This window comes from Aythya ferina (genome assembly GCF_964211825.1).
Source record: "Aythya ferina genome assembly, chromosome: Z".
Classification (NCBI taxonomy): domain Eukaryota; kingdom Metazoa; phylum Chordata; class Aves; order Anseriformes; family Anatidae; genus Aythya; species Aythya ferina.
This window is the reverse complement of record NC_140299.1, coordinates 5,915,923-6,060,101: the sequence shown is the minus strand read 5'-3', so window position 1 is coordinate 6,060,101 and position 144,179 is coordinate 5,915,923. Positions and strand designations below refer to the sequence as shown.

The window sequence follows — 144,179 nt, the reverse complement described above, 5'->3', positions numbered from 1 at the left end:
TTACATTTATAAATCAGCCCATGGTTGCTTACTGTACTTTGTAAACATTGGGCTCCAACTTTCTGGGAGCGTGAAGCTGAACGGGCAAAATAGACAAAAAAAGGAAGCATGTGGACAAGTAGTGCCTTAGAATGGGCTGCAGAGATCTTCCCAGCTTCCTAGTTGTGAGTCCAATTTATCACAGCAAGTTAACTTTGTGTTTCCACTTTCCCTACAAAGTCCCTTGGGAACTACCAAGCACTACTTGTCTTTCTGTTCATGCTTTCCAGCCACTTTCTTCAAGAATTATTTTCACTCTGTAAACCGCTTGATGAAAAAAATATTCTTCAGGATATTAATATTGAGAACATGTTTTAGAAGCCCAAATTGTAAAACTAACACTGAGAAACTGTTCGTTTACTGTGAGAGAAAGAAAGCAGCAGTCTGCACAGCTGGGTAAAGGAGTCAAGTCCAAAGCCCCTGAGACCATTGGTGCAGCTGGTCTCAGGTTTAGCTACGTGTGAGCCCAGATAGAGGACACAGAGATACCTTTAAAGATGAGTAAAACCCTTTCTGGAGTATTCCTCCCCACTGACTTTGCCACTGAGCCTAGGAAATACAGTGCAACAGGTTTTATACGTGTTGCAAACTATTCTCTCTACGCCTTAATGATGCTGATCTAGGCTTTGTTAACTCTATATTTGTACTGAAATATTGAATCTTCCATCTTTATTATGTACATATAAAGTCTGAAAATATAAGCAAACCATCATTAAATAAGGTAGGGTCTGAATTTACAATATACATGATGATTAGTGCGTATGAAATCTTAGTAATAAGGAGAAACTCTCACACCTAGGAGTGAAATTAAAATTATATGATGGCTGTAACAGGCTAAGAACGTATATTTGGGTGGATGGCCATCTATAACATAGTTTTCCTTGTACTGTCTTGTTTGTCTTTCCTTAAACATAAAAAAAAAAAAAAAAAAAAAAAAAAAAAAAAAAAGTAATTGACTTAGGTAAAGATTGTAAAACAGTATTACATTAAGGCTAAAGGCATTCTCATGAGCTGCCTCACATGAAGAAGGGATGTCTGTGTAAAACAGAGTGAAAACTTGCTCCTGACATCAGTGCTACCTACTCTCCCAGTCACTTCCCTTACCACAGAATCACAGAATCACAGAATTTCTATGTTGGAAGAGACCTCAAGATCATTGAGTCCATCCTCTGACCTAACGCTAACAGTCCCCACTAAACCATATCCCTAAGCTCTACATCTAAACGTCTTTTAAAGACTTCCAGGGATGGTGACTCCACCACTTCCCTAGGCAGCCTGTTCCAATGCCTCACAACCCTTTCGGTAAAGAAGTTCTTCCTAACATCTAACCTAAAACTCCCCTGATGTAACTTTAGCCCATTCCCCCTCGTCCTGTCACCAGGCACGTGGGAGAACAGGCCAACCCCCACCTCGCTACAGCCTCCTTTAAGGTATCTGTAAAGAGAATTAAGGTCACCCCTGAGCCTCCTCTTCTCCAGGCTGAACAAGCCCAGCTCCCTCAGCCGCTCCTCATAGGACTTGTTCTCCAGGCCCCTCACCAGCTTCGTCACCCTTCTCTGCACCCGCTCAAGCACCTCGATGTCCTTCTTGTAGCGAGGGGCCCAAAACTGAACACAGTACTCGAGGTGCGGCCTCACCAGAGCCGAGTACAGGGGGACGATCACCTCCCTAGCCCTGCTGGTCACACTGTTTCTGATACAAGCCACGATGCCATTGGCCTTCTTGGCCACCTGAGCACACTGCTGGCTCATATTCAGCTGACTATCAACCATCACTCCCAGGTCCTTCTCTGCCTGGCAGCTCTCCAACCATTCCTCTCCCAGCCTGTAGCTCTGCTTGGGGTTATTGTGCCCCAGGTGCAGGACCCGGCACTTGGCCTTGTTGAACTTCATGCAGTTGACCTCAGCCCATCGGTGCAGCCTATCCAGATCCTCCTGCAGAGCTTTCCTACCCTCAAGCAGATCGACACACGCGCCTAGCTTGGTGCCATCTGCAAACTTACTGAGGGTGCACTCGATGCCCTCGTCCAGATCATCGATGAAGATATTAAAGAGGACCAGCGCCAGCACCGAGCCCTGGGGGACGCCACTAGTGACTGGCCTCCAACTGGACTTGGCTCCATTCACCACGATTCTTTGGGCCCAGCTATCCAGCCAGTTTCTAACCCAACGAAGCGTGCGCCAGTCCAAGCCAAGAGCAGCCAGTTTCTTGAGGAGAATGCTGTGGGAGACGGTGTCAAAAGCCTTGCTGAAGTCAAGGTAGACCACATCCACAGCCTTTCCCTCATCCACCCAGCACGTCACTTTGTCATAGAAGGAGATCAGGTTCGTCAAGCAGGATCTGCCTTTCATAAACCCATGCTGACTAGGCCTGATTGCCTGCTTGCCTTGCAGGTGCCGCATGATGACTCTCAAGAGGATCTGCTCCATGAGCTTCCCTGGCACTGACGTCAAACTGACAAGCCTGTAGTTTCCCGGGTCTGCCCTCCGGCCCTTCTTGTAGATGGGTGTCACATTTGCTAGCCGTCAGTCAACTGGGACCTCCCCCGATAGCCAGGACTGCTGATAAATGATGGATAGTGGCTTGGCCAGCTCCTCTGCCAGTTCTCTCAGTACCCTTGGGTGGATCCCATCCGGCCCCATCGATTTGTGCACATCCAAGTGCCGTAGCAGGTCACCAACCAGTTCTTCGTGGATAGTGAGGGCCACATCCTGCTCTCCATCCCCTTCCACCAGCTCAGGGTACTGGGTATCCAGAGAACAACCGGTATTGCCGCTAAAGACTGAGGCAAAGAAGGCATTGAGCACTTCCGCCTTTTCCTCATCTCTTGTAACTAAGTTTCCCCCCGCATCCAGTAAAGGATGGAGATTCTCCTTAGTCCTCCTTTTTTTGTTGATGTATTTATACAAACGTTTTTTGTTATCTTTAATGACAGTAGCCAGATTGAGTTCCAGATGAGCTTTGGCCTTCCTTTGGCCTTACCAAACATAAAGAGTGGCTGATGCACAGACTCCAGCACTATTACCATGTGTTGGTATCCCTGGGAGAGGCAAGTGAAGGGATGAACAGAAGGAAAATGCTAGGCAGACTTAGGTGAAAACTGCTGTTGGGCTGCTTGCCTCTGTCAAAAGGATGGTTTGTTTCTGTGCAGTAATGGAGTTTTTAGGAGCTCCGCAAGTCTTGTGGCAAAAAACTGAGGTGCTTGTGGATTCTGAAATGCCTCAGTGGTTAGGATAAGGTTTTGTAAGGTGTAATGATAGAGCTAGGTACTTAAACGGTGCCTAAAGTGAAATTTGAAGTCTAGGTCATTATGGGAATGAATAAAACTGGCTCTTTTGCACTGAACAAAAATTCTCAAATACTTTTGTCTTTTTGATATTCTCTTATGCACCTCTTACCCTTTACATAGTATCTCTTTAGGCTAAGGAAAGCACAGAGAAAAGTACAGCTGTAATTCTCTAGGTTTCACTTTTACATGCAATGAAGAAGGCAACATTATTTTCCCCTCATATTCCTAAAGGCTTCAGAATAGTTTGTTTCCTACCAAAACTATCAACTCTCCCACTGCTATCACTGACAGTGCAGCCTACTGTCCATGAAAAACACATTGTGCTACTTAAGTGCCCTGTTACTGAGTTCCACTGTCCATCACAGACAATGCTGACAGCAATACTGTCTGTCTATACAGCAAACTCAGCAGCCAACGGGGAGTGAGATTGATGTCTCTGCACCAGGAAGTTTTGGCCAGCCGAGTGCTTCTGCAATATGACAAGACTTCAGCAGCAGCTGCTTGAGTTACTCTGTAGAAAGCATCGTGTTTAGCAAACAATTTTGGTGGCATAATGGACACCCTTTATTACTGTGATTAGACAGAAAATTATTCCATTAAATTGAATTAAATTATTATTATTGTTATTGTTATTTATTATTTACTAAGTGCCGACTGCACTCAGTAATGTTCATATCTATTAAGGGGAGGGAAGGAATTTACACTTCAGCACATATGCAGACAGCAATGCAGGTGCATGCAGCCATTCCAAGCACATGGTCATTTGCTCATAGCAGAGAGGGCCACGATGCTCTTGCAGAGGTCACTGTAGAAATGTCTCCTAAACACAATTTTAAATAGAACTCAATGGAAGTAGAAATATTGTCCTAATCTCCATATATATTAAAAAAAAAATGGATAGAAGATATTATATATATCTTCTATATATATACATATACATATATATACTTATAATAGACAGAAACTATTCTGAAGATTAGAACCAGTAGAGAAAGGGAAGGTTTATTTGGGGCACTTTCTGGAAGAGCAAAGGGAACACGCACAGGCAAAGGACAGTTCCAGGTGTCTCACACAGAAGATGTGGTTCTGATATTGCCCATTTTGCCATCCAGCATCCTGAAGCAAACTGGGGGCAACATTTCTGCTGAATCCTAACATTTCCAGTTTGTGCTGTTGTGAAAGGCTACACAAACCAGACACTGCACTGCCTCTGTAACAATGCCCAGGAATAATTTACTGAGTCATTTTTCTCCCTTTTTTGTCTATTATATTTAAAGTCCTTTGAAACTGGAACTGAAGTCATAGAGGTAGAGTTTCTTAAGCCTTTCATCCTGCTTTGAAATCTTAAAAAAGCTGTAAAACAAATCAAAACACTTAATTACCAAAACCAGCATTTTATGCTTTTAAGCAGCAACACAGTAAGATGCAGACAGAATCCCACAGAAAGTAATGAAAAAGACTATTTATTGAAACAGTCATTCCCCATCTTTTAATCTGGTGTTCTGTGGAGTTAATTGTGTGTTAGATACAATTATTATTTATATATAGATACATTATGATATGATGTAGATACGTATGATATAATGTAGATACATATATAGATAGATATGTAGAACCCATCGTTTCAGGATGGCTATCTGCCTCACTATGTGAGCTCATCTATTCCATATGGTTCATTCCATATTCTGCACGGGTCACCTCTTCAAATGTCCATCCTGAAGCTCATCCATTTCTTCTACCCGAACTTTCCTCCTTTCTCCCAGCTTTCCAGTTTCCAGTTAGTTTTAAGGATTACAGTCTCATTTTATTTAATGGAGTGTGCACAGCTATATTTCATTATTGCCAGAAAAATCCATATGCCACATTTTTAAAAATAAATCCCCACTAGAAATGTTGGAAACCTTACAGACTTTGATTGAGTTGCCCCAGGTCAAACTGAACATCTGGGAAAGAACTTCTGCCTAGGAAATGGTTGTGCATCCTTGAATACTCCAGTGGCCTTGCACTTGGAATAGGTTTAGGTGAAGATGTGTATAAAATGCAGGGATACCATTATTGTATTAAAAATGCAGGGATATCGTTAAACATTTCCATACATGGACTACATTTCTCCTATGCTGTTCTGGCAGCCCAAGAATGTACATATGCCATTGAGGTACTGGTTTAATATTAATACACATATTAATAGAAGATGGTCAAACAGTGTTTGCCAGATATATAATTTTGTAAATGCTGGCTTTTCCCCCTTCCTTTTGGCACCACAAACTATTCACAAATCAGTTGTTAATCTATTCAGTGTTTAAGGATAAGGGTCTGAGCCAAAAGCCCTTTGAAGTCAATGAAAAAATTTCCATGGACTTCAAAGAACCCTGGATCAGCCCCTAACAGAATAAGATCACAAACAAACACATAGTAGACTATCGAATTACTCATAAAGCAGTTTGCATATCTTTAGACACAGTAAACACATTGCTGTCATAGCAATTAATAGCTCAAATCCAAAATCTGAATCTCAAAATCATCAGTTAGAAATCATCTTTCTTATTTTCACTCTGGGGAGCAAATGTAAATCTAGATGTGGAACAAATGAACTGATCAGACACTGTATGTGCTTTATATGACAGCATATGAAGTGTGTAATAAAACAAAACCTTGAATAATTACTTTACACTATGTCATGCAGGTTCATTTGCATGTTTCATCATACTAAAGCTTTTGCACGATTGTATTATAAGGTTTTGAAAACACTCTTCTATTTGCCAAGTATTCCTTTTTCTCTCCTTTGTTCAACATGATATATTTTACTCATCTTACTCTCCTTTTAATGTTTTAGAAATATGAAAATAGTTAAAAATACTGTAGTAAGGATATTTCCTTTTAATATTCCTGCTGCCTCAAAATATTGTAGCTCATGCAAAGTCTCTGTATTAACAGTGTACTGTTCTTATGCTGCTGCAGATTCCCTACAGAATTCTAAAGCTCCAGGATTTGGAACACAGTCATTTTTATCCAGAAGTATCCCAAAATGTGCTTTTTATGCTTTAAATTTAACATTGATAATGGTATGGGTCCCATCTTTACTAGAAAGATGTTACTGTGCAAGGTAAAAAACAACTCTTTCCTTATACCAAATGCAAGAAAATGGTGCTTCTGTGTGAATGGATAGACTAATCTCCTTTTTTTTTTTTTGCTAGCTATAAGTTAGGCAAGTGCATGGCTAAGGGAAAGTGAGAGAAATTGGCAAGAGAGAAATATTCAAGCAGACAACTGCAGATAATGATCTATCCCACCCAAAGCCAAGCAAGTTTTAGACAAGCACAGTGAATTTTATTCTGAACCACAGTTTTTCTCTAGTATTACTCTCAACCAAGTGAAAACAATGGTTTTTTTTTTGTTTGTTTGTTTGTTTGTTTTTTGTTTGTTTGTTTGTTTTTTTTTTCTGTTTTTTAAGTTATATAGTTTTAGAAAGGTATAAGCTAAGTCAGCTGAAGCTTACTGTCAGGTAACATAGGACAAGGAAACTGGTAACAGAAGGAGACTTCTTCCTTAGAATTAAGTGTTAAAAGAATATTAACCAAGGATATGCAAAATGAAACTGCTCTTGGAAAAGAGACAGACTGGAGATCTTTGGCTTCTAATATCAGTAGCGTAGGCAGATACCACATCACCAGCTGAGATGCATGTATATGTCTACATCTATATGGGTATGTATATTTGTGCACATTCTGAACTAAAGGGGAATATTGAAACACAAGAATAATGAAGATGTTTTCCCAAACTAGACTTCTCTAGACTACAGAATGAGATGAGCTGGTAAGAGTAGACGTCACAGTGTTGCAAGCACCTAAACTTTAATCTACCAACCTGTGTCTGATCACATATCTTAGAAAGCAGACTGATAAGCAGGCATACATAAATCAAGGTTCAGAGGAGGATGTTTTATGTAATGGCACAGAATCTTAAACATTATGAAAGGCAACCCAAACACCAAAACACTTAAGCAGTAGCTTACTTTGAAATATGCGTGCAAATATTTTAAATCTGAAAGTTTCAAGGTCCCTCCTGTATGAACATGAATGTTTCATTGAGACTTCCTTGGGAGTATATGATTAAAGTTTAGCATGTGTTTACCTTTATCAAGCAACAATAGAGCCAACAGAACTCTGAGTTCAAAATCCTCTCCATTGGAAGGTAACTTATTTCATTTTTTTTATTCTTATTTTTTCCAAAGATGAAAAAGGGGGAAAAGAAAGAATGGTGAAAAAAATGACATTGTAATGTTTCTTTTTCATTTTTCCATTTTTTCCTTCTTTGTTTCTTCTTCCTTGTCATCCTCCTGTCCCCAAGCAAACAAATTAGCAAACTATTTTGTTTGCTAATTGTTTGCTATTTTTTTTCTAATTTGGGAAGGAAGACAAAATAGAAGAAAAAAAAAAAAAAACATAGAAGAGAAGGGGGAAAGGAAGGTTGAAGCTTTAAAGAATATATACATTATTTTCTTATGAAGCTTGATAATTTATTTAAATGAATTGAAATGACAATTCACTCAAGAACAAACAAACAAAACAAAACAAAACAAAACAAACAAACAAAACCTTCCTCTTTGGAAAGTATTTTCTGTTATCTTATTTCCCCTACCTCTGTCTCTTCCATTCCTTTAATGCAACACCATTTTCAACTACCACTACATATTTTGTTCTGCCTAAAATATTCTAGACTGTTTGAATCAGTGAAAATTCAGCGAAATGCAGAAATATTTCTGTGCACTGCATTTCTAATACTATAATACTGTGCTTTCAGCAAGCTTCTGTTCAGATGATCTCAGTTTCTTGTGCTCTGCTAATCATAGTCTTGGTTTCAGAAAGGAAAAAACATCCCATTTGCTAAAATAAACATTGATTTAATTTCCCTTGTTAAATTTAGGCCATTCCCCACTTTAAAACTTGTCAGTGATTTTACATTCACTCCTCTGATGTAAAATCATCAGCTACTGATTTTGCATCTGTCTTTTATCTGCTGCTGCTGAGCTAACCTCAGCTACTGGCATATTGTTCCGAATTAGGATTTCTTCCACTATGACAGCTGCTGATACAATTGAGACAGGCTGATACGACACCTCCAGCTCACTTGCTACTGCAGACACTGCAAAGAAGCAATTGTTGAACAACAGTTGCAAAACATTTGCACAAAATATCCCTGTACCACAAGCAGGGGAAGATGATCTTTCTTTGACTGCATTTTCTCATGAGTCTTGTCTCTGTAACCCTATTGCAAAGTCATTAAATAAAATGTAAACCTCCTGGGTGAGATTCATCTGCCCAAATGTAGCTGTTGACATCTGAGCCAGTCACATGAGGCACTGTAATCGATGGAGAATCAAGCACATTTAAGGTACAATTCATCTAATCCTAAGGTACAAATCAAAAATAGGTCATTGAATTGTGCCCTAAATGTTCCTATTACTCTTTATTAATGGAAAGGAAGACTGAAGTATGGACTTCCTTATATTTCTACTCTACAGACACTCAACACAAAGTAAAATGATTCCCACCCTGAGGCCTGGCCCTCGAGTGGGCTCAGCTGAAGTGAAAGCTGATCAATAATTAAAGCTCATTGCAGGACTGCATCAGAGATAAATACTTTGAATGAGAGAGGATGAACATCTATAAGGTTCTTGTGGATTGTCTTGTAATGCTGTTACTTATAGGCAATGATTTACCACAGTAGGTTCTAAAGATGGTAAATGGTAGTACTGTTAGAAAGAGTTCAGAGAAAGTGGTTTGTCCAAAGAGATCTGAAGCTATTGAGCCTATTAAGAATTTACAAACTTCTCATACACTTTATGAGGGTAGGAAGGCTGCTAAGAATTTTTAATGATTATACATTTACAAAGAGAATGTGCTTTAATGTTTAATGTAGATGCCTTAGAATGAATTGGAAAACAAGAAAAAATCACATGAATGTATTTTCCCCTTTCCCTGTGATTTTTTAATACAATATGAATTACTAGCATTTAAAAAAAAAAAAAAAAAAAAAAAAAAAAAAAAAAAAAAAAAAAAAAGATAGGTGACTTCATTTACCCCTAAGTTTGTCACAGACTCAAGTCGTTATGGCTGTGCATTTTCCTCTCTCTACCTAAAAGGGTAGACGAAGTGTAAACAGTTGACTGGGAGTATCATCTAGTACAATTAACCTCCTTGTTTATTTCTTTTCTGTGAAAAGAAATCTTAGAAATGTTGCTTTCTGAGATTAATAGAAGTATATATTCATGTAGTGCCTATGCATTTGCATGTGTATTACAATTTGTATATCAGAGTTATTTAAAATAATTATTTCTTTGTCTGTGATTGAAACTCATCCCAATTCAAAAGGCCAAATAAAGATGTATCTCTTTCCTAAAACTTTAATTACTTATACTTTCCTTGATTTGGACTATTCTTTCATAAAGAAGAGATCTTAAAATGAGAAGAAAGAGAAAAGAGAAGAAAATGAATGAGATACTTTCTGTTCTGTTTAATGGAATTTGTTTAAAGAAATCCTATAAATATGTAAACTTTCTATAAAGGGATAGAAAAAAAAAAAAAAAAACAACAGAGGGAAACATCAGCTAAATTCCCTTCCTAAGGAGGGCACACTTTCCTGTTCCATTAACTCTTGCACAAGCTAAGTGCAGCTTCAGCATCTGAGCTGAGAGATGATCAGTGCCATGTGCTAACTGACTCTGACACTCAGACATTTAGGGCAGCTGTCAAGCAACACAACTTTCTTTTATGCTTCTTTGCAGAATTAATTAGCAGGAGAGCCCTTAATACGCATACATGTGTTCTTGCCAAGATGAACTTGGAAGGAATCTTATTCTACTCTCTACTACTGCCTATTCCCAGCAAAGCTCTAGAGGAGATAAATGAGCAAGTTCTTCTCAAGCTATCTGCAACCTGTTATCAGTGGATATAAGTCAGGAGTTATGAGAGGTAACACACATAAAAAGTCTTTGAGTGCAATGAAAATTGGCCCGTTTGGAAATAGCTGACTTCATAAATTCATGCAATTAGCTATTTATATGAATTGCATTGAGAATACAGCTACTTACTGTAGGCTTTCACTTCAGATGTGCATGTGAGGTAAAACTTGAACTCTGCCTTGTGGCTACCTAAACTTAGGAAGTACTGGAGAGGTTCAGAAATCAGATGGTAATTCTGTGCCTGGAGGTGAGTCTCAGGTGGATTGTCACCTGTCTCCATTTCATTCACAGGCGGACTGAACTCCCTTGAGAATTTCCAAGGACGGCCCCTCTGTTCCCCTTGTGGCTAATCCTTGGAATTTCAAAAGTCTTTCTCAATATTTCAGTGACTTCTTTCTTTTTTATCTCATCCATAAGCCAGTGGGCAGTGAAAAAGGAAAGGTGAAACCTATCCAAGAAGGGTTAATAGAACTTTCTGAAGTTCAGAGATGTTGAAACTTGAATTGCATTGAATTTGGTGCAGACGTTCAGAGCAATTTTCATTTTATCTAAACTGGTGACTAAACTGACTGATTCAGACAGTCTGGCTTTTACTGGAATTGCTTCACTGCTGTCTCATTTTATCTGAATGGGTCTGCATTCCTCTTGCTCAGTAGTATTTCAACCTTGCTTTCTTTTCCTGAATACTTTTTTTTTTTTTTTTTTGTGAGTGGACATTGTCTGGAAATATTTCGAGAACTAAGTAGTCAAGGAAATGGAGGAAAAAGTCTTGTCTTCTGAGAGATTCAGAAAACAGTTGCTGCCGTGGTCAAACATGACTTAAGACAGCTACAGTCAGACTCACTTCACTTCAGCTGTTCAAAAGTTATATGCTAGACCAAATCTAGGGTTCCTTGATAGTAAAAGCAGAGAGATCACCATTTCTGTATAGTCGTTAATTTGATCTAGTTTAATTTAGACATAACAGTAGTTTAGGCTAGGTATATAACTCTTAGCCAATAGTAAAATAAATTAATCCAATGTCACAAATTGGAAGACACACAAAGCCATTCCAATTCTTTTCTCCTGTTCTCCCCCTCACTACTCCACCCCCCCCCAAAAAAAAAAAAGCAAAAAAAAACTTTTGTTTTTTTGACTTAGCTCATTATTCTAGTAGTCCATTTTTCTCTCTCTTTTTTTTTTTTTTTTTTTTTTTTTTTTTTTTAACTGTGCCTACCTGGCGTTATTTTAATAAAACACTTGATAAACTTTATTCTGAAGGTCTTGCAGTAGTTAATGATGTAGTTCTTATATTCCTGTTCTTTTGGCCTTGTTGCTTTAAAGCACAGTCCTCAATGCAATCATGTCAGAAAAAGGAAAACATATGATCAACTACCCATGACCCTCAGGATTTGACAATGTCACAAATGTTGAGTGGCTGATTTTAACTGCCCTTTCCTCTCCCCCTCTCACCACACACTTTCCCTAAATGTGTGGGTACTTGGTGTTACTTAACTCCCGATTTTATTTTATTTTTTTCTTTGCCTCCTCAATTTCCATGCCTAATGAGCCTGAGCTGAGTTAATAATGGATGTAATAAGTAATGACTCATTGTTTTGGGGCCTGTGTGTCTCTGTGTGCAATGCAAGTGGAAGCCAGGGCTCCGATGCTATTTGTTCTGCCATGTCACTTGCCGCCAAGCAATGCCACTCATCAATAAAAGGCAAGATGACGGATGAGTTCATTTAATGGAATTCCTCCGAGTGAGCTGCAGCCACTGCTCTTCAGTAGGCTCGGTCTTTGAGTCTCTCTTTCTCTCTTTTTCAGTCCCTCTTCCCACTCCCATTTTTTTTTTTTAAATATTCGGGACAGTTGGAAAGCGCGGCTGGCTGAGAGGGCTGCCATTTGTGCCAGCAGCTCCTTCTGCTCTTAACAACTGCTATCCTAAATCAAATCAAGAGCTTTGAGCAGGGAGATTAAATCAGCACCACCTGATAGCGGCATTGCATGGTGTTTGTGCATCTTGCTTTCCCCTCTGTCCCTTCCTCTCTCCCCTCTCAATAGTTAGGGTGGGTGTGGAGAGAGGCTGGCTAAACATCTGAGGAGAGCAGGGTTTTAAGTGTTCTCAATATGGCCCTGTACATGCTGAATAGCTAAACCAAACCCATTCCTTTGGAAGAGTATCAGGGTCTGTCCTCATGCTTAATCTACAGATTCACAGGTTTCCAAAGCCAGATTAGCTAATCAGGTTATTATTTCAGTTTTCACATACACGCATCTGCTTGGAGGAATAAATGAGTTTTCCTGCTTCCCTTCTCCCCCCCGCCCCCCCCTCCCCAGCTTCTTCCACCTGCTGCTTCTTCTGCTTTGCCTTCACTTATTTGTAACTCCAAAGGTCTGATTGTGGTATTATTTAGTGGAATCAATGTCCGGTAAAGTTTTTGCAGGCGCAAAATGACACTGGACTTGATCCTCAGTTTGGGAGAAAGAGAAGAAATTAACATAGATATGCACATTAACAGATCTGTGATTTCATTGAGTTCAGCAAGTTGTGACTAAAATATGTCAGAGTAGGAGAAATAGTTGTGTTTTACTTAAAACACACCACAAAACACACATCTAACTTCATTGTCTAAGACCATGTATTTTAATACAAAATACTGTTTTTCCAGACTATGACTTATTGAGCAGGAAATGAAATTCTTCCATTCCTAATGAGATCAATAAGGATAAAACTAATCTCACAAGTTCTCCTGCTTTCTGAAAACTAACCTGGTACTGCAATAAGCAAGTTGCTAGAACAAGAATAGGTTAAAATCTTGTCTGTTTACTGCAATGAGAGTTTAGGGTTCCCAATACCCTGCTGAGTTGCCTTTGCATCTTGAGTATGTACTTACATAGGTATAATGGTAGGTGTGTACATATTAAAAAAAGTAATACTAAATTTATTTAAAGTTCCAGGCAGATTTCCAGCTGGTGTGCCAATCCATGTTGTGTGTTGTTGTTTTATTATTATTTTTTTTATTTAAGAGGTATGATATGCTTATACTACACCTTGGGGTATATTTTGAAGGGAAATCTCAATGTTTTCAACACTGGATTTTTTTTTTTTTTTTTTTTTTAAGTATTTTTCTTATGGTATTAGGAGTCTCTTTACAGACTAGAGAGAGAGAAAGAAAGATGTGCTGCAAGGGGAACAGACATGCAGATGCAAAATGAAATCTGCTACTGTTAAAGATTTTGCAGGGTGGGAGAAAAAAATAATTATGACATAAGTGTGTTGTAAAAGTGTATGCTACTTCTGGTTAAAAAGATTATATTAAACTTCAAGAGAGTCCTCTGTCCTTTGGACACCTAAACAACTGTAACTTCAGCAATTTTCTTATGTCAACTTTTTTTTACAGTGTCAAAAATCTGGGGGAGAGAAATGATGACCAAATATCACAATCAACTGAAGAGAACTAAAGAGGAAGAGAAAATAGAAAGTTTTAAAACAAACTTGACACTATATGGGGAGTTGTTATGGAGAATAAATTGTAAGTATAACCTATCATTCACTTATGGGGAAAAAGGTTAAGGATACTTGGGAGGGGAGAGGGTAATGTAAAAGAACACTCTAATGGAAGAAAACATACTTTTTTTCTGTGTGTAGTATATCTAAGAATGCTAATTAATATCTGTTCTCTCAAGCAGCCAGCATGGGAGTTTGCTTTTATATTTGCTAGAGCATGAGTGCACACTAGTCTCAATTAAAATGCATTTGAAAAGACTAGGTTTTTGAGAAGGGTATATATAGACAGCTAAACAGGGAATAAAGGAGGATATTAAATATCCCATAGAGTAAAAGTGTATTAAATAACCTATATAGTAATATACAAAAAGTATATTAAAAAGCCTATGGAGTACAGACAGCCAAGAAACAGATTAACAGAGCATTACATTTTATTGTTGAGCACAAATGTTCCATTCCTTTCTCTGAGCTCCTAATCAGCATTTTTCATTATTTCCCTTCCCCTGTATTTGGCTCCTGTGCCTCAGTGCCCATAGCAACACTTCCAGTAGCGTTAAAAACTAGATACTGCAACCACGTTCCCAGGCACAGAGCTTTGCCAAGGCCTACATTTGATCCAGCTAGGAGCACATGCCTGCTCGGTGGTACAAGGTCATAATAATAATTCTCCCTTCAGGGGCAAACAGTCTTAGGAATGATCCCCCACTATTCTCCCCTACTATCTTGGCTCATTCTGATCTCAGTTGTTATTAAGCTTGTTTTATGCTGCAGTCAGAGCAGCTTGTTTACTTACAGAAATGGTTATTCAGAAAGTGGATGCCTACAATGAGAGCAGAAGTCTGTGTGTGTGTGCATGTGCGCATGTGGTGCATCTAGGGAGAGAAAAATGGCTTGTTTTAGGGACACATCATTCCTTTGAACAACCCCCACATCCCCCCCCCCCAAAAAAAAAGTGAGCCTCGATAGGCTATGCTTTGTTTTGTTCCATTTGTTTTCTCCCTATAGTGTCTAATCCAACCTAGAAATTCTGTGATTCTGTAATGTACATTTCAATGGATGGGAATGACGACAGAAGACATTTGCAGTCCCTTGAGGCATGGTAGCAATACCTGGAAATGCTTTCAGTACTAAGTATTCTGAAGAGAAAAGTAATGTTCTTTTTATTTATTTATTTATTTTCCCCATTCACCTCTTACACCAAGACTGGGATTTCAATTTTATTTTATTTTTTTGGGGGGAGGAGGGAGGTGGGGGAAAGAGGGAGAGGAGCGTATTTTCTTGTATCTTATCAGCAGATTCTCCCCTCACCTTTACTTTCAAAAATTTTCATGGATGGGCTCTCCACGTCTGGAGAGAGCTTTCAGTTTGTTGCATGAAAAAACGTGGCTAACAGGAAAAACTTGGTTTTGTTGGACTGAGTGTAGGGAAATGGGAAGTAAGTGGATGCTCTTGGCAGGAAAGTCAACAGAACGGGAATTAGATGTTTTTGTAGTTGACTAGAAGAAAGGGAGAGATGAGTGGATCGTTCTTGTATTTCACTCAAACTAAACATTTTATTATTGCATAGATGACAAAAGAAATCATTCACAGTAGGATATTTGCATTATTTGAGCCAGAGAACTACAAAGATTTCTCAAGACCTCCATGCAGTGACTGATGATAGGAAGAAGATGGGAATCTTTACAGTAAATGTATCAGAGTTAGTGACAAATCCTAGTATTAAGACATCTAAAAAAAATATTCTAGTGCAGTTTTAAATGATTAAGTGCAAAATGTCTTTACACTAGGGCAACTACATTGACTTCAGTGGTGTGGTTAATAGTTAGCAGAGATGTAATGTTTAGTTTTATGAATAATTTTACATTGATTTACACCAGGAAGGAGCTGCACTGGAGGGAGTGAAGCTATGCACACAGCATTGGATGAACAAAAGCTGAGGCCTATCCCCAACAATTTTTATTTCTGCCTTCATATCCGAACTGTATCAAATGTATTTCTGGTCTGCTTATCCTTCCACGAAGACATAATGTGCTACCTCTGGGTTCTTTTTCACTGTTCAGGTAGGACTCTTCTATTACAAGGACAGTAAAATATTTACTTTGAGAGTTAACATGATGTGGGTACTTGTACCTGAGGGAGGAAGAATTCTCCTTCATTAAAACTGTACCCTAAAATTCATGAAAAAAACATAAATTATGTAGACTTTATGTAGACAAGGACTACATTTCATCTTCACAAATATAAGCTACATCATGCTATGTCTATAGTGTGTATTTGACTCAGATCTGAGTCTGTATAGTACACTAATGACATCCAAGAAAAATGTTACATATTGACAATACTGACAATTAACAAGATATTGAAAATCTCTGATGTGCTTATGAACTTGATCTCTGAACTTCTGGTTATTTAGTCTTTCCTACTTGAAACTACGGGCTGATCTCCCCAAAGCTTCTTTTCTATTCTGATAATGAAGTGGCTAACAAAGTTGCTTACAGTTCAGTATGTGGAGCAGCAACTAACACTTTTCCTGGTACTAACACTATTCCTCCCCAACTTCACACGTGGGAGGTATGAGGTTCCCTTCCAGATAAGACAAGGACATACAGTGTAATTCATTCTCTGATCCAACCTCTAACTCCATTCTTCCACATACTTGCTGTTCTGAAAAAATCCAAGTGAGGAGGGGAACCTGCCTAGTCGGACCATGGCTACAAACAATGGTAGTCCCAGCTGCTGCAATGGAACTTGTACCAGTTTCAGCAACTGGAGACATTAAACCATCAGTGTGCAATGCACAAAGAGGAAATATCCACCTCAGGTGAGTGGCACCAAGACCTAGGAAGCAATTCATTTCAGTAGTACAGTACTTTGGGGTGCATAACTGATGCAGATAGTTTCAGAATATATTAAATTAAGGTCTGCATGTATCTTGATTTGGATTTAACAGCCTCTGAGCTAGTTCACCTAGTCAGAGTTCAGTAGCAAATCTAGGCCAAAACTGCAATGCAGACTGTCAGTTAGTTGTTTCCCAGGTCTTGGGAGGGAGAAATCAGTCTCCTCCTGAACTCATTTCTGGCACTTCTCTGTAGAACAACTCATGAACTCAGATTTTTTTTTTTTTTTTCCTGACTGTATTTTATTACACTAAATTGCATCATTTCAGTTAAACATTTGTTATAACTTAAACAGAATAGCCACACGAGGCCCTGTTCATGAACCTGTAATATTTTGCGTGCATCTATATTTGCAGTTAAACATGCAAAGTAGGACAAAGTTATGGATTGTTTCTCAGTCCTTGAGATGAGAGAGGCTGGGATGGACAGAGCTGGTAGGAGGAGGGCACTGCTGGGTGTCCTTCAAATGACTTCTGTATATTCCAGGTAGTCTTGAAGATTCTGAGAAATCACAATTGCAGTGACTGATGATTGTGTACAGCCAAAATAACTATCTTTTGTTCAGTATGTGCTCTTATTTCAGCCCCTATCTCACAAGATTTTACTGAGGCAGGTTAGCTCAAAGTAGCACAGCAGTTCTTGATCTCTCTCTTAAGACAACTCAGCTTTTTAAAGCACATATATAATTTTGACACATGTGTATCACAGTTTATTCCTGTCTTCTTCTTTCTTATCTTCTGTATTAACAGATGTGTGTGCATATGCATGCAGACAAATTGAGTTTGTCCAGGTTATTGAACCATAAGATTCTTTGGAGCCACTTTGGTAGTCTGGTGCATGACACTAGTCCTGCACTTTTGAACAAATATAATGCCATCTCTGCTTTCTATGTTAACAGAAAACTTGTATAGCATTTCTCATGTTTCTCTAATAGCCCTAATAATCAAACACTGGACCTCAAATAGCTCTGCTGTTATTTCACATTTCTTCTAACTTATTTTTAAGAAAAAACACTTTCCTTGTTAATATGACAATATATGACACTGAATTCCAACCTGTTACACTTGTGATATTACAGTTCTTAACCATACTGTAGCTTTTTTCCAGTTTCTTCTAGATACATGGTTCATAATATCTGTTATATACTTGAGTCCATTTATAGCTTCCTGTACTTTAAATGTGTATCTTATTCTTGACTACAAATTCCCACTTAAAACTTTTGCTTATTAGCAATTGTCATTCAGAAGAAAACAGGATGTTTCCTGTGTAGCCATCGGGCAGATGGAGGGGATCTGGGAGTTCAGGAGGAATGGAAACAGGTCCCTGCTCGACATCGCAGGCGATGCTCTCCCCTTCTGGCCCCACATTCCCAGGTGCCCTTACACAACAGGTTTGAGGCCCTGGAGCTCGACAGACCAGTAGCTGAGGAAGAGGTAGCAAGTGTTCCCAGGAGGATGCCTAGGGCGAGGAGGTCGACTCCACGCCTCAGGACTGCCTCCATCAAGAAAGACAGGAGGGTTATTGTTGTTGGAGACTCTATTCTTAGGGGAACAGAGGGCCCTATTTGTCGGCCTGACCCTACCCGTAGGGAAGTCTGCTGCCTCCCTGGGGCCAGGGTCAGGGACATTGCCAGGAAGCTTCCCAACCTGGTACGCCCCTCTGACTATTACCCTCTTTTGATAGTCCAGGCAGTGACAACATTGAAGAGAGAAGCCTGAAGGCTATCAAAAGAGACTTTAGGGGGCTGGGACGGTTAGTGGATGGAGCGGGAGTGCAGGTAGTGTTTTTGTCCATCTCTGCGGTGGCAGGGAGGGGTACAGAGAGGACACGGAAAGCCCACCTGTTAAACACATGGCTCCGGGGCTGGTGCCAACGCAGAAATCTTGGGTTTTTCGATCATGGGGCACTTTACTCAGCACCTGGCCTGATGGCTGCAGATGGGTCCCTATCTTTTAGGGGAAAAAGGATCCTGGGCCAGGAGCTGGCAGGGCTCATTGAGAGGGCTTTAAACTAGGTAGGAAGGGGGATGGGGCTGAAGCAAGGATTGTTGGGGCTGTGCAGGGGGGAACAATGGCAAGGCTGGAGGATAAGGCAATGGCCCAGCTGAAGTGCATCTACACCAATGCTCGCAGCATGGGTAACAAACAGGAGGAAGTCATCGTGCAGCAGGCAGGCTACGACTTGGTTGCTATCACGGAGACGTGGTGGGACCAGTCTCATGACTGGAGTGCTGCAATGCCTGGCTATAAGCTCTTTAGAAGGGACAGGTAGCACAGAAGGGGTGGTGGTGTGGCTCTCTATATTAGAGAGTCTTTCAAGGTTGTAGAACTCGAGGCTGGGAATGACAAGGTCGAGTCCCTTTGGGTTAGGATTGGCAGGGACAACAAGGCTAGTGTCCTGGTCGGGGTCTGCTATAGACCACCAAACCAGGATGAGGAGACGGATGAGGAGTTCTACAGGCAGCTGACAGAAGTTGCGAAATCTTCAGCGCTTGTTCTCGTGGGGGACTTCAACTTCCCTGACATATCCTGGAAGCACAACACAGCCCTGAGAAAGCAGTCTAGGAGGTTTCTGAAGAGCGTGGAAGATAGCTTCCTGACACAGCTGGTTAGTGAACCTAGCAGGGGTGGTGCCCCGCTAGACCTTCTCTTCACAAACAGAGAAGGACTGGTGGAGGACGTGATCGTCGGGAGCTGTCTTGGGCAGAGTGACCACGAAATGGTGGAGTTCACTATTCTTGGCGAGGCCAGGAAGGGGACCAGTAAAACCGCTGTATTGGACTTTCGGAGGGCTGACTTTGAGCTGCTCAGGACACTAGTTGGTGGAGTCCCTTGGGAGGCGGTTCTGAAGGGCAGAGGGGTCCAGGAAGGCTGGGCGCCCTTCAAGAGGGAAATCTTAATGGCGCAGGAACAGTCTGTCCCCACGTGCCCAAAGATGAGCTGGCGGGGAAGAAGACCAGCCTGGCTCAACAGAGAATTGTGGCTTGATCTTAGGAGAAAAAGAGGGTTTATAATCTTTGGAAAACTGGACAGGCCACTAGGGAGGACTTTAAAGAAGTAGCGAGGCTGTGCAGGGACAAAATTAGGAAGGCCAAAGCTCATCTGGAGCTCAATCTGGCTACTGCCGTTAAAGATAACAAAAAACGTTTTTATAAATACATCAACAAAAAAAGGAGGACTAAGGAGAATCTCCATCCTTTACTGGATGCGGGGGGAAACTTAGTTACAAGAGATGAGGAAAAGGCGGAAGTGCTCAATGCCTTCTTTGCCTCAGTCTTTAGCGGCAATACCGGTTGTTCTCTGGATACCCAGTACCCTGAGCTGGTGGAAGGGGATGGAGAGCAGGATGTGGCCCTCACTATCCACGAAGAACTGGTTGGTGACCTGCTACGGCACTTGGATGTGCACAAATCGATGGGGCCGGATGGGATCCACCCAAGGGTACTGAGAGAACTGGCAGAGGAGCTGGCCAAGCCACTATCCATCATTTATCAGCAGTCCTGGCTATCGGGGGAGGTCCCAGTTGACTGACGGCTAGCAAATGTGACACCCATCTACAAGAAGGGCCGGAGGGCAGACCCGGGAAACTACAGGCTTGTCAGTTTGACGTCAGTGCCAGGGAAGCTCATGGAGCAGATTCTCCTGAGAGTCATCATGCGGCACCTGCAGGGCAAGCAGGCGATCAGGCCTAGTCAGCATGGGTTTATGAAAGGCAGATCCTGCTTGACGAACCTGATCTCCTTCTATGACAAAGTGACGTGCTGGGTGAATGAGGGAAAGGCTGTGGATGTGGTCTACCTTGACTTCAGCAAGGCTTTTGACACCGTTTCCTGCAGCATTCTCTTCAAGAAACTGGCTGCTCTTGACTTGGACTGGCGCACGCTTAATTGGGTTAGAAACTGGCTGGATAGCCGGGCCCAAAGAATTGTGGTAAATGGAGTCAAGTCCAGTTGGAGGCCAGTCACTAGTGGCGTCCCCCAGGGCTCGGTGCTGGCGCCGGTCCTCTTTAATATCTTCATTGATGATCTGGACGAGGGCATTGAGTACACCCTCAGTGAGTTTGCAGATGACACCAAGTTAGGTGTGTGTGTCGATCTGCTTGAGGGTAGGAAAGCTCTGCAGGAGGATCTGGATAGGCTGCACTGATGGGCTGGGGTCAACTGCATGAAGTTCAACAAGGCCAAGTGCCGGGTCCTGCACCTGGGGCGCAATAACCCCAAGCAGAGCTACAGGCTGGGAGAGGAATGGTTGGAGAGCTGCCAGGCAGAGAAGGACCTGGGAGTGATGGTGGATAGTCGGCTGAATATGAGCCAGCAGTGTGCTCAGGTGGCCAAGAAGGCCAACGGCATCCTGGCTTGTATCAGGAACGGTGTGACCAGCAGGGCTAGGGAGGTGATCGTCCCCCTGTACTCGGCTCTGGTGAGGCCGCACCTCGAGTACTGTGTTCAGTTTTGGGCCCCTCGCTACAAGAAGGACATCGAGGTGCTTGAGCGGGTGCAGAGAAGGGCGACGAAGCTGGTGAGGGGCCTGGAGAACAAGTCCTACGAGGAGTGGCTGAGGGAGCTGGGCTTGTTCAGCCTGGAGAAGAGGAGGCTCAGGGGTGACCTTATCGTTCTTTTTAGGTACCTCAAGGGAGGCTGTAGCGAGGTGGGGGTTGGTCTGTTCTCCCACGTGCCTGGTGACAGGACGAGGGGGATCAGGCTAAAGTTGAGCCAGGGGAGGTTTAGGTTAGATGTTAGGAAGAACTTCTTCACTGAAAGGGTTGTGAGGCATTGGAACAGGCTGCCCAGGGAAGTGGTGGAGTCACCATCCCTGGAAGTCTTCAGAAGACGTTTAGATGTAGAGCTTGAGTAGAGTTGGATGTAGAGTTGGAAGGTCATTACCTAAGTTGTCGTTGACCCAGCGGGATCATATTTGGAAGACAAGGACATCCTGTTCTACCACTGATATTGCTTCATTGACTTTTTCAGAGTCCAGTGTTTATTCTAGCTCTGCAATGTGCCTCCACAAACACAGATGAAAGCTAATGGAGTGATTTTCCCTAGTCTCGCCATCATCTTATGTTTCATAGTTGTATGGCCATGTTCATACAACTGATTGCATGACCAATTCAAAGAATTTAGACATTCATCAAGCACATCAGGTAATAAAATAAGAGCATTGAATGCAAGTAGATTGACTCCTTTAAGATTTAGTTAACTACTTGTTCATAAGATATATGAATTTAATCACTGTGCAAATAAGAAACAAACCTACATGTATGTGAAGAATTTTATGCACAATTTATTTCCTACTAACTCTCCACTTCTCTGCTTCTGGAGAAACTAACAAACAGAAAAATCACAAGCCCTACCCTAGAAAAGATGAAACCTTGCAATCTGTTTGGAGTTTATTCCCACCTTTCCTCGTTCTTTGCTCTGCTTTATGTAATGTACTGTTCATTCCTATTGCCTCTTTATAGCTGTTTTGTTAAAGTCCATACCACAAAGACCTGTAAAGGAAATTTACGACTCTTGGGGTTTCAGCAAATTCTAAATAACCATAACATGTTACCATGCTTCATAACCATGAAGCATTAATTAAAGACACTGGAGTCTAAGTTATAACAGAGATGCTGACATTTAAGCCCCTTGCACCATGTAAATTAAAAATGGTATGACAAACAGTGAGTAATTTGATGGTCAGAGGTTCATAATAGATACCTTAATATCTTTGTCATGAAAAAGAGTCTGTCCTTGGTTTAACCCATGCTGAACAGCCCAGGGGTCTGGTTCATAAAGCATGACACTGCCTAAACATTTTTACAATAATTTATATATTGGTCTGGGAATAGCATAGAATATACTTGAGACTAAACAAACATGCAGGAAATTTGTGAACTGAATGTATTAATGCAAAGATAAATTCACTGTTATCCATGTATCTGCATGATACTGCAGATTTTAAGGAATCCACTGATCCATCGTCACTTATAAAACTCACAGTTCACAAAAACTCACAAACTATCACTTATAAAACACACAATTTAATTGATTATTAGGTAAGTAAGTTAGCATGAGTCATTCACAAGATATCTGTACCATTGAAACCTCAAGTTTCTGGGCATATTAAAGAGAAGATGCCCCTGCCTTAATCTACCTACACTAGAAAAGGCAACACATAGAGGAAGTAGGCTGGTCTTCATTATATATTTTTTCATACTGTGGAACATAAATGTTCAGTGCTATGATCCTTATGTTCACATAAGATGTAGCTTAGTATATCCAAAGAAACTGTTGGATTTCTGTTGAGTCATGTTATGAGATTCATTTAACTAGTGCAGACACTTGTATCTGAGCTGGGCACAGTAGAGTCATTCAGGTGCATGCACTGGTTAATAGGTTAAGAAAGAAAAATAGTGTTAGAGCACTGCAGACACTCCTGCTGACATCACACTGAATAAATACAACTTTTGGTCTTGGTTGTAAATGTTGTAAAAGTCTCCCTAGGAAAAAAAAAACAACAAACACTGTTCCCCCATCCCCAAGAAATTAAAACAGTAGGCCATTTCAAAGAAGAATAAAAAAATAAAAAAATAAAAAGATGAGAGTGTTTCAAGAGGCATTTCTTTTAGCTTGCATGATATAGCATCTGGACTTGACTCTGCTTTTAACAATGACTGAATGTTAGAGAATCCATAAAGGAATCCATTTGTGCGCTTTGATATTCTGGATGCTTTCCCAAAGAACTTCTTGGAAACTTGCTTCACAAAGTAATTTGTTTCAGTCATTATTTCAGTTAACAACTGTATGTCAACCTGTTTTGCAAGTGCTGTGAGATCAAGTGGCATCACACAACAGGAAGCTAGGTTCACCTGATTACTACTTGGTTTCACCTGTGCCCACACATACACCTGTTCTAACAGTGTTTTATCAAAGTCAGAGTATATATGGTAACAATCTTTTTATTTTGAACCAGACTTTCAAGTTCTTGCCAAGAAGGTTGCAAATACTCTGAGAGGCTATTTCCATCTTTAGTGGGAGGTGGGGCAATAATGACTGAATCTAACTGAGCAACCCCAAGAGCTGAACATGCCATATCAACTGCGTCTCTGACTGATGAAGAGTTTGATCCAATGATGAAAAGTTTTGCTGATACTTTCAACTCATCCCTTTCTTTACGATTCACTTTTTCTATGGCTTGAGCTACACTACATTCTGGAACCTCCACTATTTCCTGGTTCAGATCTTGTCCTATCTTTAAGCTCCATTCAGTCAGTTTTTACTGAATGCAGTCCCCCCACTCCTCACTGGGGGTGGCTGGGCACTTCTTGTGGGCACAGCTCTGGTTGAGCAGGTTGCCAGTCTGCAGGTTGAGGGTGAGTCAACACCAGGGTCGGGTGGCTGAGGTTGCTCATGCCTCATGGGCCTGTACGCCACCCATCACTGGCCCCGGCCCTTGAGTGTCTGAGGTCACTAGCCCTGTTCAGCCTGGAAAAGAGGAGGCTGAGGGGAGACCTCATTGCAGCCTACAGATTCCTCATGAGGGGTAGTGGAGGGCCAGGTGCCGATCTATTCTCTTTAGTGACCAGTATTTCTCTGTTCTCTGTAGGGACCCACAGAAATGGTGTTAAGCAACAGGAGATGTTCAGGCTGGACAGGAAAAGGTTCTTCTCTGACAGCATTGTTTTGCACTGGAACAGGGTCCCCAGGGGCGTAGTCATGGCACCAAGCCTGTCAGAGTTAAAGAAGCATATGTGCACTCAGGCACATGGTGTCATAGAGCAGACTAGATGAGCAGAATAAATTAACTAACCATTCAGTGGATAAAGAATTGGCAAGATGGTCACATTCAAAGAGTTGTTCTCAATGTCCAGGCAGAGACCGGTGAATATGAGCCAGTGATGTGTGCTTGCAGCCCAGAAAATGAACCATATCCTGGGCTGCATCAAAAGAAGTGTAGCTAGCATGTTGAAGGAGGTGATTCTTCTCCTTTCATCACACTCACAAGACTCCAGCTGGAATTCTGGGACCCCCAACATAAGAAAGACATGGACCTGTTAGAGTGGGTCTGGAGGAGGGCCATGAGGATAATCAGAGGGCTGGAGCACCTCTTCTATAAAGAAAGGCTGAGAAAGTTGAGGTTGTTTAGCCTGGAGAAGAGAAAGCTCCAGGGAGGCCTTATTGTAGTCTTCCAGTACTTAAAGGGGGCCTACAGAAAAGCTGGGAAGAGACTTTTTACAAGGGCATGTAGTAACAGGACAAGGGGTAATGGTTTTAAACTAAACCAGGCAAGATTTAGGTTAGATATAAGAAGAAGAAATTCTTCACTATGAAGCTGATAAGGTACCAGAAAGGCTGGCTACAGAAGTTGTGGATGCACCATCCCTGGAAGTGTTCAAGGCCAGATTGGATGGAACTTTTGGCAGCCTGGTCAATTGGAAGGTGTCCCTGCCTTGGGGATTTGGAACTAAATGATCTTTAATGTCCCTCCCAACTCAAACCATTCTGTGATTCTATGAGTCACAGAACAATTAAGGTTGGAAAGGACCTCATGAGTTCCTCAAGTCCAACTTCATAATAAAGCCAAATTACCTTTGATTAGGTTGCTCAGGGGCTTCTGTACAAAATCCTATAAGTACTGATTTCTTTCTATTTCTATTTGATGAAGGAGGTGGCTAAGGTAAAGAGTCTGAATGGTAAATGTCTGTTAGAAGAGGCAAGTACTGCATGTTATAGACCGTGTATATATTCCTATTCTCCTGCAATTAACAGCTGAAATGGGGGATATAAGGGAATCTAAGTTATCTAACTTCTCTTAATGTTTTCAGTGAAGTAGTAATCAGGAACAGTATATTAACCATGGGGCAGTAATATTCCAAAATATCAGTCCCAATTGTTTACAATAGCAGAAGTATGCTTTTAACTGCATATCTAATAGCTACTTAAGTTGCAATTATCTTCAAAGATATAGTTAAATATTTTGTTCCAACATGAAAGCTTGTGACACGTGCAAGAGATATACCCAGATCACCTATGTGTCCCTCGAGGAAGAGGAAAACCTGCAGAGCAATTATACCACTCCAGGTTTGATAATCTGCTAATGGTTCTGCTATTTTTTCACTGCTGAGCTGGGCCAGCATCCTATGAAGACTTTTTCTGCTGCATAATCTTAAGATGTAAATGGAAAACAAGGAGGTAAGCAGAGGCTGGCTTGAAAACTTGTTAGGAGTTCTTCACCTTTACCGCAGATTTGTTCCATCACTTTCCTTGCATATCCTTCCTGCTTTGTGCTGCTATTTAATATCCCACTAGTTGTGTAATTTTAGCTTCCAAATTGAATAAGATGTTCCCTCCAGTGGAACCCTCACCTTGATAAATTGCCAAATAGTAATTATTATTCCTTCCAGAGCCTGAGATATGGAATCATGGCTGTAATTTCCAAGGCCTGAGAGCTGAGAAATTTATGCTATGCTTCTCTCCATCGAAGTTTTCATCTGAGATCATATTTCAAGCCCTTTCCTTTGATGATATGATTAAGATAATTCCTTTATGAAGTTCAAGCCTCTGTGAGATATTCAAGAAGGAACCTGATAGTTCTTAAGCTTCGTTTGCTTCCCCTATGAATATCAGCAGTGGATGAAGGAAAAAAGCAGAGATAGGATGCCTGACAGTTTCAAATGCTCCTAATTTTTTAATGTTAATTATTATGGTAACATCTGCTGGCCTCAAATATGGGGCCTCTATTCTTGTGAGTGCTATATAAAACTAAAGGAAGAGACTTTTTTTTTTTTTTTTTTTTTTCCCTCAGCAATCCTGTCTATAGCAAGATATATAGATATATAGATATATTATTAGCTTGTTTGCTTTTTTATTTATTTTTTATCAGATGCTGATGTGAAACTTAGTGAGATTCACTTGTTGAGAAGATTACTCAAACTCTGTGCCAAATTCAATAGTACTTGTACTTAATACCCTTTCTGAGAAAGTAGAATAGGATAAATATTGTAATACACATAGGATAGGATAAATATTGTAATACACATAATCTGCATATATACCCCTGGATATGTAAAGTAAAATTTACACTTTATTCAGATAGGACAATACTGTATTATTTTGGTATTCCTCATCCAAAGACATCAACTAGATTAAGAAAAAGAGTTATGTTATCCCAGTTTTACAAATGTAAACGGGCATCTAACAAGACGTAGCTGAAGATATAGAGGAAGCCTAGTCTAAGTTAAAAAAAAAAAAAAAAAAAAAAAAAAAAGTGACTAATGAGATTTTAAATACCTATTTGCCTATAACATCTGTGTTTAGTAGCAATGTAGTGTCTGCATCAGAGTTATCTCATTTACCTTTAAATATTAACAGGTGACTTTCAACCCTTAGTCCTCCTGAACAATAATTTTAGTTGCCAGATTTTTACTGTGGAATCCAGAGAACGCAATGACAGACCTCTGTCTAATGGTATACCTAGCCCATCTACGTCAGTCACTGGCAGTCTCAGGAGGACAGCAAGAAACTCTCTAATAGAGGTTTGTGGAATAGACAGACCACACAGACTTACTCTAACCCTTCCAGCTGCTCATTGGGTATGCCCTGAACTGGAAGGTTTACTTTCTGGTTTATATGTGTACTTCATATATGAAGTATATATGAAGTGTATATGAAGTACTTCCTTCAATACTTCTGAATATTCTCATTTTCAGTAATATGTTTAAGCTCCTTTGATGTCCTCAAGTTACAGTGTAAGGATTTAGACTAAATTAGCCAAGATGCTACTGTCCTGCAGACACAAGCATGTCCCATATAGGTGTTTCCTCATGAGCATAAAACATACTTAGATTTAAAAACTGTTTTACTATTGAATTGGGTAGGGGCTACATCCATTTCTATTACCTCCAAATATATGCCCAAATGTTATTTCTACAAGAAAACACTTAAAAACTCATTCCATCTGTGATGGAGGAGATAAAACATCTCTTTATTATATGTTTGATGTTCAATTTAGGGGGGAAAAAGTGTTAAATCCTAATCTAAATAATAAGTATATTAAAGCTTTCTTCTGTTATGATCCTGTTTTATAGGCTCATTGTTCATGGCATGTCCTTACTGCTCTTGTACGTGACAGATAAACATACCATAGCCTCCACTATCTCCATAAATTGTGATTACAGATTGAAATATGATATGGCTCATTATTTATTTGTAGCTTTGAAATTTTCTCAAGGATATTTTTTCCTTCTTTGGAGTTACTTTGTTTTAATGATGATGAAAGGCTGTACAAAAACACATAAGCAATCCAAAGTCCTTTCTTTTACCACGTAATGGGTTGAGGTGTACCATACTGTCCCTTCTTCAATAAGCAGTATTTCCTGGTGCAGAGTAATCTCAGTAAGCCATTACTTTGCTCATTGTTTAGGCTTCAAATCATCAAAGCATTTAAACACACACTTAACTTTAGTGCCTGATTAATTGCCACTGGAATAGGATTTAAGCACTTGCTTAAAATTAAGTGGGTGTTTACATGCTTTGCTAAATAAGGATGAAATGTTAAACTGAAATCATATTTGATTGCTAAATGGATGAAATGCTAAACTGAAATCATATTTGTGTCTGAGTGGAGATTGTTCCCAAGTTTACTAAGAAAACAGTTTTGGTGGTTTGTTTGTTTGTTTGTTTCGGGATCCAAAAAAAAAAAATCTTAATAGAATAAAAAGAATGCAATGGATTTTGCTCTCCACTGACACAATATGAAGTTTTGTGAAAATATCCAAACAGAAAAATCTTTTATTTTCTGTTAGATTATTGGTTGTGAAGACAAATCAAAACCTGCTCTCTCCCTTTCCTTATGACCTCACAACATCCTGAAGTCCTTCTTGAGGAATTCTTCTCCTAACTTGTCATGGATTCCTTAAAATTTGAAGCCCTTTTAGACATTTCTATCACTGTCTGCATAGCTCTGGACACCTGACTGCAAACTCTGCATTCATTTTGGGACCCGCATCTTCCACTTTCCAGTCCCTCTAACTATCTGCACTTGGTAGTTGATTCATCATCCAATGCCACCAAAGGTTACATTGTAATAACATCAGTGAGGTTTTGGGCAAGCCTGACTTCTGGAAAATTTCTTGGTTCAGTCCCATCTTCTCAGACTGTCCATTAGATGCAAACACTTGCTGCCATTAGATGCAAACAGCTGGAGATGTTAAGGTCAGTGGCAAATTCCTGCAAGATTTGTTAAGGCCCATGTTTCTGTTGAAGGTGTCTGCTACTTTAACAGACTGGTAGTGGAGTTGGGAAATTAGGAAAGGGAGCACGCAATTACAATCTTTGCTTCCCATTTCCTTTTTCAGTGTATTAGACTGTATTTGGAAATATATTTAACTAATATTCTTAGGACATGTTAGTAGGCATTTTCATTGATCAGTATTTACTATTTATATAAATTTGGTGGGACAGGAAAAACAAAACACTATTTATGATTCCTGCTCTTTTGGTTGTTGTCAGTATTGCCAGAAAGAGAAAGCTTTTTTTCTCTCTCACCCTGCCTTACATTCTTTCTCCCTCTTCTGTCCTTCAAGAAAATTGTCCTTTTATTTATTTTTGCACTATCCAAGAGTGGCAGCTGATTTTGAAGTGTCAGACTGTTTTTTTTACTTGTTTGTTTGTTTTTGTTTTGTTTTGGTTTTTGGATGTTACCATTTATTGCAAAGAGGATAAAATCAATGTGACATTTCCAGAACAATGATGGATGAAAATGATGAGTGGTCTTTAAACGCAGAAGGCTAATTTTTAAAAATGTCACTAGTGTACTATTTCAGAGTTTGTCAAAGATAAAACAATAAAAGTTATAGATATGAAAACTAATAATATTTCACTGGGTAAGCTACAGATAAGCAGACAGTACAGTATACAAGTTCTATACACTTCTAAATATAATATGATAGAAATGCTGCAGAAATGACAGCATTAAATATAGTTACTTTGGGTTATTTGATTAGATCTTCGTTTATGAAGACCTTGATTTCTAAGGCTATGACCTTGCAATCAGTTGTTCTAGGAAGGACCACTGGGCTGGCATTTTACACTATGGAGAATTCACATGGACTCAAGGGATTGATCTGATGGCCAGGTTTTATGAGTTGCCTGAACAACACAGTTATTGTGCTTTCCAAGCTATTAGTGTGTCACAGTGTGAGTTTCAGATGCTGAAAATTTGTTCCTTACTCTGAACAGGTACTGCTTCTGATAAACAACCTCCCTTTGTGGCTTGTTACCTACAGTAACCCATGCACATAAAGCAGAGGAGAATCTTGATACCCTGCAGCTCCAACAGACTTTAACAACAGCTTGTGTGTGCGTATTATTACTATTTAATTCCTAGTTATTTCATTTACAAGTCATGGATGAAAATCTAGTCCTGAAGGCAGAGACCTTCCCCATTTGATGTTATTGGTGAAGCCATGTGAAATTATTCAACAGTATCAGCTCTGTTCTTAAGTTAACATTCACAGGCAGAAAGATGGTGTGATTCAGTCATCCAAATCTGGCACAAGCACTTCAATGAATAGGAGGAGTGCAGGGAAGCAAGAAGTAAGCATCAGTAATACCTTACATGAAAGTAATTAACCCACATTTGATAAATAGAGAAATAGGAATATCTAAAACGTTATGCACCCACAGAAGGGGAATTAATACACATTTGCCAACTACTGGACATGAAAAGAATCTGGTGACCTAGGTCTCTAGTGACTTTGGCTAAATTGCCATAGTTAATTTACATGACACAAGGTGTTTTATTACCAAAACCAAGGGGTCTGTGAAATGTCAGTAAATAAAATTTAAAGATCTCTAAGAAATTTAACTTATATTTGAATATGTCTCTATCTCAATAGTATATTTATGTAGTTCTTGCCCAACTGGTGTAGTTTACTACACTGCAGCTGAAAAGCAGATGTCAGTATTTACCATATTTACCATGCTCAAATAGATGCCTTGTTTTGCAGTTGTGAAGTGTTGAAGTTTAAAAACAAAACAAAAAAAACAAACAAACAAACAAAAACACACACACAAAAACAAAACAAAAAAAAAAAAAGAAAAGAAAAAGGAGGAAAAATACACAGCAGCTTAAGCTTGATGTTGGTTTTATAACCTCATTTGGGGGAAAAATAACTTCACGGTTTAACTGCAGATTAAATCTGATCTGATTCAGCTCTAATCATCTCATTAGAGGCAAATGAACATAAATTGTGAATCAACTTGGAAAGAAGGGTGTTGGAAGATTTATGATAACTCCTCCCATCACTACACAAACATTAACCAAAATACTGGAAAAAAAAAAAAAAAGGATACAGTAAGCACCTGTTTAAGGCCTTGTTTGTCATTGTTCAGCTCTATAAAGACATAGTCTGACTTGAGAGTTGATGAATAAATTAGTCTTTCAATTAAAGAACTGAAAAAATGGTGAATTCAAAGGTTGGTCTCATGTTTCTAATGATCATGTTCAAAAACAGCTGTGAGAAATCATACAGCTATGTTTAAGTAACTATTTGCTGGTACTAAATTTAAATCTGTGCAATATTTGCATCCAGTTCTGGCCCACTGCAAGTCACCTGAAATGTTTCTAGATGTTCACTTATCTGTATAAAAGCGTTTCACATATTTTCCATTAGTGGAAACCTTTGAACAGCACATAAATGAGACACTGGGATGGTCTATATCTATATTTCAAACCAAAAGGTGAATGTTAAAACAAAATATACTTCCTTCTTCTAGCCTCATTTCTGTGTATTGAAAATAAATTTGGTATATATATTGGTATATTTAAGTATTTATACTTGTTATATAAAAGTATTTAATGTTATCTCATATATAGATTTCTCTTTCTTGGTCCACTTCAAATCTTTACTTTAGCTTATGCATGAAAATATGTGTTTAGAAATATTTTTCAAAGAAAAAAATCTCTGTAGAGGTACAGACTGACTTCTGTTTTTCTGCTTCATAAATATGTAACTTTTTTTTTAGTACTTTTAGTAAGTCACATACTTGTACTTTGTAGTCACATGTACTTATTACATGGGGACATGCCTTTTCTATTCACAAACACCTGTTCATATGAGATATTTTGCTTGCCTTTAGTCCTACCAGAAATTTTACAGATGGCTAAGGAGAGTAGTTGCATAGGAATCCCTGATTAATCTTTGTAGGCCTAATATGAAGAAGAAAATACAAGAAATTCCAAATCCCAAAAAATCCAAGATTCCAAGAAATCTTCAGGAATATGATTCACTAGACAGCGTGGGGAAGTTGTAAGGGGTGGAGTATACAGGGGACAGACCAAAACTTCAGAAAATAAATGCTAACAATTGCTGTCAGTCTGCTTTTACCATATGGGAAATGAGGTCTATGCATCAACCACGATTGGTAGAATATGAAAAGAGGAACCTTCACACAGTTGTAGTTATATTGCTACATGTAGTATTGTGCTTTTAACCATAGAAAGGTCAGGACTTCCCAATTACGCACACATCAAACTTTTATTTTAATTTTATTTTTAAATATATGGATAACAGCAATAGCAGCAACCTAATTTTTCCTCTCTTTCTGTGGTAATAGAAATTGCTAAGTGCTTTTTGCTGCTATTTCACATAAAATAAAATAAATTAAAAAAAAAAAAAAAAGTCAGCCATAGGTAGCCACTGGGGTGAGGGTGGGGATTTGAATTGTTTAATTAAGTTAATTAATTTTAAATTAAATTTAAGTTATAGTAGGCAAAATATATATATATATATATATATATATACTACTGAAACCAAGAAAAGAGGACTTTCTCAAATAAAAAGTGATGAGAATCCTCAGCTACTACTTCTACTACTGCTAACGACACCTATGCTGTTTATAATTTGACATCAATGTTCTATTTGTGCAGCATGAATGACTTCTGCAATCTCCAGAAACTCACCAGAGATACTGTATATCTTTGGAATGTAGCCCTCTGAAATATTTAAAAATATTTGACTTTGAAAAGGACATTCAATTTTATTTGTAATATAGACCAGAGGATAAATATTTATATGTATTCTATTTCATATCAAAAATGAGAATTCAGCAGCCTACAGTTCATTGGATTTTAGTATGTGAATTATCATTTTGATTGTGATTTTACAGTTTACAGCATTCCAATAAAAATAAGCCTGCCTTACGAAACAGTCTTCATGTTGAATTATTTGCCCAAGGAAAAACAAAAACAAAACAAAAAAACTACATATTTTGATCAATAAAAAGCAGGGTTCTTAGGGTCAGAAAGAACCACTGTGTTCCCAAATTAATAAGAAAGACATTCGTTTCAGCAGGACTGGACATCTTAAAAGACTGTCTCTAGTGCCCCTTAGAGACCTCAGTTTTGGGCTGGCTTGATGTCCTAATTGAATTGCCTTTGTTGTAGAGTATAACAAACAAAGCCTCAGAGAGTTTTCCAGACAGAGAGAAAGAGGTGGGTGAAGGGAATCCAAGATACCTGCTCAATAAACAGTAATGATTTTACTCCAAATTAGGGGGCAAATCATTGACCTCTGGTGATATGACCTCTCAGAAATGAATCGTTTTTGTGGGCATTATAATAATATTTAACAAAAAGGTATCATCTAGCTCTTCTCACCATGTCTTAAAGCTCCTTATAAAATTTGCCTCACCACCCCTGCTATGCAGGGAAGTTTTAAACCTGCATACTCCAGACATCATTACACATAGACACATGTACATGAGTCATCTACATATGTGTTCTGTATTTTGAAATTGTGTATTCACAGGGAATTAAGGAAGTGATCATTTACAATTACAATTGTTCTTCCTGCCATCCTCCATCTTAGTAGTGTACTTTTACATAGTCCAGTTCTTTAGTCCTTAATTTTGCCTTCAACAACTTTAGAGATAGTTTCAAAGATGAAAGAAGCATTTTCAGCACTGGTAGGTGATAAGGTAGTGAGCACGATGGGAGTTTGGGGTTGGGGATTAGGAAAAACTCTTTCCATAGCACCAGAACAGGGCTCCACAAGGAAGTTATGAAATCTCCATCTTCAGTGGCTTTCAACACTTGACTAGATGAAGCTATGTCTGATCTCATAAAAAAGTGTTATTTTTAAACAGAATGTTAATGGAGATAACCTCCAGAGGTCATCTTTTAACCAACCTTTCTATGACTCTACATTCTTCCCAAGTAACCCCCTATTCTATCTCATAGGACTTTTCTCTGTCACTGGTAGCCTCACCACTTCTGTTATGGTGCTACTCCATTCTCCTCTGTGCCTGTTTCAGCCACCTGTATAATGAAAGGGAGTAAGCATCTGTGCACACCAAGCTATTTCAGCCACAAAACACACCATGGCATGCTACAAGCATATTGGCTTGCAAAATAGATGCATTAGCAACAGCACCACACCTGCCCATTGCTGAGGCAAATCAGCATGTTGTGAATATCTCTCTAGATTTAACTATTAAAATCTAGCCACCACCAGGTTAGTGGAAAGGGCCACCAAGATATGAATAAGAAGTAATAAAAAGATGGGTTACATTTTGTCATGACAGGGCTATGCCTGCTAACCAAAATATCTGGAGCTCTTATGCAAGGAGACGAGTTTGCATGGGTTTGGAGCCTGAATTAAAAGAACATTTTATAGCACAGAATGCAAATAATCAGGTAATTTCCTCTGTAGCTGTACAGTAATTGCAGTGTAATTAGAATAATTGCATTTTACCTGCAGGACATGCACTTATGGCATGTTGTATTTGCATTAAATATTCAACATATACGTTCCAGACCAATTCATCTTTGCTGTAGCTCTGTTCTGAATTCAGTGGATGTACTACAGGGATGAATTTGGCTCTCAGTATCTTAACTTGTATAAGTCGCGATTCTCATGGAAATTTCCATTTTGCAGAAGAAGAATTTTTACGGGAGTTTGATGGACTTGGTGGTGAAAACTTGCATAGCCTGGTAGTAGTTCACCCATGTCAAAGTTTAAGTTAAACTCATCTGAATAACAGACAAACAAAGTGTACAACACTCACATAACCATTCACTGCAGTGAGCAATCAAGCAGCTCACTTCTGGCAGTAGTCTCACACAGACCATACTTTAGGGTCAAGCCAAGGCCTAAACTCCAGCAGCTTTGTGCTACTGAGACAGGGAAAAGCAACCTAAAAAGCTGCCTGAAAGATGTAAATGCCCCACCCCATTGCAAGAGGGTATTTGAGTGGCACAAGTCTGATACACTTGGCTCTCTTCCACATGCCCACTTCCCTTGGCATAAGGACAGGAAGATGCCATGCCAGAAACAGCAAGGGGTAAGAGAGACCATGTGGGAGGAAGGATGAGTCAGTGTTTAGCACAGTAATTAGGAAGTCTGCAGACCTGGGTTCAAACCTAATTGCAGGCAGGTGAGAAATACCCACCTGTTATAAGAGTCTGTTATAAGAGTCTGTTATGAGTTCTATTTATATATATATATATATATATATATATATATATATATATATACATTCTATATTTTATATAACGATCTTGAAGTCTAAGAAAAAGAACCAGCAGCCCAAGCAGTGAGCTAATCAGAAAGAGAAAGGCAAAACTTCAGCAGCATACCCCCACACATATAATGTGTTTAAAGACAGATAGGGCTCTCCCAGATGTAGAAACTCTTCTTTCAACAAAATACCACCCTGTTCTTTGGAGTAAGGAATAAAAGCAGTGCTTTTCCACTTATTTTTTGTACTCTAGTTGCTCAATTAAAGCATTTAAAAGATAAAGAAGAATCTGGATACTCAGAGGTTAACAGGGTTGAGATTAGAATAAAACACAGCAAAGCCCATGGCCCACGTGCTTCTTATCTGCACAGTTAGCCTAGCTTCAGGTAGGGCTCAAAGAAGCTGCCCTGTGTTCAAGAAGCCAAGCAGTAATATCTAATGATATACTAGTCCATGTTATATTGGGGCTCCTAATAATCATATCATCTAAGCTATAGAAATTATTTTTGTCTATCACTAATATACATATATACTAATATACTAATATACAGATCACAGAGACCTCTGAAGTTTAGCTGATGGTGGAGATAGAGGAGGGAAGCATGGCCAAATCTGAGAACACATATGCTCTTGAGTTTAAACAACAGTACAGTCCAGTTTCCCTCTTTCTGGATGGTCCAGTGACTATATAGATTAACTATTCCCAAACAGGCTGGGAACATATTCAGCAGATCCTGTCCAGTCTTCATCAAGAGCAATGTTAAAATTTCTGACCTCTACTTCAGCGCTGACTGTTTGCAACCACAATACCTGCTAATTTCAACAATAAAAGGGAGAAGACCTAGATTCTACAGTTCTTAACACAACAAAGTCTTCCTTGGCCTTGATGTGATATTCACCTGACAGCAGCTGCACAAGTTAGCACAGAAACTTTTGCTGTGGAATGCTGAACCATGACATTATCCTGCTTTTCTCTCTCTCTCGCTTTGCAATTGTTTCAGTCCTCTATTAAATCCTCTATAAAAGCCTCGTGTTTTTCAAAATGTGCTCCCTGTTTCAGTCCTCATTGTTGCTGTCTTTGGAGGTGTCCATTCAACACACTAATTGTCCTGTGTGTTTGCTGAAGGAGTTACTCAGGAGCCCCTTAGATCCTAATCCTTTCTTAGTTAATTACCATGTGCCATACACTGGAGCTATGGGGCCTCAGGGCAATAATTTTGTTGACAATATGCAGCAATAACCATATAATCACAGCACAGTTATGGAACATTTATGGAGTTATTTGTGCCATGTCATAGATTAAGTTAGCAAATGTAATTTACCTCTCACCACCAAAGAGGACAGAGACTTAAGGTCAAAGGCTCTCATTAGAAATTCTATTTTTTAAAATTGCATTTTTTTAACAATAAATTCTCTCAAATCTAATAAAATTAAGTTTCTTGATTTTTAATTTTTGTATTTATAAACTCTGTAGAATTCCAGTCCAAATTTGCTGACTGTAAATTAACTTTCATAATCTGAAAGAATAACAACAAAAAAAATCTACCAAAAGAAAAAAAAAAAAAAAAAAGCCCTCTTACCCAAATATTCTAAATAAATAAATAAATACATACATAAAAGTGTTTCCCATCAAGTTCTATCTGTCTCTTGATACTACTTATCTGCTCATATCAAACTCCTACCAGGTGCAGAGTGATTAAGAAGACCAAAAATAAAACTATTATCTATCAAGCTAACATTTCCTCACATCACCTGTAGTAGCACATTGGCTGCTGCATGGATGCTTAATCATGTCTAGTGTTGTAAGGTGACATTTGGATAGGAGCCATTCTGCTACAGATTAGGAGAGGAACCAGGGTTTAGCAGAGTGGATATGATCAGCTGAGAAACCTGATGGATAGGTGAAGGGGGAAAGGGAACTGACATTTATGAAAAATGTTGTCCGGAATAGGTCACACTGAGCAGAAGAGGGCAGGCTTTGGGAGGTTTATCAGGAAAAAAAAAAAAGCACCACTATGCCTTTTTTCAAAGATTGGTGTATATGTATATATGGTAATAGGATACACAATATATGCATACATATATTACCATATATACATATGCATACGTATGTCCATATGCATACAAACACACAAAACCTCCCTACATAGACCTGGCCCATAAATATATAAATAGATAAAAAGATAAATTGATAAATATACTACATATTTCCCTTTTCAAATAAAAGAGGATATGGGCTCTCAGACCAACTTTCACATATGGCAGCTTAAAGCAAAAATGTTTTATTCATGAATGATGCCCTCTTTTTTTTCTTTTTTTTTTTTTCTTTTTAATAAACACATAAAAATGTGAAACAATAAAAGTGATATATACCTAATAATGAGTGAGCCAATAAACCCCACAAGGCAACTTAGCTTTGGAAGTGGAAAAATTGACTTTGTATAACAAATTGTAGAATTATTAATCCTGTTTGAAACCCTTTTTATATCAGACCATTTACTTTAATTCTTGCTACTTTCAACATTATCATACATTATGCATTTTTCTTTGTAATTTTTTTTTCTTTCTGCAAGTACAGTGTGCTCCCAAACTTTAAAGGGCTGGAAGCATTTTAAAGAGAAGCCTACTGGGTAAAAGAAAAAGCAAGGGATAAATTATTTAGGCCGTTCTGAGGTACTCATCCCTGCAAAAACTCCCTCACAGTGGTCTCTCACAGACCACTGATGAATTAAGCTTTGTGAAACCCCTGCAAGGAAAGGAAATATAGTAACATGAACAGAGAAACTGAAGAACAGAGCTGATTGTTGTGTCTACACTACGCTGAGTAGCCTCCAGACGGGCTCTAAGCTCACCATACTAACCCTTCCTCTTATCTTCTGTCCATACAGCCAGCTAATGAACAGCCTCTAGATTCCTGCAAGTGGTGGAATTGCAAGGGGATAAGATAAAGGGAGGACTTCCCTTAAGCTACCTTTTTAAGGACCATAAATGCAGACAAGTATCACAGAATCACTGAATAGAAGGGGTTGGAAGGGACCTTGAAAGATCATCAGGCCCAACCCCCCCCACCAAAGCAGGTTCCTCTGGCTGCCCACGTAGGCATCCAGACGGGCCTTAAATATCTCCAGAGAAGGAGACTCCACAACCTCCCTGGGCAGCCTGTCCCAGTACTCCATCACCCTCACTGTGAAGATGTTCTTTCTCATGTTGGTGAGGAGCTTCCTGTGCTCTATCTCGTGACCATTACTCCTCATTCTGTCCCTGCAAAACACTGAAAAGAGGTTGGCCAAATCCCTCTGTCTCCCATACCTCAGGTATTTATACACATTGATGAGATGCCTTCTCAGTCTTCTTTTTTCCAGGATGAACAGACCCAGGTCTCTCAGCCTTTCCTCATAAGGAAGATGCTCCAGGCCCCATATCATCTTTGTGGCCCTCTGCTGGACACTTTCCAGGAGGTCCCTGTCTTTTTTGTACCGGGGAGCCCAGAACTGGACACAGTACTCCAGGTGAGGCCTGACCAGGGCAGAGTAGAGGGAGAGGATCACCTCCCTTGACCTGCTAGCCATGCTCCTTTTAATGCACGTCAGGATCCCATTAGCCTTCTTGGCCACGAGGGCACAGTGCTGGCTCATGGTTAACCTGTCGTCCACCAGGACCCCCAGGTCCTTCTCCTCAGAGCTCTTCTCCAGCAGGTCGTCCCCCAGCCTGTACTGATACATGTGGTTGTTCCTTCCCAGGTGCAGGACTCTACACTTGCTCTTGTTAAACCTAATTTGGTTTCTTCCTACCCATCTCCCTAGCCTGTCAAGGTCTTGCTGAATGGCAGCACAGCCTGCTGGCGTATCAGCCACTCCTCCCAGCTTTGTGTCATCAGCGTACTTGCTGAAGGCAGACACTATTCCCTCATCAAGGTCATCGTCGAATATGTTGAACAAGACCGGACCCAGCAACGACCCCTGGGAAACACTAGTCACAGGCCTCCAGCCAGACTCTGCGCTGCTGATCACCACCCTCTGAGCTCAGCCAGTCAGCCAGTTCTCAATCCACCTTACTGTCCACTCCTCTATCCCACACTTTCTCAGCTTTGGATTTGCAAATATGCTTCAGCTGAAGCTGGAACACTTAAGAGTGCACTTTCATCTTCAGATTCATCTTATTGCTACACTTGCTAGAAATTATCTAAATAACCAGTATTTTCCTAAAAAAAACAAATTTTAGATGCATATTGTAAAAGATTTCTGACTTGAAAAAATGTAGAACGTGAAGTTTGATGTCACTGAATATCCACATCCCCACCTGAGATCTACAGAAGTCTAGTATCTTAGAGTTGAATAAGTTCAAAAGGAGCACTAGCAACTATATAATCAAACAAATGGCAAAAAAGTAGACTAACATTTACTCACAGACTTTGCTGGTCAGATTTATGGTTAGCAACAGGACAAAGACACAAGTGTGGTGAGCAGGTTATCTGTACTTTTCTCTGGAGAAAAATCCAAACCCTTACATTGCCCCAAATTAAGTCTTAAAAGTATTGTCTTTGTTTTAATAGCATTAATCAAAGTTATTTTGAAATAGGTGTTTGAAGGATGCCATTAAAATTGCTTTTGGCTTTGTTTTATTGAGTTTAGAAACTCAAAACTCCAAAAATAAACAAACAAACAAAACAGAGAAAAATGAGAAAAAAAAAAAAAAAAAAAAAAAAAAAAAAAGAAAAAGAGGTGAAACCAACCAAACAGGAAAAAAAAAAAACAACGCATCTCTAGCTGTAACCTACTATAAATTCCTGGATATATTTCTATTCAACACTGCTATATCTCTCACACATCTCTATTTAGACTTTTTAACACATAAAGTGCTTGCTACAAGAGTGGTAGCAATAATATGTTTTGTTTGCTTTCAGCCATTTTAAGACTAAGTGATCTTATGGTTAAAAAAATAATAAAAATAATAATAATAATAAAACACACACAAAAAAAAAAAAAACTAGCCAACTGTAGGTAACCACAAAATTCTCACTGAATTCAGTAGGACTGGGTTTGAACTGTAGCCCAGTTGTGTTGATGTAAAAGAATTACCTATTTAGTTTTTGCATTTCTGTAAAGCAATATGCCAAGCCTGGCTAAAACAGTTTAATTTACTTATTTATTTATTTATTACCAGAGCTTTTCAGTAAGAAGATAGATTGTCAACTGGCAAGTAGATGGTCCAACTATGCAATCAGAGTGAGGTCATGTTTCTGCAGTGAACCTTAAAGACTGAAATCCTTTAAACTGAGCTAAAACAGTGCCCATCTTCCAGATGTGTTTAATACCTGTATCTTTTCTTCTGATTTACAATCCATGGAGTTCAAGAACAGTAACAGCAGCTGATATAATTTTGTTTTGTTTTGTTTTGTTTGTTTGGTAAGCATATAAACACATTAGAGGTCATGTTTATAGTGAAGTAAAAAATTGAGAAAACATTTTGGTCTATCAAAAATTCTACCCCTGGGCAAGCATTCTTCTAATCTTTCTCTGAATAGGTTAGATAATCAGCTTGAAGCATCCTTTAAGATATCAAATGTTTCTTTTCACCCCCCTCCTTTGCTAAGCTTAACAATTTCAAACCTTCACACTTGCTAACTATGCATAATGCATTTCTAGATGCAAACACTTTATCCAGTGAATTCTCAACCAAAGTAAGATTTCCACTTATGGAAAAAGGAACTCTCTAAGTGCAACCTTGAGTTCCAGCTACCTAAACTTCCAAGCTTTTATCAACTACTTTGCCACTAAGTTACCATCTCTCTTTCACCCTATACAATGAACCTGTTACAATGTGAGTAACAACATTGGAAAATCAGTATTCTAGTATTTTCTTCTCAGCTCTTCCAGTAACTTTTATATCTATGATAGAAATATTTCTTTCTGTCCCTTGACCTTTCCTTTTCCCCACTGCTTGTTAGGTCTGTCCATGTTTACGGTGGTGGGTGACCTGTTGACTTGCGTTCTTTTTACTTTTTTGAGGTGATCTAGTTTAATGGGGGAGTTGTCCTATAATGAAAGGTGATGCTCTTTAATAACCATTGCCTAGGATGTCAAATGAACAATTATATATTTCTCAATGTTTCAAGAGTTTGGGGAATGGCATTTCAGGCAGATTCATGGTTAATATCTTTTATCTGTTGGCATCCAAACTGTGGCATATTTTTGAATTAATATTCATCTCTGTAATAGACTGACTATTAATTTATCTCTGTAGGAAGGGAAGAAGAGGTACCTCCATTGGGTCATTCTATCAGTACCTATTTTTCTCTTTACTGATCATAAGGTATGACAAATTATAGTCTCACCTCCCTTGTCTCATTTAGTGAACACTTTTTGTGTGATGATTCCATGAACTTTTAACTGTATATAAACAGTGTCTCCCAGTGTTCATTTTAAAGTGTGGTCTGAAAGGGGCCCTAAGAGCATATGGATCTTTGAAGTACAACCAAATATCTATCATTTTTAACAATCAAATAATAATTTTGTGCATTTACCTCACTGATACTCTTGTCTATTTTCTGATGTTCTCCAAAATCCCCATTATTCTATGCTCATGAATCTCTCCATACTCTCTTTCTCCTATTAAATTTATTACTTTGTTAGTAACCTATGTAATGCTGATATAGAAGCTCTGAACACAGTTGATGCTGTCGGTAAAAATAAAAAAAAAAAAAAAAAAAGCCACTGCAAAGAAAGCTGTATTGTGCTATAATACAAAGGAAGTGGAAAACATTATAAGGAGTAATTTAAAGTTTCCATTTTCAGACATGGAGGGAGAGAAAAAGAGAGTAATAGGGGACTGGCACAGAGGGAAGCTTGCCTTAATATATGCTTTGAAAGCATTTCTATTTAAACTTTTCCACACAGACGGTCAGTTGCACAGAAAAAAGGTTCATTTGCATGAAGTACTGAAGGTGTGAGCCCCAGAGTAAGTCAGTTCTTGGTGTCTAGGCTCTAACGACACCGTATGTCACAGCCCAGCCTTAAGTAGGAAAGTACTAAGGCCTAAATAAAGCTGAGCATTTTTTATTGAAGTGACCCCAGCACCAGGCAAATATTGTACAACATCTTGTGCCAGAAGCCAAAATGATTTACATATACTTTTTTTTTTTTCTTCTCTCTGAATAGAGTGGACAGCTGGTGAATCCTTACGCCTATTAATCTTCCTGTGCACAGCCATCTCTTGGTATGTAACAACTATTTTTCAATCTTTGGGGCATCAAGTGAAGTAATGAATAATTCTGTTATATTCTTGCAGGACTGATGAGTATTACTGAACAACACATTAGGATTGGGGGTGAAGAGATGGAGGGAGGGGGAAAATGCTAGCATAGGGCAGGCAGCCTATTATTGCCTTTCCATCACTACAAACAAAAAGAATTCTTTCTAATCTGCTCCTTAGGGGATCACCATAAAACCCCGACCATCTATATATATTCTGAGTGTGTGTGCATGCATGTGAGTGTCTGTGTTAAACTTTCTTGCTGTCAGGTAGGATTTTTAGTACTTCAAAGTTCTTGGTATTTGTAGTCCTAAACTAAACTGGTGAAGATAATAAAAATTTTAATCTCTCTTGGCCCTGAAACTAAAACTTCCGTGTCAACTGCACAGAGTAAGTCATGGCACAGAATGTAAAACACTGTAAGTAGCTCAACATTGAATGTGGGTACCCACTTTTATAAAAAAGAGAAAGGAGGTGAACTAATACTTTGACAATTTAGTTAGCTCCAAACTGAAAGGAAGGATCTATTTGACATGGGGCAAGGAAGTTTATGGGGGTAGGTTCTGGTGTGAAATTTTAGAAATACCTTAACATTATGTTTAAAACAAGCATCTTGATCATTATTCATAAAAAATCCAATTGGCCTAGAAATTAGCAATAGCTGGATGACAAAAAGGCTGGCTAAGTTCCTCTCTGTGAAACAAGGATTGTTATCCTTAAATTTTCACCTTCTCCTAAATTTTACGTAACATTCAGAGAATTTAAATAACTTTTCATAGTCCCTACTGATGATAGGCCCTAGGTGAAATCCAGATGTGGAGTCTCAAAGTAAAGGGAGAGGATTGCTGTCCCTCCCCCGCCCCCACTCCCCAAATGCTGTATATCTCTTCTAACTCTGAAGGGCTATGAAGTGCAAATACTTTAGATCAAGGTAAAAGCAGACAGAAGCAAAATTTGGAGACTACAGACAGATCTGGCTTAATACCCTTTTGAGATACATCTCACAGGGCTTTGCTGTCTCCCTTTCTCTCTCTCCTCCTTTGCAACTTCTTTTACAGCCATTCCCATTTCAATGTGCATTACTCCCTTTTGAGTGGAAGCCTTTGAATATATGACAGAAAATATGAATGAACATATGACTGAAAGAAGGCATATGACTGAAAGAAGGCATACATTTTAACAAAATAAATAAATAAATAAATAAATAAATAAATATTAAAAAAAAAAAAAAAAAAGCCACTAAAAAGAAGTAAGCCCAGACTCTTAAAAGAGGCGAGGTTTTTCTGTGCAATACGTATATTAAATAATATTCTTTACTGTATGATACACGCTGAAAGAGAGAGAGGAAAAAATTCAATATTCAAAGAAAATTGCCATTAAATTTCACAAGTATGTTACCATTTGATTTGGGTATTATTATTATTATTCTCTATCCTAGATAATTTAGCAGCCTGAAAAAGTGGAGAGCATACTGCATAAATCACTTACTGTAGTGCAAAAGTGAGGTCCTTATGCAGAATGGGATGCTGAGAACATTTCAAGGGGTTTACCCCACAGAATGATGATTAACTCCTCCCCAGATCCCCCTTCAAAGATACAAAAAATACTAGCATATAATTAAATGTCTGTTCTTTGATTATCAGTCAAAGACTCATTGCAAACGGTACATCCCTTTCGAAGGCACTCAGCCCACTTCCAATTAAAAACTACCTGACCATAAATAATAAAAGCGTACCACACACACAGTAAATAATGGTTCTTAAAATAATGTATTTCAGGAGCTATATTTTAAGGACACCATATGTGTTCCCTGTGTAATGAGCTCTTCCTTCTATCAGTATCACCAGCAGCCTCTCAAATCTAGAGAGGTAAAAAGATTAATTTGTTGGGGTATTTATTTTTCCCTAAACATTAATTATTTGCTTTTCTTAACCATTTGAATTCCATCTCCATCTTTAAAATTAAAGCCTTAAAATTAAATTCCCATTTTCTACATTTCAATCCTTCTTCACAGCTAAGAACAACTTGAAATTAAAAAATATTTTTTCAGAAAAGAAAAAAAAAAGAAGGTACCTATTTTTGGAGTTGTAAGCTTTATGCATTTATGACAATGCCTATATGTAATGGGTGTACATATGTGTATATATCTGTGATGTTTCTGCTATTATATTTATATGCATGTATATATGTATATAAATAGATATATATTTTATAGAAATAATTCTAAAATTATTTCTAAGTGGCATTAGGATTTAATGACACTCATAGGCAAATATTTTCTAACAACATCCTTTTAAAGATAGTACTGATTAACCAAAGCAAAGACAAAACAAAATTCCTTGTATACTAATTAAACAAACAAACAAAAAAGTTGAATTACTGGTAAAAATAGGAATGGGATTCTTCCATACCTAGCATATACAATAATCCCAAAGGACACATTCTAACAGTATGATGGGACAACACATCTGAGTGCATATGTGAAAAGTCTCAGCTCTGTACCAACTATGAACAGGAAAAATATTTTCCATACTGGCTAGAGTACAGCTCCTGCTGCACAATGAGACAAATTCCTGGTTTCACAGAAAATCTTGTTTCTTGTTTTTCTCATTTTTTAAGCACTTGGACTTCCAAAGCACCACAAACATACATATCTATGTCTACATACACATAAACATATATAAATATGCATAATATCTTCCACATTCAAAGCCTTCCAAACATTTAAAAAAATTATGTAGAAATGAAACTCAGCATTGTTTCATACCATACTTGTAATCTAGAACTGCAATTAGTTTTAAACAGAAAATGGAAAGGAATATTGTTTCCATTCCCAGCTTAAAACAAAAGATGAAAAGCATTCACACTAGACCTAGGCTGGGATAACAGCAATTACATTTAGACTTTTGAAAAGTCACATAATTTATCCATGACTTTAAGCTGTCAGAATCATGACTTTAATTAGGAAGAAACTACATCAACTGATAGGTTATTCCATAATCAACTAATAAGTGACTATTCCATAAATGGCTAATAATAAGCTATTTCAGAGGTTTGGTAGCTCTGTGTGCTACCACTGATAACAAATTACTTGGAGAAATAGACCAAAATTTAAGAATACTATTGGGAAAGGGAAACAGTGAGGATCCAAAGACAGCCACAAGCACTGGAGCTTAAGTAGTCTGATGTGCAATAGATTTTTAAGTTTTGTGTTGTTCCATTATATATTTTAGAATTTTCTGTTATCCCCACATACTTTTCCCCATTCCTATTAGGTGATTTGTAATGGTTTATGCTTATTAGAAACAGTATTAAGGTAAGTATTCATTGAACTGTCTACACTGGTGAAACAGAGATATTGCATATTCCTTCCTTTGTGCATTCCTGGGAATAAATGTAAATAGCAAAGCCAGAAAGTCCTGCCAGATTTTTTTCACCTGATGTTGAAAGACCATGTGGATGGCCTTTGAGAAAACTCAGCCTTTAAACAGCTTTGGAATAGGGGTTGTATTTGACTTCCACATTGAAGACCTTAAAATATATAAACATTCGTGTTTTATCTGTGTTTTCAGCCACACTGAGTTTGAAACAGCCAAGAAATTCAGAAAAAGGTATTATTGCAGACCCAGATATATCTGCAGACAAAGTGACTGTGTTGACTCATTCCCACAGGACAGCAGCTTACACATAATTATAATTTATTGCAAAAGAGACTGGAACCCCCATGCCCCAAAGACAACTATCTAGGACATGTAAATATGTCTTTGTGCCTGCCTGCATCTTCTGACCATCTGCATCTGTTTTACTATTTCTCTTTCCATCCAGCTCCCATATAAACTAGAATAATTCCAACAACAAACACTGAAAAGGAAAATGATTTCATAATATTACATCTTCTTTTCTTAATGGTGGCAGTTTTAGGTCTCAGTATACCCTAAGGAAGAGAGGGAATTTGATACTAAATCTTGTGTAAATGCATAACCTCACTGTATATGAAGGAGCATCTACTGTGTAACTGCCTGTAAACACTTCATTTTCTCTCTGTTCTTTAAAAACTCTTGAAGAGTATTTCCCAGAAGTGAAGTAGGTAGCATGGGGATTAGATCTCAAAACAGACTGAAGTGTCTAGTACAACTGAAAATTAGTCACTGAATTTGTCTTTCCACTGTATTAAGAAAGCTGGGTATTAAACGGGGGCTCCAATTGTGCCAAGAAAAATCAGAGAAACACTGAGGACAACAGCATGTTTGAAAATTTCCCTATTTTTTATTATCTGAGCACTGTTTTGAAACCTTGAACAAGCCACTTCTAGGAGCATCGTCTTCAAGGTACAAACTAGATTTCTGTAATTAATGCTGTATATTCCCTTGGGCTGTCCTTCACCATAGTTTGTTATTTGAGGAAGAGGAGGGCAAGACGATGCTGCAAGCATTTAACATAAAATCTAGCCATTATAGCACCTCTACAGAGACTGAAAGATTAGGGTTTAGTTCATTTATCAGTTTCAGTAGATTAAATTTTCTATCTATTTGTGAGCAAAGTGGTCCAACTGCATAAACAGAAAACACTATCTTTGACCATGCTTAATAGTCCTTTGCACCCTTCCAAGTGAACTGAATGCATAACACAGCAAAACCCTTAAATTCAGAAGGACAATAAAATATTGGATAGTGTGACTTAGCAGAGTACTGTTTAAGGGATACCACCTGGCTTTAAGAGCTAGTCTGTATTTTAACCATCACTTCTAGTGACTGATTTCTTTGTGTAGGAGCTGGTTTGTGTGTCAGATACGGGGAGCGCATTGAGTAGGCAGCAGAACCCCTCTGTACTCTTGCTGGGAGCTGCTGCTGGAGGTGTGCCATGATACCTACACCTGCTGAAGGACACCTTCTGCAGCCACACAGCATAAGGATGCACAAAAACCTTGCTTTGTCACTGTTTCATATGCCAGGGCCCGAGTCTTGTGACCACCTTCCAAAAATATCCCCAAATAAAAACAGAGATCATAGAGACAGTTACCCAAACTCTCACTCAGATATGGAAGTGTTCTTGCTGGTGGCGAGGGGGACGGGGGGCGGGTGGGAAAAGCTAAGGTCCCTTCCAACCCGAATTCTATAATTCTATGATTCTTTGATCATGACCTCATTCAGTGAACCCTGCTTTACAATATCCATATTCACGTCACCACTATAACTACTGCTTGACTTTGTGGTTACCTTGGATTTAAAAATAAAGTTAATCCCATGTGATTTCAAACTGACATTATTTTTTATGTCTATGCTCCTTACCTCAAAATCTCCAGATCAATCAGGTCTCTGCAACCAAATCCAAATTTATGTCTGTTTAAACCTCGAAGGAATCATTCTAGTAAAAGTATCCAGAAAGTTTCTGGTAAAACAGAAAGTGTGTATTGTTTGTCTCCTGTGGTTTCCCTATAATTTCAAGGGAATTGATCCTATAAATGATTATTAGGTGAACGAGAAATATTGCCAACTTCAGCTAGTAACAGAACTGGAACAGATTTTTTCAAAATATTTTAATTTGGCCCGATTCAATTCTTTCATAATTGTTAGAATTTCAAACAGAAAAATTATCTCATCCTTTTAATATTAATATTAATATTAATATTAATATTAATATTATATATAACAATAACAATAACAATAACAATAACAATAATAATAATAATAATAATAATAATTTTGCCTTAGGAAAATCACTGCTATTGGTAAAAGTCCTTCATCTTTGCCATTTTAAATAATTCCTTTTAAAATACGAGAAGCTAGCAAGCTGCTTTCTCATTCACAATAAAAGTTTCTTCTTTGTCTTTTAAAGAAAAAATAGAAGAAAAACAGAATCATTAGCAAATCTAAGGCAGATGATACCAGAAATCTGAGAATTTCTTTCTTTTCACAGTTCTGTGGCTCATTGCTACTCTGCATTTTTTCACATTGCTTACTTTTGTTTTTACAATCTCAGGCAAGGTTTCACTTGAAGTGAGCTGGAATCAATTTTTAAATAGAGGATTGTTCATCCAGAGAGTATTGTTCACAACTAGATATCCATGTGTTGGGGGAGAAAAAGTTTTCAGTGGCCAGGTGTCCATATCCTAAAGCTGTGAAATGATTTTGGTCACATGTCCCAGGGCAAATACACAGGACCTAACCAAGCCTGAAAAAAAAAAAAAAAAAAGAAAAGAAAAAAATAAATAAAAGAAAACACAGCAGAAATAAGCTGGCACATCTCCATTCAAGTTGACAAAAAAGTCTTGAATAATGCATTGATAAATTATCATGCTGTACATATGAAAGCAATACATGGATCCTAATTCTAATGTTAGTCAAACACTCATTATTTATTATTTACTTTACCGTGGCATCCAGAAGGCCCAGAAAATACAGTGTAACTGCATTAGGTGCTGCTCAACATGTAATAGGGTATCTGTCTTAAAAGATTCTTTTCTACTCTCTTTTTGCTGTATGGTTTGCTGAGCTAAACTCTGTAGGACATATTTTGGAGATAACTTCCTGGCAAAAAGGAAAAATAAAAGGGGGGGGGGGGGGGGAGGAGGAGGAGGGCAGGGAGGCTTTAAGAATTAACTCTTCCTGAAAGCTAAAATGCTTGAATGAGCATGCTGATAAGTCCTACTGTAAACCCAGAGCTCAAAAGAGTCGGGTGATGGTTTATTACTGACTGAGGAGAGGAATCCAGGTCTTCAGAATTCTCACTTCCAAATCTGTCTATCTGTTTGGTTCATATTTGAGAGGATGTGGTACTGTACTAACAAAATTTGTCAATCTATAAAATTTTTCTAACACCATCTAGATGCACTGTAAATCTTATCTGCACTTTTTTGTTTTGTTTTTCAACAGTATTTTGTTATCCTTAGCAGAAGCATCCACTTGTATATATATACATAAATATGTTGTATGTACTGTGAGACTTCTACTGTGCCCCAAAGCCCCAAACCTGTAAGAAGTGAACTGTTCTCTGAAGATGCTGTTCTTACTTTTGCCATTGATTATACAGGGAATCTAGAGAAAAACACAAAACAAACAAACAAACAAAAAAAAACAACAAACAAACAAAAACAACAACAACAACAACAACAAAAAAGCACTCCATACATCCTTCCTTAGTTTTTTAGTAAAGTGCTAAGTACCTGAATCTCATCAGTGATGTATACATTGCTACCTATTTCCATGGGTTATTTTTAAAGGGTTCTTCTATTGACACTGAATGTCAGTCTGTGATCCCCATCAGATCTCTCCATCACCGGAGAGCTCCAAAGGAAAAGTTCACCTTCAATGCATTCCTTACAGAATAGACTTTTCTTTGCCCTAGTAAATCCTTTTGCTAGAGTCTGGTCACTGCATAGTGTTCTAGCTTAGAGCATTAATGTCATGTTGTGGTAAGGCCTAGAAGAGAAAAAAATAAGTAACATTAATGGAAAATCAGCTGATATGGTGAGGCAGGTCTGGCAGAAACTGGGTAGTATAAGTCCTTTATTACCCCAGAACTTTGACAGCATCTTGATTCATAAGGTTTGTCTCGGAAATAGTATCTCCTCACGACCTGTAAGATTTCTTTTCCTTGTTCTCATTCATTTTCCCATAGGCCCAATTTTTATTTGATATATTTACAGCGGTAGGTAGGGATGACCTAAAGATCTCTCTCTGAAGTTACATGCCAACTAATGCCATGATAAACTCTGTTTCTCCATCTTCACTGGCTATGCAGCTTGACCCTGAGCATTGTACTGACTGTCTGCATAAAAGGTCTGCCCTTTTCTGAAATGTATGTACTGCTTACTGCTCTAGAATGGCAGCAAAGACACTTCAAATTCTATTTTAACAGAAGCCTTCTATAGGACATCAGAAGTGTCATTTATTTCCTTTGACTAAATGTCTTGTATTTTCCTATTTCCCAAAAGTGCTCAGATATAGGACCCTGGACCCTGCTATCACCAGATGTATTTGTCCCTCCAATTAGGAGGAATCTTTGCATTCAAAATGATTGCTTTTGCTTGCTGTATTCAGCTATTTAAGTACTTTGGGATACATGACCCAGTGAAATGTTGGATCTCTTGTACAAACATCATGTTCGTGCCCTAAAAGACAGTGCAGACTCCAATCTTGTTTCTGGCATTTTGCACCATTTGTTCCTCTTCAGACCTCAGGCCTTGTCATGCTGTTTGAAGTATTAGTGTGGATCAAGACTCTCCAGGGGAGGATGTGAATTGGGGTTGGCAGTAAGTGTGTGATTGGCACTGGTGAAGAATTCTTATTGTGTTGAGATTTTAGGCATGACAGTTATTGGTAAACCAATCCGAAATAATCCCATTCAAACCTGCCAGATTTGCTACAAAGTGATATGTTCCTGAAGATCCTTGCCAGAATAATGATTGATGCCCACTGCCAATCAGTGCTGAGACTCAGTCACTTCTTGTTGCCATTTAACTACAGCTACACAAAGCATTTAACAAAATGAAAGGGCATATTTGATGTTTAACGAATAAGATTACCTACAGTTGTTTATTAATAGGTGCGCACCTTTACTCACTGAAAGGCTAGGCTAGGCAAATCACTCAACCTTCATATGTTTCAGTCAATCTATCATTTGAGTAACAGTAAAAGAAAAGCAACAACAACAACAACAAAGATCACCATAAACTCACTTGAAAAACAGGAAGCATTTGAGCTGGGACTTACTAGGGAAATTATACATGCATTATCTGTGTTCCAGTCTCTCTTCCCAGTAACTTTTAGCCTCGGAGACTGTATATTCCTCCAGAGACAGCAACATGATAACTTTAGAGAAAAAAAAAAAAAAAAAAAAAAAAAAAAAAAAAGTGTTGTATGTTATATTGTTATTTTTGCCATTTACAAGTGAATATAGTCAATGGATGCAGAATTTGACTGACACCATTTTGCTTGATTTTTATAGAAAGCTATGTTTTGGAAGATCACTGGTCTCCAGCAAACTGCTTAATGTTAGGAAAATGCGTAAATCTCACTGGTAGCAATGGAACATCAATGCATTCTTACATTTAAGCCCATGTTTAAGTGTTTTCTGAACAGGATAACTACTTGTGAAAAAAAAAAAAAAAAAAAAAGTTGAGGCACATCAAACACCAGATACATAAACTAAGGGGTTACAAATATACTGAGAAATGTGGGTAAGCCACCAGCAAAGGTAGGTATAGTCAATAAAGATCCCAGTACTTTATCTTAAGCTTCAGTCTTAGTGTATTAATTAAAAACTCCCAGTGACTCAGGACACAGCAATTATATTGATGCTATTTTTCTCTTTTATGCAAGGAGAAACTCACCTGATAATACTAATAATGGCACTTGCATAGCACTTTATGTTCACAAAGTGCTGTACCAACAACACATAAACTACACCCAGGTTTGTATTATTTCTTTTACTGGTGTTACTGAACAGGTTTTAGAGGACAAGGAACAGGGACAAAGATCACCTGCAGTTACTGCACTAAGGGCTTCATCCAAACTAGTCTCTCCCTTGTGTTCCTGCTAAGTCAAGTTCCTCTTGCTTATAACTTTTGTAGCATTTCCACATTAATTAAAAACAATAAAGAAACTGAAACCTTATTATCTTGATTCATATTAGAGCTCTGCTATGTAGCATCACTGCAGTGTTTGGACTGGACATCAGTGAATTCTGTGGATTCCTGCGAGTTGTTTAAATATTCTACAGATTTACCATCAGCAGAATTTTATACTCACCTGAGACAAAATAAATGACACACAGCTTGTTTTGTGTTTGTTTGTTTGTTTGTTTTAAAGCATGTTTAACAACACTTAACAGCAGGAGGATGAATTAAGAAGTTCTGCGGTGCATATTGAAACCTTCCAATTACCTGTCAAGATGTGGGTTCACAAGTCTAAACCCAAACAGTCAGCTCATCTCAATACGGACTCTTCTGCCCCTCAAACACTTGTGACCACACAAGTCCTGTTACACACTTTGCACTACTATTGATTTTTTTTTTAATATTTTGTTCTTTATTTCTGCACTGCAACATATTAAACCTGTTCTGCATTTCTGTGGGAACACAAATTAATGAGTTCTGCTAGAATTTCTTCCACTCATGTTGGGAGAGTAATTAATAATTTTCCTTTTCATGTTTTTTTTTGTTTGTTTGTTTGTTTTAATTAAAAAATAAAAAATAAAAATTGAGAATCTCAATGGCCAACCTCTCCTGTATGTAAGGCTCTCAAGGTCTGTTTAGGAGCTACAAAGAACCATTAAAACCTACCTTTGACCTCACAGTGTTCTCATACTTCCTTATTTACTTCGCAGAAATAAATTTTAGTATTTTTTTCCCCTAAACTCTGCCTTTTACTTCCTCATCTTCATCTGGGAGTCTTTTCCTCACCGGACTCAGCTGACAAAGTTGAACTCCAACAGAGCAATCAGTAATGCATATTGTGCTTCAGCTATGTCCTGACAGAAATGTACACATTATATTAGCCAAATACTAAGCTACATTAACCAGAAGCATGACTTGTGTCTTCCTTCATAAAAAGATTTTTTTTGTCATGTTTTAAAAGCCATTTGACCAAGTTCATGAGTAACTTTTGCATTATTCCACTGGCTTTCTTCAGAGGCAATGCAGCTTGCCAATTAAATTTTTTGAAGTTGCTGAATTATTGTGCTGTGTGTGATAGTCACATAGGTGTGTACAGAATATGCTGCATTTAATCTTCAATAGATGAAATTGCTGGCACTATGAATTTTTCCAACCTTTGCTTCTGTACACCCCCCACCCGCCACATTTTGCAAATGGTTTTAGAATCTAAATGCAAGCACATTAAGTATAAAGAACGAATTTGGCATTTAAATTAATGGTTTCATGTCACTGACAGTACAGGTTTTGTTTGTTGGAGGAAGAAGCTAAAACATGCGTTAAATCTGCTGAACGGCTTCAGGTGATTGACCAGCACATTTTGTCCACAGGATAAGCTGCAGAAACAGATCTCAGCTGTGAAATGGCTGGCTGACTTTCAGCATTATTATTTATTTATTTATTTATTTTTGGTTTTGTTTTGTTTCAAAGTATCTATACCCGTGACCGAGTAGAATCCCTCCCAACACAAATTATCAAGTACCACTGCAAGTTTTCAATAGCAGCCAATCTGGAGGACTGCATATATCTACCCCCAGACAGCTGCATTATGGAGCTAAAGGAACTGCATCTAAATTCATGAGCCGATAAAAAGTAATCTGGCTAAAGTCTTTTTTATACCAGAATATACACTGATAATCACACCCCCTTGAATTACAAATGTTCCATAACCATTCAAACTGGTACCGAGTTACTGACATTATTTGAAGTAATGACATAATAAAACACACTTTAAAAGACAAACCCATAATTTACTTACTTCTCGCTTAAAAGATGTTTCAGAAATCTTTTGAGATCATAATTGATGGGATACCAGATTTCATAGACCATCAAAGACTTGAATACATTTTAATAAACCAGAAAAATTAAAGTCACTTTAGCTTACTAGCTGGCTTTAGATATATTTTTTTAAGTATTATTATTATTATTATTATTATTTCCTGTGGCTTTCTCCTTTCTTTTCTCTCCCTGCTCAGTTATCTCTCTTGCTCACTCTCTCTTGGTCTCTAACATTTTAAAACTACAGCTAAAAATTAATTAAAAACTACACCGACCTGCAGCTTTATCTCTTTAAGAAAAATATGGGATTTTCTTCTCCTTGCTCTTTAGAGACAACAGAAATACCACTATTCTCAACTTCATCTTGTTGTATGGAAGTATGTTAAAATGAGACATTTGGTACACCCCGTTTATAAAGGGCATCTAAGTTGCTTAATTATGTGAATACTTTGGCTACCTACCTGCCTATGTTTTATAAAACAGTGATAATTAATGTTTGCTCAACATAAGGGCTTAGAGGAACTTAATGTCCATCTATCGTTCTAATTGGCATCCAGTGCTATATTAGCTGAGATTTCAAGGACGTCAAAAACATGCTGATATCTCTTCCTTCCTGCTACATCAGGAAGAAGTCAAGCTAATTGACTCCACAGATTTTGTTTTCAAGTGGACATGAATTCTTTATAGCCAGTTGAACTAAGAAACTAAAAGAAATTAAACTAATTGTCAAAATGTTTACATTTTCTTCTCTCCAAGTAACTTCCCACAGAATGGAGTGAATTTTGTATAAGGATGGAAGAGCCTTTAGAAGGATTTGATCAAAGGGTCAAATCCTCTCAAAGTTGCATAATCAAATGTTATTATGGGGTTGTTTGGACAGGTTATTTAACCCTGTCTTGGTCTTAAAGGAAGGAAACCGTCATGTCATTTCCTGGGTGAGTTCCTTAACCTTTTTAACTTCTAAATATGGCAAACAAAAGTGAATTTAAACAGTTTGTCCAGGTGCTTGTGAGTGAAAAATAGTAGGTTACCTGGTTATATATTGCAACAGGCAGAATATATATAGAGAGAATATATATATTGGTTAAAAATAAGATAAAGACAAACAATAATAGCAGAGTTTTTCCCCTATCCAAAACAAACCACAGCACACAGCAGTCAGCACAGGCAGAAGAATTTTCACAGGATATATCTTTTAGCTGAAAATGGTGGCAAAAGGATGAAATAAAATTTAGTTCATTAGAGAGATGCAGGGAATTTCAGTCCCTAATGTCAGGCTCTGTACTCCTGAGATGCCCCTAGTGCCACTCACAGTTGACTGAAATCAATTCCTCTTATCACCCTCCACACCTAGTTCTTGTGTACCTGTATGCTAACCTGCGCAAAGCTGGAAGATCTACAGTATTGCATGGGAGTACAACCTAGTAATTGCATAATGGCAGTTTTGGGCTGAATTTTTTAACTGTAAACATTAGTCTTCTCTTAGAGGAACAGCAGTGAAAAAATATTAGGAATAGTAGGTGTTATTTACATGGTAGAACAGGGCATAAATACTTTGTAAAAAGCTACAGGTAGTAGTTTCATTGCACTGAATACCATTATCCAAGTAGACCAAATAAAAAGCAAGTCGAAGTGATTCACCCTAGCACCACTTGTGGCAAACTGACTCGTGGAAGATTCTCACTTTTAGCTGCTTAAAACAGAATTGTCACAGAATTGTCTTTAGATACATCTGGTTCCAGCTGCCAGAGCATGATACTCTACCTGTTCGTGCCTTAAACTTTGCTTCTCCACCCACATGTCCACACTCACTGAGCATGACAGCAAACAGCCTGGTATATGAAAATGGAGTGGTGATGTGTCAGCAGGAGAGGACAACTTGCTGGCGGCACAACTTTACTGTGTTCAGGCATTACTGCAGGAATGTGTACTGCTTCAAGCCAGCAGTCCATCTAGAGGCTGTTTGCAAGACACCTCACTGGAAGATACCAAAAATCCTTTATTAGGCAGTAACTGAAAAACCTGCCTTTCCAGAAGTGTCTCCATCTTTTGCCCAAGACTCAAAGTTGGATTCAATCCTAAAGAGCAACAAATTATACTAATATACAAAAGACCTGTGTGTGGAATCTGTTCACCTGTTACACCTCTTATTCTTCCACCTGTCTTTTACTTCTTTCTTCGTGTTATTTTCCCTTTCTAGGGAAACTTCCCTTTCTAGGTTTTCAGGGAACAAATCTTACTCCATGAACAGGAAGAAAGGCAAAAATTAATCCCATTGAATTTTAGGCTCTTAGCTACGATCATTTACACAGTAGCTTAGACTATTTATACAATCAAAAGAGAAGAATATACTTCCAGAAGTGGTAATTTACTCTTTAGATCTGAATCACCCTGGAGGTTCCTGTAGCTTCCCAGTAGCTATAGAAAGAGCAGAGGGTAATTTGTCTAAAGTACTCTAACTTAAATACCTCAGTTATGAGCATTAAGTTGGGTTCAGCCTGTGTCTTTGTTCCAGCAGTACCACCTGTGAATTTTTCCATGCATCTCTCAGCCACCTGCTTCTATTCAACCAATTTTTTTAAAGGCTGATCTCATTGCCATCTGGTTATCACATTTCACTCTGTGGGCTAGATCTTGCTGACTTGTTGAACTATCTTCATGGAACTTAACCCAGGACTCTACATAAAAATAATCAATAATAGGTTAGTAACAAGAGAAATCCACATGATACTTCATTGACGGAATTACCCTCTCCTCAACTGTAGTAAATTGAGGATAGGTGAACACAGTCCTTACAAGTGAACGTAGCCTTTACACAGTCCAGGAGACCAAGACTGAATTAAAGACCATGGTATCAGAACAACTGTTTTTCAGCCATGCACTTGAAACCTATCCCTTAAGAAGAGATACCAGAAGCTGAGGTCTGGGGGCTTTCTGTATGTTTGTTTTGCTCTTTCCACAGACTATCAGCATAAATACCACTTCCTTAGTTATAATCCATCTGCTCTGTTGACAATGTACTCAAATTGCAAGCAAGTATTTAATGGTGTCATGCTGAAGCTCTACTGAGTGGATGCTGAGAGAGCCTGAGGAGTCACTGAAATGAAAGGGCTTTTTTCTTAATTTCAGTCACCAGAAGACTCTGAACTGAACATGACATCCTAGCCATCTGAGCTTTTTAAACAAGTCCTTGGCAGACACACAATACTCAGCTCTCTGGTACCTAAATAATTGAGACTTTGGAACACCAAAGTACTTGCACCTTCAAACACTCAAGTAGCTTTATTTGAAAGATTATTTTCACAGAAGAAGACTAACTCTGCCATTTGAGATCAGTGGAACGCTCTGAAACATAGTGCCTACACTTTAGGTTGGAACACATTGGTTGTTTACTACATATTGACTAGAATTTTCCCAGGTGTAGGAGGCATTTGATGAAATGCATGTCTGTAATGGCATGATAGATTAGTGAATTATGGATATTTGAAAAAGAGGAAAGGGGGCATTATAGCAGAAGTTATAATTTCCTAGAGATTCCACTGCTTATATGTGCATTTTATGTTATTTTGTATTTGATTTTGGAGCCTTTCTTTTTTAAACACCCAACAGATTTCTCCAGGACTAAGAACTAGTGTACTGGTATTTGTGACAAATCAAAGGATTAGTAACACAGACTTTTCAAGGGCCATGACGTATCTCCTGGATTGGCTTCTCATTAATAAATTTTGCTTTGAGCTTTAAAGGATCTACTTCAGCGCTGCATTCCCCTTCCTCTCCTGTCTCCTTTATAAATCCTACCTAAAGTAGAGTATGAACTGATATCGTACCCATAAGGATTCTACACTTTTTCACATCCAGATCTGCTTTGTTATTGAAGTAATTATAGTTATTTTTAATCATTCATTTATTCTTCTAATTAGTGGTCACACTGATACAATAACCATTCGTGATTCTTATTAGTGCATACTGTACAAGACAGCAAATCCCAAAAGTTAATTATAGAATCACAGAATGGTTTGGGTTAGAACAGACCTTCAAGATCATCCAGTTCTATGAAAATATGATGAAATTAAATATGTCTGTGTATGTCTTTCAGCACTATCACTCACCTAGGAAGTGGAGAAGACTGCTTATATTTTTTGTTTTACTCTCAGTACAGGCTCTGAAGTCTTATGATAGTATTACATTCAAAATGTTGTTAGTGCAAAAGGGAACACTTCTTGCTGTATTTGGAGCCAAGACATAATTGTTAGTTTAATTAATATTTAACGATATAATAAAAAAAGAAAAAAAGATTATACTTTTTTTCTTATTAGTTTATTACAACAGGAACTATATAAATAGTTAAAATTAACAGAGAAAAGCCTTTTACAGCTAAAATTGTCTTTCAGAAAAGTTACTAGCTCTCTTTGTTTTTATGCTTACCCTTCCAATATGTCTCCAGGCCACAACACTGACATCTTCAGGGTTCCCCAAGAAAGAGGAACAGGTGGGTAGATAGGTAGGTATACGATGTTCATTGTGTGGTATTCCTCCTTCTCTATTTTTGGTCAGCTTAGGTAATTTTTCTTTCTTAACTTTTCCTTTGCATGGTCTTCTCTCTCTTTAGTAGTTCCTAGCTAGAATCTGAAAGTGCAGAATAGCCTGCACCAGTCTCAAATGACATAAAAAGCTATTGTTTGTTGCAGAAATGTGACTTATATACTCTGTTCAGAGTCCCTGTACAATACAAATTCTGTGGCCTTGTAGTAGCAAAAAAACGTATTTACTGAGGTAAATCAGGGGAGTGTCACAATCTTCAGTCCAGGTACTTACATGTCTCCATCTTTAAAGCTCAGCCATTAGGCAGCAAGATCTGCAGGACAAGAATGAATGAAGACAGTCTTTTACCTCAGTATTCTCCTGTAAAGAAAAAGTTCACGTTCTCTTATCTGTTCCTGAGATTGTTTATATTATCCAGTGGTTTTACAAACATAATTAATTAGAAACAATCTTGACAGTAGCCCAAGATATTCATCCTCTTAGATAAGGGCCTTAATCTTTAGACTACAAAAGTATGTCCTCTCCATGTATCTCTGAATTTGTGATGATTGCTTTCCCAGTTAAAGAACTACATGCAGATCAGTGGAAGGTAATTTAGTTTATCAACCCTACAGAGATTTGTGATTCTCTTGGGCATGAAGGTGACTTGAGATTTTTCCATTCCTTTTATTTTTTTCTAGGAAGGTGCTCAATGCAGCAATGACAATAATACAGAACTCTGTCCTGTTTCATATATAATTGCTCTTTTATAGGGATCTACATACTTATCTACAACTATATGCAAATGTTTATATAGCCAGACTAGCAAATAGATGCACAATGGAGGAGAAATACATTTGCCCTAAGAACTCAACATTTACCTGGATTCAAGAAATGATTAGATGAAGAAGTTGAAGAAAAAATAATCTAAGGCTGCTAAATACAGACATACAGCCTGGAGCTCAAAAAGATCCAAAGACACAAGACATTCAAGACTCTATGAAAATGTATTGCAGGAAAATGGTCCTTTGTTCTTGTTACTTTAGCCTCCAACAGCTATCAAGCAGAGGGAAGGGGATACAGGCTTAGGTGACCCTCTGGTCTGATCCAGCATGGCCAGTCCTATGATCTGATACCTTTTTTTTAACCCTGGTTGATTTAGTGAAAAAAGAACTCCTACGGTAAAATACAGAATACATCTGGTTTGATCTTATTTCAACCCTCATATATAGATATCAACTGAAAACCCAAGGTATAATCGCAGGAAAGAGGACATCTTAGATTTTGGATTAAAGATATATAGAATATCTTTTCTAACCAACAAAAGGTTTAGTGCTTTTTTTTTTTTTTTTTTTTGTCATCCGTATGCTCAGTATATCCATGTCAAAGTAAGTTTCAAGGAATATTAAAATTTGTAATTGAAAGATAAACAAATGAGTTAGATATTCATGTCATTTATTGCTTTGTTACCCCTCTGAAACCACTGTGATAGACCTTGTTGTAGAATAGAACAAGGCAGTACTACAAACCTTCAGGCGAGAGAAATAGTATTTTTTTATTTTTTTTCTGGAATATAACTAGATCACTGAAAAATAATCTTTTACACTTCTGCCAAAAGTTCTATGCCTCTGTCCCAGTGATGTACAGGAAGAGGAAAAATATGACCTCAATATTGCTCTTTCACCATTGACTCATCCCAGAATTGATACACTTGTGCTGTGGTTGCCCTGAAGTGTAATAGTGTACCATTAAATTCCAGCTGCAATACCATTATATTGCTATTAGGAAAGACTGCCGAGCAACACAATTTTTCAAATAAATATAAATTGTGAATGGCTGAAATGTGAAATGCCCTCAAGTACCCAGGAGCAGGATTTTCAAGTGTCCTTTTTCAGTGGGCAGGTTTTATGCTCTCCAGCAGAGGAATGGACCGGTTTCTCTTTTGATTTTTAGTGGTAGTCTTAACAGGCACAAACAATAAAGAGCTATACAGAAATCTGGGACATGACCTCTGTGTAGCCTGGTGAAGACACTGAAGTTCTGCTGAGTATTACCAGTAAGAAAGTTGAATCTGTGGCCGCAAAGAGAGCTGGTTCAAAGCCTGCTGCAAATCTCAGTCCTAATCAGTTGTCATCCTATTATTTCATACTTTTCACCAGCTTGCTTTGTTTGTCTTAAACTGGGGCAAAACTCCTCTGCAGTACAACTCCATTAAAAACAGTGTAACACCAGAAAAGTACATGGCCCTTTATCTACACAAATGAAACAAACACAAATTTTTGGCTTTCATCAGGCCTGTCTCCCTGAAATTCACACTTATGTGTCAAGAGGATGTTCTTTACACCTGCTCAGCTGGAATACAGTACACACTGCATGTTGATAGCCGGCATTTTCACACTCACTTATTCATGCATATGCTAATAGTTTTCTCGCTACAACTGCTGTGCTTTGTTCAGGACCCCTTACAGCTGTTTGAAGCATGCACCACCAATCAGAGAGCTTCTGGATAATTTACACCTTCTCCTTACGCCATGGTATTTCGATAGCTGAGCTTACAAGATATGTATGACCATCAAGCACTGACCACAGAGAGACTTGTTCTTTCGTATCAACTTATAGGTGTAAAACAGATGGGATACCCAACTGAAATAGCGTGAGTGATGTTAGCTGCAAGTGGAACTCTAGAGTACAGTTGCATACAGACACTTAACAGCACTTTGTTCACAATTTCCAATTGTCTTTATGCTAATGGTTACAAATATGCATAGATATAGATGCTTTTAATCTTCCAGAAGTATTTGTTTAATTATTATTTGTATTTAAATAACCATTTTAAAGAAGGGAGAAGTTTGATTTGAATCACAGATAGGCTGTGATTTCTTCCTTAAAATATTATCTCAATTGTTCAACTGGTGTGCCAGAGTGTGAATTACAGCTTCAACAATTGCCAGTGCTTTTTATTACTAATTCTGCCATTCTCTGTTAATTTAATACCTTTAAATTGATGATGGGAAAATCTCCAAAATAAAGTTAGGGAAACCTGACAATGGCAAAGTCTTTTTGTCTGCCAAGGCTCTTCCTTGAGACTTGTGAAGGTTTTCCTCTCTCACCAGCACACCACAATTTATGTGGACTTTGATTTACAGCATTTGGTGGTTTCACTGAAAGATCCGAAGAAATCTGCCTAGCCATAGGCGCCTGCCAGGTGAGGCTTTCAAACATCTACTGTTGCAAAAGGGCACTGGGTACTTAGCTACAACTACAACCAATTTCACTTTGTATTAATACATTGGACATATAGTAATGACAGCTGCACCCTTCCTCTGCCATTATTACTAATACTTACAACATAATTACTTGCCATACTTACAATGTAGTTACTATGATCACTCGCTGAGATGATCACTCTGCAGATATGTTTTGCAGAGCAGTGGGGGATCACAGCATGCAGGGGGCTTCCTGCATCAAGGCGCCTCAAGGGAACCACCAGGACCTGGCAGCCCTCGCAAGGAAGGCTGACAAGGCTTGGGCAGAGCAAGGATCACACCCCTCCGTCATAAAATGGCAGCCCCTGGGGAACATGGAATGTCAATCAGGACTTGGCGTGGAGAAGTAGTTGTCGTGGCAGGGCAGGCAAAGTATCCATCCCCACTCAGGAGACCTTCTCACCCACTGGCTGCCTGCCTGGCAACAAACCCAGACATGGCCTCCACCAGGCAGAAGGCTCTTGCCAAAAACACTGTGGCAACCCAGACCGAGTGCCTGCCCAAAAATACAGACGTTCAGGTCTCTGGTTGCAGGTAGTGCCCGAGCCTGTTGCTGCCATTGAAGGGTGGCAAAGATGCCACCTGCATGAGGTGGAGGATCTGATCGGACTGGTGACCGAACTCAAGGAGGAGGTGGAGAGATCGCTGCAGACAGGTCCCATCTGTCTCAAAGGGGAATAGATCCTAGCCCAGGAGCTGGCAAAGATCATCAACCATGGTGTTCCCCGGGGATCAGTACTGGGGCCCATCCTCTTTAATATCTTTATTGATAATTTGGATGAGAGAATTGAGTGTGCACCCTCAGTAAGATTGGAAACAACACCAAGGTCAGGGGAAATGTTGATCTGCCAGAGGGAAGGAGGGCCCTGAGGGTCTCTGCCAAGTCTGAGCACTTGTGTGACAGCAGATGAACTGTGTGGTCACTCAGTTTCAAGAATTCCTCTCAAAATTTTCCTTTATTCCTGTATTCTTATCTGTTTAAATTGCAAGTCCTTTGAGGAAAAAGACTTGTACATAAAAACATAAGCACAATTGGGTTCTGACTTTAGTTGGGCTCATGAGAGAACGAAACAAAGCTGAGCTTTCTGAAGTCTCGTCCTGTGCTAAGTCTTTGCTGTAGAATGGTATTTTGTGAAACATAAAAGATTTAAAAATAATAGTTTTGTCCAAAGATTTGTTGAGAGACTTGGAGATTGTTATCTTAGGGTGATTTTTCGAACTCTTTTTCTGTAAACATTTTTTTATTATAGTGCTTTTCTCCATGATTTTATGTACTTTCTGCTTAATTGGAAATCAGCTGGATAAACCTTACTTCAGCAATGGAGGTTGAACTTACTTCAGCCTTTGAAGGCACCTTGGGCACTGACTTCAGAGTTTCATGGGGATCCAATTTGACCAGAGTTATTTGATCACATAGTCTAACTTCCTGTACCTCAAAAACCCATTGTTTTACTAATGTATATCGTATTACAGCCATTGATTTTAGCTAAAGCAAACAATTTCACTATTTCTGAAGGCAAGATTATCCTACTGAATATAAACACGGAAAAAGTCTGAAGTCCTGTGTTATGACATAAGCCTACTTAATGGCTGCCTGCTGCTGAAAAGGAGAAAACTACTCCCTTCCTTTTTCTCTGTCTATCATTCATACTCATTTAAAACATTTGACAATAAACTGAATATTTTTACTACATCATTGACTTGAATCAGCCCAGAGAAGGATCAAATGAATGTCTGAATTTTTAGAAGTGAAGGTATAAGCGACAGATGAGGGAGCTTGGGCCAAAAGTAAAACCAGCAAAGATGAAGGACCAGTAGTTGTTCTTTCTTAAAAGCAAATTTTTTCCCTTACTTATTTTTCAATCTAATTATATGAAAAATACAGACTACCCAGGTATTTAAAGAGGATTTTTTTTTCCTGTAGTACAAGTAGCCCCGGGTATTTAATAATCTTAGAATATCCTGAGCTGATCATCATGAATCCCATGATGATCACTGAGTCCAACTCCTATCCTATTTTTATTTTTATTTTTATCTTTATTTTTATTTTTATTTTTATTTTTATTTTTATTTTTATTTTTATTTTTATTTTTATTTTTATTTTTATTTATTTTTTTTATTTTTATTTTTATTTTTATTTTTTATTTTTATTTTTTTATTTTTATTTTTATATTTTTATTTTTAACTAAAATGTCATGGGATGCTAAAACTTTGTTGTTGGAACATCCTTCCCAGCCTTGAACTGCTAGACCTTTGTTTCATCAAAATTGGGAAACAGGTTCCAAGATCCACTTTACACAAGACTGCACTAACTTATATTAGTCATATTTTTAGCTTTTAATTCTTTGTTGATACATTCTTAGTGTATGATGAATTACACATCTAATAATGTAAAGCAGTGACAAGTCTTTTCTAATAACTGGGTGGGTTAATAACATTGCACAGAGTGGGAGGCAAATGTTTGTCTGGCTTCCTCTGGCTGTTAAAATCAGCTCCATCAAACAATAGTCTAAATCAGAATTTGTTTCAGAATTTACATTTCAGTCTGGGCTTTTTAAAGGATAAGCAGCTGTAAAGCTTACAGTGAATTTTTAAGCTAATGTCTCCTTTATTTATAGTTATAATCGGTATCAGGCTGATTTGCCTTTTATTTCTTATACCACCCTCTCTAATATATATATTTTTTTGGTTTTGGCAGGGGTAGTGGCAGGGGTAACAGCTGGAGTTGTCTGATCCCTCATGAATCATGTGGAATCCAACTATTCTGTATAGCAAGAAAAAAAATAATAATAAAGGAAAAAAATCAGAGTAAACTCCATAGAGCTCCACATGCTGAAACTCCGGGAGTTTTCTGCTTTGCTGTAGAATTCTCCCTACTGAGGAAAAAAATGCACTTTTTCCACTGACACAGACCTCTCTTGGACAAAATTTCTTCTGATATTAATTTATGGTACATATCATGCCTCTAAAGAGAGCAAGGCCAGGAACTACACAGCCTTATAACTGTGTCTGCATCATTCAGATATGCAAGTTATACCTGATAATACAAATGCTGTGCAGGTACAGAGGAAAACAGAAAAGAACACTCTTAGTTGACCACTGGTTCGAAATATGAGTAAAAGACTTGACCTGTAAGAATATTAGACTTTGGAGTTTAGTAGCAAAACGAAAGTAAATAAATCAACAGGTTTGGGTTTGTACAGCAGGAAGTTTAATTCAAATTGTGAAATGTGTTTCATCTCCAAGTTATTTAAGCTTTTTTTCTCTTTTTCTTTTCTTACCCTTTAAAAAGATCAATTTCAAAATTAAAATGACATTTTGAAATGAAATGTTCTAGTTCATTTTGAAAATGTTGATATAAAGCATTCTGACATTTCCTAAAACCATTTTCTTTCATGTGTGCATGTGTATATGAGGACTACTTGAAGGATGAGACTTGACCTTATAAATTCACACTTGTTGATAGAACAATAGAGGTAGAGGTGTGCATAAAAAATGTACTTTTTCTCCTGCTAAAAATATTTCATCTAGCTGTAAAAAGACAAGAGGGATACCTACAAGATTTAACCAATTATTTTGAACCATGTAAAGCAAAGTAACCCTTAGCTGTAGATCCTGCACTGCTGCAATCAGAAATAGCCACAGGATTGCAACCTTCCAAAAACATTTTATATACAATCATGCAAACACAAATCAAAACCAAAACAACAAATTAACAACTAATTTGAAAGCAACTGCCTTTGTTGTTCTTTTAGGGGTCCAGCCTTTGCCACATCAAATTATATTTAAAATGAAATCTATACCAATAGGCAACGGCTCATAAATGCCCACTTGTATACAAATTACAAGAAAGAAAGGTATCTGCTTGGTTATTCTTACATCATGACATTGTTATTTTAATGATCTGGGCTATCCCCATTATGAAAACTAAGTAAGACATTATACCTGAGTTTCAAAAGCAAACAAAATATGAGCCATTACCCTTTATACTCCACAGTGTCAGCTACCTTTGTAGCAGGGCTGAGACATGGCAAGGTGAAAGGACCTCAGTCTTTGGCCCTATTACACACCTAGTCTCCAGACAGAAAAAGAGAATGTGATTTTGACTGTTGTTCACTCCAGCCGAGTATCTGTGTAGGTCAGTTCAGGATGGGACAAGACTTCTCAGTTTTTGGAAAAGTTTTGCTGGCCATAATACCACATGCAATGTTGTGTCATTAAGGAATACCATCCAGGTCAACATGACTAGTATTGCCAAACCTGCCAGAACCTGTTGACAAGACTTCATTGATGGTGTTCAAATCTAATTTCCTGAGATCACCTTAGCTATTATCTGGATGGAGTAGAAAGGAAATCTAAAACCTAGCAGCTTAACTATTAAAAATTTCAGTGCTGAAATGATAAGCAGGGGGCATTTGTAAGTCTGTCCATACTGCCTCTTCTCTCTCTCTTCTCTCTTTCTCTTTTCTTTTTTTTAATTTAAAAACAAACAACTTGTAATTGGTTTTAATCCTGTTTAAAATTAGGGAAGATTTATGAAAAGGGGACTTGAAGGGCTCTTTTTCAGTGGATTTGATATTATTGATTAACTGATATTTAGACTCCTGAGGCATCGCTTCTCATTGTGCAAAATAAGCATAAAAACACTACAAGCAATTAATTGCATGGTTTTTGTACTATGCTTTGAGATGGCCTATCAGCCCTTTATTAATATTAATGAGAAGAATTAGTACCAAAGATCAGGGATCCATGATAGCTGGAAGAACCTGCAAGGACCCTCCAGCTCTCATGCTTTATTATTTTTTAATCAAAGTGGCTGACTTGAAGGCACAAAATTAAAGAACGGAGTCCTTTATGATTCCACAATGATTCAAATTAAAATGATCTATACTTGCATAATTCCAACGAGCCATTTTGTGCTAGTTAAAAACAGTTAAAAATTGCATAAATGCATGATTTAAGGGCTACAGCTTTCTAATCTTAATGAAAGGGCCATTTTTGGTATATTTCTCAACTCGCACATGTGATCAGAATAAATCCACTAGAGAAGAGAAAGGGAGGAAGAATATATTTGACAGCAACATTCTGCTACTAAGTTACCTTGAGAAAAGATGGGATTTGGGCTCTTGGGTAATATTTTCTGCTGGTCTAAATAGACAATTATCTTCTTGTAAGTATATAAAATATCCTGTCTTACTAACTATTTTTTTTCTATTACAACAGGGTTTAAATGTCTCATCCTAGATGGCTTTTCTGAAGACAATGTCTATGCAGCAGTTAGTAATAAAGCAAGGTGTGAAGGACTCTTCAAAAACAATATAAAAATAAATAAATAAATAAACTAGACAGGAATAGAAGGGAAAAGAGAGAGTAGCCTACAGTCACATGGCAGTTAAAGAACAGCATTAGACCTGTGACCACAATATAGCCATGAACTATCCTATGGATCTGTATGCCTTTATAATAGTTGTGGTTTTTATTTAAATTTAGCCTATCCATTAATTTCAGAAAATTATATCATGAGGTTTTACTATATGGATGTATTAAAATGAATGAGAGAAAGAAAAAAACAACAACAACAACAACAAAAACTCTTTAGATCTAGACTCTTTCAGACATCTTTCTTGATCCCTGACAAAAATCACATAATCTGTGTAGCACTGGCATACACTAGCTAAATGAGACTTTGATGTCTGTCTAAACACCACAGCACAGAAATCTAGATGAGATGTAAGACCCTCCCAAGACTCCTGGAAAATTCTAGAGCTATTGCTTTTTGCTGAGATCTGGTTTGCTGTGCTTAGGATAAAACTATTTCTCGTGAGCTCGTTTGAAGTTAGTTGTGTTTGCACGTTGCTGGGAACATGACAGCAAGATCATACCCATAACTCAGTGAAAGTCTGGCAAGCTCTACTTTTTAGTTCTTTGAGTCATGTCAAAGTGAATTGATCCTCTGTGTCTTCAACAAATCCTCAAAAAGCCACAGTATGGATTGAAAGGCATAGTTCAAATTTCTACAATCAGCCCATAATCTACATATCATTGATACAGTATAATGGATCATTAGAGTACACTGCCACTGTGTATTAAGAAGTCCTAAATCTGTGGATCATGAACATGGTAGACTGTAACAGTCCCTTCAAAGAGTTTACCATCTGTCCTATCAGTGCAGATTTAGAAAACAGCAGATTTCTACATGCATAGCCCCTCTGCATACTAAGAAAACTTATGAAGCCTTAATGGACAGAAGATATGGTGCATGAAAAGCAGGAAAAAAAATATAGATCTCCTGCTTGGAAAAAACATCTCTGTTCAAATGTTTCAGGTATCTATGAGCTATCAATTTCATACCCTTTAGGAATGGCAAGAGGTTCTGTGTGGTCTTCCTGATGGTGTAACTAGAGCTCAAAATCTACACGGTTGCTCTTATGTCAATGTATTACAATAGTTTTGTGGATGGGATCAATTATCTAGTCCAAGTTCCCCAACTGGCGTAGTCAAAACATGATCAGGATAGTTGCATGAAACAAAAAGCTCCTGTGATGATTTGTACCAAATACTGCAGTCCTTAATATTTTAGTCTACAAGTCTAAACGAACTAAAAGAATAATTTACAAGTAGGTCAACTTTCCCTACCTTTAGTATTAATTGGAAGAGTTTATAGGCTAATTCAGTCCCCATGGTTCAATCGATATGTTTTGCCAATGAACTTCAATGAGGATATCTATCTTCATCTGCTCCAAGTTCAGTTTTTCGTTATACAAGTTTTAACTTTCTTTGCTTACTGCAAAGCCAGAGGCATGAGTTTAAGCCTCATCCAGACTTAAAGCCAGTCTAAATAAAAATATGCCCTAGGGCATCCACACTGAAACCCAAAGGCAGGCATACCAATCACACCATTCCCTTGACACTGGCTACAGAGACTGATGGAACTAAGGTCAAGAATCCATCCAAGCTAAAATAGCTTACCAAGCTGACTTAGCAATGACCTTGTCTCTAAACAGGCCTGAATTATTTTCTCCAGTACACACTAGCCTAAGTTTGGTTACATCAGTTCATGAATTTAGGCCAAACATAGGGATATAAAACCCTGCAGTCCACTTCCAAGATAGAGTACAGACACTTATTTTCCAAATGAAAAGGATTACTGATGGTATATTTTAATTGCCTACATTCTTTGAGGTGCTCATCTACCACGTGAACTGCTATAGCTAGTATAGCTAGTATAGCTAGTATAGCTATTTGCATCCACAATTGCAAACCCCAGGAGTACATTAGGTGCCAAATACAAAAATGAACATAAAAGACTCGTAAAAGCTGTTTTTCTTTCTTTTGGTGCTCTGTCTGCTTCGGCCCAGTTGGAACTTCAAAATAGGCTTTTGTGACTTTACTTTCTGAAATGTGCAAAAGAAATTTGCTCAGGGACTGAGACCATTCATGTCAGATAAGAAATTTATACAGCTGACATACAACGCACGGGTCCGAGAATATAAGGGTTTGTAATGGAAAACCTGACAAAATTGTAAGTGGTCCTAGTGGGCAATACTATAATACAGTGTTATTATGCCAGGTTTCCAAAAATGTATATTACTCAAGAACTGAAATTACTGTTTGGCAGCCCAGGAGCTTGTAATGCATTGAACAAACCATACTTTCTGACTAATATTTGCATGCCTGTCTAAGAATATGTAAATGTGACAGTTTCCCTCCCGGAAAAACTAAAATCCCTAATGAACTGAAGGGCCAAACATGCAAATAAACCTCATGATTCACACATGTGTCTCTCATTTAATTTTTCAAAATGTATTTTGCATTTTGATTATGCTACAAAATGCAGCATGGAGGGCAGAGCAGTGAGAAAAATAGAAGTGTGTGTACAACATATTTTTCATATCAAACAATGTGATTTACTTTAATCATTTCAGGAGTAACAAATAACTGCAAATACATGCTTTGAATGCCTTCCAGGTGTATGTATTTAGGTTCAAAAAAAATAGTGATGCTGTTTATACTTGCACTTTATAGGCTGTAGGCCTGATTTTTCTCTCAATCAGTCCAGTTTTTCTCTAGTATAGTTCTACTTTAACAGAATTGTACTTGATATTTTTTTTACAGTTGTGGGAGGACAATCATGCTTCAGATGGCTTTGCTGTGGCAGAACTGAATGAGTTCTTTTTGCATACGTTCATACGATAAGACATAAGATCCGCTATTACTCATTTAGATATTCAGATGGAATCAACTATGGAAAGTCTCTCCAAGCACACGGGGAGCTCACCCAGGAAATGCCTCACACAGCGTCCCTGAGTAACGCACAGGATTCTTCAGTATCCCCCCCCCCCCACCTTCACCAGCTCCCTCGTCCCCATACATGCAAGTAGGAAGTATTTAAATATGTCTTGTTCTCCCGTTCACTCACTGAAGTGAACTCACTGGTCTCCCTCTGGCTCACAGCCTGTAAGCAATCCCTCCACCCCAAAACATACCAGAAAAGGAACATCTGGCTGTACTGCATCATTTCAGCATACAGTTAAATCAACTAATATCATTTAATGGAGCTTAATTCCAACAGCCATTGCTGAAAAGTGGGTGCTTCTACCACCCACTCTGTGGTTGTAAGCACAGGGTGAAGGTGAGTAATCTGGGTGGTGGTAACATCTTGGGCTGAAACAAAAAGGTTCACCATGAGATGACTGCCAGCACATAAAGACCCTACTTTGCTAGTCCTCACCAATGCTGCAAAATATTTGCAAAGTAAAACTGCCTCACAGTTAGTTTACTGTGTCCCAAATAAAGATTGTAAGATTTCAGATCTTCATATGCAAAACAAATTGTTGTGTTGAGCTTCAGAATTTTCTATTATTCAACAGTCTGATCTGTTCTCTATTCTTTTCAATGCTGCTGTTGAACAATAAAAAGGATGTTTTGTTTTGGTCCCAGAAGGTGTTTTTGGCTCCATTCAAAAAGTGAACAAACAAAACTGTCTCAAAAGAAAAAGCCCCCATAATTTTCAATTTGGAAAAGCTGTTTTTCTTTTTTTTTGTTCGTTTGTTTCAAATACTGTTTTCCAATAAGCTCTAAGGTAATACAAATAATAACCAAGCGAAACCAAAGAAGGTTATTTTTTCATAACTGTCAAGTAATGAAAACACGAAGCAGAGACAAATATCATTCTGAAATTAATCATTCAGAATGGATTACAGAGAATGTCCTCTCTTTCAGCCCAAAAGATGCATTTCCTTTCGCTATCTTTATTCACATACAGATTCAAGCAGAGAAAGCTGCCTCCATAAGCCATTTCTTAAAGATACCACGAAATAGAAAGGTTAATAGTTAACGCTGCTAAAAGTCCCATTATTAAAACTGCTTTGCCATGCAATACCAGGGCAAATGGAAAATGAAAATTAGCCTAGACATCTACACGCTCACAAAGGAAATTCAAAGTCTCCAGGGTTGTCATTCCAGCATCTTTACATGATAATCAAGCAGGTTTTGTGTACTTACTGTAGTTAATGCCACCTCTTCCCATTTTCATTTTGTTGCAAGCACAGAAAATATAACCAATAATGTGTATGTTCTTTTTTCTATGAGGGGAGGAAAGGGGAAAAAAAGAATTTAATTGACAGATAAAACGGATGTAGAAAGGGTAATTTCATTTTCCATCAGAAGAAGTAAGGTTTTATGTTGGGAATTAAATTAACAGCACATGAAATTGGCTTTTCCTAAGTTCATATTTTTTAAACTTTTTTTTTTCTTTTTGTAAGAAGGAGAAGAGGAAGAAAGAAAAAGACCCCCAAACCAAGGTAGAGCTGTAAAAAGCCTGACAATGAGCACAGACAATTTCCAAAGACAATAAAACTTCTCCACAGCAGTGAGGTTGCGGGCCTGCCTGCTTTTGAAACATTGCATTTTCTGCTTGTGTGTTACTAAAAAGTTATGCTTATAAATGTTTCCCAATTTCTGTGGGTGATGTTCCATCTTTTGACTCCAGCTGGTTTCGAGCCACACTCCATACCCTACATCTTTTCCTCTCTTTCCTCAGCTTATTCATGTTGCCTGCAGGTTGTGATTTATCTTTGCAGTTAATACATTTGTATTCACATATTTTTTTTGCTTCTGTTTGGCTATGCAAATCTGCATTAGAATACCAATATGTATGGATTTCCATATTGTCATCACTGACAAAATAGCAGCAACATAGGAGTGAAAAGAATCTAAGTGACAAGCAAGAAAAAAAATGCAGAAAAGGGAAAAATCATTTTGAAATCACAATATATAGTGGGCTCTTCCTCCCCCTTTTAATGGATAAAAGTGAACTTAATGAAAAAAAAATTACTAATGTTGTGCTTAAGAGAAACAAAGAGGATATTTAAAAAGAGAGCTTCAGGAATAAATTAAAATGATAATTTATCAAGACAAGTGTAAAAATCAACTATGACCCAAGCCAAAAAAATATGTGAACACGAACACACACACACACATACGTACACACATTGATATGAATGGTTTTGACAATTTTTGGTTTATCAATGTATTGAAAATAGCTGTTCTTAGGCTTAGTCACACAACAATATATATATTTTATTTTTCTTCTTAAAATGTCTGTTGTCCTACGAGCAGAACACCCTTCAATACTATAAGGTCAAGTTCTGCAACACATGTAAGTAGAATTAAATTTCTGAGCAAACCCTCAAGGACTTTAATGGAAATGGTGTTATATTCAGAAGTTTCTCACAACTTCAAGCGCCAGCAAAGCAGGCATCAGCTCTGGGTGCTCAGAATCCCCCAACAAGTTTTTTGTTTTTTTTTTAAAGTATGCAAAAGGCACCAAAACTGGTCATGTAATCTTAAGCATCCTAACATATTTCCACAGGTGACAGAAAGACACATGTATGTCTCCGTGGTGATTTAACCTTGGCCAGGAGCCAACCCAGCCACTCTCACACTTCCTTCTTCAATGGGCCAAGAGGAAAAACAGCTTGTGTCTGACATAAAGAGAGGGAGATCACTTACCAGTTACTATCAATGGCAAAACACACTCTACCTTGGTAAAAATAATTCATCACCTGTTGAAACACAGTTAACAAAAAAACAAGAGCAAAATTAAAAGAATACCTCTCCTCCCCACGCGCCCACCTCCACCAATATCAAGGCTCAGCTTCACTCCTAACTTCTGCACCTTTCCTGGAGGAGGATGGGGCTATGGTCTGCACACAGCAGCTCCTCTCTGCTGCTCCTTCACTCATGCTTCCTCCCTGCCCCACGGATCCTTCCCACGCGCTGCTGCTGCCTCCTGCTCTGATGGGGGCCCTGCATGGGCTTCAGGGATGTGGAGAATTGGTGTATGTAGCTACTTTTACTCACGTCCGTTTTTAAAGCTCATCAGAGGCTGCACCCACAGTGGGGCTGCTGGAGCCAGCTGGGAGAGGCTGGAGCCATCTTCGTCTGGCCCAGGGCAGCCTCTGTGTTTATGTCCGTCCATATGTGTGTGCACACGCATGACTGACTGTATGGACAGGGTCTGCTGGAGACAGACTACAACTGCATGAGGTAGGATAGGATCGTAAAGGCCATATGGAAACCACATGGTCAAGGAGGTGGGTCTTTTTTCTCTGATGTCCCTCTTCCCCTGCCCTTGATCACTGTGGTGGTGCCATGGTAAAGACACATGCTTATGTGATTACACCAAAATTAGGTATTCAGATTACTTTTGATGTTATAATGAACTGCCTTTGGTTTTGTTGTGATTCACATTATTCAGCTAACTCGCTGAAGGCCTCAGTTATTGCTTGTGAAGAAACTAGACCACTTCCAAAGGTCACCAGATTTCCATGACCTGATTTTTGGTGTCACCATCTGCCAATGAACTTTATATAAAGTTGATGCGTAAATATTATTTCCAAAATGGAAACAGAGAAGCTAGTAAAGGCTTTAAGTAAATCTGATTTGAAGCTTCTTCAAAGGGATCATCGTTTCTGTTGTCATCCCCCTAGCATATGAGTGAATGCATCAGCAGAGCTAAGGGATGTTGGTGCAGATGGATGAACACCTCAGGCCTTCCTCAGTGAGAGTTTGGGTTTTCCCCCTCTTCATTTCCAGCAGACATTAGGTGCTGGCCGACTTCGACCCAGCTCTCCAGGACACATGGCATCTTAATATGCAATAACTCTTGTTTAGATACGGTCTAAAGTGAAATCAAGAAAGAAAGTATTATTGGCTTAATTTGACTACAGGCATGTCACGATGTTCTAATAGAGAACAGTTCTATTTTGATATTTAAAAGCTATATTTTTTTTTTATTTTGTTTTGTTTTGTTTTGTTTTTTTCACATTTTACTCCTTCTAAGTTGCTCTCTAGCAAAGTGATAGCAGGGATTCTGTGAACAGATATAAACATTCTTCTGGTAATTTTGGTGAAAATGTTTGAGTTTTCTGAGTATTAGCTATAAAGAAAGCATCTAACTCTGAAGAATTCAGCCTTTAGAAACAACGGAGGAAAGTGGGTACCTCTGAAGAACAGTTGCTCTCACACCAGAATGAATGTCTCAAATGGGCTCAAATAAACTTTATCTAGAAGTATTTCTTTCCACTGATTAAATATGGACCCTATCATAAATAGTTTGGATATTGATAGCTAATTGATAGTTTCCCTCCTTGGAGATCTTGAAAAGCCACCTGGACATGAGCAACCTGTTCTGGGTGTCCCTGCTTGGGCGGTGGTGTTGGACCAGATGAACTCCAGAGATCTCTTCGAACTTCAAGCATTCTGTAATTCTGTAAACAATATATATAATTACATAGGTGTACAGCTATGTATACATGCACTTTTTTTGTGTATGTGTATGCATAAATACATCTTTTATTTTTCAAAGTGTGTTTTTGCTCCTGATTTTCTTTTCCAGTACTGTAGGTAGAATCTTCCAGGAGGGGAACACACCACAATGATAAATTTACATTAAAATTCTTCTAGTGGAAAAAAAAAAAAAAAAAAAAAAAAAAAAAAAGAATGTGAAGAAGAAGAGACAGGAGGAGAAATAAAAGAAAAAAAAAAAAAAAAGAAGAAAAAGAAAAAGCAAGTACAAGGGAAAGGTATGCATTTTAGGTTGACTGCATTCTCAGAGCATAAGAGCTTTATCTTGATTTCAAGCTTTACTAACAATAAGGAATAGCATCTCAGTAAATGGGACTTCTTTTTTCTTTTGCTGACCTGCTAAAAAAATAAAGCACAGTACAAAAAAAAAAATCTCCATTGCTGAGATATTTCCTTTTTCTTACCTTTCTGCTGATAAGAGCTCTCAGTGTTTCTGGATAAGAAGAGATACTTTTTTGTCTCCTGCAAAGATATAAGAGAACAGAGGGGAAAAAACAATGCCTTTTGTTAGAAGGGAAACTAACTGCAATTTGAAGAGTGATTGTAATAGACAGTGTTGCTGAAGGCAAACAGAAACTAAAAAGAAAGCTCTTTAGAATATTATCCTTCCTTAACATTTTGATAAAGTTCCTTAAAATGGGAGCCACTTTTGCCTCTGCAGCAGTTTAATTTCCTATAATCATCTCTGATGGAACAGATGATACACACCGAGTTACCCCAGGTATTGTTTAAGCAGGGACTGAATTACTTTTATACTATCACTAAATGATTGGAAAAAAAAAAAAAAAGGAAAAAAAAAACACGTTTTCAGCAGTGCTTTGCTTCCATGCTGCAAACCCAGCATAGTGATGTTCTTTCTAATCCTGTTTAAACTGCATTCTAGAAGTAATCACGAGTCAATTTTTTTTAAAGCTGTTAAAAAGAATGTGCAAGCCACATAGGATGGAAAGCAGAAGGAATGTTCATTATCAGGCCCAGAAGAAAAGGACTGTTTGAACAGAAAACCCACAAACTACAAGACTTTGAGGAATTTGCTAGTTATCTTTTCCACTTGGGTGACTTTAGGCTTCGCTACCAAATTGAAACACCATTTTCAGAACAATAATACTATACATTTTTTTGACATCACAAAAGAATGCTTTTAAGGCATAAAAAATGTATTTCCCTTATGTAATCAAAAACAAAACTCTATAAATTATAATGCAATGTACAGTCCAATTCCTCCATTCAATGCATTTAAATGGTATGTGCTGATTAAGCTCTTACTCATTTATGTTAAATGTCTAATGAAAAGCTCTTTGAATCTGGTTTAACCCATATTAAATGCCCTAGTGGTGCCCCTGGAATTAAAAGAGAAGAAGAAAATTAATCCTATTCTTTGTTCCCTTTATACATTTTAATAAATTATACTGCATCTTCCTTAACGCATTTATGTCTCAGACAAAATGCCAAATGGTTTGATCCTTTCAACAAAAAGCCAAGGAACAAATTTGCACATTAAAATGTAGAGTGATTCAACAATTCAAGGCATAGTGTTTTCCAGAAGGAAATGATGTGTTTTCTATGTTTCTTAATAACTCTGCACAATGATTTCTGCTTTGTATTTAAGCAGGGTCTGATGAAAGTTTGCTAAGTTTTTCTTTTTCTTTCTTTCTTTCTTTCTTTCTTCCTTTCTTTCTTTCTTTCTTTCTTTCTTTCTTTCTTTCTTTCTTTCTTTCTTTCTTTCTTTCTTTCTTTTTCTTTCTTTCTTTCTTTCTTTCTTTCTTTCTTTCTTTCTTTCTTTCTTTCTTTCTTTCTTTCTTTCTTTCTTTCTTTCTTTCTTTCTTTCTTTCTTTCTTTCTTTTTCTTTCTTTCTTTCTTTTTTTTCCTTCCTTCCTTCCTTCCTTCCTTCCTTCCTTCCTTCCTTCCTTCCTTCCTTCCTTCCTTCCTTCCTTCCTTCCTTCCTTCCTTCCTTCCTTCCTTCCTTCCTTCTCATTTTTTTTGGATCTACAGTTTGTAGTCTTGTGAATTATTTCAAGACCCAGTACATTAACCACTGAGAGTTTTGTTGAGTCAAAATTGAAATCTAGTGAGAGGTAAGTTTCTATGCATTTGAGGAGGACACTGAACAGAATAATACTACCACCACTAACAATAAGCCTGTAGATACCTCAGTGATAAAATGAAACAAGAAATGAAAATAGTTTTGTTAACAGAATTCAAGTTATGGGAATTAGACTGTAAATGATTGCATATGACTGTATAGAGAAGTGCATAACAGAAATACCTACGTTACACATAAGTATGGTCTGTGTTAACCTGATTACTAAAGCATTCCTTTAAAAATTCCTAAGATTTGCCTGGAATAAGAAAATCTCTATCCACAGAAAGTCTGAATGTCTTTAGACAGATTTTTAAACCTAAATATGTTGCAGGATTTTTTTTTCCCTTATTTGAAGAGGAAAGTATTTATTTGTTTTGAATTCAGTAGTCGTCCTAACAGTATTAAATATGACTTCAGGGCTATATCTTCTGGAAAATGAAGAATTATAGCGAGAGTCAGTGGTGGAGAGCAGCTGTATACTTTACTTTACTAGACTAACTGATTCATGATGTGGGAGGCTACTGAGTATCTTGAAGCCTTAAGGTCAGTGACTTCTTCCCTAGAGATATGTTTTTTTCTAGATTTTTACCTTAGGTGCGTCTCAAAAAGACTGCTTAATGCTTCCAATTTCCATGGCTTAGAGACAGTCCTGAAGTCACAAAAGCTTATTCATAACTTTGTCATATGATCAGTATGTATCAGGACATCAAAAGTCCTCAAGCTTTAAAAGGCAGTGGCCTGACAAAGTTTTCAGCCTAAGCTTCCAGATACACATGTGGAAGTCAGGGGTCTTGGAAGGTTTTCAGGACTTCCAGACTCTTCACTGAAAAACAAAGTTCCTAGAAGCAGTGAGAGCTGTGGTCCTCCCTGTTGCTCCCAGAGCCCAAAAAAATGGTAATTCTTTGTCTAGTAAACTTGGAAACTCAGTACTTCTTCCTTTGTGTCTTCGAAGCCTCCTGGTTCCTGTCTAGCTGGCCTCTTCCACACCATGCATAAATTAAATATAGTAAATTTGCCTCTAATTTGCCTCTAGAAGCTGTTCAAATCTTAGGATCATGTTTAATTTAAGAATGCCCATTTGTAATTGCAGCTGATGTAAGAAGGCTTGTTTGTCTGTTAGTTTTAATGAAGGATTTCTTAGTTTGGGAAAATTTTACAATGTCAGTGGCAAAGTTTGATTATAATTCTGGTTTGTTAATTACTTATCCCCTTTTGGCTAGTCTTTTTTTTTTTTTTTTTTTTTTTTAAGAAGTTAAAGGATCTGGTTGAGGATGAGGAAACAAAGCTGTCAATAGAGGGAAGTTAGGAAGTTACATGCTGTATGGCATTCCTGCTGAGCACAGCTGTAAACTGCAGTGTGCATAAAACTTCAGTGAGTACTTCTGGGGTCTAATGAAAAAAAAAAAAAAAAAAAAAAAGAAAAATTCTCAAGAAATTCAGGGACACTGTTAGTGGTCAGGAACAGAATATAAGTAAATGAACTCTGACATAGGAAGTATGTCTTGTCCCCTATTTTAGGTAAATACAATAGAGAAGGATAAGAATAAGAACCCTAAGGAATGGATAAAAAAGTCTGTTTGTGCCATACATTCTCTCTTTCTCATGAAGCCACTCTCCAAACCATTGTCACACACAGGTGGTACATCCTGAAGATGAATCAGCAGCAGCTCACAAACATCTGCCTTTGCACACAGACTGGCACAGGCTTTCACATTTTGTACTTGCCAGCTCACTTGTCAATAAACAGAACTTAGTGGCAGCTTTGGATAGCAAGGTCCAGCCACCTGCAAATGTTTTATATAGAGAAAAAATGGGCCATATAGTCTCATACTTTCATAACAGCTCTCCCTACTCCAGATCTTTCTGAACGTTCATCCTCAGCCATGCCACATTAAAATTGCCTTCTGCAGGGCACCACTCACCTTTGCATCCTCAGCCATAAAATAAATGATTTGGGCTGAAGTGTTCTGTTGGGTACAGAACAGGTGGTTCTAGCTGTAGAAAACAAACAAACAAACAAACAAAACCAGGAAAAATAATAATAATAATAATAAAAGATTTCAGATATTCGGTCAGCAAATTCCCTGCCTCCGAAAACATGGTTTATTATTCAGTCCAGATAACGGACTGTTCATACAAACTTCTGCTATTTAAATCTTAGCTTCTGAAACAAACCAGACTCTCCCAATTCCCTCTGCAGATCCAGGTTTGCCTTGGCTACGTCTGACCCCAACTGTATAGTCTGTTCCATACATTTGAAATACTTTTCTAGTAACAAATATATGCATCTGTACCTGTTTCAAGCTGTTTCCTATGTGGTAGTCCCAGCAGCTATTTTCACATCAGTGGTCTCCAGTTGAGCTATTATTTTAAAATGTAATTATCCAGTCCCATATATTAATTCATTAGACCTGTCAGTTTCCAATTCAAATTTTAGATTTTTCTTTTCTCTTACTCTCATTACTTGACACCTCTGTACAATATGTTGCGTTTAACCTGAATTCTTACATAGCATTTGACATAAGATATTTACTAGTTATATCCAAACTGTAGATTTAGGAGAACTGTAGGTTTAGGAAAAACAGAGAATGACCATAAACACCCTTTTGGCTCTACATTTGGTAGACATGGTCAGATTTCCTTGTATTGCAGGTTTTCTTATTATCTATTCTCCTTATCATCAGAATTCCAACTTTGTGTGCAGAAGCTGGTAGGGGATACATGTATCTCAGGTTTCAGAAACTTATATCATATTCGTAACTGGAAACTAGACCTCTCACAGTTAGAAGTCTGGATCTTTCTCTTGTGCTGCAGAAGCATTAGGAACAGAAGTGATCTCTCTACATTGCTGAACCTTACATGGGCTTACATAGTTCTTACAGGTTTATGTCAGCACTCTGAACATTGTAACTGGCTTTTCCTTTTTTGTACCATATAAAATAAACAATCAATTAAAAAAAAAAAAAGAAGTTTGTTTTGTAGGACCCCTAAGATAAAAAAATACATTAATTTAACATTCCAAACCTTCTCAACATGGTCACTGAAATTTGGGGCACCTTTCATAATCAGAGAACTTTCAAGGGAAAGTCTGCAGTGATGTCAGTATTGGCCTGCCTCTTGCAAGCATCAACAACAAAAAAAACAACACCCGTTCTCATAGAATAAATTAATTCCGTCATACCTTACCATATGGTCATTTCAACTTCCTCCAGTTCATCTGTTTCTACAGAAAAAAAATAAGTGTTGTGTATGGTCCCATAATTAATAGGAAGCAGCATTCATGCTATGTACCAGCTAGGCATAGTTGAGTAAAAATGTTTTAAAGACCTGATTCTCCTTCTACAAAATGAACTGAATGCAGACCCTGTGACTACTTGGCGTTTTGTAAGTCCACGTAATGAAATCCCAAACTACATTATGCTGAGTGACAGTACTTTGCTTTCATCCAGGCTGAGATGACCTTAGGGAAGTTCCTTGCCCTCATCTGGCACCCTCATTCTGCAGCAGACCAGCAAACCTACTTAAGGTCTGCGAGGGCTTGAATACCATAATATGATTCTTCTACAGGTAAGCGAACTGAGACTGCGTGATTTGCCAAATGTAAGACAAAGAACTGTTTATAGGACTCAGGAGACCTGATTCTCTGTCTGGAGCTCTACCCATTAATGATGCTCCTTTCCTCAGCTATTCTTCATGAAGCTGGTATGATTCATCCACCACCTGCTTTACAGTATAGCTAGGCATACCATCTTGCAGAAAGATTTACTCCTAGGTACTACAAGCTGACTGGATTTTGCAATTAAGGGGACATCTTTTTTCCTCTGTTTTTCCCCTAAAATGAATTATTTGGTTCCATAGACCTTAATGATTTTCCCTTCCTCTTAATTACATAATTAAACCCCGAGTTCAGATCATAACATGCTGCATTAATGATATCTATTTAATCAAAATGTTCATTTGTTTTCATTATATTATGTTTAGTAAGGGATGTTTAGGAGAGTTCCATGTTCATCTTTTTCTTTCTCTTGGCCTTTTGTTATTTATTGTGTGTATGTATATAGATACAATATCAGCAAATGTTAAAATATTAATAAATTATTTATGTTTTCTTAGAGAACATAACAATGGTATTTAAGGCTGCTGGCGTTATAACAGAAATAGCATGATAATATCTCCAACATTTTTGAAAGCTTGTAGTAATCACACTCAATCCATCTTGTTGTTCAGTTTTGGACTAATTTTTTTGATACCATCTGTCTGAACACTTTAAGAATGCTCCTTAGCATTCTTAGCATAAGAAAAACTTAGTGTTTTTCTTAGACATGGAGAAATATAGGAAACTGAAAACATTGGTCATGTTTTAAAATGTTGTCTCCTAGTTTTATAAAATAACTTCCATAAGAAAGCTGGATTTTTTTTTATACTACACCACTGATTTTATCTTCATTATTTTCTGTGGGGGATTAATCTTCATATGATATTAAACTTGTTGATAAACTAGTTCATATCATGTTATTTTCAGTTGTATCAGTTTGGATTTTGTTTCTACATATTTGTTAGCATTTATTTTTTCCTGTTATTTTATTTTTTTTCTCCTTACAATGCAGGAGAGCAGCAATTGTAGTTAATTTTTCATGAAATAAAAAGTGAAAATGATAAACTCATCCACAAAGTACATTAAAACCACAAAGAAAATAAATGGCTACCTGTCCTGCAACTTTCCTTTTAAAGACCTTCTTGGCCTTGCCAGGAAGTTGGCAGGTAATCATCCTTTAACATGACAACTCCATTAATGAATGCCCTGGCTCTTTCACTTGCTGACTCATGGCAGGAGGCTTCTGTAATGGAATACTAAATACATCAGATTTTTTTCTGCTGTTACCATTCAATGAGGAATTTTCAACAAACACATTCCATGAAACCAGGTTAGGAATGATAGCTTCTTGGTGGAAATGAAAATGGAGTCACTCATAAGGAAGATTTATTCAAAGATCTGCGTATTTTGGGATATATGCAAGACGAGTTTGTCAAGATTATAAATATAGGGGAGGGAGAAAGCTTTTTCTCTCCTGTTTTAACTATGATAGCTAATTATATACTACGATTTGCTTGGCAGTCATAATGTAGACTGAGAAGAGCAGATTTCTCTGCCCAAGGTAACGTCATGAGCTTATTTGGAGACTGTAGACACTTCAAGTACATAATAATGCAGGTACAATTTAAGAGAGATCAGACAGAAGCTTTATTAACTGTGATCATAGTGAGACCATTTGGTCAGTTATCTAACCCTCTGCATCCTTGTTTTCTGCCCTGTGATTGCAGAGACCAGACCCATATGCTCTTTCAGAAAAAAGAAAGAGGAGAGGAAAAAACAATCATTTCCATGTTAACAAAGCAGGGTAGCCATCCTTGGGATGATGGACTTTATTTATTTATTATTATTATTATTTAATTCATAAATGGATTAAAATGGGTGGACTTTTTTTAGTCTGTATTTTTAACATAAGAATGATTTTTTTAATCATTTAACATGGCCAAGCACCCTTAGCTGGGAGGGACACACTCCTCAAGTACCTTTGTAACTGCCACAGTTCTAAGAAGGAATTTGACAGTGAATATGTTACAATAAGGAGAGAGAGCTTTTGGTGGAACCTTTTGTAGTGGCACATCCAGGATTATTTTAGCTATAAGTGAGGTGTTGGAAACAATTGCAGTCTGCTAGCTTTTAGTTGAAAGGAGTGCTCTTTTAGTCAGGATAAACTTTTTAGTCAAAACTCTCAAATACTAAATATTAATAATTTTATTATAGAATAATGCATCACCACTGTGTCAAGTGTTTCTATACATTTCTCTAAATTAAATTAGAAAAGCTAACAAATCCTTACTGACTTCTAAACCAAGGAAATCCGAACAGAAATAAATTTGTGGTGGAATTTGTACTAATGCTAGGAATAAAAAATGTCTTCTCTACTGTTTCAATTTTGAACAAGGTTCAGGTGCTCATAGCTGCACTATTCTGCCAATCCTATGGCATATTCTCTTTTTATAACATTGTAGAATCTGATATTACATCATCATTACTGCTGAGAGAAGCTTTTTTTTGTACCATTTAAAACAAAAATTTCAAGGAATATGTCAACATTGATCATCACACTTTTAACAAGTCTTACAGACTTTTAGCTGCATTAATTTGCACATGCATAACACCTAATAGCTGGTCTTGAATGCTGCTGTACAAAGCACTCCAAACACTTGCAATGGCTGCATGCTGAAGTAGAGGGTAATTGTAAAATACATGGTGTCCATATTGCATTCTGCCATTTATCTGCATTACCATATTATGCTTTCCAAATGATGTAAGATTTATGAAAAGCCCCGGAGCTGGCCACTGAAAACTCTTGGCAGGATGAATTATAAATCATAGAATCATAGAATCATAGAATCATAGAATATCCTGAGTTGTTCTATGATTCTATGATTCTATGATTCTATGATTCTATGATTCTATGATTCTATGATTCTATGATTCTATGATTCTATGATTCTATGATTCTATGATTTATAATTCATCCTGCCAAGAGTTTTCAGTGGCCAGCTCCGGGGCTTTTCATAAATCTTACATCATTTGGAAAGCATAATATGGTAATGCAGATACTTTGGGAATGGAGAGAACTATTTGCGAATTAAAAAAGAACTACGTTTTTATCCAAATACCAAGATTTGTTAATGTGTTTAGAAAACTGACAATTTCAGTCTTAATCCTATTCAATCTAGTGCCTTGTAATTATGCAGCACTAAACAGTCATAATTTATGAAGCAGTAGAAGAACATCCAGACGGAAGCCTTGCATCTGACGTCAGGCTACAGGGACAGGAATCGTGGTGGGGGTGGCCTCTGAAAGCCATCCTGCTACTTGCCAATCTTATTTAAATTTTATTGCTGCCCAAATTGGCAAGATTAGACAGTAATTAGCAGTTTCCCCTCCAGTATAGATTCTGCCTCTCCAAGCAATCTTCTGATAATGATCCCATCCCTCCTCCCCAACAACTTCAGGGAAATTTCAGAGCCAAATATTAAACAAGCAGTTATAAAATTGTGCTCAACCACCTGTTCTCTTGACCCACAGCCGACCCACTTAACAAAGGACTGTATATCTCAATTAGGCCAGGTGATCCCATAGATTGCCATTCAATAATTAGCATGCTCTACCCTTCCCTCAAGCTTTTACAAGACTTTTCATGAATAAGCCTTCTTTGATACAGAAGGGGATGACAAAATGATGCCTTGTCAGATACTTAGCTTCAAATTTTAGAGGTATGTCTAAAGAGTGATATGGGAGAAATGAAATCATGGATAAGAATGTAAGATCAGCTACAAGGTGTCTCATATAAAACAATGTCCTGTCTTTGAAAGTGGACAAAAATAGATGTCCAGTAATGAGTCTAACTAAGATCAGGGTTAGTATATATGGTTTTTCTCTCACTACTGCCTGAGCCTGCAATAATAGACATTCTGTGTCCTGGAATTCCATGTCTTAATGAATGCTGAAAAACTGAAAAGAGATTGATCATTCACTATTTCTCAGAATACAAGAGAAAAAAAGAATCAGGCAAGGGTTGAAAGCAAAAGAACTACTTTGTCACACAAGGCTGTGGTTGCTGCTATATAGTAAGGAAAATGGAAGTACAAATGGATTCAAAAACACGCAGACAGATATATCTAACCGTGGCTATTAAGTGTGTTGACTTAAATAAAATTATCAGTTCTGTAGGACCAGTCATTTTCACTAAAATGGAGGTAATTGAGGAAGATTGTTTGTATCTCATTATACACATTCCTTGTGTACAAACACTTTACAAATCTACAACTGTACATTTTGGTAGCATAATTCAAATGGCTCTTGTCTTCTCACGATTATGCCTGTATAATCTAATCAATTCTGAACTTCTTTTATGGAAGCTGCAAGAGAATATGGTGATTGCAGTGGGAGCAAATGCAAAGGGAAGACCATGAAATGCATATGCAAATTGAGGGTAAAATGTTCAAAGTTTAACAACTTCTAATAGAGATGTAGTCATTAAATACTTGTGGCATTAGTGATCCTTTAAAATAATTGAAGAGGAGATGATTAGGAGACCAGACAGTTGAAGAAGTTGTGTAGAATAAAGGAGAGAAAGACAGCAAAAAATAAGAATGAAAGACTGTAAAGAAGGAAAAAGAGGAAGAAGAACTAGACAGGAAATCAAGGAAGACAAGAGAAATGAAAGGTGAAGTAAGAAGGGAGATGAAGGGTGAGTCAAAAAAAAAAAAAAAAAAAAGAGGAAATAGAAAAAGATACAGAAAAAGCATTGCAGAGGAAAAGATGCGGAAAAAAAAAAAAAAAAAAAAAAGTAAAAAATACATTAGAGATTTAAGAAAAGAAGGAGAAGTGTTTGAAGAATGGGGAGGAAGGATGAAATAGAGAAATAAAGAAATCAAATTGGGAGAAAAAAAATGCCCCAAGCAACCTAATATATCTTTGAAGTTGGTCCTACTTTGAATGAGGGTTTGGACAAAACGACCTTCAGAAGACCAATGAAACCTGAATTATTTAATTACAGTTATTACAGCTCTCTGTATCTTTATTTATACAGCCACAATATGTAAGATTATGAAGGAGAACATTAAGAATAATGCCAAGCAAGATACCTGTCTCTAGAAACAGCTTCTAGATCCAAGGGTCCCAGGGAGAAATGAGAAAACAAATAACTTCTACAAACAAGTGATGATACTGAAAAACTGTAAAATGCTGATGATTAAGTAATTACAGACAATGTCATGGTCTAAGGCATGTGGGATATTCCTCTGGCTCAGCTACTTGATCATTATATTACTTTTTAAAGGCTTTTCACAATCTTAAGCCTCAGTTTTTTCCTTATGCAAATTCAGGTAAAGACATTTCTATTTTATGTAGTGTACTTCAACATCTGTAGTTGGAATGTTCTATAAAAGGGTGCATGAAATTCCCTTAACTGTAAAATAAATCATTCAAAGGCGTTGTTTTCCTTGAGAGAGAGAAATGTATTCCAAAACAAGTGTGTTGATGCTCAAATCTTACTATTTCTTTAACTAGGTTATAAATTAATTGCTATGATTTAAAGAAAATTGCTGGCCTCCAAACTAAAACCCACTGAAATACTGAACTGAAAGCTTTATTGCCTTCTACGATCAATGCTACTAATTCTGTGGGCATTTTTACATAGACAATTGCAGTTCTAGGCCTACAGTCTCTAGTGTGTATTTGGAGGCTGCTAATGGAAAAATCAAACACAAGCTCTGTTTTTCATTCTGTTCCCTAGCTCTCAGGATTCATTGTGATAAGACAGAGCGGTGTGAGAGACTTCCTTCTTCCTTTACCAACCATCACAGAAGAACACTGTTTGTTTTTTTTCTGCATTTCCAGAAGCCAGGAGTTTTGCTATGATTCTTTGCACAAAGCAGGTCACTAAGGAGTCAGTTGAGAAAGATAATTGCACAAAGGAACTGGCAAATCCCTTTAAATGATAGCTAGATTTAATTTTTTGTAAGAATCACCTATTTGCAGTCTGCAGTCATATTCACCCCAGGAACATGGTCCAAACAAACAAAAAACAGACATTTGTCCAAATGTTATGGACAAATAACCAGTATGCTTGTGTAGATCTCCTCAGCTCCATCCTGATTCCTTTTCCTGGCAGATATAGGTACATGGCCTTTTGAATTTTAGAGGAGTTCACTAGAGTGAGGGTCTGGACAGAAAATGGGACAACCTCCTCTTGCACTCTTGGAAGGAAGGAATAGAAACTGAAGACGACCTGCTTTGCATGGTGGAGTCTGTGACTACATCTATTCTAGTAAATTAAACATAGAATAATGTAGATTAGAAGAAAGCTCAAGTTCTAAACGCCCTGTCAGACTGAAAGTTAAACCACATTACTCTGGGCTTCATCACTGTTACAGTAAAGAGCTTTTTACCTTATCTAATTGAAATTCCTCTTTCTGCAGCTTGATTTCATTGTTTTGTGTCTTTTCTCCCTGAATGAAAGCTGTATGTGCTTGGGAATGTATCTGACAGTGACGCTAGCTTTCACAGAATGCCATATTCAAGCTATTATCCTTAAAAATGGGTTGCCTGCTTCTGAATGGCCTTTTGCAAGTGGTCCTTGGCTGGTGTCAAGACCAATTCTTGAGCAGTATAACTGTTTAAGTTCCAGGGCCCAGAAATGCTTCCTGGGAAAGTTAAATTTGCCAGTGTAGACCTAGATGTCTGTGGAAAAGACCATATTAGTAAGAGATCCCAAAGCCAAGGACATGAAGTCCAAGGATAAATGTTGAAGTACCACAGCCTCCCTCACCCGTGGAATGATGTCCTGTAAGGACAGTGTATTATTTCATTGTGAATATATACTGGCTATTTTTAGATAATGAGGAACACGATTTCTTGTGGGAAAAGCAAGCTTTTAACAAGTGATGTGTGAGTAACCAGCTTCTAACAATGATTTTAACAAAAAGGTATAACATTTCTTAATACTAGCAAGTTCTATCTTTACTGATTAGTTCTCAGCGTGTTATTTTACAGTCCCTCAGTACTGTATATATATAATTTCCCTGGAGGTCTAGCCGTAGAGTTCTCTGCTCCTAACATACAATTACGCTCTGTTCCCTAATGTTTCACCTATATTCCGAATCTTCTGAAAACAGTTCATAAACATGCTTTCATTATCTCAGAGGGGTTGCCCACCACTGATTTATTCCCTCTCTCCAAAGTTAAAAACATCAGCTCTGGAAAAACATTTTTCACAGTCAAAAATTGACTTTGTTTGTTTATTCTTTTATTCATTCAGTGTCTGCTGCAACCCTTTGGAGTCCTTCTGGTTTGCTTTCAATTAAAATGAAGACCTCAACAACATTTCTGATCTTTGCATTACTTTCTGTGAGCTCTGATTGTTTGTGTGGTCAAAATATTAGTCTACCAAACAAGAAAGGATACTGATACAAATTCCCTGTGGCTAGTGCAAAGAATTTGATTGATATTAAATATATTAATGTCCTTGGAACCATGAGGATGGAAATTATCAAGTAAAATCTTCACACTTGTTTTGCTCAGCAAGCAAGACTGATGGATCAGATACTCATCTGGTCTCAATGAACATATACACAGGCTGATAATGGTAACTGTTAGGTAAATTTTTATGTGGCTAGTATAAGTCGATGCCTTTCTAAACTTTACATAGGTAGGTTTTACTTTCTAAACTCAACTCCATTTTCTTACAAGGATGATTGCTGGTTATTATCAGAAGACAAGCTATTTTCATGTAAAATATATGCAGAATGGAACACATAATTATCAGGAAATTGTCAGTTAAAATATCCTGATTTACTCATGGTTCTTTCAGAAAAAAAGAAAGAGGAAGAGGAAGAGGAAGAGGAAGAGGAAGAGGAAGAGGAAGAGGAAGCCTGAAAAGCAAGCCATTATAAAAGTGCTTGTTAAAGACTATCAGGTCATTTGATGCTTTAATCTCTATGTGGTCAAACATCATAGAGAATACGACTCCTGAACCACAGTCAAGGCAGTTCCCGGTGGGTAACTAACTGCTACTGACTTTCCTACAGCACACAAATGTGTGCCCCGAATGTTCCTAAATTGCTTCAAAAGTTCTCTCATGACCCTAACGATGCACGAGAAGGGCCTGACATTTTGGAGGATGGAGGATCAAAGGTAACCCTGTGACATCCTGAAGCTTTGTTTTTTATTTCAGTGGAACAAAATCTGTCTTCTCAGATAAAGACATAAGGATTTATTCCAACTGAAGGAATCAGAATGTTTTATTTGATCTCACAGGACTGCTAAATGGAACAATGCTACATTTCCAAATTAAAAATTGGCACAAATAACAAGAAAGAAGCAAATAAAACTAAAACCAGTTAACAGAAACCTCTAATCACTTAAATATACCTACAAGTTAGAAAGTTATATTACTGTTGGTCTGACTTCTGAAGTGATAATATTTCAGCACACCTTCACTGATGTTAGCACAGTTATTGGTTTAAAATGCGCAACAATCTATTTTTATTTGTGCCTCTCAATGCTTTCTCCTTATCTCTCACAATAAAAATCCGAGCTGCAAGAAGTGTAGTGTATATGTTTGAGACTACTGTGATCATTTAGGTTGACCTTCTGTGACACAGTTTGTCTTCAAAGGCAAGTATCTGATCATGCTGACTGCATTTTATTTACTGAACGAGTGAAGAGACCACATTTGTTTCCCAAGAAGTTACTCTCAATTGCAGAAAGTGAAGAACTGTGAGATCTTCAGACGGAAGTTGCTGTGGGGAAGCAGAGATCATATATTTATGAAGATGAATGAATATAAGACAGGAATAGGTAAAGTTTGTCGAGTGCTTTTCTGACCCTAACTGCCCACAAAAGCACTTCAAGTACCAGCTAAATGAAGGCTAAAGTGTGAGAGTCAAACACAGCATATTAGAAAGTTGCTAGTTTCCTAATGAATCTTGTGCTTCTACAGCAGTGCAACGAAGATTTATTCTGACTCATAGACTCTTATCGTAGTCCCTTTCCATTCCAGTGAAAGCATAAACCAACAGATTACCTAATCAAGAATAAGGCTTCCTAAGAAAGTGGAAAGCTTCAGTGAATCATGAAGTCCTTCCACCATTTGTGTCTGATAACTCAATAGCTGTAATCTTTGCTTCACTAAACAATCATAAAGGCCATTTAACTTCCCATTGCTTTTAAATCCTGAACACTCGCTCTGAGGAAAAGATGCAGTAAGTAGGCATTTGAGTGACATCTTCCACCCAAATTCTGTCTGTCTTCAATGTAAGAGTGTGTTTCCAGATGCCTGGGTAACACAAGGGACTTCTGATGACTTTTCATATGTAGAGAGATCTCCAACTCTCTCAAAATGAGTCTGGATTCTGAACTAAACAAGTGTGTTAAGGTTGTTACCAATTTAACAGAATCTAGGAAAAAATAATTTGATTATTTCAGTCCACTTTTCAGGAGTTGGGAGCATATGTCACAACCCACAGATGGCTCGTTGCACAGTGTGCCCCCTTTTTGGAAGTCTCTTTTAATGCCCACTTGTCACTAGAAAAACAAAAAACACCTAATTTTTCTCCCTGGTGCTGTTTTTCTCCTTTTGATTTTGAAAGCATGGTGGAGTAAATCTAGCCAAGACCTTGGGTATTTGAAATATATGCTGAATCATTGGTGGTAATTATAGAAATAGAATAAATAGTCTAGAATCTCAAGGTAAGCTTGATACATTTCAATATTTTCTGATCAGAAATGCAGCTAGTACTCTTGGAATTAGTCTATTAAAGCTACTTTGCAAATTCTCCTGATATCACTTCATATTATTTCCCCTTAAATCTCTATCTTTCTAAAGAACATTTCAATATTGGGTCAGATTATGAATATTAAAGGCTCTCCAAAACCCACGCTAATTTTAAACTACAGGCAATGTGAATTGCAAATGACCTCAACTGTTTAAGTCTCGTAGTGTATGTGACTCATCTGCTTCCAAAAAATCAGGTCGTGAAATTTTCTGTGTTCACAACTCACATCCCTGAAATACCAAATCCTTGTTATGATTCTCCACACCTTTCATTTCTGATGTATTTTTAAGAGAGAATTTCAATTTCTTGCTGATAAAGACCTGTTATCAGAATTCCACAGTGCCCTGCTGAAGTCTAAACACTTCTCTGCAAACACAGGGTAGTGTTTCCTTGAGACCACAATACCCCACCTGGAACATAGCTGCTTCTGGGTCACCCCAAGGTATCGTTATTATCCTGTGTGACTATGGGGAATGATTTTCAAGAATTTCCTTGCTGAGATTCAGGACAGACACATCAGAGAATGCCAAGGGAAGGCCATATTCTGCAGAAAAATAATTTTTAATGAGAATTAAACTAATGAGCTCAAGACTAATCAGCCTTTTGTTGTTGGTAGACTGGGTAACATATCTAGTTACAGTTACATACATAAATGTGAAGACATAAACAGAAAGATGTGAATATTGTAAGAGGCCAACCTAACAACATCTTTTTTGTAATCCGACCTCTCTCCTCACCTTTCTTTTCCTTAATGCAGAAAATGTTGTCACTATTTTTCATCACAATGCAATAAAAGACTGTGAAGCTAAAATAAATATTGAACAGCATAGAGAGACAAGGACGTTTTGCGTAACAAGCTGTTGAATTGCTTGACTGAAATAGATGACCGAAAATACAGAAAACAGTGGCCATGATAAAGTTTTGGTTACTTTCTTTGCTGTGTCCACAGAGCTGTAAACTAGCACAGAAAGACTGGCAAAATCTGTGGATAAATTTGCCTGTCTTGCCTAGAAAACCCCCAAAACCTGAATTTAAAGAGGCTGATTCATACAATCTAAAATGATTTTATTTTTTTTATCTTTAAGGTTATTTTTATTTTTTATTTTTTATTTTTTAAGAATGGCAGATGAGGACATACACAGCTGCTTCCCTACTACTCCTCATGAGGGAGCATATGTGAGCATGAGAAAACTCATGGGATGAGTTAAAGCCAGGGGTATCACTTACCAGTTACTTTTGCAGTCAAAACAGAGTCAACTTGAGGAACTGCCGTAACTTGTTGCCAATTAACGTAATAGTTGTTTAAGGGAATTGGGAAAGAAAAAAACAACAGCAAAAAACAGACACACTTTAAAATCACTTAGGAAAAACACCTTTCTGACCAAAGGCTTAACTTCACTCCTCTCCAGACTTCTCTCTTCCTCCCTTGTTACCATGTCAAATTACATTCAGTCCCTTCACTGAGGAAAGAAGATGGTGCAGGGTCGGTGTTTACAATCAGTACACAGCAATTTCTCTGTGATGGTCCTTCCTTACTCTTTTCCTCTGCACTGCTGTAGCTCCTCCATGAGCTTCAGGGAATATCTACTCCACTGTGGTCTACCTCCTCCTCTGACCTTGGTGACCCTGCTCCCTCTCACTCATACCATTCCTCCTCTGGCCATGGGGCACTTTCTGCCCTTTCTTAAATACATTTTCACAGAGGCACCACAAACTCGGCAGCTATGGCCTGAAGTGTTTCCATTGTGGAGCTGGCTGAAAAAGCGTGTGTCTGGCACAGGGCAGCTCTTGACCTCTTATAAAGAATAATCTTGCACCCCCCTGCTACCACAACATTGGCATGTACACCTGATACAAAAGGAAACCTAATCAGTGAAAAGAACAGATGCTTTTTGATGCTTAAATTAGTGCAAATCTTTTCCATTCTTATGTTCTTCCATCCGCAGCTTACTGGATAAAGTGCTTTCCAGCTCCTATAACAACCAGCAAGACTAAAGTACCCTGGATCAGCTGTTCTTGTACCTGATCCTTAAATCTTTTCAATACAAATGAATTCAGATAGGTAACTTTTATGGTTTTATGTTATGGTTGATTATGTCTGGAAGAGAACTTTTGCTAGTTGCTTAATGTGTAACACACAGACTTTTCTCCTAGGTTGTAAACATTTAGTATAAGTTTTAATTAACCCTTTCTTTGTTTGACTGGCTCAACAAACAAAAGGTCTCAAGTCTATTACAATTAGTTGGCCTTTTGCATGGCAGCAGCTTTCCTAGATCTCTATTAGCATTTAAATGAAGAAAGGTCAACTGCACACATTATAGCTCAGTTGTACAAAGCCAGCCAAATGATCAGCAAAAAAAAATACAATACTGTAGTAAAAGTAAGCATTAGGAAGCACACTTGGAAGGTATATTGGCTTAACCCAATTTTGAAGAAAGGTAGAAAAGCAAGATGAAATGTTACTTCTAGCTCAAGTGTTCTTTTTGTTCATGTTTTCTTTGATCAGTGCTAAGTTGCTTTCCTCTTCTCTTTACAAATCTGTCTGACTTTATACAATCTGGAATCTGAAATTACTCCAGATTTATTTTGCTCTAGATAGAAGCAGAATTTGACCCAAAGGCTTCTAAATCATATCACTGGTTTTCCACTTGGTTATTAAACCTGATAATCAGATTCAGTGTTTGGCATAGAAAGTCCCCACATTGCTTTTGCTGGAAAGACAATTCTAAAGAAAAACAATTTCATATCTGTTCTTTGCCTTATACTTTCTCATACCTCTTATACTTTCTAAATACATCAATTCTGGCCAAAATCAGAGGTAAGATATAGTATAACTGGAATTTTATTTTGACTCAGACTGATATTATTGTAGTTGAATTACTATCAACCTACCACAGTTTCTGTAATCCATACAAATTTTCTGTAAAATACTGTAAAAACAGGTGTCCTTGTTCAGTTCTGTAGGTGTGGGATTATATACTTGCCTGACTGCAAGAGGTAGAGATGCTCCAAATTTAAACAATTAAACAAACATTAAACAAACAAACAACTATTATATTTAAAAAATATATTTAAAAACTATTATATTTAACTATTTTAGGACAATAAAAGTTACCTGCTTCCTGTTTTAGACTTGTCAGAGCATCTAATCATCCTGTACTGCGTCAGCTCTTCGAGGGAAAAAAAGAAATGCTTTAATTTCACCAGCCTGAGGGTCTGGGGTAAGGCATATTTCCCATATGGTTTGAGATTTAACTTTTCTTGAAATTTACATTTCTAGGTATCCTGAGAAGAACCCCTAGTAATTGGTCTACCCAAAATCCTCTTGTGGAACAAGACATAGAGCCATTTTTTCATAGTTTCTGGCATGAGAACCTGTTCAGTTTGTGTTCCAAGAATACAAGGTGAGTCCTAATGTAAATAATACAAAAGCAGAAAATGGCATAAGTGTTTTTGCTAAAAATAAAATAAGATTAAATATATAGATAATAAGAATATGGGGCCATGCTGTGTATATCTGTGGTATGTCACAGTATCCAACCACAGCCTCACAGCTGCTCACAGTAATCTGTACTCCTCCCCTCTCACAGTCTCTTTCTGTCACCTAGAAAGGAAGAGTATTCCCAAAGGGCAGGTCCCACCATGCTAAAGTAAGTAGCTTAGAAAGCTGGGATCTATTGCATTTCTGAAGGTGTCTAATCCCTCCAGAAAAAGTGCCTTGACAGTAGCCAAAGTATTCACTTAACTGTGAGAGAGATAAATTTAGCTGAGGTGATCCCACCACAGGTGTTTAATATTACTTAAGTTGAGCAAATAATTCTCCTCTAGAAAGGTTCCTTTAGATCTTTGTTTGCACACAGCATGGTGCTCAGTGGTGCTGATTCAAGAATCAGATTATTAAAAGCATTTCAGACATTAATAAAGCACAAAAAGGTAATGGAGACATTTATATTTTGAACAGTGCATCAGCCACCCATGATTTACTCAGATGAAAAATTTATCTTTTTCATTTTAATAAACTAATTTACTTTTATTGTGCTGCTTATCCTCTCAAAAGGAAGATAATATAGCTACATGTAGACAAGACTGTATGCAATCCTTTATAAAAGCATCCAGTTGACCCCACATTTCTGATTGGTTAAAGTACTGTTTTATTTATTCTCTTCCCTTATTGGGTAAGTATGCCAGAAGATTTTTTCTTAAAATAAAATGCATTAAAATGAATATTTTTTGAAATCTTATGCACATCTTTGGGATTCTACTCCTGTCATAGTCTAGTAAGGCCCTTTGGTGTAGTCATAAGAAAGAGAAATTTAAGTAATGGTAATAGATGCCGAAAATTTCAAATTAAAAGTACTTTTTGAGAGGGAATCTATCCACTTCTGGTTGATTTCAAGAACAAATACATTTCAAAAATATCACTTCTCTTGTATACATAATGCAAATGCTCCTTATTTTCATCATGCTAATGACTTTATAAACAAATTCCTTTTACCTCCAGCTAGGTCTCACTAAATTGCTTGCTTGCAAACAATCCTCAGTGATCTCTGGAAGATTGTGAAAGTGAAATAACTCCAGTAGTGTTGTCTAATGTGGTACACGCATTCTGGGTCACAGGATGAGGAAATGCTTGTCCTGCCCCTTTAGTTTCTCACTTCACTGCCAGCAAATCTACTGCTGGGCTGTATCCAGCCTGTTTTTTCCTTCCTGTCCTTCTGCTGGATGAGGCTGCCTGAGATACTTTTCCATGACTTGGTGGTCATTGGTGCAGCTGTAACAGGAGAGTGAGTCAGTCATAAAACTGTTTTAACCTAAGAGTTTCTTTTAAAGAAGACTGTATTTATTTTTTTCTTTCTTTTATTAATGACAAGGAGGTGGGGAGAAACAGCCAATCTTACATAAGTGATAGGATAAGCAGTCACTGCACAATAGCTGACACGTCCCAAGTTCACTCCCTAGCCTGTGGAGTAGCTTATACCTTTACATTTACTCAGCTTACCCAGGTATAATTTTCTCATTGCAACAAAGCTAAATGTCCCTCTCTTTTAGAACATCTATTTGAAAGTCAACAGGGTGATCTGCCAAGTAAATGGGGTGGCTGACAGAACAGTGCATTAACCAGAGTAGGATTCCATTAAAATCCTCAGATGCATGCTTTACAAAATACAGTTTCACTCTAATAGATATTTTTTGTCTTTTTTTTTTTTTTTCCTAGAAGAAAACAGACATGTTCTACCATGTATTTGCACGATCGTGATTTTAATGAAAGGTGTGAGTGACTGCATGTGAAGGCAAGTGTGTGTATGTGTGTCTGAGTACTTACCACACTTACTAGCTAAGCTCTATCCGAATAAAACAAAATGACAAGCAGGAGTGCAAAACTCCATTCATTTGCATGTCAGCTTGTGTACAAGACAGAGAGGAATTACCTCTAATGATGCTTCCTTCCCTGTTAGGATTTAAAAGGGCAAAACCATCATGGAGGTCACTTTTGACAAACCTATTTATTTTCCATTTTCCACAGCGTTTGCCTTGGCAATCAGAATCCTACTCAGTTTCTGATTTATTTATTTATTTATTATTTTATCTGCACTGCCCCCTTCCTCTCCTTAGCTTTTCCTCCCTTTTTCCTCCTTTGAAAACTCTAATGACTAGAATCAACTAAAATGTCAACATTTGCAATTCCGGAGCTTCATTTAAGCAATAAAAATAATAATTAAAAGGGTAAAACCTTAGAGAGATTTCTTCATTTTATATGGTTTGCCAGAGATGATACACATTCAAAAAAGCCAGTAAAAGAATTAATTAGAAACAGCTAAAGCTCAACAAGCTATGCAAGTTAATGAAGCAGAAAGGGAAATGTCATCTTTGAGACCCAGAGCTACACAGGCTTGGATAATATATACTTCTGCTTTAGTCTCCTAACTAAACCTCTTTTAATCTCCCCTCTAAAAAATCAATGCTAATGACACTGATTTACCAGGAAATGACAGGCGAATAATAACACAGGAGTTGTTCTTGTTTAATAGTAACTTAGACCTGAAGAATGGCAAGGATTTTATTTTGAAGTGTAGGTTTGATTACTGCAACTTAAATTCAACATTTAATTTTTTAATTTAATTTTTTGTCTGTTTTCTTTTGTATCTGATTCTGAATCAGTGCAATATCTTCCTCGACCCCCTACAAGAAATGGGAAATATCTTACAGCCTCAGACCAGGAAACAATCGTATAGCCTAGCTTACTATCTAGCTTACTGTTTTCTCTGTATTTGTATTGCTTTTTCTCTGCACTTTTCTCATTTGTTATACTGAAAGCTAAATGAAGAACTGCACAAATAACTGCATATAAACAACACTTACAGCAGGTCTTGTTTCCAGGACATACCTATGCATGTTCAAATTTGCAGAATAATACATGACTTTGGAGGAATAATTAATTTATTCTATGAAATGAGTCAGAAGTCAGTGGTAGTAAATCATCATGCAAGACAAAGGAAAGTGAACATTCTCTCTAAACAAATATTAAAAAATCCAAGAAAAAAAGGTTGTCTTTTTATTTTGGAGAGTTTAATGTCCCTTCAGTCAAGCTCTCACTGTCTTCTAAATATCCATCTCAAATATTTCATATACATTTCCAAATGTCATCAGTATTATGGTGTCTGAAAGTTGTCACATTTTCCCAAGTATTTCATTTTTCCTCACAGAGATCTAAATTTGCTGTAAACAGCTATAATTGCTGTTTTATGTATTTAAGTATTGAGGGTATTTTTAGCCTTTTTTTAAAATTAAAGCCACCACCTATTAAAAAAAAAAAAAAAAAAGAAAAGAAAGATGTGAAAACCCCATGAATTCTATCAATTTAGGCATGCAATTATCTTACAAATACAAAAATAAAAAAATAGTACGGATAGTAGGGAGACAAATAAACAAACAAAAAAAACCCCACATCATATATGAAGTTATGTTACCCACTGCTTTTCTAATGGATGTATAAAAATCTTCATTCTAGAATTTCTGCTCATCTTCTAGAAGTTTTAGATATATTACATAAATGAGTCTCTATTCCTCTGTTCTGAGCTGCAGGGGAGCATTTCTGTTGTGATTATGCTACTGTCATGCAACATATGTGCAGATTTTTCCTAGAATGGTACGCTATGGATTTAGGGAATCAGCTGGATGATCTAGGTTGTTCCAACTGCTCTTAAAGCCTATGCTTCTGCAGAACAAGTGAGGAGAAAAACCTTCCTGTAAATAATTATGCTTCTATGCAAAGCATGGTAAAGTGGTAAGGGAAAATGACATACAGCCTAATCTCTTAGGATTTATACCAGCATCTAACAGTGCTGTTTCACACAAGCCCAAGATGGATGTCACCTCTGGCACTCTGATCCAAAAAGCTCTTGATCTCAGTTGTGATAAACGTAAAAAGTGTACAATACTATTTACATCCTATTTTACCCTGCTGTGAGCAATAATGTATAAATGGATTAGATATTCATTAATATTTTTAAAGTTATCTCAAAACCTTAGCTCAAAGGTGCCATATCCTTGCAAAGCTTTATTACTGCTATCACACAGGAGAGCCATGAGAACTAATTAATTAATGTTTGTAGAGTATCTTGCAAATGCAAAGTGCAATGTGAATGTGGATCATTATTATTTATTATCCTAAAAGATATAAAGATATATTGGAGAGCCTGATCTCCTTTTAAGTTGTACTTCTATTGCATCAAAGTGGGCATAAAATGCCTTAAGGCACCTGCTGAGGATTCAAAAGCAGCAAGGATGATCAAATGCCTAGGAAGTATGATCACTGAGAAAAGAGCAAAGTTTATGCTAAAGAAAAGACTGATGTAGAACCTGATAAAAAACTTCAAATATTTAGAATATAGAAACAGGAAGTGAATGTAATCTGCTCTCCTTATACCCACTAGATATGGCCAGACATAAGAGAAAGGAAAAAAAATAATAAATGTATATATATATAGCATTTCTTCTGAAGGCTTGGGGCTTCACTGCTGAAGTTTTATAAACATAACACAAATATCTGACAATAATAACAAACATATTTGATTTTGCCTTTGAAAAGTTTCATTCTGTTAGTATTAGGGAGTTTTGAATCATGCTTGGAGAGATACATGTACATGTATTTTAGGGTAGTTCACACTGTAATGCTATATTGAAAATGCTTAAACTGTGCCTACACACTGTGAATTCAAAAAGATTGTTAACAGACAACACCAGCAGTGCTGCCTTTCCCCATGTTTGCTGCTAAGCCATTACTTGGGAAGGTGATAAACACTCTTTTAGCGGGACAGAAAATACAAAGATAAGTGTGGAAATGGGAGCAAAGAAACTGGTTTAGTTTTAAAGGTGTAGGGAATTGGCATTTCTCCCTGGTGTACTAGATCTCCAGTCCAGAAAGCAAGTCACTATTATGTTTTAACACAGGTTAAAAATTAACTGTTCTTGAGCTTATTGAATTATTCTGGTTTTTGTTAAATAGTGGCTTAGCCATTACTTTATTGCTCATAGGCAATGCAGGTAAAAGGAAAAAGAAAAAACAATAACAACAACAACAACAAAATGCTAAACTTTATACTTGTATTTACTGATAAAGTATTTCTTCTGTCACAGTGATATATGCATGTTTGGAACCTTCTGTATATTTTTAAATATACCACCATGCCCCAGTTGATAGCAAAAGGAATTAAGATCTTAACTTCTATAATGCAGCAAAGCCTAAAGGCCCAGATCTCTTAAGATACGTAGATTTGCTTAACTCTTGCTGAAATCACAAAGTGATTAGCAACAGATCTACTCTAAATGACCTGATCAAACCTATACAGAGGATCCATGACAGAAGAGATATTAAAGCCAGTTTCTTTACACACAGACTAAAAGAGAAATACAGCTTTTAATTTGCCTCAATATTCCCAGTCCTGTCCCATTCTGTTCCCTGCCTACCTACGCCTCCCCCCCCCCCAAAAAAAAAAAAAAGAAAAAAGAAAAAAAAAGCTTATAGTATTAAGAACTGAAAAACGAGACTGAGGAATATTGATGCAGAAGTTTCAGGTAGGTAGATAAATCCATACTTCATTGAGAAATGCAGTTAACAAAGATGAAATTCTTCCATTTTCTACTGTCTATTTTTACTGGCTTTAAGCAGTATCCACACTGTGGGGTGTGACTGCACAGACATGCAGTTCTGTGCCACTTCTGAAAAAAGAAAATAGGATGATTTCCTGCTCAGGAAGGTAACCTCTCATGAAAGTAAGTTTCACTGTGTCATTCTCTATTTTGATCAAAAGATTTTAATAACATTATTTCTTATTAAAGTGTGTTTCCTTACTTGTTCATGATGAAAGAACTCATTTATAGCGGAAAGCTCAAGTACCTTTTAATAGCTACAGCGTCTATCTTTCTATTTCTTCCTTTCCTTTTCCTTCTTCCTTCTCCTTCTCCTTCTCCTTCTCCTTCTCCTTCTCCTTCTCCTTCTCCTTCTCCTTCTCCTTCTCCTTCTCCTTCTCCTTCTCCTTCTCCTTCTCCTTCTCCTTCTCCTTCTCCTTCTCCTTCTCCTTCTCCTTCTCCTTCTCCTTCTCCCTTCCCTTCCCTTCCCTTCCCTTCCCTTCCCTTCCCTTCCCTTCCCTTCCCTTCCCTTCCCTTCCCTTCCCTTCCCTTCCCTTCCCTTCCCTTCCCTTCCCTTCCCTTCCCTTCCCTTCCCTTCCCTTCCCTTCCCTTCCCTTCCCTTCCCTTCCCTTCCCTTCCCTTCCCTTCCCTTCCCTTCCCTTCCCTCCTCCTCCCCCTCCCCCTCCCCCTCCCCCTTCCCCTTCCTTTTTTTCTTTCTTTCTGCTTCCTTGTTTCCTACCTTCTGTCTTTCCGCCTTTCTTTCCTTCTCTCCTTCTTTCTCTCCTTCTCTCTTTCTTGTCTATAGTTCCTTTGAATTAAGTTGTTCTTTGCAGTTAATTTTCTGTGAAAGGTAATCCTCATCTCAAACCACTCTTCTGGCAACATCAGCATTTGATACAGTAAATAAATTTTCAGTTATCTTCATATTCCACCACTACCAAGTATTGTCCCACCACAAAATGTGATCAAATATTAAAGACTCCTGAGAACTAAATGATCCAAGCTCAGAAGCTCTGAATCCCATGATAAATTATACAAAAGAGGCATTTGAAGGGATTTGTAGCTGATTTTGCCACTCAAAATGCCTTCATTTCAATTAGAGGTAACCAAGGAGCATGACACTGAAGAGCAAAACTAATAATTTTTGCTGATGTCAAGAAAGGCTATGGGAGATGAGGGTATAGAATCAATGACTTTCACAAAATGAAATACAAGTGCCTTTGTCCCTGCTTTCAGTCCTTGAAGGGAAAAGAGTGACCATTTCTATTTTGTTTCCACCCCACAGCTGGGGACATTGCCCTGAGCAGTTGCCCTCCCACAATGAGGTAACTTCAGTCCCAGGAAAGCTCAGGTGGTGAAACAAGAAGGTGTTCAAGAAATTAAACAAGAAGGTGTTCATTTCACTGGTTGCAGATAAATAAATAAATAAATAAATAAATAAATAAATAAGCTATATTATATATATATTATTTTATAATATAATAATATAATACAAGATTAAATTATATATATTATATATATATTAATATATATATTATATTATGTATAATATATATGCAGATATGTATATATATCCATAGTTGTTTTCATGCTTGTAATTTACATCCAAATACGCATGTGATGAAAATCCGTACTACCAAGCCAACCAAAAACAGTGTCTGCGATTCCTCAGAGAAACTGCCGTGAGAATTTTGGCAACTGCTGGCCAGTTCATTAGTCTGTTAGCTCAATTATGATGTCTCTGATTCCCAAACTTCTAGAACTCTCTGACCCATGTTATATCTCCCCACAGGCTTCAGCAGTGGAGGCCACAGCTCTACCACAGCTGAAGCATCTGGCCCTTCAGAGCATACAAATCCTGTCCTCATGCTTTGTCTTACAGGTAGGGCCTGTTCAGCTCAGCATCCTTTGACTTTCACAGCACAAAAAGACAGTTTCTTCCCATTTTTAACAGCCTTAGTTGGTTATCTGTGCTGGGTGGTGGCAGGTATAAAAAGCAAGCTGTCTGCTCTGGTTAAGTTTGCAGCTAAAATGCCATTTTATTTATTTTATTTTATTTTATTTTATTTTATTTTATTTTATTTTATTTTATTTTATTTTATTTTATTTTATTTTATTTTATTTTATTTTATTTTATTTTATTTTATTTTATATTTTATTATGCTCTTCAAGGAAAATGAATAGGCCAGACAGACGTGACCACATACAACTGATTAGACCATGCCAGTGGAAATGATTACAGTCACTCTATAGTCACTAGATCAATGCCAATTTACTTCAATGGAAGTAAAACCCATGGAAATCTGACTAATTTTGTGCTTATAGTTTTTTGAATCTGTGCTTCCAACATATTTACAAGTTCAAAATATGAAGGTAATATTTTTATAGGTACAGTGTAGTTATATTTCACTGCATTATAGGTACTACTTACCAGAAGACCATCAATGTAATTAATAGTTTTAGGTGTGTACCCATCATTAGAGGTTTCTAAACTTGTCTTGGTCTTTGGATAAATTGTTCCTTTTTTTTACAAATGCCACTTAGTTAAACGACTTAAATCACATTTTTGGGTACTGAAAAGTTTAAAGCTGAAGGACTTTGATTTCTTTATCATTCACTATGAAACCAAATTACACTTTTTCTTTTTACACCTAGATATATAGAAAAACACTAATCTCTGCTAAGTCTTTGCTAACCTAGAGTGGGTCCTTAGGGAGTGTCTCCATGAGGGTAAATCAGAGGGGGAAGTCATTTCTAGCAAGGGATGAAAGTGACAAGTACCCGGAGCACAACTCCAACTGCTGGAGGACATAACTAAAGCTATTGTTTCTATTACTGGTGTTAATACTAGTATTTTTTTTATTAACTGGCTACAAGCATTATTGTTATGATTATAAAAAATTACCTATTCTTATAAAACAACTTCTAGGAATTTGTTGCATAAAATAAGATTCATCTTTCCTTTCTGTAAATCTCTTGTGATATAGATGTCTAAACATGAGTTAATACCCCAGGTCTTTATTTACAGTCCATGGAGAAAAACATCCCTTTGTAGGAGCAACTATCTGATTTATTTTGGCGGTGTGCTTTATAATGAAATTATTCACATACCCTAGAAAAGCCTAATAGTCTAGACTAGGTGCAGATGTCTATGTAGTAGATAACTGTCTTTGGAAAAATAATTCTTACCCTTTATGCATATCTAAAAGATACTGCTACTATAATATGAAACAATTCAAGTTCCTTTTCATTTTTAATTAAGCTAGGAAAGTATAGCTTTCATTATTTCATTTTGTATAAGAACCTGGCTTCTGATCTGGGTTAAATACAAAATTATCAGCAACAGGGATTATTGCTAGATAGAAATATGTATTTGTATGTGTATGAATGTACATCCAGTTTACGCATGCAGGACTGTGTGTGTTAATGTGTGTGTGTGCGTATGTGTGCATGTATTTCTTGTTCTAGCCAAATTCCAGAGGGTTTTTCTAAAAGGGTTTTCTAAAAGGGTTCCAGAGGGTTTTTCTAATATTTTTCTGAGTGCATGTTTTTTTCTAGCCTTAAGCCTAGTAGAAACAGAACTACAAGAGAAACTGCGGTTTTATTAAAAATAAATACATTTTTAAAAAAGTAAATTCAGCCTGCAGTGATGTCAAAGAAAATGTTTTTGGAAACTTGACAAAGTTGGAGGCAGGTTACATGCTTTTAATTTTTACATTCTTTAGTTCTCAGTCTATTCTGGGTACCCCGACTGTCAATAAAGGTAGTAAATAATGAGCATTGTGGAAAAGGCTAATATAGTGACTGTTAGATCACTGCATTATATTTTAAAATTCCCTCTGAGAATAAATACCAGCACAGCTGGTACTGTGAAATCATTCATCACATTTCTAACCCCATCAGAAATAATATGCAATTGTACAGGTGGGGAAATCTAAGATCAGCTAGTCAGATTCAGTTCTCATTTCTGCCAGTAGCTTCCTTTGTGATCTGTAGTTGCTCACTCTCTTCTGTAATTCTCCCTTTACAGCCAAGAGATAATTGTTCTTTCTTTATGAAAATTTTTGAAAATATATTCATAAAGAGATGGGATGTGTTTTGATCCCTAAGTGATGAGAAGCATGGAAGTACTTAGACTGTCATGGAAAATAATTTTGTCCATAAGGGAATCAGTCCAGTTGTTCTCTCATAGGCTAATCTCTTGCTAAAATCATTTGGATATTGCCCATGACCAGACTGCCGAATCACAGATTTTGGGGTAGGCAATTAAAATCCCAAGTACTTAGGCATGTGGCTAATTCTGAGTACATAAATGGTCCCAATGAAGCCAATATTTGAGTGCCTTTTGGAATCAGAAACTTGTGGAAAATCTTTAGTTAAGGGGAAAAATGCTCTTTGAAATTCTCCCATCTCAGCGTTTCAGTCTTCCCAAATGAACCAAGTGTTTTGCTTATCTGAACTCTGTTTGGTTTGTAAAGCAAACCAAAGTCTCAGTTTCAATGCATTTGACCTTGATGACAACTTTGTTGTTAAACTTTGCAAAGCTAACTAGGCTCCTGTGCCTGTGCTATTAAACATTACATAAATAGCACAGAGCACATGGAAAGAATAATAACAATTACAAAAAAAAAAAAAAAAAAAAAAAAAAAAAGCCATAAGTCGATGGCATGTTTTCCTGAATTTGGGCCATATTCAAGCTCAGATCACTGCCACATGCCACTGTGCCATCCAGTCCCCTACTCACACAACTACTGCAAATGGTATCATTTTGCAACTAATTTACTCGCTTAGTTTTGGCCATTAGTCATTCCCAATATCCTCAATCTGCAGGTAATTTTCCACATTATTAGTTACCCACCTGTCTTATTAAACTGGACTTTCTGAAACCCTGTGTGTCTACATTTTCTGCACCTTTAGATCAAGCAAATAATTGCCTGTACCTGGATGGAAGGATTTAATAGGAAGATTATAGTTGATTCCAGAAGTTAATAACTATAGCATCTGGTTTCTCTTTTTAACATTTAAATGATAAATTCGGTGTTCATGAAGAAAGGAGAAAAAGTGAAAATACAGAAGAATGAAATCTTCTTACCATTTGTAGGCCAGGTTAAATATAGATGGGCAGAAGGTAGGTTTTACTCTTTTCCACTTAATGTACCACTATCATGACCCAAAGGGACCAATCTTTATCACATTAAGAGAAATAATTTCTCACTACCGAGGCAAGACTTGGCTTCTTTTTCTCTAAGAATGCCAAGTGTGCTGCATTATGCAAAATCTTAGGTATCTTCTGCTGCTCTTTATGATAGACTATAGCTGTTCTGAGATGTCTCAACTCATTTCTATTCAGACCTCTATAAAACCATCTGCATGGGAAGAGTTTTAAATATTGCAGAGTAAAACTGGGAACATTATTTTCCAAATCAGTTCAGAAGATAAAGGCGGGGGTAGGGATGGACTAGGATGGGGAGGGGGAGAGAAAGAGAGAAAGAAGAAGGAAGAACCTGGGGCCTGGCTGTCCAGACCTGAGATGCTAAGGGCTGTGTTGGCAGCTGGCCATGGGCACAAGTGCTAAACCTATTTTGCATATAAATTGACACACTTAAAAAAGATGCACACATCCTTAGCAGATGCATTTTCCTTGCTAGGCAAATAAAAACATGCTTGTTGCTTAAGTTCACCTGCAATGAAAACAAAATACCCAAGAGCTATTCAAGAGGAATAACAGACTTGAGCTCCAGCCTGCATGACTCATTAGTCTTTATGGATTCAACATCCTAATCTAAGTGCTGAAGGCCTGATGGCCCACCCTGAAGGTAGAGTGCTTTCTAAAAGAGCTGAGTATCACAGGCACACTGTGGGCAGTGTAATTAACCTACCCAGGTGAAACTCTCCCTGGGGAGACATTCAGTCTCTGAGTCTTCAAGATTCAATGAATTTGGTAGCAGCAGAAATGGTGGAAGACATCTTAGTCCTGTTGCTTCATCTGAGGTTAAACATAATTTCCATGCTTAATAAGTTGTTTCAGAGGGTATAGGTTCAACAAATTAAGTTGAAAACACCTTGGACCTTGTCAGTTACCTCTTAGAAAGAAAAAAGATTCTCTCTCCTCAACTTGGATGTTTTCTTCCCTTTTGAATTTTGAGCTGAAAGCAAGGGTATCTCTCACAGAAATCGGTCCAGAGAAGCCAACACACAGTTCATACCCAGACCTTGTATATGGGCTCTCCTGTTCCTTAAGTGATGCAACTATGGCCAAAAGACTTCCTGAAGTCCCAGCTGCAAGACTTGAAACAGAGTCTGTTCTTGAATCCATCCTCTGGTCAAACAGTTTTGATCACATACTGACACAGAACATGCAAATCAAGATAATATCCAAGGAAAACAACAATACTGTAGCAATTAATACTACATGAACATAATTTATTCTATACAATGCATATACATCTTCTGGCCCAACTGAAGTCTGTGACAGGATGCCTATCAACTGCAGCACTGAGATTTTAACTGACTAGCTGTCTTCACTCTGCTTCAGGCATTTCCCTACATGTTAATTTATGTGTAACATCAATGTGTTAGCAATTGTGAAACAGCAACTTTGGATATGAATAACTGAAAACTGGATTTCAGGACTCTGGCATTCCATCTCCAGCTCTGTCACTGGGATGTTTCAGAGCTGATTTTGATTCCCTTAGTTCTCACCTTACTCAAAAAGCCTAAATAAGTCTGTCCTATACAGCTGTTATGACACTCCATGAAAGTTTGATGTCATTTTAATTGTCAAGTAAAATTCTTACTAATTCAGACAGTTTCAACTAGACCTGGTATCTTTAACAGAATTGCCAGAACATAAGGATCCGTGGATTTAGGTACTTTTGTCAGAAGTTCAAGTATTTTGCTCCTCATAAAAATTGAAACAGGCTACCTATAAAATTGATATAATAATAATAACCTGCTTCATGGGTGTTTAGTGAGTTTAGTGAGAACAAGTATAATTACTTGTTCTGTATTTGTTCAAGGAGGAAAAAATATAAATATTATTATTACTTTATGTTTGCATGATACTCTAAACTGCTTGGACTAGTCACTATAAAATTCCATATTTTCCTTCCCTTCCTTCTCTCCTTCTTAACATTTTCCTTTATAGGTAAATTCAATGGGTCATGAAAATAGGCACTTTTTTTTTTTTCTTTCAAGTCATATTCATAGAAAGGATGGTATTTTGAGGGATGCTAAAACTTGTAAAATGGGGAATGGATCTGTGTTCATTTACTGGCAAGTGATGGAAGTTATTAAATGATGCTGATTTCTTGCTACATGCAAACTCTAATCTATTGCCAAAATCTGAATAAAAATGAAGTTTTACTGCCAGCTTCTTTCTACTGTTTAATGTAAAGCATATAAAGGATGCAAAGGTTGACACCTTTTCCTATTTTCCTATTCCAAATCCTACAGCAATCACTTGGAATGTGTTTCAGTTACAGGATGCCATCCTTAGTCCTAAAACCAGTCATAAAAAAGCAAATCCTACGTATAAGTTTCCACAATAATAATGAAACTTCTTCTTCTAATTCTTTCTTCTAATTTCTATAATACTTCACTCTACACACTCATGCCTTTTGGACATAAATGCTCAGAATAAAAGCCTTTTGATGATGCCATCCAATAGCTGAAAGCAGCTAAAAACTAAACCTAAATAAATAAATAAATAAGAAGCCATTTGGACAATGGCATTGGGAAATTTAATTAACATCAAATTAAGCTGAGATTATACATCATAGGCAATTACAGTAGGGCTTTGAAAAGCACCTTTCCTCTCTGATGCTTTCAAACCTTTCAGTGTTAATATTCCAATAAAGTTGCTATTTTTCCCCACAGGTTCCACAAAGAATGAAATTTTGATTACTCAGTATGGTTGATCAGACTGAGTTTATTAGAGTTTGTTTTTTTTTCCACTCCAAATTTTAGCCATTTATTTCCCTCTCCTTTCCCGCTAAGAACTTCTACAAACATTACATTTACTCCCCCACCCTGCAAGTGGTAAAATAAAGTTACCTGTTATTTATGAGTGATCATTTCTTTCCTGTCTATATTTTGACAAATAACATGGCAGAAAATGATTAAGGATCTCATTTTACAATGTGACTTGTATGTTATTTATTGTCAAAATAAAAGTCACTTTGTGAATTGAAGTTTTTAATCATTTTTCCCTCTTTCAGGAAATGGTTTTGTCAAAAAGTGATGATATTTGAGAATGCTGGTTTTGTAATGACAGCTATTATCCCTGTAAGGAGTTTATCACTAATTATTCCACCATACTATAATTATTTGAATACACTGTTATTTATTTATTTTACATTTAAATGGCCTTCGTTTCTCACATATTGTTAATAGGAATATTACAGTGGCCTGATCAGCTTGCAAACAAAATAAAAGATAGAATATTCAAACTTTTTTGAAAATATTTTCCCTTTCTTCTTTCACAAGGGGATTATATCCAGATATTGAATTCAGTTTAGCAGCAAACACCAAGAAGACGGTAATTTCTTTGTAAATAAGACACTACAGCATCTCTGTTTTCAGACCTTTCACTGTCACTTTGCCCCGGTGTCACATGTGGAAGTGATTAATGTATTTTCCATCTCTTTGTTACATCCCACCTAAATTTCTTGAAAACTTAAAAAATAAACATTATCACAGTCTCCCCTTGTCTTAAGTAGAGAAAAACAGGGACTTACAGAAGATGATCCAGCTTGGCTGTGGTTAAGTTGTCTCAGGTTCTTTATTGAATACACAGGTCTCCAGCTGATCGTGCTCAACTCTTTGGTAAAACACCATGCTGAAAGCTCAAACTCAGATGCGAATGTGTAACTTTTTTTTACATATACCTAGATATAATCCTCAGAGTGCTTCTCAGACAAGTATCCCAGTGCACTTTGTAAATTTCCCATTAGCTCATCCCAACTTTATGGGGGGTGCTTGGGAAGAGCAGTCATCAGTCATTGACTTTAACAATAGAGGCCAAATAAGTTAGTAGCATAATGACGAATCAAGAAATCCTGGATCTTAGCCTTATCCTTATAGCTATGTTATGTCTGTGGGTAACACTGAGAGAAGAGTGGGAGCTGAAAAAGCAGCATAGTGTCCCCTATTATTTTATTTATTTATATGTTCTTTAGTGCTTGACACCAGCATGGTTTAATATACCTTACTGCAGAAGGAAATCGTGTCAGAACTGATAGTATTTTATCATGATTTCTGAAGCATTATGGTCAGACATCACCATGTGGGCTACAGGGGCTTTGGTTTCACCACTTAAGGGGAAAAAAAAAAAAAATAATAAAAAGCCAGTTGTACCAATACAAATAGCATGAGTACTGCCTAGCACAGGTGTAGACTGGTGCCAGTACCATGTTAGCACTTTGTCAAAGCTGGACTTCAAATTCTTTGTTTAGTTTAAACACCAAGACATAAAAAGGCCACTTTTTATCCTAGAATACAAATATTTTGATATCACATCTGTTCATTCAGTACGGTCCAGCTGACTCAATGTCTTTTCCCAAAGGAGATGAGGAAGAGATGCAGTGAGAACAGCTCAGACATGGGAATGCCTGCTGGGCTGAAACAAGGAGCTGAGCACAAGCAGGTTTTGCTCCAGGAGCCAGGAATGGCCCTAACACAGAAAGCAGCCAGTGGCAGCTATTTTTATAGGAGTAAGGACAATGTAAGGGACAATTTAGCCTAAAGATTTAGAGTCTCAAAAGCTAAATTCCCCACCCCCATCTGCTATCCTTTAAACTCATATCCTAACTTGTTCCCAATGAAAGACTTGCAGGAGGGAAAATGGCATATTTGTGGCCAGGAGAGGACTCAGAGCTCTTGATTCACAGATAAGTATCAAATGCAATAATCACAATGCAAACTCTAGCTAACTTGCTGCACATTTTATTTTTCCCAGATGTGGAGATACATGTCTCTGATGAGGAAAAAGATGAGCTGAGGCAGTGTTCATAGAAATTCCATCTTTTCAGTGTTTTGAATTCAGGCAAATTGTTTGGATTATTCAGAGCCTGGGCTGTTGCTGATGTTGTCAAATTGCATTTTCTGCACTAATCATTTCTAACTGATCACTAATCAGACTTTTATTTTTATTCTTATCTATCTTATCCAACATTCAATCTGCGGTATCTACAGACATAATTTCCCTCCTCAGTGCTGGGCAGTTCTTACTTGCTTCAGCCTGTGATCATGTCAGCCTCAGGAGGAAAGAGGTACATGTGTAGGTCACAGAGATCAGAAAAGAAAGAATTTAGGCAGCAAAACCCTGATGCAAAACATCTAAGGAGAGATGATCTGAAATCGCCATGCGGCACTCTGAACGGTGGTGTGTTAACTAGTGGCTCACAAGCTTTGCCTATTCCTCTGCTCCTGCTCTGGTTTGACAAGATTGGCATGAGGATGCTCTCAAAACTGTCAAAATGGCACATTTGATGAGGCCAGGTTCTTTTCAACCCCTATGGCAACGTCATTTTTTCATGCAGTAAGAGCTTGTTACCTGCTCACATAGTCCTGCTTCAAAGCTCCTTTCCATTGCTGATTTCTGCATTTTCACAGTTATTCAGCATCAAACTTTTTTTGCCGAGGCGATCGGCTCCGGGGCAGACGCGTTCTGCCGCGGAGCGGGGGATCGGGCCAGGCAGGGCTAATTTTGTCCGGCATCGAGCCTACTAGAGGGAGCCGCCAGGACCCGGCAGCCCTCGTGAGGGAGGCTGACGAGGCGAAGGCGGAGCCAGCAGCGCCCCCTCCCCAGCCCTTCAAAAGCTGCCCCTAGGGAGCGCGAGCGACCAGGAGCGCGGCGAACAGGGCGTGGCGCGTCAGAGGGAGTGGCGCGGCAGTTCGCGCAGGCAGGGCGTGCAGGAAGGGCAGAGCGCTCCCCCTACACACAAACAACACCTCGTTAACAACAGCCGTAACTAGGCGATAATGGTCGCCACCAGGCACGGCGCGCTCTCCAGAAAGTCGGTACACACGCAGACCGACTACCCGTTAAAAAATGCCGCAGTTCAGGTCACCGGATGCAAGGAGTGTCTGAGCCTGTTGCTGCCATCGGCGGGAGGCAGAGAAACTGCGTGCATGAGGTGCGAGCAGGTGGATGACCTGGTCCGCATGGTGGCGGAGCTCAAGGAGGAGGTGGAGAGGTTGAGGGCCATCAGGGAGTGTGAGCGGGAGATAGACTTCTGGAGTAACTCCCTGCAGGGCCTCAAGGGGAGGTGCCGAGGTGAGACTCCCCAAATGGGGGCGGACCCCCTGCCCTGTCCCCGTCGGGCAGAGGGAGGGGATCTGGGAGCTGAGGAGGAATGGAAACAGGTCCCTGCTCGACATCGCAGGCGATGCTCTCCCCTTCCGGCCCCACCTTCCCAGGTGCCCTTACACAACAGGTTTGAGGCCCTAGAGATTGAGAGGCCGGTGTGTGAGGAAGAGGTAGCAAATGTTCCCAGGAGGATGCCTGGAGCGAGGAGGTCGACTCCGCGCCTCAGGACTGCCTCCACCAAAAAAGACAGGAGGGTTATTGTTGTTGGTGACTCGATTCTTAGGGGAACAGAGGGCCCTATTTGTCGGCCGGACCCTACCCGTAGGGAAGTCTGCTGTCTCCCTGGGGCCAGGGTCAGGGACGTTGCCAGGAAGCTTCCTAACCTGGTACGCCCCTCTGACTATTACCCCCTTTTGATAGTCCAGGCGGGCAGTGATAACATCGAAGAGAGAAGCCTCAAGGCTATCAAAAGGGACTTTAGGGGGCTGGGTCGGTTAGTGGATGGAGCAGGAGTGCAGGTGGTGTTTTCGTCCATCCCTATGGTGGCAGGGAGGAGTTCAGAGAGGACACGGAAAGCCCACCTGTTAAACACGTGGCTCCGGGGCTGGTGCCAACGCAGAAATCTTGGGTTTTTTGATCATGGGGCACTTTACTCAGCACCTGGCCTGATGGCCGCAGACGGGTCCCTATCTTTTAGGGGAAAAAGGATCCTGGGCCAGGAGCTGGCAGGGCTCATTGAGAGGGCTTTAAACTAGGTAGGAAGGGGGATGGGGCTGAGGCTAGGATTGTTGGGGCTGTGCCAGGGGGAACAATGGCAAGGCCGGAGGATAAGGCAATGGCCCAGCTGAAGTGCATCTACACCAATGCACGCAGCATGGGTAACAAACAGGAGGAGCTGGAAGCCATCGTGCGGCAGGCAGGCTACGACTTGGTTGCCATCACGGAGACGTGGTGGGACCAGTCTCATGACTGGAGTGCTGCAATGCCTGGCTATAAGCTCTATAGAAGGGACAGGCAGCATAGAAGGGGTGGTGGTGTGGCTCTCTATATTAGAGAGTCTTTCGAGGCTGTAGAACTCGAGGTTGGGAATGACAAGGTCGAGTCCCTTTGGGTTAGGATCGGCAGGGACAACAAGGCTAGTGTCCTGGTCGGGGTCTGCTATAGACCGCCGAACCAGGATGATGAGACGGATGAGGAATTCTACAGGCAGCTGACAGAGGTTGCAAAATCATCAGCTCTTGTACTCGTGGGGGACTTCAACTTCCCTGACATATCCTGGAAGCACAACACAGCCCTGAGAAAGCAGTCTAGGAGGTTTCTGGAGAGCGTGGAAGATAGCTTCCTGACGCAGCTGGTTAGTGAGCCTACCAGGGGAGGTGCCCCGCTAGACCTTCTCTTCACAAACAGAGAAGGACTGGTGGAGGACGTGATCGTCGGGAGCTGTCTAGGGCAGAGTGACCACGCAATGGTGGAGTTCACTATTCTTGGCGAGGCCAGGAAGGGGACCAGTAAAACCGCTGTATTGGACTTTCGGAGGGCTGACTTTGAGCTGCTCAGGACATTGGTTGGTGGAGTCCCTTGGGAGGCAGTTCTGAAGGGCAGAGGGGTCCAGGAAGGCTGGGCGCTCTTCAAGAGGGAAGTCTTAATGGCGCAGGAACGGTCTGTTCCCACGTGCCCGAAGACGAGCTGGCGGGGAAGAAGACCAGCCTGGCTCAACAGAGAATTGTGGCTTGATCTTAGGAGGAAAAAGAGGGTTTATAAGCTTTGGAAAAGTGGGCAGGCCACTAAGGAGGACTTTAAAGAAGTAGCGAGGCTGTGCAGGGACAAAATTAGGAAGGCCAAAGCTCATCTGGAGCTCAATCTGGCTACTGCCGTTAAAGATAACAAAAAACGTTTCTATAAATACATCAACACAAAAAGGAGGACTAAGGAGAATCTCCATCCTTTACTGGATGCGGGGGGAAACTTAGTTACAAGAGATGAGGAAAAGGCGGAGGTGCTCAATGCCTTCTTTGCCTCAGTCTTTAGCGGCAATACCGGATGTTCTCTGGATACCCAGTACCCTGAGCTGGTGGAAGGGGATGGGGAGCAGGATGTGGCCCTCATTATCCATGAAGAACTGGTTGGTGACCTACTACGGCACTTAGATGTGCACAAGTCGATGGGGCCAGATGGGATCCACCCAAGGGTACTGAGGGAACTGGCAGAGGAGCTGGCCAAGCCGCTGTCCATCATTTATCAACAGTCCTGGCTATCGGGGGAGGTCCCAATCGACTGGCGGCTAGCAAACGTGACGCCCATCTACAAGAAGGGCCGGAGGGCAGACCCAGGAAACTACAGGCCTGTCAGTTTGACCTCAGTGCCAGGAAAGCTCATGGAGCAGATCCTCCTGAGAGTCATCATGCAGCACTTGAAGGGGAAGCAGGCGATCAGGCCCAGTCAGCATGGCTTTATGAAAGGCAGGTCATGCCTGACGAACCTGATCTCCTTCTATGACAGAGTGACGCGCTGGGTGGATGAGGGAAAGGCTGTGGATGTGGTCTACCTTGACTTCAGCAAGGCTTTTGACACCGTCTCCCACAGCATTCTCCTCAAGAAACTGGCTGCTCTTGGCTTGGACTGGCGCACGCTTCGTTGGGTTAGAAACTGGCTGGATAGCCGGGCCCAAAGAGTCGTGGTGAATGGAGCCAAGTCCAGTTGGAGGCCAGTCACTAGTGGCGTCCCCCAGGGCTCGGTGCTGGGGCCGGTCCTCTTTAATATCTTCATCGATGATCTGGACGAGGGCATCGAGTGCACCCTCAGTAAGTTCGCAGATGACACCAAGTTAGGTGCGTGTGTCGATCTGCTTGAGGGTAGGAAAGCTCTGCAGGAGGATCTGGATAGGCTGCACCGATGGGCTGAGGTCAACTGCATGAAGTTTAACAAGGCCAAGTGCCGGGTCCTGCACCTGGGGCGCAATAACCCCAAGCAGAGCTACAGGCTGGGAGAGGAATGGTTGGAAAGCTGCCAGGCAGAGAAGGACCTGGGAGTGATGGTGGACAGTCGGCTGAATATGAGCCAGCAGTGTGCTCACATGGCCAAGAAGGCCAACGGCATCCTGGCTTGTATTAGGAACAGCGTGACCAGCAGGGCTAGGGAGGTGATCGTCCCCCTGTACTCGGCTCTGGTGAGGCCGCACCTCGAGTACTGTGTTCAGTTTTGGGCCCCTCGCTACAAGAAGGACATCGAGGTGCTTGAGCGGGTGCAGAGAAGGGCGACGAAGCTGGTGAGGGGCCTGGAGAACAAGTCCTACGAGGAGCGGCTGAGGGAGCTGGGCTTGTTCAGCCTGGAGAAGAGGAGGCTCAGGGGTGACCTTATTGCTCTCTACAGATACCTTAAAGGAGGCTGTAGAGAGGTGGGGGTTGGCCTGTTCTCCCACGTGCCTGGTGACAGGACGAGGGGGAATGGGCTTAAGTTGAGCCAGGGGAGTTTTAGGTTAGATGTTAGGAAGAACTTCTTTACAGAAAGGGTTGTGAGGCATTGGAACAGGCTGCCCAGGGAAGTGGTGGAGTCACCATCCCTGGAAGTCTTCAAAAGACGCTTAGATGTAGAGCTTAGGGATATGGTTTAGTGGAGGGCTGTTAGCGTTAGGTTGGAGGTTGGACTCGATGACCTTGAGGTCTCTTCCAACCTAGAAAATTCTGTGATTCTGTGATTCTGTGAAACCCAGAAAGTCCTGGACTGCTGGACTTTTGAGGCTTCCCACCCAGTTACTAAACTTGCCATTTCCTCTCTGTCACTCTGCTGTATGAGAACGAAAGTGAAGGGAGTGAGATTGTTTAGCTAGATCTAACCCACAGCTAACATTTCAAGTGAAGGAACAGACAGTAGAAGATCCTCTCCATGGGGCTGTGGAACTCAAATAATGTTGATTTAATAAAGCACATCAGCAACTCGGCAAGACAGTACATAATGAAGCACAGCACTGGCCAAGTGAGATCATATACTGAAGCACAGGCTATGAGAGCACAGCACAGATGTCACCAGCTCTGCAAGACATTAACACACATAACACAGGACGTGGCAAAATATACATTCATGTGGCAAGGAGTGAAACTGTGCTGTGTGCCAGTGTGGGCACAGTGTAATAACTGATTCCTGTCCTTTTTTTTTTTTTTTTTTTCCCCAGTCTTCTAGTCTGATGTAATATGGTGTGACCAGCTCTCGTGCCTTGCTTTAAGTGTCTGAGCACTGGAGCTCTGCATGGAAGGTTATGAGACTGCTGGGATAGCAATAAAGTAAGCAAAGGGTACAAAAAAGTGTGCAAAAGGAGACATAATTTCTGTGACAGCAAGCAGTTTTGTCCCTGATGAAATTATCCCACTATATTCAGTGCTGTGTCTCTGCACAGAAGCTCTCTGCTGTGCCCCTCTGTATGATAGAAAGTGATTTTTCCATTTGGAGGATATCTAGATCATCTAAGCTGGAGAGACTTTGCCAGGAGTTGCAAAGTGCAAAGCCAGAAAAAAAAAAAAAAAAAAAAAAAAAAAAAAAAAAAAAAAAAAAAAAAGGAGGCAGATTTTTTGCTTGTTTTCATTAAAACTGTTGCTGTTTTACTATCTGAACTTTTTTGCTTAGACTAACCCATTTGATGTATTTGTGCTGCTAACTCTACAGACTCAGGTTTTGGGGGAAATTCATCCATTGCCGATGAGCTGTGTAAGGTCTGCATGGCGGAGCCACTGAAAGAATATATTGTCTGTACAACAGAGATACCTCAGTTATGAACTTTCCTGTTTGCTTGATCAGGAAACAGCCCCACATGCACAGTGCTCAGAGGTCTGGGGAGCTGTATTGTTTCCAACAATAGTGCTGCCATTATGGTACTTATAAGGTTTAGACTCATATTTCTGTCCTCCAGTACCAGCTTAATTCCACCCTTATTGATCCCACCTTGTTTTCAAAAAATGGCATAGAATTTTGTACAGGATGCTAGATCTCAATGAAAAGCATTACTGTGTAGTGTTTTGTTTCCAACCACAACAAGTTTTCTGCACTTATCTGAGATTTCCTGTTTCATGACAGGAACAAGAAAACCAGGACTGTTATTATGTAAGTAGCAACACCAGCCACACTAAACAGGACCTTCACAAAGCTTTTGGAATCTGAAAGGTTAGATGCAAAAAAGGAAAAACAAGAGGGTTTATTTGATGGCTTAGGAAATATATGTATATATTTAAAACCCCTTAAAAATAAGGTCATTTTCCATATATTCCTGTTTAATCTTCCTATATCTTAGACATACAAAGAAGTTGTGAAGCACCAAATATTATTATGTGAGCAGCAGGGATTAGATCGAGCCTTCATGTCAGCTGAGCATACCTGCTGGAGCCAATGGCTAAGCTACATGAAGAGCTGCAGCAGGTACCTGGTTGTCTGAGGACAATAATGAAGAAACTGCCTTAGAGTAGGCCAAGATTTAGGGGAGTGAACTACTGATTTTCAGAGCACGACTATAATTCTGCTTCAAATAATGTGATAAGACAGGCAAAGGCAGAATATTCTCCTAAACTCTCTGATGAGGGCAACAGAAATTCCACCACTCTTACGGAGACTCTAAGGACTTCTGTCATTTGTAATTAACTCCTTCCATATAAACCTAGCCTGACCTTGTTTATACTGTATTGTCCAGACTTTTCATGTGTCATATGGTATATGGCTTGGTAGCATAGTTTGTGTGTCAGTGTCAGTGAGTGGCTGGGGCTTGGGATTTTTTATTGTATTTTTCCCCGTCTATTGTATGAGATCAGTAACTAAAAAAAGGGTAAGGGTTTGGATGACAAAAAATGTTTCAAGTCTTTGCAAGAGCACTGAAAGTTAGAAAAGTACAGTTATAAGATGGTCTTAAAAAAAAAAAAAAAAAAAAAAGAAAAAGAAAACGAAAAAAAGAAAATTAGAATTTATAAGATGAAGTATGAAGACCTTTAAGGTCAGGTGCAGAAAATGTGTTTTGCCCATTTTGCTGATGATTTTCTGCAAACTAACTGTGGTTGAACTTTTAGGTTAGAGGCAAATTAGTCACCCCACCCCCCCAAAAATAATTATCTGATTTAAAAAAAATATTTTAATTTTATTTTCATTTAGTTATAGAGAGACTGAGAGCACTTTTTATTGTTGTTTTTGTTTTTAATTAACTGAACCTTATTGAAGAAAGAGATTTTAAAAAATAGTCTAAAACCTACATAATTAATTTAAATTATGCATAATATGTAAACATAGTGTGAAGTAGATGATGACTTTAGCACATAATGATTGCTTTGTACTGAGGATCAAATTCATCCCTTGCAACACCCCTTGGGTGTGCTATTATAAAGTGGCTTTGTTGCATGATGGTAGCAACAAAATTCAACTGTGTGCCAAAATTCAACTATGTGCCAAAGCTCAGCTCTAGACCATGTCTCATACATGAACTCAATTAGCTGAAAGTTTCCAAGTTTGATGCCAAACACATAGACTCATTGCATGCTCTATTCCTGGCCTTGAAGTTCAAATATTTTACTTTCATTTACTAAGACAGCATTCAGATGGCCACTGCTCATGAAGGCACAGTTTCTCTGAGCATTTGTGCACGTGTGTTCATGTTTATACACGGTGTGCAGGTACAGCGTGGAAGAATTTATGGAGGTAGATTTCTAAACTATCACATTTCCACTTGAACTGATGTTGTGCCAGAACAACATCACTGATGTTGTGCAGTGTTTGCTGCAGTGGTCAGTTTTTAAAATTAAAATGTTTTGTTTAAATGAAACAGCGTATGTTCTCATCTGCCATTCAAACTCCGTTATTTCTGGGACACTGCTGAAATTCTCTTTATACTTGGTGAAAATCACATAAGCTTTCCTCAAGATTCAGTTAACTTTACTAATGCACAATTTTAAATTCATATTCTTTTGGATCTAGATATAAAAACAAATAAACAAACAAAAACAAACAACCTGTATAACTCCCCTGCACACACACATACCACAAAAGTTTCAAAGACATAAGCTTGTTTCAGAAGATTGCAAAGAATTCTATGGAGAAAAAATAATAATTATATATATATATATAAAATGTATTTTTTTCAGAAAATCCTACAAATTATACAAAGAGGACTTGAAAAATACTCCAGTGCACCAGTTCTCAAAAGTTCTGCTAAACCCCTGAGACAGAAATTCACAACATAGATGTTAATTTTGTTCATTTATTTGTCATCTCCCTAAGGGAAAATATATTAAGAGTTGGACATTTTACTATATATTCACACTGTACATAATAAATAGGCATAGTAATTAATACATAAATAGGCAAATGTAAGTGCATAAGGGGAGAAAACATGAAGAGTAAAGAAAATTTTAAATAAGAGGTTTTCCATAGTTTAAATGTTTATCCTTGTTTTTCTATTTTTATTTTCCTAATTTTTGTGCTCTTTACCTCTGACCTTCAGTGAGCCCTGAGCCATGAAATTTATCCTAGGTTTTATACATGCAGTGAAAACTTTGCATATAAAATGTACATCTAATGCTTCTTGGAAGTGAACAGAAAGTCACTAGCTTAGTAAAAATCAAGAATAAGCTTTGGACCTCCGAGATCTGCACAGTAATTTTCAAGGACAGCTAAAGAGCTGGGCGAGTGATGTGAGCACTACAGCAAACCTGAGAGCACATGGCTGAGATCCAGAGCAGGAGACTCATGCTTTCTGTGCAAGTGGTTATAAAAACACTTGGACTTACTTTCTCTTTTATGGCTGTTTGAGCGGTGGTTCTATGCAGTCCTGAGAATATCAGCTGAGATCCTTGCATCTTTTCTTGATCTCCTTCCTTATCAGCAGTCCTGGCAATCATGGGAGGTCCCAGTTGACTGGCGGCTAGCAAATGTGACGCCCATCTACAAGAAGGGCCGGAGGGCAGACCTGGGAAACTACAGGCCTGTCAGTTTGACGTCAGTACCAGGGAAGCTCATGGAGCAGATCCTCCTGAGAGTCATCACGCAGCACTTGCAGGGCAAGCAGGCGATCAGGCCCAGTCAGCATGGGTTTATGAAAGGCAGATCCTGCTTGACGAACCTGATCTCCTCCTATGACAAAGTGACGCGCTGGGTGGACGAGGGAAAGGCTGTGGATGTGGTCTACCTTGACTTCAGCAAGGCTTTTGACACCGTCTCCCACAGCATTCTCCTCAAGAAACTGGCTGCTCTTGGCTTGGACTGGCGCACGCTTCATTGGGTTAGAAACTGGCTGGATAGCCGGGCCCAAAGAGTCGTGGTAAATGGAGCCAAGTCCAGTTGGAGGCCAGTCACTAGTGGCGTCCCCCAGGGCTCGGTGCTGGCGCCGGTCCTCTTTAATATCTTCATCGATGATCTGGACGAGTGCATTGAGTGCACCCTCAGTAAGTTCGCAGATGACACCAAGCTAGGCGCGTGTGTTGATCTGCTCGAGGGTAGGAAGGCTCTGCAGGAGGATCTGGATAGGCTGCACCGATGGGCTGAGGTCAACTGCATGAAGTTCAACAAGGCCAAGTGCCGGGTCCTGCACCTGGGGCGCAATAACCCCAAGCAGAGCTACAGGCTGGGAGATGAGTGATTGGAGAGCTGCCAGGCAGAGAAGGACCTGGGAGTGATGGTGGATAGTCGGCTGAATATGAGCCAGCAGTGTGCTCACATGGCCAAGAAGGCCAACGGCATCCTGGCTTGTATCAGAAACAGTGTGACCAGCAGGGCTAGGGAGGTGATCATCCCCCTGTACTCAGCTCTGGTGAGGCCGCACCTCGAGTACTGTGTTCAGTTTTGGGCCCCTCGCTACAAGAAGGACATCGAGGTGCTTGAGCACGTCCAGAGAAGGGCGATGAACCTGGTGAGGGGCCTGGAGAACAAGTCCTATGAGGAGCAGCTGAGGGAGCTGGGCTTGTTCAGCCTGGAGAAAAGGAGGCTCAGGGGCGACCTTATCGCTCTCTTCAGATACCTTAAAGGAGGCTGTAGTGAGGTGGGGGTTGGCCTGTTCTCCCACATGCCTGGTGACAGGACGAGGGGGAATGGGCTTAAGTTGAGCCAGGGGAGTTTTAGGTTAGATGTTAGGAAGAACTTCTTTACTGAAAGTGTTGTTAGACACTGGAACAGGCTGCCCAGGGAAGTGGTAGAGTCACCATCCCTGGAAGTCTTCAAAAGACGTTTAGATGTAGAGCTTAGGGATATGGTTTAGTGGGGACTGTTAGCGTTAGGTCAGAGGTTGGACTCGATGATCTTGAGGTCTCTTCCAACCTAGAAATTCTGTGATTCTGTGATTCCTGCTCCCTTCTGTGGCATCCTACACCTGGACTCTGTTACCTCCCTGTTTCATAGCAGTGTACCATGGAGGTCAAACTAATATATCCCATCTAGAGGAGCACTAACAAGCTTCAAATAATTACAGCTTCATGGTCCTTTCACCAAAACAAACAAAGAACATCTTGTGGATTTTAATGTTTTATTTAAGAAGATATAAAGCAGCCTGCAAGAGACATCCAGAGTGCTAACAAACTCACTGTCTTTATCTGGACAATTTGTTATTTACAAGTCAGGTCTTGAATTCCCTATAAAGGATTTCTTTTCTGTCCTTTTTCTGTACACATCCTTGATCAGATGCATAAACAATGTTAGGTATGAAATAAGAAGCCTGACCTTTGGAATTGGCTCTCCCGACTGATCAGTTTAGCACTGATGTGCCTGGCACATTTTGACAGTGCTGGGAGTTGCACATGGGAATTGCATGTCTAGATAGGAAAATATTTTAGCAAGAGGGAAGTTCTATAGTGAGGGGAAGGGTGCAGGGAGAATTTGGCTGAACAGGGATCTGCAGTTTTTTCAGTTATTTTCCTGCCATCCTGTGGTGTATAAAATCAGGTTATCATCTGTATTGCATTACCTATGCATTCACTGTGATCACAGTCAAGTTAGAGAATGTCCTATAAATCTGGAAAGCAATTAGGATGCAATTTATGCAGAGCTTCTTGGCAGCTCCAAATTTCCAGATGACCAGCACGTGGTCAGCTCCCACTATCCTGACCCCTCTGAAGGTGAGATCTGAGGCTGTGCATAAAATTATTGTGTAGAAGATAACTTCTTTTTTATAAGTCTTTGAGTATCTGAAGTTTATTTCAATGATTTAATTTGGTCCTTGGTACCATCAATGTTTCCTGAGCTCTTATTTTCATGTACATGTATGCTCTAATGCACAGCCATATCTGAGCATTTTGTTGTATTTTTTTCACCAGTTCCACCAAGGAACTGGCTATCACTAAGAGTTGTGCTCCCCACTTTCTGCAGCAAAATTGGTTTTCTGGGGCTTCCTCCTCTTCAGGGACCACAAGCGACAAGTGGCTGTGAGTTTTAAGGATAACCCGAGACTGCCAGCTAAATTCTGCTGTGAGGAAAACAAATCCACCAAATAAGGGATTGGAAATCAAAAACCTATGTGTGGCTTACAATTCCTGCTGGGTTTTATAGACCTCCCCTATACTCTCTGAGATTGTGTTGAGGACCGGATCTCCTTTCACATTCATATTCTCCCTGAATGAACTATGAAGATGAATACCTGTTTAGCTGCAATCCTTTACAAAGGGCAGGCTTCCCAGAGCTCTCACATTATGTTTCTCTTACCCCATTTTCTATTTACAATTACGCATCACTCTTGTTCTTGGGGATTATCTGGACACCCATAGCAGATCAAGAGAGGGCTAAGGGATGCAATCATATATCCTCTGTCTGCAAGGGCCCCAAAGGACTTTTTGTCATAGTTTGCTGCTCCTCAGGAAGGAGGGTAGAGCTGAACCCCCTCTTGCCACAGTTACGGCCCCTCGTTTCTCTGGATATAGTGCATTCTCTCAGATGCAGATGCAAAATCTTGGCGTTCATTCACAGTCTTTGTGCAGTGGTGCAGTGTAATTCATTAGCTTTGGGAATACAGAAAATGACAGGACCACTGGGATCATCTCCCAGACCAGGACCTTGCTTTGACATTTCCACCACTGCCCCATGACAGCAGTAGAGTGGTGTGCCACATGGTCAGAGCACCATGCAGCAGTGGTTCCAGCAGAAAAGGTGGTAACTTGAAAGTCAGGAAAGTTTGCTCCAAAACTGACATAGCTAATCCTTTGATGACTGAAAGATTTTTGTTTAAGTAATGACATCAATCTTAAATAGTATTGTTTGACAAAAACACTTACCACCAGTGGAGCCTAATGAGTTTTCCATGGGAAGCTGAGATCGATGGTATGATGTGAAGTGATTTCCCAGCTCAGCAGCAGAACCAGGAATGAAATTAAAGTCCTCTGAATTGCAGCACATCTTTCTTTGGGCTGTTCTAGTGCATCCCTCTCTAAAGTGTTGCACTCCTTCACCTTGATCTATGTATGATCATAGCCCAAATACAAAGAAAAGTCATGTGAGAAATATCCATGGGACGAGTCTGTTCACATTCTGCCAGCGCATCCTGGTATGGTTTATTACCATATGTATACTGTTTGTTAGAGAGCAAAGAAGGACTTTCTTGCAGTTAAGGTACGTTACACAGATAGGCAGATTAAAATTGCACCTCTGCTACCAATCTCTTTTCTGATGCTGGGCATGGTTGTTAATTTATCAGACCTCCTAACAGGGAAAGTGCCTTGCAACCCTCATGAAAAGAGCTATTTAAAACAGCACATACAAATGAATTTCATCTGCTAATGATTTTTTTTCTTATATTTAATTTTATGATAATTTCAGATGTATAAATATGAGACCCTTTTTCTTTCTCCAGTCAAGTTATTTAATATTTTTGAAATTGTCCTGTTCTTTCTACCCTAGTGCTTCTTGATATTTTTGTTTCCATTGTGTTTCTCGGCTACAAAATGCACCTAGACTCATAATTTTCTACAAGTCTCAACTTTAGAGAACTTTACAAATCACATTTCAGTAAAGAATATTTTCTCCAAGCATATCTCACTGGAGTAGTAGCTTACAGCTTGTTACTAGAGTCACATTGTTTATACCCAGGTTCACATCTACACATTAAGGATCCGAACCACTTTCCTGTTTTCAGATCTTGTGCATTCACATGTTTCAGAAAGTAAACTGGAGGTGGCATATGAGGGGGTAGGTACTGGACAAGACAGCTGACATTGTTCAACAAGAGTGTGATCTGGACAGGTAGAAGATCAGGATCTTGGGACACTTCACAATACACCCCAAGAGGTCAGTATAGATACAACAGCAGAGATTATACCTAAAATCTTGGCAGATTTTTTTTCTTTGCAGATCTTGGAAGATGCTCGTTTATTATTATTTCTTTTTTTTTCTTTTGTGTGTTTGTGCATTTTTTTTTGTTTAGTTTTTGTTTTGCTGTTCTGTCCATAAGTACCCATGGGAAAAAAAAAAAAAAAAAAGTGCTTTTGTTTGGAGCCAAGGCTTCCAATGAGAACAAACTAAGTAGCTACCTGCTTAGCACAGCGGCCTCTAGGAGGGATGAGAAAATCAGAAAAGCAGCTGACCTCCACTGAGGTCACCACGCCAAGGTGAAAGCAGTTTGTAGTACCTACGCTGCAGGGTGACAGTGGTTCCATCACCTTCCCTTTCTGCTCTGTAGTCCTCCAGAGCATCCTCTTAATTATTTTCATGTGCACCACATTCAGGATACTTCCAGAAGAGGCTGTGGCTAAGGTCAGTGTTTAATCATTCGGACGATAAAATACAGAAACTAGGGAAAATCTAGCATCAAAATCATTAATTCCCTAAAAGTGAAATGATAGTCACTGAGGAACTGCAAACTCCCCAAGAATGACAGAGAGCATCAGGAAGACACTCCTACAGGAGTCGTACAGGGAGAGTGAAACTATAATATAGACCAAACTAAGAGAAATGAGTGAAATATTACACTACACATTGAGAAACCAGGAAAATGAAGGTGACCTCCAAGATTTGCTGAAGAAATTGCATATTCAGACAGCATTTTCCCTTCCTTCATCAACTATTCAAAACTGTTTACCAAATATAAGTTTTTTTTTTTTTTTCTGATAAAACCATGGTGTGAATTTAGTTTGTGAGCAGATGGTCGTAAGTACATAAAATTTAAAATCTGAAATTCAAGATGGTGTGAGCAGACACATAAATCATACGATATGTTTTTCTGATTGGATAAGCAAACCACAACTCTTAAAACCAGAGTTCCATTGCAAATAGCAGCATTTTGTGAAATTCACCTTCTGTTAGTATTTTTTAATAGTTGCCTAAAATTAGCTGTTCCCAGGAACATCCCAGCCAGAAGACTCATTAACTAAAATAACTGCAGAAAACAAACACAGAGTGGGGGCTAACCTAGTCACTGAGAACTTGATTCAAATTTTAAACAAATATTAGTAGATTGTTTAAGAGCAGTTTCCCTAGCTCTATTGAAAGTTCATATGTGTTTGTTAAAATTGTGCAATAAAAATATAATGAAATTAAATGGAAAGGGAGGGAAGGAAATGAAATGAAATGAAATGAATTGAAATGAAATGAAATGAAATGAAATGAAATGAAATGAAATGAATAGAATAGAATAGAATAGAATAGAATAGAATAGAATAGAATAGAATAGAATAGAATAGAATAGAATAGAAAAGTAAAACAACCCTCCACCCCCATCTTTTCTTACATCTTCTCAATGTAAGAAAACAGAAGTAAAATAAGCATAACACTGACAATTTGAGTAAATAAATGTTCTCACACAAAACTCTGCCAACAAAAACATCTCAATCTTTGTGCAAATGACACTGGAAAATCTTGATGAGTCTGAAGTGTTAATTGAGTTACTATTGTGAACTTCAGACGTTTGCCTGAAACCTTGTACTAAACTTAATCTGGCAGGAGAAACAAAACCAAAACCGCAGCCAATCCCCTCAGCCACCCTCAGCAGAGGATCCTGAAGCCCTTCTTCCATTAAAACAGCAAACTTTGTATATTACCATTGGAGATGGCTGCAACATTTCCATCTGTTTTGGTGTGATCAGAAAATGCACGTTTTGTATTAAACATGCATTGATGTAAAATGACATATTAAAAATATGTCATTACTGGACTGTAGTAGTCTGAATAGAGCTTCCATGAGTATTTTTTATTTTTTAACATAAAGATTTGTGGTTAAGACAGGGACTGAGATGTAAGAGATCTAGATGCAGAATCTAGATTTTGATATTTTAGCAATTTTTAAACCATGGTATCGACAGATTTTTTTTTTTTTTTATTATTATTTTTTTGGTTCAAATTATATAAAATTATAAAATTATCATATGCATTATATTTACCTCTGATGTTAAGGGAATAAGTCCTGTTTAATGTTTTCTAAGGTGCTGTGGTGAAGTAGAATTCAAAACACTGCTATTTATGGAGCCATTTCTTATACCACTGTTTTAGAAGAATTATTTTGCTGTTGGCAAAACACACCAATACCTTCTGAAAAAGGAATTTCTGTCTCTCTAAAAGTGAACTGAGAAAACTTTTGGAAGAACCCTGAGTCCTTTCAGCAGATCTCCATCTTTCTCCAGGACCTTGCTCTGCTTATATGAAACTCGTGGATAAAACAGCTTCTCTCCAGATTAGAGAAAAGAGAAAAGATCTCAGGATTGATCTTGAAAAAGGTGTATCAGACCTAAACTTAGAGCTCCTTATCTTCAAAGCCACCTCTAGCATACCGATGCATAAGGATTTATAACTTCATCTAAAGTAAAAAATGAAAGTGATAAGCAATTTCACATGAATTTCAAGTTATGTTAGGCTTGAATATTGTTATTTAATTTCATTTTGTGCATTTTTTTAATGAACCACCCTGTGTCATTCTGTCCTGTGACCTTATGCCAGTCCAACAAGAGCACAGGTCCTTCTTATTTTGTGACCCCAGACAGGATGGTAGATTTCCATCTTAACTTTTGCTTCACAACAGGCTGCGGTGCAGTATAAACTTCTCAACTGACCCTAACCATTTTCTTGCTTCTAAGTGAAGAAACAAGTCTTGCAATGATGGCAGATTGTTATAAAAATATTCTTGTTAGTGTTTTCCATCGTGGCTCTCTTCATGTAAAAATTCATCATAATCTTCCCTTGAGAAATAACTCAAGGAAGGGTGTGTGAAAACTCCCTGGAAAGGCAGTGGCAGTAACTGGAAGAACATCGTGTTCTGCCCCAGGCCCATCTCCCACTGAGTGACAAGCAGGCAGCACCACTGGGTCTGCTTTTTTTTTTTCTTTTTTTAAGTGTGAAAGTCATTGGTTCACAATTCACAATATATGCTGGACAAACACAGGCCTGCTGCAGCCACAAAAGCAGTCCACTAAACATTTTTAGTTTGCCTTTTTTTTCTTTTTTAACCAAACATAAACACGCTAATATAGCATAACTGTGTAAGCATTTTTGTACCTAATGACCCAGAAAAATAGCACAACCAGTGCTGGTGGCAGAACACAAGCCTTCTGCTAACTGTGCTGGGCCCCAGTACTGGCCTTTTGGACTTATTATCAGCTTGCTACGAGAACTTGTTATGTGAATCTGAGCGTGGTACCAGGTTTTCCTTGTTATTGTGTCAGTTTAAATGTGTGATAGCACCAAAGGCCTTGAAGGTATGGGCACGGGTCGAAAACAGAGGACCCTGAACTGCAAACAACTCACTGATGGGCAATTATTGATCACTGAAGCACTGCAATCTCAAGAACTGTGACGAGACTGCCTTCACTGAAAGAAAAGAAGCAGTAGTTCACTGAGGGACAAAAAAATAAAAATCAAGCAACAGGAGAAGGCATCTGCTGCAGCCCAGGAACATAGCACCCCCCTCCCAGCTCTGGGCAGTACATAGACAACAACCAAGTGTTCAGTGCTGTCTAGAAACCCAAACACCTTATAACAAGACAAGACCTTGGATTTGGTAAGGGGATTCCTCATAAAAGAGCTCTTCAGCCTGATCATTTTTATCTCATCAATTAAGATCATCAAGGAGCACAGTCATCAGCACTAACTGCATGCCATAAGCTCCATAGCACTGTGTACTCATACTTAATTTAGGATTGATTGTTATTCATTGTTAATCAATGTGTTGAATATGCAGTGATAATAATTGTTAATGAGTAAGAACAAACCATTAAAATAATGTGTATTTTTAATGAACATCAATCTAGTAAACTGTTGTTTTAAGATTTGAACTGGCTCAATTGATTGGTCTTCTAAATACTCTTATCACAGCAATCTCCAGTTCCCTGATACGTGTACACACACAAACACACGCACATGTGATGTATATCCTGATATCTCTATATATGCATATTCACCTGCAACATGTAAATGTCAAGAATATAAGTGTTAAACACAACTTACAGAAATATAAGTGAGAATGATAACTATTCCAAGTTATTGCAACACTTGTTAAGTGTAAGCAGTGTAAACTGCTGGGAAGGAGAAAGAATAGCCTTTATTTGAGACAAATCTTTTGAATGATAGATGGACAGCATAAGAATCTGGTCATCATCAATCCCTTCCATAACTAAACAAAACAGATGGGATACAGCAAAACACTGTGTACTTATATATAAACATCCCAGGTTGTGTCAAGGTAGACTAAATGTTAGCTGCATTGCTACTGACTTATCTTTGTTCAACAGCCTCCATAAATAATAATTACATTTATATTAAAAATAACCAATTTCTCTGACTTCTCTTCCATGACAAGCCCAACACTCCAGAAAGCACAGGATTTAATTACTCTAAACAATGGTCAGAATAGAGCAAAGCATGAGAATTTTAGTTTGACAGTTTCAGTGAAATGTACTTATTTTTAGGTCACATGATCTTCTAACTATAGTTTTTGTTGGTAGATGCATAATGTCCTTTAGAAATCAAATGTACTGGAATTAAGTCTTGGGCTTCAGGAAAAATGGTTATGACTGGCTTATGTTCACACATTTGGGCCTTAATGAATGAATAATGTTTGTAGAATGAAGGCATAGTGACAAGATATAGCATTTGTATCAGTGAAGTTTAAACTACATACCTACATGGCTCAATATGTTGAGCAAACCATCTAGACTTCTGTCTAGATTTGCTTTACAATGAGGTTCCCTGAATATATTTCACCTGGCTCATTTGAGATGCTTATTTTAGGAAGAGATGATCTCTTTCCCTGAAGTCCTAGAAGCTCTCTAGAAAAGTGCCCCTGAAAGTACCACACTGGTGGTAAAACATATCCGAGTGATTTTCTACAAAGCAAATGTCAAGATTGTAACCTTCAGTGCAAAAAGTATCTCGTACCAGTGAGCACTATACCTAGCCAATATTCTAACTGAGAAATCAATTGCTTTATCTATACAAAATACTTGCTTCTTCAAGTGTAAAGAAAAATAAATTAACTTCAAAAGTAAAATGGATGAAGGCATTTCTTAGTGTTTATTTACTTGCTGCCGGCTCTCAGAAATCTGAGGCAGGAGACCTCCAACTTTTAAGTTTAGGGCCAACTGCAAAGACAGATTCATTAGAAATTAAACTATAGGGTTGAAAACATTTTTCTCTTCTTTCTTTTCGGTAGAACCGTTTAGTATGAGGTGCACTACATGTTGCATGCACTCAGTTAATGGCTTCCTTAGCCATGGGTTGGAATCCAAGGAGTTAGTCTTCTGTTCTGTGGGTACTCATGGGAGAATGGCTGGTGTTACAAACATCAAATCCAGTGTAAAGCTAGGAGTTATTTAGGGCCACGTTCTACTACTGCTGATAGTTAAGTGTTCTGCCCTGAATTGAATCGGTGCAAAGTATGGCTAAGGTTTCATTCTTAATAATAAGTTACCCCTCCAAACAACCCATATTTCTAAAAAGATGCCATAACCTTAAAAAAAATGAACTAAATATTCAACAGCTGTTGATGTAAAGTATCATAGCTCTCTAGTCTGAAAAATACTAACTTGCTTTCATGGAGAAAGTCATCTGGTTTCATGGAGAAAGTTTCATCTGGTACAAAGGTAGTTACCCAAGAATATATTCTAAGATTAAAGTTTGTACAGTGATATATTTATCTTTATTTCTTTCAGCTCAAACAAAGCAAAGATACTGTTGGTTGTTGTTGTTGCTTCCCCACTTCTCCCCCAAGTAAACCTCTATTTTTCATATGAAGAATGAAATCCTCATTCCGTTATAGTCACTAAGGCAAAATTCCCATTGCCTTCAGAAAGGCCGTGATTTTACTACTCAATTATCAGTACCTCATGTAAGTGATTCAGTTTTTAGATCTGATGTGAGCTGCCAACCAGTCTCAGCATGTTTCATTGCTAAGAAAACTAAATCAGTGTGGAAGGTGAATTTTTTATTTATTGACAATGAGGGAAAGGCAAGATGTTAGCTCCACTGCTATGTAAAATCACAGAGCCAACTTTTAATCAAGAAGAATGTTATTTATATTTGTATGATGAGCAAGATGAATGTGGCCTGTCATAAAAGAACATAAAATTGGGGGATTCTTCAGGATACTGCACAAGTGCAATGGGAGCATACATGTAGAGGAAACACAGGCAGTCTCAATTGTATCAGACATATATCAAGGGCTTGAGTGACTCTGGACTGCTAAGGCTAAGGAGAACATAGGATCTGAGAGCTGATCTCCACCCATCCTCTAAAACTGATGTCTGAGTCCAGATCATATTAGACATGTTTTTGTTTTACCTGCTATATGCATGCCTTGTGACTAGCTCTCCAGGATATATTTTATTTCCAGACTATAGCCTCACTGGCATAAATGTTTCTGCCTTTAGCACTGGAATTCTGGTCACTGAAAAGCTTGCAGAAAAAAATTAAACTGTGAACTGGGGAAGGAGTGTAAGTGGAGTTGTTGTCTGTGAGTATTTGAGATAAGAAATGCAATAACATATTTTGTCTGAACGTAGTGAGAAGACTGCTGCAGTTTATGTCTAATCACATATTTAGCAACATTTGCAAACAAGATCAGCAATTACACAGCTAAATGCAGCCAGTACATGTGCATGGCTATGACACAGGAGTTATAAGAAAAACAAGCTAAGTTTTTTACATTCATCTGAAGTACAGTAAGAAAGAAGCTGTAAGAAAGGCACTCTTATCAAAGTACCACCAACACAGATAGAAAATATGACTATTTGACTGACAGAACGATTTTTTTTTTTATAAGTATTACATTGCCACACAGATGTTCTGTTATATAAATGTTAGTCTTGACGGGTTAACAATAGTCTGATTTTCCTGAAAGTTGAAATGGTCAAACTAAAATTCATAGCTGCAACAAATGTGTTCCAATTTTCAGAACCCTGGAGATAATCATTTAATGTAGTAGCCATCAGCCCAAAGTGATAAATATAGCAGGAAGACAAAGGTAGATCATCTATCGAAAATACTGGAAATTATGCAAAACGTGTTAAAGAAAAAAAAAATGTAGAAGCTTTTCCCAGATCTAAGCACCTCTAGGTGAGCTTTACCAAAGCACTGAAAGCTCTGCTTTCATATTCAGCCTTCACTGATATGCCTTCACTGAAAACTTTTATTAAACTTAAATTGAGAGGCTCAATTTGCTCTAATGGGAAAGGTGTTTGGGTTTACAAGAAGCAAAACTTGTTTCAAATAAAGATTCAGCCTGTTTTGTCCCTCCTTGAACTTCTCTTTTAGTAGAAAGTTAATTTATGTTAACAAAACAAAAACATAACAAAGTGATAAGAAAAAGGAAGAAAAATCGTCCAGACACAATTTAAATTTAGACTAATGTTCACCTGTACAAAACAGGTCATATCTTCTCTTCTCGCATCAGAGAACAACCAAGGGCTGATTGATATCCTCAGCAGAGTAACAGCCATTCAGTTCCAGACTATGCAGACATTCCACTCCTGAGAGCCCCTGCCCTGGACGTGCTTGGCTGTCTTGCTTGTTTGATTGTGATCAGACAGGAAGACTGAGCTTTGATAGACAGATACTAATAGATTTGGTCTGGTTTGTCTGCCTGTGTTTCTATTTTCCCTTCCTTCCTTCCTTCCTTCCTTCCTTCCTTCCTTCCTTCCTTCCTTCCTTCCTTCCTTCCTTCCTTCCTTCCTTCCTTCCTTCCTTCCTTCCTTCCTTCCTTCCTTCCTTCCTTCCTTCCTTCCTTCCTTCCTTCCTTCCTTCCTTCCTTCTGATGTCAGTAAGCAGAAGTTGATGCCAGATATAGAGAAAACATTTGTTTCTTAGAAATCTGTAGCACTGTGTGAGGACCTGAGCTCAATGCCTTTTTGCCTTTTTATGAGACCTATGAACCTCAGTGGTGTTTGCATACAAAGGTGAAGAAAGGTGGATGTCATTCTCTTTTACTTTTACTTATTCATTTATTTATTTATTTACAATTTTAAAAAGAGGTGTCTTAGTGGAAGCCACTGAAGACATGCAAACAACTAATATGAACAACAACATCTTTAGTTTCCTTATATCAAGAATTGACCTTGTGTTTTTTACAGAAAAGTAAATGTTTACATGGATAGTATGGAATTTTCAATACAGTAGTGCAAAGCTAAATCTGCAGATGCAGTAAGTGGCTCTCCAGCTGCCTGGAAACTTGATTTTAACTGTGAAAACTGCAGCTTGTTACTGCCTTGGGCTGCAGCAGAGGACACCCTGTGAGAAGCAGGGACAGAGATGATGGGTATCCCTCAATTTCTCTTCATGCTACTTCTTCAGAACATAAATTTTTCAGCTCCGTAAGGCTTTTTTTTTTTTTTTTTTTTTTTTTTTTTAAACAACTTATTAATAATCAGCACTAGTAAGGAATTGAAGTGACATTACCATCAAGTACCATTATTTTCAAAATGTGGGTCTAATTCTCCTCTTAGGCTTGAATAAATCCTTTCTGTAACCTTTCTGCAAAGTTGGGAGATCTACAGGTGTCCAGCGTAAGAAGGACAGAGAATGAAGCTTATGCCTGGATGACACCTTATCCTCTACAGACCTGCTCCTGATGTCTCTCCATGCCAGCTGTTGAACTACTAACCAAGGCAAAATGTCCTTATTAAATCTTGATTAATTTTCTAATGCCAATACCAATGCAGTGGAGCAAAATTTGTTTTTGTGTTTTCTTGCTTGTTATCAGCAAGATTACAGTGCTTTTCCCTTGTGGTTGCCAAAGATGTAAGTTTAGTGTACATTAAAGGATGGCCCTAAGGAAGAAATGATACTGCAATGCACCCTTCCAATATTATCCCGGTAGTTTTGACCTTCCTTTCGTACGTTTGCTATCCTGGTCAAGCGATAAAACCTCAGCCATAGTAAACAAATAATAAAATAAGAAGGAACTCCGTGTTTCTTTTTGTTTGTTTGTTTTGTTTTTGTTTCTTTGTTTTTGTCTTGTTTTATTTTGTCTTGTTTCCTCCTTGCAACCATTTTACAGTCTTTTTCCTGCCGACCTGCCTCTTTTTTCTGGTCAAGGTAACAAAAGCCCATTAATTTTTGCATGGGGCAAGCAATATTATTTACATTCAGTCTCAAGGGAGTTGTTCAAGTCATTGCATAAGGCATAGCACGCATAGATGAATCCTGAATTGCCCATCACTCTCAAATACTATAAGGATGATCTATAAAAATGAGTATAAATCAAGGGATCAACATTCCCTGGGGCTCCATACTCTGTGGGCCAGCCCTTGTAGTACAACATCAAATATATCTGTCTCTGAGGTACAGTTGAAACTTTAAAGCATTAATATTCTAGTGGAATATGAATATCAGGAGACAAACATGAGTACTGACAGATAGCCCTCCAGAAAAAGAAGATTTTTATTTTTATTTTTAATAAAATGGTGCAAAGATAATACATGCAGGTGGGGAAACTCAGGTCACTTCTTTAGAAAACATTCTTATTCTTTTGTGTGATGAAATTTATTTATTTACACACACAAAATTATCCTTTAATGGTATGGAGAAAAGCTTCTTAGCACACTGGGAGTGATCTCTTTTTTATTAATTTTTCAGCAAAAGGTCAAAACTATATCTATTAAGTATATTTACACTGGAAAGTGCTAGACACACTTGGTTACGTAATGAGATTGACGTCCGTGTCTTGTAAGATAATGATCATGAGACACAGTCCTGATGTAACTCTGATCATGCTAACAGAAATGACTTCAAACCCCTTTGTTTCCTCCCAGTTTTTAACCCAAAAAGAATTAGGCTATTCTCTTAAGAAAATTGTTTTAATTTTGGATGCTTTGAGATTATGGGCTGCGGTGTCTGAGTTTCTTTTTGTTTGGCAACAAAGGATTGCTCAGACTTGTGCTGTGCTAAAACCCAGATGCAAATTCTGCATTTTCTTGTAGAGGGCAGCTTTCTGTGACATGAGAAGATTTCAGGCAAGACAAGCAGTAGAACAGGAATAAGTTACCCTGAAGTATTTAAAAACTGGAAATTTACATCCTGATTTCACAAATGGCACCAACACCCTGTTAAAATTATTTTCAGATGATTCATTATTTGAAAGTTTGTGCTTACCTCTCACAAGCAACTAGACATTTTACACTGTTGAAGACATTGAAATGATTTGTAACTTCACCACCACTAGGTCATCCAGGTAGACGTATGACTTTTTAGGGCCATTGAACACAGAGAATTTTTGCCATTTATCAAAATTACCTAAGCACCTGTGCTTTACAAAGTCTGTTAATCTTCTGGAAATTCAGCCCTTAACTAGCTTGAGAAATAGTAATAATAGTGTTTTATTTATTAAATATATAATTTCTCTTTTAGGCTGAAGCTTTGAGAGTTTCATAATAAGGTTAAAGAACTAATCTGTATTTAGCAAGCATGGAGTGCAGCTTTCATCTCACTTTAATTTATCCATATAAGAGTTGTAAGTTTGGTTTTATTTTATTTAGAGAGTAATGTAAGTGTCCTCTGAAGACAAAGTGTAATATCTTCAGAGTGACATAAGTCATGTTAAAGTAGGATAGGATTAATTGTCTTCTGGACGTGCTGATTTCTCTCCATTGAATGAACATTGAGGTGGTCTGCCTCGTTACTTAAGGTGAGGCAGAAAAATTTTAGAAGGACAGAGTTAAGTGCCAGGAACCTTAAATCAAGATAAAGAGATTAACAACTAGGAATTAAATATTTAAACATCCTAAGATTTAAATGTTGCAACAGACACAAATTTTCTTGGGGATATGTGCTTCTAAATCATAATTCCTTTGGAGGGTTCCACCCTACACATTGTCAGACATCCAATCTTGATGTATAGATGTTGAGAAATTCTGAGAATTTAAGAGCTCACTGCCACTGGGAACATACACACATACATACACACTTATATGGTACATATAAGTACCATACACATACATACACACATATATGACTTCCCCAGATTTTAGTTTGTAGGTATTGTGAATGTTTCAAAAAAAGATGACCACTCAAATAAAGGCCAGGTTTTGGAAGTCAGTTGCTATCTTATCCCCCTAGAATGACTTATCTTATGCCACAGAAAGAGACCAAAAGGTTCCTGCAAGATTCCTGACAAATATTTTATGGTGAAGACTTCTGTATTAGTTTTGGTTGCTATATGCCATGAACAACACAGAGCCTCTGAAAGTTCATATATAAATCATTCATTGACTCATAAGTAAAGATAAAGAAAGATACTAAAAGATTGTTTTCATAAAACAAAGCAAGCAAGCCAAATATTTTCTGCATGTAATTGAAAAATTGTCTCAGCAATAAAAGGTATAGAACAGGGAACAATGGTATGTAAATAACCAATCATTGCGAGAACCAGTGTATCACTGTCCAACAATGATACCTGGACTGTTAAATCTTTGTCACAGATGCTTTATGTTCCTTTACAGAACTACACAGTATTTTAGTTTCTATATCTTGCACTGGAAACACATGCTTTGCTGATGGTTTCTTTTCTTTCTGGTAAAATGCTGATGTTTACTGGTTTTTATACTAATTAAAAATAAAAATTAAAAAAAAATATAATAATAATATTTAAAAACAAACAAACAAACAAACAAACAAAAAACACACACACAGCAATAATAGCACAAATGTAGAAAGTATTTCACATTCCCTGGCCATTGATCTGGATCTGTAAATACCAGTCATTGATACTTCTGTATGAAATGAAATATATAACTAGTACTGCATTTTTTAAAATTGTTTTTTATTTTTTTATTTTGGTAATAATAATAATAAAAACTGACCCTGGTCACTGCTGACATGCATTGACCAGGTGCTGAGAGTTGCACTGGGATACCCAAGCCTCCAGTAACTTCATTTTTTCACCTGCAATCAACTGAATATTCATAACATAAAGTATTACTAACTGTGTGTAGAGCTAACTCCAGCTGGCCTGAGAAACTTCAGCTCCTATCTGGCTAAAGCCAGGATTTCCCAATGTTACTAACAATCTTCAGAATGGTTCATAAAATCAAAAACGGATTTTGAAGTCATTCAGCTCTTCACTATTTCATACCCCAGAGAGGAAGACATTGCAAATGCATTCACTGTTGAGTGCTTAGTGGACTGGACTTTGAAGAAAAAAATCTGCTCTGTTTGTCATCTAAAAGTGGGTCAAAATTCCTGAAGTTCCCAATGGTTATTACTTCAGTTTGTAAGAGTGATGGTCAAATTTCCCAAAGAGAACAGAGCTATAACAGGAGATATCTCAGTTAACTTCATAATGACAATGTTGCAAAGTTTCTTTAGGTTTCCACTACTGTCAGTGGAGGGAAAGGAATATTAAGTGTGATACAGATCATTCCAGAAATAATCCTATTTTTGTGATTCTTCTTGCTTTCTATAGTCATGTTCAAGATTAACAGGAATTATAATTCCTGTTAGTTTACATGATTTATTCTGTCTATGGCTAGACAGAAGGATTCAGAACTCAGAACACAGGGAACATACAAAATAGTTTTGCAGATTGGGATGCTTGGGATGGGTATTGGAAGGACTCAGCCCAGTCATCTTCCAACTGAAACCAGTGAGTGGTGCTCAGCACCTCCTAACATAATTGGCGATAGATATATACTTTATTGTGTTAAAGGAGAAATAAAGAAGACTAATAAAAAGTTTGACCTCTTCAAATTCTTTTGTACCTTTTACTTTTTCAAAAAAGTGCTTGTATACTTTAAAATGAAAGCTAGTTTGGAAACAAAAATGTAGACATTTTTCACTTTGAAATTTTTGAAATTTTCTTCTGAACAATTAGAAAACTATATATGTATTAAACAAAACTAGGTTCTCTAGCTCAAAAGACCTCTTTTTGTCCAAAAAAGAAATGTCGTAAAATTCACAAGCAATTGTTCTTTGTCCCTTTCCAAGGTTTGCCTTGTGTTTGCTATCAATGTCTGACAACCAAAATGACTGTTATTTTTCCTTCAAATGCTTCTCATGTTTAATGGTAACATGCTATGCACACAGTGCTAAATCTCTTATCTAAATCCCTGATCTTACTCTGTGCCCACATCACTTTCTTTCTGTCTCCCACCTTGTGCCTTTAAACTTATCTTTAAAGCCCATTCTCTAAAATTTGTTCTAAAAACTAATCTCTGTAACTGTTTGCACACTTGCTTTCCAGATCCTGCTGCTAACAAATTATTCCCCAATGATTTGAGCCTGAATTTTACCCATTACTGTTTGGCTCATAGGACACATTCCTAGAACTCACAAGACTTTTAACTTCACTTTGTTTTTCTCCCCTAAGGAAAACTCAAAACAAAATAAGCAATTTTCACTCAAGAGCAAACAATAGAACCTAGGAAATACTGAAATGCAACAAGGATTTTCTAAATAGAAAAATTAAATAAAATAATGCACTGAACAGTATGGTCATATTATAAAAACAAAACAAAAAAAAAAAAGTGATGATTATTAGTAGACAAATCTACTCCAAATATCAAGCTTACCATAAAACTATGTGTTAATTGCAATGGATTTGATACTAAACTGAAACATTAGTAGAGTGCTTCATTATATGAAATAGCAGGGTTTTTTTACACCTGCCACTTTTCTACAGATATGACTTTATTTCCCCCATAAGAAAGGTGAAAGTCTATACTAAGAATCTCCCATGTTCCTTCTGAGTAATTAAATCAGTACAATACTATATGCATATCAGAGATCACGAGACTTTTTCCTCCAGATGAAATGAGAAAGCTGAAAAGCTTTCCAACTCTTTTCTTCTGTCATGTTCGAACTCTAACATGGAATCTACCTGCAGTTATCTAGGTAGAAGGAACTGGATGTCTTTTTATGTCCATCTCCTTAGCTCATCTGGAGCTCAATCTGGCTACTGCCGTTAAAGATAACAAAAAACGTTTGTATAAATACATCAACACAAAAAGGAGGACTAAGGAGAATCTCCATCCTTTACTGGATGCGGGGGGAAACTTAGTTACAAGAGATGAGGAAAAGGCAGAGGTGCTCAATGCCTTCTTTGCCTCAGTCTTTAGCGGCAATACCGGTTGTTCTCTGGATACTCAGTACCCTGAGCTGGTTGAAGGGGATGGGGAGCAGGATGTGGCCCTCACTATCCATGAAGAACTGGTTGGTGACCTGCTACGGCACTTAGATGTGTACAAGTCGATGGGACCGGATGGGATCCACTCAAGGGTACTGAGAGAACTGGCAGAGGAGCTGGCCAAGCCACTATCCATCATATATCAGCAGTCCTGGCTATCGGGGGAGGTCCCAGTTGACTGGCGGCTAGCAAATGTGACGCCCATCTACAAGAAGGGCTGGAGGGCAGACCCGGGAAATTACAGGCCTGTCAGTTTGACGTCAGTACCAGGGAAGCTCATGGAGCAGATCCTCCTGAGAGTCATCACGCAGCACTTGCAGGGCAAGCAGGTGATCAGGCCCAGTCAGCATGGGTTTATGAAAGGCAGATCCTGCTTGACGAACCTGATCTCCTTCTATGACAAAGTGACGCGCTGGGTGGACGAGGGAAAGGCTGTGGATGTGGTCTACCTTGACTTCAGCAAGGCTTTTGACACCGTCTCCCACAGCATTCTCCTCAAGAAACTGGCTGCTCTTGACTTGGACTGGCGCACGCTTCATTGGGTTAGAAACTGGCTGGATAGCCGGGCCCAAAGAGTCGTGGTGAATGGAGCCAAGTCCAGTTGGAGGCCAGTCACTAGTGGCGTCCCCCAGGGCTCAGTGCTGGGGCCGGTCCTCTTTAATATCTTCATCGATGATCTGGACGAGGGCATCGAGTGCACCCTCAGTAAGTTCGCAGATGACACCAAGTTAGGTGCGTGTGTTGATCTGCTTGAGGGTAGGAAAGCTCTGCAGGAGGATCTGGATAGGCTGCACCGATGGGCCGAGGTCAACTGCATGAAGTTCAACAAGGCCAAGTGCCGGGTCCTGCACCTGGGACGCAATAACCCCAAGCAGAGCTACAGGCTGGGAGAGGAATGGTTGGAGAGCTGCCAGGCAGAGAAGGACCTGGGAGTGATGGTGGATAGTCGGCTGAATATGAGCCAGCAGTGTGCTCAGGTGGCCAAGAAGGCCAACGGCATCCTGCCTTGTATCAGGAACAGTGTGACCAGCAGGGCTAGGGAGGTGATCGTTCCCCTGTACTCGGCTCTGGTGAGGCCGCACCTCGAGTACTGTGTTCAGTTTTGGGCCCCTCGCTACAAGAAGGACATCGAGGTGCTTGAGCACGTCCAGAGAAGGGCGACGAAGCTGGTGAGGGGCCTGGAGAACAAGTCCTACGAGGAGCAGCTGAGGGAGCTGGGCTTGTTCAGCCTGGAGAAAAGGAGGCTCAGGGGTGACCTTATCACTCTCTATAGGTACCTCAAGGGAGGCTTTACCGAGGTGGGGGTTGGTCTGTTCTCCCACGTGCCTGGTGACAGGACGAGGGGGAATGGGCTTAAGCTGAGCCAGGGGAGTTTTAGGTTAGATGTTAGGAAGAACTTCTTCACTGAAAGGGTTGTGAGGCATTGGAACAGGCTGCCTAGGGAAGTGGTGGAGTCACCATCCCTGGAAGTCTTCAAAAGACGTTTAGATGTAGAGCTTAGGGATATGGTTTAGTGGGGACTGTTAGCGTTAGGTCAGAGGTTGGACTCGATGATCTTGAGGTCTCTTCCAACCTAGAAATTCTATGATTCTGTGATTCTATGATTCTCTTATTTCTGTGCTATTTTTGTATTATCTTGCACTTTTTTTTTTTTTTTTTTACTTTTAATTTATTTTTACTTTTTACCAGCTGTATCATGTTACTATGCATTAGATTAGAAAAACTTCGGAAAGAAATAAAGTGCAGTGCACAAATAGTTAATATTCTTTCAGGGATCTATATGTGAAAAATCAATTTTACTTATACACAGCCTTTTTTCTCCTTTCCTCACTCAATTACCTTATTGACCAGTAAATTCATGCACTTATTTGTAAAGTAAAAAAGACACGTATTCTCCTTGTCTATTTCATAAAGGAAACAAAAAATGGTCTTATTTATGATGCTGGTGAAAGTCTACCAAGGGAAAATTTGGCTCAAATGTTCTTGCAGCAAGTCATTGAATGAAAATAGTTATTTCTTTTGCTTAGTTATTCATTTCACCTCAATTTATTTTTCAAATATATGTTTACACATAATCTCAGCAGATGCAGAAGTCTGCCACGACTATTAAGTAAATGATTATTTCATATGTGTCTAGTAATTATTATTAATAATAATACTTAATGTGGATACATAATTTTGTCTCATTTCTTATGAGAAGCAAGGGTAGGGAAAGTATATATTTAACTGAAGCACTTGGAAATTAAATGTGAAAAGCAAGCATTTTGAAAAGTTGATCCTAGGAAATAAAAGTGGGAAGGTTTCATAACTGCTAAGCACTATTACCTGCTATTGAATTCCACTGTGGAGAGTGGATTAACAGCTGTTGTCAGAAATTGTTAGTATAATGGAATTATTTATGGTGTCATCTGTTTAATTCTTGTGGGAAATGTTCACACAGTCTGTCAATGAAGTGCATGAATACAGCTAAAGCACGGTTTATTGACTATTCCAGGTTATTTCATTTTATATATGGTAAAACAGGCAAATTTAAACTGTTAACCTTACATGTATTGTCTGAGTTTACTTACTCAATATTAGAGCTGATTTGAGACACAGTTCTCTCTCATTTTACCTCTGAGCAGGCTTCACTGCCAAGTTTGTCCTGAAGTTCACATTTAATAAATACACTAATGCATTTTTGTTACAAAGAATGCTATATTGGAAAGAAAGATGGAGATTAATTCTAGTCCACTCATTGTCATCTGGTGCCTCAACAAATCATTTTGGATAAAACTCTATGTCTGTGTATGTTCTTACTTTTCATTTCTCTGCGCTTCTGCCATTGTCTCTCTTGGCTGGGGCTAGAGGCAGAATTGCAGAAATGCCACTAGAAAGGCTGTGCTACTGGGGAATAGATGAGGCATGTTGTTTCAGATTTAATTAGAAAAGTTTTGTACAGATTTGCTCTGTAGGCCACATTTCAACATTAAAGTTGAGGGCAGCTGATGCCATCTGCTCCATTTAATGCAAATTCAATGCAGCCCTTCGGCTCTTGGCAACTTACCAATACGGTCCTCAAAGTACTTGGGCAAAGTATGACCACCCCTGCTGTACTGAGTGCCCCTGTTTTCTCTCACCCCTTTTGTATCTTATATCCTTTTGAAAATAAAATCTTGTCTTTTTCTGCCTATGCCTCAGTGCTTAAACAATGGTGGATTTTTTGTGTGTGCCTCTGTGGCTGGTCATGTATGATTTCAAAACAAAAGCTAGTTTCTATCAATCAAACCACCACACTCATCATTAGTCTTCTGGGACACATGCTGAAAACCCTTAGGACCAGCTTTTGAAAAAAGGAGAGTATTATTTTTGATGTGAAGTTGATGGATGTTTCATGTAGCGTGTGTGACAATGACACAAGAATTTCCAAGAGCAGAGAATCCTTCCAAACCTGTCTTAGCTGTTTTATGTAATCCAAGTTTTAAAGGACATCTATGCCTCACTTCTTAATGGGTGCCAATACTGAAAAATACAAAGAGGTGCCCAGGAGAAAAAGTTGTTGTTAGAAAGTAATTATTTGTCATGTTATCTGTTCAGTTCAGAAGGGAACTGCCAGACAGTAAGGGTCTGGATTTCTTGTGTCTCAGCAAAGCACTACATACAGCCATTGAAAAGTAGAAAATAGCAGTGAAGTAAAAAATTATAACTAATCATCATTGCCCCTTTCTATTTTTAAGTACTTGCTAACTCTGTGAAATATAAAGACGTTTGATCAGAAGAGTGATTTCTAAAGGTGTGTTTTTGTTGTTGTTTTGTTCTTATCAGTTGTTATTGTTTTAATGGATCCATCTATGTAATTAAAACCAAGAAAGCAACCAATTAACAGTTAACCAGAAATTTTACTTATACAAACCCAGAGTCATCACTGCGTTTCACCTTACATTTTATGTGGCAGGTCAACCTGACTATTCTTTCATAGGAGATAAGAGTCAAAGGGAGTGCAAGTGATTTTTCTAAGATTACCTAGAAAATTTATTACAGACCAAAGAAACATATTCTTATGTTCACCTGCTGAGCTAATGCCACTTGTATCAACTAGTGTCTGCTGGTCATGGAAATACTAGGTAAGAGACAAAACAAGGATAATTGCATGCCTCATATTTAAGCAGAGAAATCAAATGTACTTAGAAAAAGAAAACACAAAAATGATGAGGGAGTGAGAGAATAGAATGCAATGAGTCTGCTAGCTGTGAAACTTTTTGAAATGCAGAATTAGGTCTTCAGATCTGTATGTCTGCGTATTAGTAGAAAACTACTCTGTGGGGTTTGAATGGGGGCAAAACATTAGCAGCTACAGCATCTGAAGGTGAGTTTCAAAGATGACAAAGGCAAATTATTTTCTATGGTAGAAATTAAGAGATAATCGTACAGGAACTTTTCATTTTCCTGGAAAACTGGTTATACTGGGCATTTGTAAAATGTACTTTGTCAGAAGGGTAGAAGAGCACTGGGGCAGGTTACCAAATGAGGCTGTGTGCTCTCCATTCTTGGAAGGTTGCAGGGTTCATCTAGAATATATCTAGATGGATAAAAGAAGTTGGATGTTCTAGCAATAGCAACAATTCCACTGTGAACAGCAGGTTCAATGGAGGTCCTCTGAAGATACCTCCCAGCTAATATTTCTACAGTTTTATAATTATTTAATAGCTTCTTTTTGGGAAGTTCAACCTCCACCAGGAACTCCAGGCATTATATTGGAAGATCTGGTGGTTGGGAAATTATTATTAAATTCAGTAGCATTCAAGGGTTTTATGTAACTAAAGTAGATGTTTACAGTTCTCTGAGCAAGTCACTTAAGGCTCTATTTATAATCCATGAAGATTAAAAGACATATTTGAGGCATGATTTCTCTGACATAGTTTAGATGGCCACTTTAAGATGAGATGAATCATGCAATTGAAGAATCCATTTCTCTTCTTAGAAAGAGATCACAGTATGAATAGGTCTGATAAAGATCTCTGCAGTGGTGCTACCTACATTTAGTTAAAAGAAAATGTGTCTTTATTTAAACCAATATGATATCTGGAAAACTTTTTGTTTGTTTGTTTGTTTGTTTTTATGATGTTTTTCTAAAAGATAATTTTAAAATTATTCTCAACATTCTTGTTTTAGTTATATAGGTATGTTTCATTTTGGCAGAATAAAAGCATTATCTTCTGGTTCTGAGTCATTTGTTCTTAATGCACATTAAAAGTCTATTTTGATTGTAGGCTACATAAATTTTTTACTGGGTATTTAATATTTTGTAAATATATTGCTTCAACATTATCAATATGAAATTATGTCAATTAAAACTGTAAATATCAATATTTATTTTATTTTGACTGTTTTCACTTTTTTTTTTTTTTTTCTCATATGAAAATCATGAGTGCCTGACATATTTTGGTATACTGAAACTGATTTTACTTTTGGACTTTGTCATTGCTGGAGACTGACAGTATATTTGTGTTTGAGTTTGATTCATAAGGAGTTTTGATATAGGAAGAACTCTTAATGTCATACATTTTAAAATTCAGAACATGGTTTAGGACTTGCTTTCCCCTTTTTAATAAACAGTCTATATTTTTATATAGACCTTTATGTTTATAAGTAAGGTTTATAAGTAAGGTTTATGTTTATAAGTAAGCATAAGATGCCTTTCAACCTTATTCCAAAGTTTGTAGCATGCCTAGAAAAACAAATGGTAACAATTTAATCAATTTCATTAATTATCTGTTTTAAAACACTGGAATTAGTAGGAGATTTTTTTTTCTAAATCAGATTCTTAACTCTCCTGCGTACAAGTATTCTGTGTACTTGAACTCTCTGTAGATTCACATTTTCATGAAAGATCTGGAGTACCTCAGAAGGATGACTTTAGAGAGCGTCTGCAAAAGTTCATCTGACAAGCTGCAAAGAAGAGGAAAAAAATATCAGAGCTTTCTCTGAGCTGGTAAGCTTTTCCAGAAGTAGCTTTCTAAATTCAAGGCAGGACAAAAAGTGTCAAGTTAAAAAACTATTGTTTTACCAACCTTCAAATTGAAGACTAGAAAGTATATTTGAAGATATCACAGAATTTGGTAGATTACTACATAAGAATGAGATAAAATGAGACATACTAAATTATTTGAATTGCACAGAATTTGTATTAAATTAAACACTGAGTGCTTTAGAATACAACGATATAAATTTGTGAAAAATATAGATCATATATAAAAACAGGTAAAGTTTCCAGAAAACCAGTGGTAGTGCTTACAATGAACAAACACAACAAAAGCTCTTTCCACAGGGCTGTGGATGCACAAATGGAGGAAAGGATAGGAAAGAGAAAGTGCCTTTGTATACATATTAGTCTTAAGGTAATATACTGGTGCTAGTTTTCTTGATTACATTGAGCTTTGGATGTGGGCCTAATTCAAAATGCTTCTCTTTGGAAAGATTGCTGAAGAAACAAGCATCATTAGGGATGATACACTAGGTAAGGGAGATGGGGAATTTAGCTGATTGTTTCAGCTGTGTGGTTACCTAGAAATATAGTATGTTACGGGGTTGCTCTTTCTGCTTTGATGTATTGTCTTTGTCAGTGGTGCCTGCCACACTCAGATAGGCACCTCTTCTTGTTTTGCAAATGTAACTGTCTCAATAAGGGTAATTAAATAAAGCCCCTGAGGTCCCATGTACTACAGTTCCCATTTCTTTCTTTCTTTCTGTTCTAGCCCAGGAATCAAGTGGGGGGATCATATCTGCTCACCACCTCTCAGTTTCTATTTTGGAGTAATGTTACAGTGTCCATGCAATGCACTGCACTGCATTTTCAAGGGTCAAACCTAAAACTCTGTAAGACTGTGGTCATCTTATAAACTCATTAATTTGACTAGGATACACAGAGAAAGCAAGAGGCCTGTGCTTTGCGGATATTTCTGGAAGGCATTTGAATTACCATCACACCAACATCCAATATTTCCTATTTCTGAATTTTTTTCTGAATAATTCCTATTTCTGAAGACTGAATAACATCCTTAGAACTACATGTCAAGAACCACAGAATGAATTAAATCAAACAAGTCAAAGCAAATAAAAGACAAAACTCAGTTTCTGGAAAGGAAAGGTTGCCTCAAAGTTTAAAACATATTATCTGAAGGCAGTGAGACTGTTAACACTCTCAACTGCCAGGATGTCTATGTTTTCCCAGTATTTCTGGCATA

At 38.2% G+C, this 144,179-nt stretch overlaps 2 long non-coding RNA genes and 1 pseudogene across 6 annotated transcripts; 1 reads left to right on the top strand and 2 right to left on the bottom strand.

The window, feature by feature from the left end:
* Nucleotides 1-23,268: 23,268 nt before the first annotated feature.
* Nucleotides 23,269-24,031, bottom strand: LOC311427438 (glutamate--cysteine ligase regulatory subunit pseudogene; annotated as a pseudogene). Its single transcript has one exon. The product of its transcript is annotated as a glutamate--cysteine ligase regulatory subunit pseudogene (transcript).
* Nucleotides 24,032-50,931: 26,900 nt separating this feature from the next.
* Nucleotides 50,932-94,582, bottom strand: LOC311427803. 3 transcript variants are annotated; one of them, XR_014687574.1, is made up of 10 exons: nt 94,479-94,573; nt 93,099-93,153; nt 79,785-79,826; nt 78,526-78,598; nt 74,925-74,982; nt 74,325-74,423; nt 72,664-72,716; nt 71,155-71,234; nt 58,679-58,765; nt 50,932-51,242 (listed from the first exon to the last, which is right to left on the bottom strand). It is a non-coding gene; the product is annotated as an uncharacterized lncRNA (long non-coding RNA). The 3 variants fall into 3 exon arrangements; XR_014687573.1 differs by lacking the exons at nt 78,526-78,598; nt 79,785-79,826 and having other exon boundaries at nt 94,479-94,582; XR_014687575.1 differs by lacking the exons at nt 50,932-51,242; nt 74,325-74,423; nt 74,925-74,982; ... (2 more) ...; nt 93,099-93,153; nt 94,479-94,573 and adding an exon at nt 72,830-73,092 and having other exon boundaries at nt 58,167-58,718.
* On the top strand, nt 72,955-126,619 carry LOC311427804. Of its 2 annotated transcripts, XR_014687576.1 has the most exons (6): nt 72,955-73,200; nt 80,053-80,170; nt 93,264-93,387; nt 100,398-100,503; nt 100,905-100,994; nt 124,778-126,619. It is a non-coding gene; the product is annotated as an uncharacterized lncRNA (long non-coding RNA). The 2 variants fall into 2 exon arrangements; XR_014687577.1 differs by lacking the exons at nt 80,053-80,170; nt 100,398-100,503 and having other exon boundaries at nt 72,992-73,247.
* Nucleotides 126,620-144,179: the final 17,560 nt, after the last annotated feature.